Source organism: Perna viridis, chromosome 14 (genome assembly GCF_037379345.1).
Source record: "Perna viridis isolate PV_CMFRI_1.1 ecotype Kerala chromosome 14, ASM3737934v1, whole genome shotgun sequence".
NCBI lineage: Eukaryota > Metazoa > Mollusca > Bivalvia > Mytilida > Mytilidae > Perna > Perna viridis.
In genome coordinates, this window is record NC_142458.1 from 2,772,327 (window position 1) to 2,916,505 (window position 144,179).

Sequence of the window (144,179 nt, forward strand, 5' to 3'; positions counted from 1 at the left end):
GAAAATTCAACGTTTTTAACCATTATTAGGAATTTTGCCATCTTTTGCAATTTTGACCCCACCCCCGCAATTCATGTATTCTAAGTATGTTATAGGAGGCCGGTCAAATTTGCAAAAAAATAATTGTCAGAACTTGCAAAAAATGGTTAAAAACAATGAAGTTGTTTAAAGTATTTTTTTAATTGAAATAAAAAAAATTCTTTAATCCACGTATTTTTCCTTCAATTCCGGCAAATTCACCTTTCTTTACCCGATCACGAGCTTATCAGTATAGCGAGAATAACCGAATACATGTAGTTCCGTGGTACAGATCCTGAGACTTTTCTTTTTAAGGTAGTAATGACAAACCAGAGCATACAAAAAAAAACAAGTAAATGAGCACTGTAGGAGTTATCAAGGGAACCAATGTTATAGCGGTAATCGAAAGAATGTAATCCAGGGACAAAGACCAGACATGGAAAACAGACATTGACAACAAAGAACATGAAGTAACTAAAGTCATACATTCAAGTAGCAAAAGCAACTCAGACTCCACTAAAACTGGAAGCTTGGACCAGGTGCACCGGTAGGGTAAGCGTCCTCTGGTTTTCTGGAAGCACCAAAAATGTAAATAAACATGTTTGGAAGCAAACAAGCGATAATTACAATTCAATTAATGAAAAAAAAAGACCAAAAACTCTAACATCCCTCTTTCTGAACCATCCTGAAGCTTCTGAACTAATTGGACTTTCCACCCATACACTAGCTTCAGGAGCTTTCAGTATAAATCTTCATTAAAACTTTATCACGATTTATAAAATATTCAATTATCTGATGAAGTCTTTTAAGAATTTTCAACTTAACACAAAGACGTATTCGCTAAAATAGGCTATTGATTTTGATTTTTAATTAACTTAAAGTTCTTAAATTCCTAATGTAGTTTCACAAAAGATATTAAATGATTTTTCATTACAAGCTTTTAATCAAATAGTCATGCAATGCTTTGCCAGTAGTGTCTAAAAATGAAAATTGATGAGTTTGAACTAGAACTCTTCTCAATGACAAAGATCTTTAAGGATTGTCTCTAAAGCTATTTTAAAATTCTATAATTTTGTTTAGGGACAATCATCACATAATAGCTGATAAAAATGTCATGTTCGCAAAATACTAGTTATTTTCAATTTTAAACAACCCAAAAATAATTACACATGAAGTCAATCCTTGCAATGCAGTCTGAAGGAATGACGGTTATATTTCTTCTGTCTAAGAAGAAATGATGAGATCGATTCTAACCTCTCAGGAAAGCTGTAAGAAGAGTCGGCTCTATGACAGTTCTAAAAGTGTCATAGTACAGTTCTAGCGCCAGCTTTTATGACAGTTCTACTAGCAAAACCGTCTCTACGAGAACAGTTCTACCACTAGAGCTAGCACTTCTGACAGTTCTGGCAGGGCTGGCTCTACGAGAACAGTCCTACTAGTATAACGGCTCTACTAGAACTGTCAGACGAACTGACACTAGAACTGTCCGAGAACTGTTCTAATTTGTCATAGAACAGTTCTGACAGTTTTGTGAGAAATTAGAGCTGATCTGATCTGTAACCTCAATGCTCGTGGTGCACAAATGGAAATAACCTTCATGGACGGAAAAAAGAAACCTTCAGATTTGCAATATTTCATGTTACATTTGTATAAGGAAATTGCATTCCGTGATTAGATTGAATGATAACTAGAAAAGCAATAGACGCTTACCCTACCGGTGCACCTCGTCTGTGCCCCTAGTGTTTAGTGAATTAAAACTGCTCGATTACTTTTGATTTTTTGTACGTGTTGTTTTTCATGTTCTTTAGTGTGTCCTGTCTACTCTATATGATTCTTTTGATTACCGCTCATATCTTGTGAACTTTCTTTCATTATCCTTGTAAGGAACGGACTTGGGCTGATGGTGGTTGCTGGAATTGAACTTGTTGCTTTTTCCTTTTACAAATACCATCAGTTATATTACTTTAAGTTAAGATATTATTGCATAGTTTTTATTGTTGCGAAAATGGAAATAAATAAACATCAGATTAGGGAAAATTTAGCATTACTAATCCAAAATGTTTTTTTTTTAAATCTTATGAAAGAGTAATCAAGGGAACCAAGGTTATAGCGGTAATCAATAGAATGTAATCCAGGGACAAAGACCAGACATGGAAAACAGACACACACAACAAAGAACATAAAGTAACTAAAATCATACATACAAAGTAACAAAAGTAAATGAGCAACTCGGACTCCACTAAAAACTGGGAGCATGGACCAGGTGCACCGGTAGGGTAAGCGTCCTCTGCTTTTCTAGAAACACCCGCCGAGTTGCTCATAAAAAGTCAAGTCCGGGGTAGACAAACGAGGAAAGGAAAACTATGACACGTTGAATAAATCAGTTTTCATGGTGCTGATAGATACACCATAATGATCCACGAGTTCATAATGACGACCATAAAACTTCTGCAGTGAAAGAATACAGACTCTGAAAATTATGAATTAGAATCCTTGATTATTTGAATGTAGTTTTTTATAACATAGGGTGTCCTTTCTTAGTGAGATACCGGTACTTCCTGTGTAAACGTACTTGTCTCAACTTCGATTGAGTCCGTATCATAGCAGCTTTAGCCATTCACGGTTCTCAGTCATCAGTGCAAATTAGTTTACAGAAGGAGTTATAGACAAACTAAACATTTCCACTCAAATTACTATCGTAATGCAATGTTCCAGCAAAACATTTAGACGTCAGGAAGCCATATCTAATGGTACCTTCTGGTAGTTTCCGTACATCGGAAATAAAGACGTAATAGATTCTGTAATTTGATGGTTTCTTTCTGATTTCCTTCTATCTTAACTCTGAGTCACTAGAGCTACATTACTGTATTTATTTATCGAGAAATTTTGATAAATCTGTCGCGTTCTATGACAGTGCATTTGTGATGCATATTGTACATTAAGCCATTAGTCTTTCAAACATGTAGTATTTGTACCGAAACATCATTGCTATGCATTTTTATTCTAAACGGCAAATAATAATTTTCTGATGCCCAACCAAAATGAATAAAATTGATCAAAGACAGACATGATTGACTTGCTGTAAAGTCCGTAAACCGGAAGTAGAAGTACGATAGACATGAAATTGCATCCCTGGATATCTATGTACATGTATACTGAGATTGAGTACAAAATATCTACAGTGGTTGTGATCTATAGTTGCTGAGAGAAATTTTACGAAAATAATTTCCACCGGGCGTCCCGACGATCGTCATTTACCATATGCATTCTATAAGTCGATTTGCGCGAGGGCAACCAGGCCAAAATTGTAAATGCCCCGTGCAGGTCCGGGTGTCAAAAGAATATGCCTGCAGCAGCGCTAAGCTTGTCGTAAAAGGCGACGCGACTAAATAGTGCTCAGAAAGCTAGCCGGGGGCTAGGAGCTCTGCCCACAGAGCAACTGGGATGTGTGACCCCAGCTTGTGGAATGGGGTACATGCTGGGCTTGTCAGGCTATAATACGGAAAACCTGACCGCAAACCATAGTGGTGCACCGTGTTGGGAAAGATGCCACGTTCCTTGCACGTTAAAGAACCCTGCAGTGGTATTCGATAGGAGTAGGAACATTTGCGCTCTGTGACAGAGTCTGGCACGGATAATAATTCCAAGGCGTGTACACTGACTGCTACGTTTATTACAATAGTAAAAGCGAGGATCTCAGAATATACAACATGTTCAAATATATACTATTCAATTATATAAGACATATCCTTAATTCAATGTGAATCTGGACAAAAATCTGGACATAAACATTCTATGTGTCCAGTTTACCTGCCTTGCGTATGATTTACTGACCCATTTATTTTTTGTGTACAAGTAATTATTGTCCTCCGGGTATCAATACATTTTTTTATTACTTATTATTCACCGAGGTATTTTGTATATGCCTTTGCTGACACTTTAATTGTTTAGCCTTAGGTATTTTTGCTATTGTATAGTTACTTGTTTTTATAATATGTTCTTTTAATTCCCCTTTTTTGGTTGTTTTATATCCTTAAGTATATATAATTCAATTTATAATTAAAATGAACAATACTAATTCTTAAAGAAATTAACACATTCCTCCCTTTCTCAAAATAGCAATTTTATCAATAATGTCTAAGTACTGTTCTATCACAGCTCCGCCACAGGATGCTGGATTGCTCGACGCTACCCATCCCTTCCTTTATCTTGTGGCAATCGGAATTTGTCGAACCCGTTACCTTGTGTCCCATCCCTTTGTTCATTTCATCATCATCATTTCATGTTCATTTTATCATCCCTGTCATATTTCATCGCCTGATTATAGCTGAAATATTGCTGCTCGGGCATTAAACCTAAACAAACAAACAAACAAAATTGTAAATGCTAAATGCAAGTTTGAAACAAGGACTTAAATAAATCAAAATAAAATACTTCTCACTTTCACTTGTTATTAAACCCCCGCTCACAAAGTAGAGTAGAGATGTATTGTGATAGGGATATTCGTCCTTCCGTCCGTAATTCAAAATTTTGTCTATGCTTCCGTTACAAAGAAGGGGACATTTACCATTCTATTTTAAAGAAATAATAATCAAGAGAACATAAAATAACCAAAATAATACATACAAAGTAACACAATAAATGGGTAACTCGGACTCCACTAAAGTGGGAGCATGGACCATGTACACCGGTAGGGTAAGCGTCCTCTATTTTCTAGAAACACCCGCCTGATTGCTCATAAACAGTCAATTTCAGGGTAGACGAAAGAGAAAAGGAAAACTATGACACGTTGAACAAATCATTTATACCTTCTTCATTTGTACAACACTGAATTTATTTTCAGAAACTTTTATGGATTGTGCATTACACATTGAAGCTGTACATCTCCTATTTATTATTATTATTTTTTTTTTTTTTGGGGGGGGGGGGTGGGCGGGGGGTATTACCTTTTATTAATATATGGAAACCATCTCTTATCTGCTACCGTCCTACAAAAAAGACCCTTTTGTGGTAAGTTAATGAGCATGCTCAAAATACACTTCCGTAAGGTAGGGCTTGGGTAGAACAAAGTAATGTTCGTCGTGGAAATGTATATTGAGCATACATCACGCATACTCATCGACTAACCAACAATTAGCACAATGGGTCTATTCCCCAACGACCTCCAGGCCTCACATTCTAGATATGTTTAATTTTCAAATAAAGCGGTACAGAGTTGAATGTAATTACGACGGATTCTAATGGAAAATTAGGTTGAGGCTTTCAAAATACCTTTGAAATTCATGTATACTGTGTGTAAAAAATAATGTTTTTTTTTCTTCATAGGGTCAGACAATATTGATAATAATAATAATAAAACCAATTCTGAACGAGAAGACGCGTTCATGAAATTTGAGTGTGTACATGTACCTGCACTTAACACACTACAGTTAACAGAAAGATATAATTACGGAAAAAATGTGATACATATATATGAGAAGCTGTCGTACCGGCAATTTATTTTTAATGCGTCATTGTAGCACTTGTCATTATTGTACGTAAAACTATTTTATTGACATTGCTTTCTTATCTTATTTTCACCTTGCATCTCAGAAGAAAGATCAGTCATTGACGTTGCTTGCGAAATAAAGTACCACTCCATATAAAAAATAGACACTGCCAATTATAGAGTAGCTTCAAAGTGCCAAAAATCCATAGCGCAAACGATGCCTTTTTCATGACTATACATACAATAACGTCCTATATTTAACTGTAAATATACTCCTTTCTGTGAACAGATTTGTGTTTAGGACACAACTATACATCTCTCCTAAATCAACCAAAATCACGAACGATAACTCTTGACTAGTGACAATTTTATACACAAGCTACATATTGTACATCAAGTCTCAAAATTGCAACGGCTAAATGGCAAAATATATGTCATAACTGATTATGTGGTCTGTAACTGTTTCTGAAGAAAAAAATATGGGTTTTAGACATGCATGGATCAGGAAGGTTTAAATTAAGTATGTCATTCTTCGGCAGAGACGCCCGTCAAGGGTTGAGACAAAGTCAAAGATATTGACGTGTATCCTCTGCTTTATTCTGATAGGGAGTTGTGTTTGACATTGAATGTACGGAGTTTTTAAACGAATATAGATGGTTGGTATTTAATGTTATTTAGATTCACGTGACCGGAATCTTATAACTCATTAACTATCAATTATGAAGTCGTTAAGTGTCCTCTTGAGACTATTTCTGGCACAGGTGGTGGTTTATGATGAAGATTAGTCACGATAATTATAGACATGGTGAATTATAAATGAAGAATTATATGCAGCGGATCAAAAAAATACGAAAGAGGGAGGGGGAGAGGGGTTGGCGGCTGCAGTTATTCCCAGTTGTTATCTTTATTGCTAGTAAACTGTCTTGAGTGTAAAGAGGGGGATGATGTTGTTTCAAATTACATGTATAGCTAAATACGGCCTATATAACACTTTCTAGAAAACGAAACGTTATTCATTGTTTTGAATCTGAAACCCGGACATCTTGTATTGGTTTACGAAGAAAACATCCGAGTACAATGTATGTTCGCCCTTGTACTAGTTACACTATCAACCGAGAGAAATAAACGTGATCAGATCGAAAGTACTACAGGATGATCGTGAACGGAGGATGTCAAGATCGTGAACAGCTTATTAGACGCTTCCAGTTCATTTTTGTTCCTTTTTCAACAAAAGCAGCAAAACTGCATCTTATACAAATAAATCAAGGGTGTCTGCCACCAATGGTCACTCTCAACACAGAATATCAACTAAATGTTTTATTGATTTTGATAAAAAAAAAGTTTGTCAGAAAATGCCAGGGCAACACTTCGCCCTGTGAATTTAATCATGGAAAGGAACATAATTTATTAAGGTTTCTCCAGTGTTTCTCAATTTTGAAGGAAACTAAAGATTAACAACCTATTTCTTACTGAGGAGACGTTATATCTAATACCATGTGTTGTTTTTATTTTGACAATATAACTGTATGAAAACGATCGAATTATACCAACAATGATCGTGAAGGAGGCGGTTAAGAATTGTTTGAATCGTGAACCATTTACTTGATTCCATGTGCAACTACAAAAGACACACATGCTGTTGGCTTCTGTATAACTTTGTTTCAACACATTTTATTGCCGATAGAATGGCGGCAATTTGAACAAGCACAAAATATTAAGACTTAAAGCTCCGTTACTACATACAGTAATAAAGATTACATTACTTCATATTAATATACATACGTGTACATGTATGTTTAACGGTTTACATGATTATTTTATCCAAATGAATGTAGTGAACACATAGTTTATTGTTCGGTTACTTTTTCTTCTTCTTAAAATTATTAGTAAACAACTGAATAGAATAAAATCAAATACGACAAAAAGCAAACAAACAAACTAACAAAAAAAAAGCAAACAAACAAACAAAACACAAAAACAGACACGTTCTGCCATTGTGCAATGTCATATTAAGAAATCCCATATGGCCGCCGTTTAAAGTTAAAAATTCATAAATCGTACTATTTGATAATTGGTTTGAAAAAGAAGGTTACCGCAAGGGCTTCTGATCGGCCATACTAACAAATTTTAAAACGGTTCTTATTCCTTATTATCTGGTCATCAGTCGAAAATTAAAAAAAAACAAACAAACAAACAAACAAACAAATCTACAACCAAATATCTTTTAAATCGTAAAGCCACAAGAACTGATTTTCTGAACCTACCGTTGAGGAGAAGAAACTGAGCGAAAAACGGTATGTTATCTGCTGAAATATTTTTCGCTAACTGTACTTTTAAACATATCCTGTCTTGATAGCATACATGCTAAATGAAGAAATCTGTGCATTATTTCAATAGTTGTTTTCCCTTCAGGCCATACCATAACAGATTTATGAATTATAAAATATTGAAGTCACGTAATGCTCTGTCAGCTACTTGTTTTTAATGCTATTTTAATGGTTTTTGTGTCTCAAAACTGCGACTTTTCTATTCATTGTCATAACAAATGATATGTTTTTATCATTCAGAGTCATTTTCTTGGACTTCCATATTCTTGATAGTACAAACATATTATTTAACTTGACTGGTTTTATCATAGGTTGAGCAATTTAGTAAGATTTTCAGCCTTTTAAATAAAAGTGCAACTTAAAAAATCGAGACTAATGGTCCATTTATAGTGTTTTATCAGCTGACATGGAAATGAGCAGTTTCTCTATCGATCATATAAAAAATTGAGTGAGGTTGGAAAAACAAGTCACAGCAATGCGCAAAAACCTTCCCAAAAAGAAACAAAAGAAACCAAATACAAATTTGAATTAGACAGGACCCCCTTTCCCCAAAAAGAAAAAAAAGGAAAGTCAGAACAGAAAACAAAACAAAACAAAACAACAACAAAACAAAAAACAAACAAAAACGAACAAAAAACAAACAAACGAACAAAACAAACAAACAAACAAAACGAGAACATGTATCATGTAGTAACCACTAATTAGAACTGGATATATTTTTATAGAAAAATTAAAATCCTAACATGAATTATAAGAAGATTAATACTCAAAACCATATGTATTCTAAAGAAGCAGAAGTCCGAATTGCTCATTTACTTCTGTTACTGTGTATGTATACTATTGGTCATTTTATGTTCTTAGTTGTGTGTGTTTGTTTTCTATGTCTGGTCTTTGTCCCTTTGATTACATTATTTTGATTTCCGCTGGAATCTTGGTTCCCTTGATTACTCATTGATAAAGGAGTCCAAATATAGTACCGAATAGTTTAATATAACAAGTCAACGAATTTAGCTACATCACTGATGCTTCTTTTTCAATACAAAGTTTCAAGATCCTGTGTTTAAGTGATCTCGCGTTTTTAATACGGTTAATTTCAGAATAAAATACAATACACATTTCTGACTAATGAGTTGTCTTAATGAATATCTTCAGGGACATACAATCCACCAGTAGTGGCATTTGTCCAATGGTTTCTAAAATATATATTGATTGTATACACATGTATATCTTGCAAAGTTTTGTACTCGTACACGAATGCTTACGTGTTTTAGGGATTTCGAATTTTGTGCTATGGTAAATTGAAGAAATAAATATACGATTCTTAAGGAGGGGGGGGGTGAAGGTGTGAATACCTTCGATGATATATGGTCCATCGATAGTGGTAGTCGTTTCTGAATACAAAATACAAATCATACATGTATACACGGGAAAATGATGCAAATTTCGGTATGCTGGACATATGCTTCAAGGAGTTGCTTCTCATCAGCTGCATTAGAACCAAATACACAGAAAGTTCAAAATAAAATAAAATTTAAGTATTGTGTAAATGTAACCGTTCTGATGTTTGTTTATGGAAACATTTTTATTGTCAGCAAAAGTCGCATGATCAACTGTATCCATACTTCTCTGACGTCAAATGTTTGATTTAAGGAGGTAGACCCAGGGTAAGGGACACAACTCTCACAAATCATTGCAATGCTTATAGTCAGAATTTTACACCAATCGCATGTAAGCATCAAAGCAACTTGGACTGATTTCATTCTGTTTCAAAGAAAAGCTTAAAAGGCATTGGTGACATTGAATATGATACAAACGTATCTCTGATTTCAAGAGTTGTGTTCCTTATTCTATGTCTACCTCCTTAAAATACAATATGTAGTATTGTATATAAACTGAGACAAGCAAAACAACTCCCAAAATAAATCAGTTTTAAGCAGTCAGTAGAAATCAATGTCAAGATCGTAGCTCTAATAGCATTGATATTACAAACATTCAATAATATATCATAAAGTAGGACACAAATTGTTTCTTTAAGTGACTTATACCGGAAAATTAAATCCATTAGATAGACGAAAACTGACATTTCTGACATTCTAGCTATTAGATAGACGAAAACTGACATTTCTGACATTCTAGCTATTAGATAGACGAAAACTGACATTTCTGGCATTCTAGCTATTAGATAGACGAAAACTTACATTTCTGACATTCTAGCTATTAGATAGACGAAAACTGACATTTCTGGCATTCTAGCTATTAGATTTGTAATAGAACTCTCTAAGGGATACCAATGTATGTTTTTGTTTTTTTTTCTCGAATTAAACTGAATAAAATATAGAAAGTAAGTATCAAATGTGGGTAATGAAATATCCCATTGCAATAGGAGAATGGAATAAAGCGATTGAGAATGTGGGCGACGTGTTATTTGTCTATAATTCAAATTTGTTAAAAGAAAGAAAAACAAAAACAAAAATGGTACTTCATTATATTTCGTTTATTATTACAATGTAGTTTTTGTGGTACCCTTTTTATTCGGCCCGCCTCGTTGTGTATGTAGATCGTCTCTATTCTATTACAGCGTCCTCTGCTTTTCTAGAAACACCCGCCGAGTTGCTCATAAAAAGTCAAGTCCGGGGTAGACAAACGAGGAAAGGAAAACTATGACCCGTTGAATAAATCAGTTTTCATGGAGAAAAACAGTAAATGGAAATGCATGAGAAAAGTAGCAAAATGGGGGACCAGGGTCTTTTGTTCAACTTGTCATTAAAATTATCGTGTAATTTATTTTAATGAGTCATTAAAACTTAATTGAGTAATAAGTAAATCAAATTATTAAATTTTGTTGTTCAACTTAATTTAATCATTGCATTTGTTTATCATTGTTTTAAATTTTAATTGCATGATTAAAATGCAAGTGCATCCCATAATGCACTTTAAATATCAACTGCTTGTACTTCTTGTTACTTTAATATAACCAAATATTACATTTTTATGTGACAAAAACAAGTTATAAAGTAAAATAAAGTAAAAAATGTACCAAGATTCATTTCTGAATGGTTTTCTATAAACTTTTACTTTTTCACAGTCTTGCATTCAAAACAATAGCAATTCATATTGTGGTGGCTAAGTACATGTAATTGAAATAACATTCACTTTAACTTACTAAAAGTAAAACTTAAACTTTTTCAAACTTTGTTAACATTGTTTCAAGGTCAATGGGAGATACCTCTTTACCCGGGTTATGCTAAAACCATGATTTTGACCCTGATTCATTATCACAAACTGTGTAGCTTGTGTTTTAAAGTTTTAATTTAGGTCCAATAATTAAGATTAATGACAAGTTGAACAACAGACCCCAGTCGGCATATGAATGTAACACTGTGCATGTAAATAGGGATTGAGGATATTTCGTTACACTTTCGTCTACCTCGGACTTGACATTTTATTAGCAACTCGGCAGGTGTTTCTAGAAAAGTAGAGGACGCTTCCCCAGCCGGAACACCTTGTCCATGCTTTCAGTTTTTAGTGCACTCCGAGTTGCACATACATATATACTTTTGTTTCTTTGTATCTTTGGTTATTTTATTTTTGTTGTTGTTTGTGTCTGTTTTCCATGTCTGGTCTTTGTCCCTGAATTACATTCTTTTTGATATCCGCTTTAATCTTGGTTCCCTTGATAATTCTCTAAAGGCATATTCATTTTTAAATTGATTTCAAACTTTAAATCTGTTCATCATGTGTTCGTTTTGACCATGAAATTAATATATTACGGCTGCAGAGTAATGCTTGACACATTGCTGTCTTTCAGAAATTTACAGATTGAAAATAATGTTGTTACATGTATTTCCTACTTGCGGAGCTCGGGATGCAGCCATATTTCATCCTGTTTTTGCAGAGTTACCTCCCGTAAAAGCAGGTGTAATTTCGAAGTCTCTCTAATCGATGTTCGGATTCGGGTGCAGAAAAAAAGAGGTAACTCGAATGAAAATGGAATCCTCAGCAGACAAACACAACAGTGTTTCTAAAATTTACAGGGTGTTTCATTTTGTTGTTAGGTTACATAAGGGTGATTTTCATTTGTATCCCAGGAAAAGAAAATTTATGGCAGGTTCAGTAGAACGAGAAATTCCCTTTGGACTTTCGAGATTTTCTAAAGTATCGTCGATAACGGATGGAAAACCTTACATGTTCTGAATAGACACCTGCTCCAAAGGGAGATAAATGTTGACAAAATGTTGGTCCGCAAGTCGGGAATATATACAGTAATAAACTGAAACCTCTTTAACTTTAAAATTACCGAACACTTAGTCTAATCAGACCCGCAATAAAGTCATCTCCAAAATAAATCTGACAAAATATATATTTCATAACAGGAGTAGCTGGAACGTCACTTTTGCTTTGATATAAAACAAAACAAAACAAAAGCAAAAAAGAAAAAAAAACAAAAACAAAAACAAAAACAAAACAAAACAAAAAAATAAAAAAAAAAACTTGAAAAGTCTGTGTTATAGACAAGATTTCGAATTATTCAAGGCATGGTTTTGAAAGATTTTGCTGTAAATAAAAACATTATACTAATCATGATAGAGAATATATGACTTGCTTGAAATTGGTATTGAATAAAATATAATGGATTTTCTTTGTAAAAAACGTACTTTTAAGTACCAATCTGTGTATGAATCAAGCGATGGGTGGCACATCATTTTCCTCAATTTATTCAATTTTTCCTTAAATATATTCAGTACATCTAGAAAATAACCAAGACGCTATTTAAGTTTATCCTGAAGCATCTGCGACGTAAATATTTTTTGACTGCTTATATAGGGAAAGAGTGCGGGAACCCCCCCCCCTCCCCCCAATTTTCCATACTGCATTTCAACTGAATTTCACCAAATAATATCTTTAAAATATCATAAAAATCTTGATGTTTTCTTTTCTGGTGGTTATCAGGTATAATTAATTGGTTAATGCAATAAAATCTCTGCGCTTTTTTTCCTTCATGTGCCACCCATTATATACTTAGACGGAGGAGTAATTGATGCCATTAAAAAGAATATTTTCCCTGAGATACTTTAATGATAATGGGTCTACAGATTTAATGTCGCTGTTAAAATAAATGTTGAATGAGATATTTTAAAGTATTTTAAGATAAGTAGCAGGTCTATGAACATGGCCGTACGAAAGGTTGTTTATAGGATGAAATTAATGTAATTATAGTTTCATTGATTACCTTAAGATATAATGAATCACCCCTGCCTGGTTTTTAGGCAGAACCACACTTAACGTTTTATGCACGCAACAAAAATATTTCGATGCAGCTAAGCAATTTTTCACAATCGTATCCATGCAAATAAACATTCAAGAAGAACAAAACTTACATAATAGAGGAAAAAGCCTATATACAACTTATTATTACGAATTTCACCTTTGACCTGAGAAGCACTGATAGCATATGATACCGAGTTAGGATGTATACTAGTTTCGCATCTTAAAAATGATTTTATTTTTATAATTATTGAAGAAAATAATTCCTAGTTAAAGTAAACATGTAAAATAATTATTTATAAAAGCTAACAATAGAACTTTGTCCACTTACACGTTTTACATGCCTTACATGTATGACAAAAGTGTTGTTTGCTTGCATGAGCGTGTGTACACTCCTAGAGACGTTTAGGTTTCCCGCACGCACGATAAACGAACGAAAATAGGAAGCGTGAACGTCTCAAGGAGTGTAAAAAAGAAGGGGAAATATCAATCTACAGTATGGTCATATTTATTTCACAGAAACATTTTTCTTATTCCATGCAGCCGTTAAAGAAAATCTTTCACAATATCCGAGACAACCAAGTTATGTTGTTTTTGTGTTGTTCTTACCCACACGCACAATTAACTTTACTAATAATCATGTGTCCTAAGTACGACTACTACTTCTTATTACATCGATAATTACATTTTTTGGCACTCGTGTTGACTGGTTTTCTGCTTCTTATAGCAAGGGAGAAAAAAAGAACAACACTTACGAACAAGGAACGAATGATGCCCTACTCAGTCTAAATACGGGAGATAAAGTATGGGCTGTGTAATTGATGATAACCATCAAGAATCTGGTGAAACTATCTGTCACAATACTTCATAATTTCCGGATTTTTGATATAAAAAATCGTGTAGGTGTTTTTATTGTTATTTGTATGAATGTGTGCGTTCCCTGAACTGTGTCTTACCCGAAGAAAATTATATCCTAAAACTATGTTTTGTTTTTAATTTGAATATTCGTATGCTGTTTTTGATACTTCTTCTTGTCGTTCGCCATTATACTTGAATGCCAGTCTCCTCAACAAATCTGGTCGTCTTCTGTAGGTCTTCCACAGGTCCATGCAGTTTCTCTGTAGTGGGGGTTGGTTTATCTTCTCTGTAACTGGTGTAACTTGCACGTCAGCAGAAAGTGTTCTCTCATTCATTGGCTGGTTTGGTAAGCATTGATATTTGGTGGCCTGTATCATAGCTTTACATTCTCTTCTCTTACTTAATGGTTGTATGTTTGTAATTTCCTCCATACTAGCAATATGTGATGATTTCATGGCTCCTATGATGATGCGGAGTGCCTGATTCTGGACTTTATCTAGAGTCTGATGGTGAGACTTAACTGTTGTCATCCAAGCACTAGAGCCATATTCTATATTTTGGCGTACATTTCCTTCGTAGACAGATTTCAAAACTTTCTCATTAGCACCCCAGTTTGTACCAGCAAGTTTTCTAATGATGTTTAGTTTTCGTCTGGCTTTGGCCTCTGCTGTCATTATATGCTGTTTCCATGTAAGTCTTTTATCGAAGGTTACACCAAGGTCAGTTTGACAAATTGGGTTTTAGGTGAGAGTGTAAAGAGGGTTGCTGTTGTTTTCTCTCTATTGATGGTAACACACCACTCATTGGCCCATTTGACTACCATATCTAATGCTGTTTGTATCTTGTACCTTGCAGTAGTTGCATACTCTTCAGAGCACCAGAGGACAAGAACATCTGCATAGAGTGCTGATTGTACACCATTTGGTAGCTCTGGAACTAGATCATTCATATAGACTATGAAAAGAGTCGGTGCCAATACTCCTCCCTGTGGTACCCCCTGTTTTAGAAGTATTTTTCGGCCATGCTTCCCATCTACGAGTATTCTTGCCCTTCTATAGCACAGCTATGAGTTGGTCCATTTGTACATTCTTCCACTTACTCCAAATCTAAGAAGTTTCACAAGAAGGCCATCTTTCCAAACTTTGTCAAATGCTCTCTTAAGATCTACAGACAGCTAGCGTTACTTTCTTTGATTGAAATGCATCCTCGACTACTTGAGATAGATGTGTTGTCTGATCTTCTGTGCTCTTGTACTGTCTAAACCAGCTTGTTCATGACCAAAAATATTCTCCGATTCCAAGTATGTCTGTAGGCGCTTGTTGATTATACGCCCCGTTTATTTGCATCAACTGCTTGTTAGGCTAATTGGGCGATAGCTTGAAGCTTTCGACTTGTTCTTTCCCCTCTTCAGTATTGGCATCATTATGGCTTCTTTCCAACATTGAGGGACTTGACCTCGTCTCCAGCTCAGGTTGAAAATTTCTCGCAAACTTGTTAATGCTAAGGTGCCAAGATGTTGAAGCATTTCATTGGTGATGTTTTCTGGACCTGGTGCCTTTTTCATTTTCATTTTTCTGATGGCTGCCTTCATTTCAAACATGGTGATATCTCTCTGCATAACTTCATGTGTTGGCACCTTTTATCTTTCTCTCAAATCAGTTTCTTACTTCTGTTTTCCGTGATGGTGGTATATCAGTGTTGCTTTCTTTCTCATAGCCTTTAGCAAATTCATTTGCTGCCGCTTTCCTTATGGTTGTTTCTCCTTTAACTTCTAGCGTGATCTTTTCACCTTTGCTTCCGTCATCATTCGGTGCTTTTGTCAAGTTCCAAAGCTTTTTTGTATCTTTTTTCATATCCATAGATGATGTTTTCTCTCCCCAGAGATACAATCTATGTAGTTTTCTTGTATGTGTGAATGTAATGATGAAATCATACTAATGTTAGATTGGTACTGAATGATTGGATTTCACTGAAATGTATTGGCGACAAATTAAATCATACACCGAAGTTGTTATGATATAATGTAGCAGTGAAATAATGTCATGCTATATGTACGGACACTTCTAATATAAGGGATGTTAATTACTCCCTCTTCCTTTCGTGCAATTCTTAGGAATTCAATTTTACATAGTATATCATTCTGACCAATTGAGGTGATGTAGGTTGCGTTGATTACCCATTCCATAAGTTGAGTAATCAAGGGAACCAAAGTTATAGTGGTAATAAAAATGCAATCCAGGGACAAAGACCAATAATGGAAAACAGACACACACAACAAAGAACACACAGTAATTAAAATCATATACACAAAACAACAAAAGTATATGAGCAATTCAGACTCCACAAAAAAACTGGGTGCATAGACCAGGTGCACCGTTAGGGTAAGCGTCCTATGCTTTTCAAGAAACACCCGCCGAGTTGCTCATAAAAAGTCAAGCCTAGGGTAGACAAACGAGGAAAGGAAAACTATGACACGTTGAACAAATCAGTTTTTATGGTGCAGATGGATACACTGTAACGCTCCACGAGTTCATGATTTTCCAACGGTCTATCTATTTAATCTTACAGACGAAGAAGAAGTAATCATGGTACTGTCTTGAATGATTTGCTTTTATGTCTATAAGAATTTTACAAGTTAGAATACCAGTGTATTGGTTGCGGTAATTAGACCTTATAAGTATTATCATAGGAAAATCAACTGTTTATGGTAAACATAGGAAATGAATGCGCAAAACTTGGCTTCAGAATTCTGCTCATAAACTTTCTCTGTAATAAATGCAACCATAAGGTATTAAGAAACGGAATCAAATCCAGAAACAGAATTTTAAGTTTTGAATATTTATCAAGCATACTTTATCATTTAATTCTTGAGTGTATTTACTCATCTTTTCAGATTTATTGCTCATTTGCTTTTGTTACTTTGTATGTATGATTTTAGTTTCTTTATGTTCTTTGTTGTGTATGTCTGTTTTCCATGTCTGGTCTTTGTCCCTGGATTACATTCTTTTGATTACCGCTATAACCTTGGTTCCCTTGATTACGCTTTCACACCACTGCGTCGATACCTCTGCTGGTGGATGTTGTCCCCGAGGGTATCATCAACCCAGTAGTACAATTTTTAATACAAAGAGGAATGAAAGAAAAACTGCCTCGGACGTCGCCCAGTATAAAAAGATCCGCACCTGACAGCAGATCGGACACTCTGTTGTCTTGTAAGTATGTGGTGTCCCCAGATGGGAATCTTAGCACACTCACATCTGGTATGGAAAGTGCCCCGACAAATTCAACTAAAATTACCCAATCACACGTTCAGTCTGCAGACCATCTGTTCCAGTACAAAAATTCTGACTATTTTAAAATTATCAAACCATGTTCCATCACTTTAAACGATATATTTACGAACCACATTGTACCAGATCAAAATGTGGTATTAAAAATTGCAAAACATGCAACATTCTTATAACCGACCCTTACTTCTCTAGTTCCCTTATAAACAAAACCTTCCATACAAGAAGTCATGACGACTTAAGTTGCAAATCAACAAACTTAATACATGGATTAGAATGCAACTTATGTTGTTTAATATATGTCGGAGAAACGCAAGAACGATTAAATAAAATAATGTGCGGTCATCGTTAACACCACCAAATTCCCGACAATTTATCAACACTTTAATCAACAAGATCATTCAATCCTCTCCATGAAAGTTCGTATTTTAGAAAAAAAATTACCATCCTACGAACAGTCCCGTTCTAAGTGAAAACTATCGTAGGGAAAGAGAGGAATACTGGATACGCAGACTAGGCACTGCAATACCTTACGGATGCAATGACAACATCAAAAGTATCGAAAACCTTTCAAGCCAATATAACAATAGCATAAATGTGATGAATTTATTTGACAAAAATCCAAGACGGGAAATGAGTCATGGTCATCGTCACTATACGTCACCTAAGTTGCATGATGTCTCCATAGATGGTCTCCTTCCTTTCATACAAAAACCTCTTGGACTTAATCAATTAGAACCAAACATTATTGCAGAACCTCGAGATTGAGGACTTCAAGGCTTAACCACCTGACTGTTCTTGCAAAACCTCTTCATTCAAGTATGGTCCTTCTGGTCACGTCGTTACGGGAGATTTAACCATTATCGAAAACGAATCTCTACGTAATAAAGGTCCAAAGTACCATGAACCACGCTCCATAAATTGGAATTATAACTTTAAAGTTCTTATGGATGCCGTCGAGGACTATGCAAGAAAATGGATAAAACGAGAACAAGAAGACATTGATTCTCTGTCAGAGTGGTTAAAGGCCGTGAGATCTTTAATTTTGAAACGGATGGAAGTTTTAAGTAGGTCAATGAGTGCCAAGGCTACATCAGTTTTCAAAGACCCCGATGAAGCAAACACATTGTCTACTATACATGACAAATATGTTGTCGTACCAGCAGACAAAGCCCAAAACAACATTGTTTTTGTTTGCAAAACGTTCTACATCCAATGTTTATTATCGGAGATAGACGCAGAAAATAATAGCAGTGATAAGACCTATACTGCTACCACTCTCTCCAAAGAAGAGATTGTGGAAAACCATAAATCTGTGCTATTCTCTTTTGGTCTCTCTACCAAGGACGATGATTGTGATTTACCGTCTATGTACTGGATTCCTAAACTCCACAGGAACCAATACAAACAAAGTTTCATAGCTGGATCTGCAAAGTGTACCACCAAACCTCTTTCAAAACTTTTAATTTCTATACTCACAACTGTCAAAGAGGGTCTGCAGTCCTACCACAACACTTGTTACTCCCGTAGTGGTATTAATTCAATGTGGATCCTGAAAAATTCGAAAGATCTTTTGGAAACAAATTCTTCAAGACTATTATCTGAATATAATAGCATTACAACCTATGATTTTTCAACACTGTATACTTCTATTCCCCATACTCAGTTAAAATCCCGACTTAAAAACATTATACATCGTTGTTTTTCCAAAAAAGATGGTACACCTAGATACAAATATATAGTTCTTGGTAGAGATTCCTCATACTTTGTAAAAAATAATTTCAAATCATCTTCCAAATATACAGAGGAAGATGTTTACAAAATGCTGGAATTTTTAATCGACAACATATTTGTCCAGTGTGGTGGATGTATTTTTCAACAAACGGTCGGCATTCCAATGGAGCCAAATTGTGCTCCTTTACTTGCTGACCTATTCCTTCACTCTTATGAGGCTGACGTTATAGCTGATCTGATCAGAAAGAAGGAATATCGTTTGGCTAGATCCTTCAATCTCAGTTTCCGCTATACAGATGACGTATTATCTTTAAACAATCCTAATTTCGGGGATTTGATACATCGCATCTACCCAAAAGAACTTGAGATAAAGGATACTACAGACACTGTGAAGTCAGACTCATATCTTGACCTACACTTAGAAATCGATGGTTAAGGAAAACTATTGACCAAACTTTACGAAAAACGTGATGACTTTTCATTCAGAATTGTCAACTTTCCTTTCATCTGTGGCAACATCCCTTCGGCACCTGCGTATGAAGTGTTCATATCACAACTCATACGTTATGCCAGAGCTTGCCGAAACTACTTATTGCACGCTAGAACTCTCTCTAACAAATAGGCTTCTGGAACAGGGTTATGTTGCTATAAGATTGAAGTCATCACTACAGACGTTTTATGGTCGTCATCATGAACGCGTGGATCGTTATGGTGTATCCATCTGCACAATGAAAACTGATTTATTCAACGGGTCATAGTTTTCCGTTCCTCGTTTGTCTACCCCGGACTTGACATTTTATGAGCAACTCGGCGGGTGTTTCTAGAAAGCAGAGGACGCTAACCCTACTGGTGTACCTGGTCCATGCTCCCAGTTTTAGTGGAGTCCCAGTTGCTCATTTGCTTTTGTTACTTTGTATGTATGATTTTAGTTTCTTTATGTTCTTTGTTGTGTATATCTGTTTTCCATGTCTGGTCTTTGTCCCTGGATTGCATTCTTTTGATTACTGCTATAACCTTGGTTTCCTTGATTACGCTTACTAACATTTTTGAAAATAACGGATTCTATTATGGATCTGGACTAAGAAGCTTGAATATGCCTCTTCTCATTGATTTGTTTATAGATATTCAATTGAGTAAGTGTCGTAAATAAATCTTCAGAGAGCAAGCCAATAGTACCATTGCAGATGACTTTTTTTTGTTGGCGATTAAAATTCGTTTTTATTTGCCTTAAGTATAAGAATAGGATGCAAAACCACTGTTCATCAATCAATCAAATTAAATTGAACACAGACAGGAACTATTATCAAACCTTTAACAAAAAGTAAGGCAAAAATTCAACATTAGGTTTTGTAAAAATCATAATGTAGCAGACAAATATTTCATACTTTCAATGAAACAATGACTGTCTGCGAAATAAAGAAATACGTAAGTTATTGTTTATTAAAGTGACTTTGATATTGCACAATTTACATTCAACAATACAATTAGATAATAAACCTAGTACCTGTCCCAATAAAAGTGACATATAGGTCACTCTGTTGACTTATTGTCAGCTTTACTTCAAAATAACTAGTTAGTTTATGTTCAAAAGTATAAAAAATGCAGCTGGATATGTCTATTAAAATCTATAAACAACGAAAACTAATAAGTATATACAATCCTTGAATTGGGTACATTTCCCGATCTATGGGGTTTTGGAATGAGGATTTCCAATTGCTTGGAATTGGAATTTTGAAAAAGGGGAACTATATGGAGATAGTTTATTTAACCATTTCTGGATTATACTCAATTCAGTTAAAATCTAATTCAGTGAAAAATATTTAATATGATAGTAAAATTATGAAAATTGTTTCAGGATTTATGGAATGCGGACTTTGTTTTTTTAGGTAGATGGAGTATTTTCTGTTTGGTTGTGAAAGTATAGTTATTGAGAATCGGGCGGTATTTGAAGGAAGTTGATACATGTACGGTAAAAAAGCTGTCACACACATATGGATGTTTACAGAAAATAGTGCCTATTCAGGGTGAAAAAAAATGTTTATGAACATATAAACAAAGACTTGATGCTACTGTAAAAATGCGGCTCCTAAAAAAATGTATTGTCTTTTACAATTATCTTAAGCTCTCGAGTCAGCATTAAATTGAAAGTCAAATAGAATCCATTTCCCAAGACGGTTCTATTTCATTAGATATGTAAACAATCCTGTTTGTCATCTCTTACCAGCGTGATTGTCAATCTTTACTTCATTTATCTCTATTGTCTCAAATATAACACAGTTTGTCTCGGTGTATTCCTTGGTTATGCACTTGAACATAATACCAAAGTATTGTCGATAAAATCAGACCCTAACTCAGACATAGAAAATCAGGTTGTTTCAAATACCAAGGATATTAAATATCGTCTAACAGTAAGGCAGAATTAATTAATTTTGCTTTCGAAGAAATTTTACGTCACAGGTAGATATTTTCATGTGGAATTTTTAAATATGGATGAGGCTACTGAATTTGTAATTATGGAGAACTGTTGAACAGGCGGTTGTTTAGTCTTAACGAAGGCAGGGTGGTTTTAGTTTTTTAACTACTTGTTAATGTTACAGTTTACACCTTTCAAGATTTATATCAATATGGGAACATGTGTTGATATATGCATTATGCAAAAGTTATCAAATGAACCTAATATCGAGCGGTTAACAAAAGAATATATTCCAAGTATAGACCCGATTTGGAAAATAGACATACACAATAAAGAATGTGAATTACCAAAAATAAAACTTATAACGAAACGAAAGGAAATGAGCAACTCTGACAAGATGCATTGGCAGAAAAAGCGTCCTCTGCTTTTCTAGAAACATCTAACGATTTATTTTTTTTTTTTAAATAAGTCAGGGGTAGACGTAATGAATATGAAACAATGACACGGTTCTCAAGGTGCAAACAAATTCACCACTGAACATCTACCTAATTTTTGTTATCATATTAAAGCTGTTTGTTTCAATTTCTAAGAATATTAAGTGAAAAAAGTGTGGTTTTACAATTAAATAGGTCTCTGGGTCATATACAATACAAATTTAAGATGTAGGTAACAATTTGTGGTATATGGGCAAAATAAAATTGGGGAGGACAATGGGAATTTCGAATAAAGATTTTGTATAGGAATTCAATACAAGAATTCCGAATAGGGATTTTGTATAGACAATAGAAAACGAGGGTAGGACGTACTTAGTTTTTAATGTCAATGTTGGAGTGATGTATTAATATAATATTTTTTTGTTAATAAGTACAGCATTGATATGGCGAAAATGTTCATGATATCGTAATATACATATAATATGATAACCATACGAAAATCATTTAAAATGATAGTTTACATATAACAGTCATATGATTATCATATGATTCTCATATGGTAATTTTGGCATAAAAAACATATTATAAACATATGATGCTTGTTTAATATAATTACCACATGTTGCAAATCATATCATTCTCATGTGTGACACATTTTGCTGAGTACAGCGTGTGCCGTAAAAGTCGGTAGGTTATGATGATCTAAAACGCAAATCAAATTTTCAATATTTTAATTGGATTAAAATGGTTAAACAAAAAAAAAAAACAAAAACAAAAAAAAAAAAAACAAACAAAAAACACATAATACACTTAATAAGGAAATATAAAGGAAACATCCTTGCACAGGGGAAGTTTAATTAAAACCAGAAGAAAACAAACAATAAATTAAACAAATAAAGATACATCCCGTCCCGTCGCAGCTCGAACGCTGTCACTCTTCTACGTGACTACGTGAGAGTGAGATAGAGTGAGGACTTTAAATTGGTAGACGCTGCTTCTACACTTAGTGCGCGGTGCAAAGAACGTAGAATAATGACCACCTGCATGGTTCGGTGTCAGAATGGTGTATGACCTTCTATAGGGTGTTGCTCCTTGTGTGCTAGTTGAATTCAAAGATGCTCAACATGTCGGACTAGTACACAACCAGACAGATTGGATCAACAGGCACACGAAACACATAATTTTCCATATCATTTTATTATACAGAGAAATGAAATTCAAACCAGTAGCGGGACCATCGGGTAGTTAAGCTTAAAATTCCCTTGATATTACTTTTGGCCAATAATAAGCCTAGATACTTCCTCAAAATACCTTTGTTTGTGCCTGAATGTCATTCTACATTTCATTATCCGAAATTCGTACTCTAGCTATCATATTCATCGATAATTGGATCACAAAATCTCGTCTCTGGCAAGTAATAGTACGATAGAGATGTGGCTATTTCAGTAATATTTCATCGAACTTCCGAGCAATTGTCTTACGATATCGAAAGGTTATACAGATCATTTGTCTCAAAATGGCTTTTGTCATTAGGAAGGTAGCTAATATCGTTGGTGTCAATCTATATTTTATTACTTTTCTTCTCCTCCTTATTCCGCTTTTCGTCGAGATGAAATAGGAAAATTCATAGTTCATAGAGGAAACTAGCACAAAAAACTAAAATGTAAACTAAAAGTGTCATACGACGCCGGATAAATTCAAATATTGTCTATTTTCTATTACTCAATTAAACTTAAAGCGTTAATTACATATAAAGAGAACTCTGTCTTATCCGAAAACCCTTTTGAACTTTATAACTGTGTTCAATTTAACAATTTCAAGGTTAAACAAGTTCTCAGTTTACAGAAATTCTCAATTTGCTTACGGAAAATTTTAAAATTAAATACATTTCCGCGTATATAAAATCATAATTTGATTTAATTAAATTGCGAAATAAAAAAAATGCCACTCCATTTCCTGGATGATTTTTAATAGTTTTATTGAATGTAAATACTTCCTTGCGAAGTTCTATAATGTTAGATATAAATATCATATATAGTTGAACATTTAGGTATGTTTATTTGACTTTTTTCACTTCTGATGTAAGCTATTTTTAAGAGTTTGAAATCATTTACAATATAGTTTTTGCTATGTTTTTGATAATGTCTTGTGAACAGTTTATCATTTTTGTTAAAACACCTCACATAATCAAACTGTCAGTCAGCTTTCCAGTATATTTACTGATGTTCTAAGTAGTTCTAAAACATATGCATAACATATTAAAGCGTTAGAAATTTAAAGTAGATCATTCTTTTTAGTTTTGATTCTAGTAATTGTTTACTGGGTTGCTGAATCTTAATGTTTCATATTTCGCCAAATATTGTAATTATATCATTTTAAGGAATTTTCACTGTAGTGGTTTTATTCGGTTTAAGTGTAAGTCTGTATCAGGCAGTAAGTTAAACATGGTATGAAACGCCCATAATTTTAAACCTTTAATTTGACTATTTACATCCTCAAACTCAAGGAATTAAGACTTTCCAAATCACTTTTGACAATTTAGTTACAGTTTCATTGAAATGCACTAAAAATGAACATTTCAAGGCCAGATAACTCTGCAAAAACCTCTTTTTTAACATTCTATTGAAAAAATCTTAGCAAATCCAAAAATAGAATGTTTTGAACGTCTAAATACGGAGCGATGATACATTAGTATGACACACCAATATCCCTGAGACAAGACTTTTAAATGACGTTTTCCAAAATAATGGAATCAATGAAATTTTCCCATTCAAATAGAAGTACTCATAACTTTATTTGATAATATCTGTAGAAGTAACGATGCAGTAACGTTTCCTGGATCTTTACTCAAAATAGATTTGTCTGACTTTAAGCACTTCCTTATGAAGCTCGTTATACATGTGAAGACATATGTCCTGTACTTTAATATATCTGAATGAACTTATCTTCAATTGTATTGGGAAGGACGCATTAGAAAGTGTTGTGTCTGAAATCTAAAATAAATTACAGAAAATTGTGTATGCGCAAAGCAATATATTGTTGATAATGCCACATACAGTGAATTGAACAAGATCATGATTAAATATGCTCTTTGGCTTTTTTATAAAAGATAAGAAAAAACGTATGCACCATATGGTGGGTTGTTGTATTTTTGACATATATCCCATATCCAGTTTTCGTATTAAATCCATTTAAAACTTTAGTAAACCGAACATGGGTATAAAGCAAACAATTTTACGATGCAAAACAGGTTTGGTTGTGACACATCGTTATCGTAATAAGGTTATCGGTGAATACAGGTAATTCACCGATAAGACAAATTTTACTGTATTGTATCAGATGAAGACGATAAGTTAATTAAATAATTGCATCGCTTCAGAACCTGCACATGACATTTTCATATCACAACTCATATGTAACAATGAATCTGCACCAATTCAATCCGATGGAACAGTGTGGCGAATAGAGTCGTCACATTCTGAGACGTTGTGTAATATTAATTTGTTGTGACATGTATCGTTAATATAAATCGTCACAGCAGTACAAGTTCGAGTCCCGTGGAGCGAACGACCAAAAATTCGCTATGTAAATTTTACAGTTCTTTCATCGTAAGGAATTTTTCAGACCCTTCTATGCCTACTTTATCTTCCCTGAATCAATCTGATCCGATGGAACCGTGTAGCGAATAGAGTCGTCACATTCTGAGACGTTGCGTAATATTGACTTGTTGTGACATGTATCGTTAATTTGATCCTTTATCCTAAATAATAACACCTAGATGAACTCACCTGTACTACATACACCATGTACTAAGTTACAAACCTAGGTTAGACCTACGAGGAGGTATGACCCGGCCAGCCAAAGCTATATTTTTATATAGCCTAGCTGGTCCAGTGGACTGTGTGCAGGCGCTGTTGCCATATATGTCACAGCGGAACGACTTCGAATCCTGCAGAGGGAACGACCAGAAATTTGTAAATTGGACAGTTCTAACTTCGTTGGAATTTTTTCAGACCCTTCTATGCTTACTTTATATATATATAAGTCCAACGCCCTAGACCACTCGGCCAGCTAGGCTATATAAAAATAAACTTCCGCTGGCCGGGTCATTCCTCCTCGTAGGATTAAGCTAGGGCTGTAATTTTTAGTACACGATGTATGGTAGTACGGGACAGTTCATCTAGGTTTTATTATGTAGGATAGAGGATCAAATTAATGATGCATGTCACAACAAATCAATATTATACAACGTTTCAGAATGTGACGACTCTATTCGCTATACTGTTCCATCGGATCAAATTGATACAGGGAAGATAAAGTAAACTTTAAAAAAACTTGTATAATATTGATTTTGAAAGAGTAATCAAGGGAACCAAGGTTATAGCGGTAATCAAAAGAATGTAATCCAGGAACAAAGACCAGACATGGAAAACAGACATACACAACAAAGAACATAAAGTAACTAAAATCATACATACAAAATAACAAAAGTAATTGAGCAACTCGGACTCCACTAAAAACTGGGAGCTAGACCAGGTGCACCGTTAGAGTAAGCGTCCTCTGCTTTTCTAGAAACACCTGCCGAGTTGCTCATAAAAAGTCAAGTCCGGGGTAGACAAACGAGGAAAGAAAAACCATGACCCTTTGAATAAATCCGTTTTCATGATGCTGATGGATACAGATAATGATCCATAACCATAAAACGTCTGTAGTGATGACTTCAATCTTGTAGCAACATAACCCTGTTCCAGAAGCCTATTTGTTAGAGTTCTAGCGCGATACAAAAAGTCTGCGTAGTTTCGGCAAGCTCTGGCATAACGTATGAGTTGTGATATGAATACTCCATACGCAGGAGCCGAAGGTATATTGCCACAGATGAAAGGAATGTTGACAATTCTGAATAAAAAGTCATCACGTTTGTCGTAAAGTTTGGTCAATAGTTTTCGTTTACCATCGATTTCTAATTGTAGGTCAAAATATGCGACTGACTTCACAGTGTCTGTAGTATCCTTTATCTCAAGTTCTTTTGGGTAGATGCGATGTATCAAATCCCCGAAATTAGGATTGTTTAAAGGTAATACGTCATCTATATAGCGAAAACTGAGATTGAAGGATCTAAGCCAAACGATATTGAAAAATTCCCAACGATGTTAGAACTGTCAAATTTGCGATGCAAATTTTTGGTCGTTCCCTCCGCGGGACTCGAACATGTACCGCTCTGACATCTATGGCAACACCGCCTGCACATAATCCAGCGCCCTAGACCACTTGGCCAGCTAGGCGGTACGAGTTCGAACCCCGAGGAGGGAACCACCAAATATTTGCATCGCAAATTTGACAGTTCTAACATCGTTGTGAATTTTTAAACTATACCCCAAACTCTAGAATCGATACGAGGTTACAAATTTGCGTTGCAAATTTTGTCGTTCTCTCAGCGGGATTCGAACCCCTTCTCTTCTATGACATATATGGCAACACCGCCTGCACTAAGTCCGAGGCTCTAGACCACTCGGCCAAATAAAATATAGCTTTCGTTAACCGAGTGATATTTCCTCGTAAATCTAAATCAATAGAGGATCTGTAATAGTATTATATAATACATATAAGAAGTCTAATGGGATGAGGCAACTCTACCATCTTACTTGCTAGTACATTACTATGTAGATACATAGCATGCACGGCGAGGATCAACATAGTATGTTGATATATATATATATATGTGTGTGTGTGTGTGTGTGTGTGTGTTTGTTTGTTTGTGTGACTGCATGTAAGATTCACGCTAAGGTTGTTAAGAATTATTTGAATTTTGTTTGTTTGAATATATCTTCATATGGGCCTGTATTGTGTACGTAAATAGGAAATTTAAAACTTACAAAACTACCTTGATGGGCAATAGATTGTTTGGGTGTTCATGTTCTCTGTTTTATTTTGCTTACGTAAGGTACTTTAAATTTTTCGACAACCATTGACGAATGTTAAAGAAATTTAGAATTAATAAGTTTTTCACAATAGAAGTACACTTTATAATACTTTTTATATTCATTTGCAGAATAGATAATCAAGGTATAGTGTTATAGTCACATTTTAGAAGATGAGCCGTCGACAAGTGAGTTTTTTGAAAAAAATGACCAAATTGAAGACAAAGACGATAACAGGCGATAAAGTAAATACAACTGTTTTAATTACCTTTATATTATCAGACATTACAAACTTGACCTTGTATGGTGTTAGTATCTGTAAGAATCAGTCAAAATGGGAAAAATCATGAACATGCATATCAAAAACGTTTTAACCATATAATTTCACTCAAGGGTGCTTTCTCTTTTAGAAGAGACTATAATATTTATATTCACTGAATTTGGTGGGAAATTGTTTCAATAGAACATTAAAAAAGTTAGGTTTTTGACTGAGTTATCTGACATTCAAATGTCCATTTTCAGTGTATTTTAACGAAATTTTAACTCAATTTACAAAAGTGGTATGGACAATCTTGTCTTGTTTTCTTGATTGTGCAAATGGCCAAATTAACTTTTCAAAATTGCGGTTTTTCTTTAGTGTTTCACGCACAGTCTGATTCTTACAGAGACTTAATTATTGAAACCAGAAGGTATTTACTAAATAGACAGAATAATGTACTTTTATAATTAAATTATTAATATGTCATTTGAAGTTCTTTTTTGTGTGAGTAACAAATAAGTTCAAATGGATATCATATTTAGTATGGGTCTTTTAATAAGCCAGGCAGTAGTTATACACTTATCTCAAATTAATCCATGAACCTGTTTAAATAAATTAGTCACGTCCTTCCTATGTTATTTTTTGGATCTGCTATATAAAATAGTGCAATAATGTCTGACTGGTTATAGAGTAAACAGTCTGCTGGGAAATTTTTCAGTACTTTTCTATAGTAGAACGTAACCTTATTTTAAGTGTAACTTTCTCCAGTGACCAATTTGCATTTGCACTCTTATTGACCCATACAATTTTTATGAGGCCCAATGAAGGATTTCCAATAAAAAAAGTTGCGATTATGAATTGCATGAATCTCTAATTAGAAGATTTTTGCCTGGTCTCAATGCAGAGCTACACAGAGAAGAAAAAAAAAACTTGAATGTATTACAGAAATGTATGACGATAATCATCAGTTGATGATGTTTATGGTTAAAAGCAAATAATAACCTGATAAGGTCACTGTAATTCTAGATGCACTGCGTATATTTATATGGCGGCATTTTCCAATGAGAAGAGATAATTAGAAAATAGTATTTGCTGTATGTACATATCGAAAAGAAACGATCCTTTAAAGCTGATTAGTTTGTTACATCCTCTATTAGAGAAGATCAATATATTGTGAAATCTTCAACTTAATTCCAACACTTGCTTAGTTATATCATTCAACATTTCCAAATTATTAGGAAAATACAATAATAGTGGTATTGGTAATGTTGAGTTCAGCATTCTTGTCAACAGGTACATGTAGTCTGTAGTGCAGTATTGTATTTATTGACTTTAACAGTCTTGTGAGGTTGTAAAATAAACATATATGGTGACTCGCAACAAATACACCAGCGTTTAACCTAAATCAAAATAGTGAATACATTCAGAGATCAGTAAACGGAGAGTAGAAATTTACAATACTATGCAAGTATAGTTCAATATGAAAGTATTTTATATTTTTTCTGGATGAAATTATATTTTATCAGCTGATAAATTGACGGGTGAATAATTTCGATCCTAAGATCGGGATATAAACAATTGCCGAAATATAGTATGTTATCTCTTTCTCACAATATTGAGTGTGCAAGTACCCTGATTAAAATACTAAGATTGGCATACACAATTTCTTGGTGATTTATCATCTAGGTTTTTTCCTATGCTACCGCATGTTGATAGTAATATTATCTTGATAACTGATTATGTGTAATAAAACCTTTTAACTCTACTAATAGAAGGAATTTAGATTTTGTAGTTTTTTATAAACATAAGGAACGTTACCGAATCGTCTATTTGATAGAAACATGTGATATCCTATGGTTCAACGCTGAACATGTTTTTTCTTTAATAAAGTGTAGCACATTCTCTATCTATAGCATAATATGCTCAATATTAAATACCAATAGATATTTCTGAACATTACAGAACGAAGGTTTAACCAGAGGTAACCGGAACAGGCTAAATTAGGAATAATGAAATATTTGATAATTTTACCAAGTTTTTTTTTATTGGTATTTAGTATTAGAACCACTCGAGGTGATTGAATCAAGAGAGTGACTTAGAGTTATAAATAGAGCAAGTATACATGTCAGGAGACATTGGTGATTGGAAACATACTGTAAGTGAAGTTTATTACCGTATTGAAGGAAGGGAGGGACCTTCTTCTGTTCAATATGCCTTGCTTCTAGAATCGCCAAAATAGCTTTTTTGCTAAAATATGAAATATAATCTACTTCATTGGTGGATTTAAATAACTTGAGTTATATTGCCGAATGTTTCCGATAATTTCAAATGTAGCACTTTTTTGTCCGTGTAGTGATTTCATACTAACGATAAAATATATTCACAGTAGATAATATATTAATTTTCATTCTATTCCGAAGTTTTTTTGGTACTGTATATGCGAACCACTAATGCATATGCCGACTCACTTTTCAAACAATTGAAATACAGAATATTGAAGTGAAAATGAATATAGCATAAGTATTGGACTATTATCAAAACAAAAAAAGGAATTGTTATATAAACGTTATGCCAAATAACGCATTACATTTGTGGATCAACTATCAACAGTTACCACAGTCCAGGGATTATAAATAAAGTCAGCAGATAAAAGAATAAAAGACTGACATATTTTGTCTTTACATTTAGTCTTTACTTATAAACAATATAATTCATTAACATCATAACAACGGATACGTTAAAAGAATCAATTTATTATTGAGTTACTCTTGGCAGTGCATCGAAACGGTAGATAGATTAATAATATAGACTAGAGTATGCAATAAGATGTTACATACAAAACTCCAGGAAAGACATAGTTTTTCATATTAAATTCGGGACTAGGTGGAATTTAATTCATAGGTCTCTAAAGAGTAAAGTGTATATTGCTATAAAAGTGTATATAGGTTCTTCGATTAAAACACCACAATCTATATCTGGAACTCAGACTGTATTGAAAAGATGAAAAGCGTCTAATTAAGGTCGGAACTGTACAGGAGGCTGATTAATCGCCAAACTTAATTCGCTGTAAAACTTAGTGAGTCTAACACTTGTGATAACTGTTCAATTGATGGGCATTCGATGAAATTTATATAGTGACATTGTTAAATTATTATAACACAAAAAGTAACCTCCAGTCAATAAGCGGACTTCTGTATCATTGATAAGAGGAATATAAAATAATTCTACATAAAAAGGAACATAATCAGCACAAAATGAAACATATTAGAATATCAGCACCGAGACGGGCGTCTGCACCATGTAGCGTCCAGCATAAAGTTGTTAAGGTAGGAATTTACCAAGTGTGTTTGTTTGTTTGTTTTTAATTTGGTTTGTCTTTGTGAGTATTTCACAGTTAGTGATATTAATTGGTTAGTGGCATTTCCGAAGAAGCAGACCTTTATGGAGTAACTTCAATTCAATTCTATTTGGAGAAATGGCGATTTGATATGGGATATAAAGTTTTGAATGGGGTGATCGGAAAATCAGTTTAACAGTTATTTGTATGATATTTCTAATATTTTGATAAAATGTTTAAGCATTTAAACATAAAACATTAAGGCATTAAAGATAATAAAGAAACAAAATATGAAATAAGGTTTGTATGGGGAATTTAGATTTTCTATGAGGAATGGAGACTATGGGGAATTGCTTCTTATTATTTCGTATCACAATGCATAGTTTAAATAAGCGTGTAGTTGGTGAATACGAAAAGTTAATTTTTTATGGTATATTGCTTGTCTTTTTCAATATCGAGACACTCCCTCGCACATGTGTGTTTGAATTTTAAATGAATTTAAAATATATCGTTTTCAGTGAAAACTGTGAGTATCAAAGAGGATCCCAAATCAAAATCATGTTCCGGAACATAACATTGTATATGTGTCAATCAAAGATTTGATTATAGGTAAACAGTTAATATCACAAAACAAGTTTGTTTTCATATCAATGTAAAAGAGATATTAGTGAATGATTTATAATTTATGGATACTGTTTCTTCAAAATCAATAAAAATGTATTGTCAGCATATACGCTTACTCGTGGATACAATGACAAAGGTAAGTTTAGATGATAATTAATATAAAATAATCGATTTATACATAGAATGGGGAAGACTATTCCGTCCGTACTGTTTTGTTGTAAACGTTCAGTAATACACTTGAAATATTTTAGAGAGTTTATAGTGAGTAGTTTTTAAAAGAACTTTTCTTGCGATAATTCGTGATTTTGAAATCAACGTGTATTACTCTCTTCCAAACCCCACTCGAGTTTTTTTTTCTTATATAAAACAGGATATATGGTGTGATTGTCAATGAGATAGCCATCTAGTAAATGCCAAGCAACGAACTGTTAGACTTTTGCAGGTCACCACACGGTATTCAATGATGGACAAAACCCATACCATAATTCCAGCTGTAAAAGGTCCCACCATAAATGTTGTGAAAATATTCACAGAAGATGAAAAACCGACTTAATCTATACAAAACATAAATAAAATTACAATGAATATATGAAACAAGTTAGCAAAGGCATATTACATATGTGGCGGTGTTAAAATGTTTGTAACCGCTCAACCACTCCCCTAAACGTGGGAAAATAAACAGAATTATATGATTTTATGACAATTAATTCAATTATTCAAGAGGGTATTCAAGGACTTCAATATTTAGTTTCCTTATCTGTTCATACCAATTCAGCTGGTTAATTTCATGTAATATATTGATAATATTTACCGATCTCATATGACGTTGTGAAGAAATTATGGATTTTAGTGTTAATTGCCTTTCATTAACTTGCATTACACTTTCCATAGCATCTGTTTATACAACCATAATTTCAAATGCTCAATTTATTTACGTCCAATTGCATCAATCCAATAGCATTGGTCCAAATGCCCGTATCCAATGGTTCATACCAAATCAAATGAACATTTTACCTATATATGTATGGAAGTCTTTTCACGTGACTTCATGGTTTTATGATAATTGCAATTAAAATGCATGCAGATTCATCATACACATAAGTTTAGTTCAGTATTAAAAGCAAGACATCTTTTCGCATAAAATACAAATAGAAAATGACAATATCTAGTTTACATGATAAAGATATTATAAAATGGAAGATTTTCATTGCATTTTGCATCCATAATCAGCACTGTGAAATGTTGGGAATTAAAATTTAATTGATATGTAAAGCTGTAACAAGGTTGTGTTTTTTTCTAAACATGTCTAGTGGCATTGGCATACTTCTTTACGTGGGAATCGATTTCCGCGGTTTTCAAAAATTGTGTTCAGTTATTGTTTAATTACAAAATCTTGGTTTGAAATATTTCTCTTTATTTCGTATCGCAATTCGCATTGTCCTATTTACATCTTCCTATAAGAATGATTCTCCGTTTTGTCAATTTCATAGTACGACAGACAGAATAATGTCATGATCTCGGAAACTTCCATTCAACGATTGCGTTATTGCATGACAAACATAATCTATCCATATTTGTCTACATTCTAACTAATTGAGTTATTTTTCGTTAATGATTCCATCTTTCATTATGAACCAATATCATAAAAGTGCAATACAAGACAATGGCTGTCATTTAAGAAACAGATATTCTGGTGATTAGTGAATTAGGTAACAAACTCAATGCACATTAGTTTTCCTTTCCTAGTTTGTCTACCCCGGACTTGAGTTTGTATGAGCAACTCGGCGGGTGTTTCTAGAAAAACAGAGGACGCTTACCCTACCGGTGCACCTGGTCCATGTTTCCAGTTTTAAGTGGAGTCCGAGTTTCTCAATTGCTTTTGTTACTTTGTATCTACAACTTTAATTACTTCATGTTCTTTGTTGTGTATGTCTGTTCTTTGTCCCTGGATTGCATTATTTTGATTACCGCTGTAACCTTAGTTCCCTTGATTACTCTTTAATATACTTAAGTTGCGTGAGGTTGATATGTGTACTTTAAAGGTAGCACGTGTTGTACTGCATTGATGTATGCCTGACATGCTATATCCTTTAATTTCACATACATATATATTAATGATGTATTGTCCTTCAACAACCCTTCTTTGATAAATGGTTACCGTTAATATAACCACAAATCCTCGAGATAAAGGAAACTACAGAAACAGACTGTTCTGCATTTCTTTTGGACCAACATCTAATCTCACCTCAGCACTAAGATTTGTGACATAAGAGAAACCTTCAATTTTAATATTATCAATTGTCTTTACTTTGCATCAATATTTTGTTCATCCCCTGCATGGTATTTATATATCTGCGTAACAGACTGCTGAATCAGGGGTTTGAGGAAATGTGTCTTAAAAGGTCTCTTACAAAATCCTTTTTTGGATATCAGTCCTTGGTTGAAAAAAAATTCTCAGTTTCTTCTACAACAATGAGTACTGATTGTTTTTTTTTTTGTAAAATCTTCTTTGTGTTGATGCGACCGATAATTTAACGATTATAATAAAAGCACGCAAATACTTTTTAATCACCATTGGTATAGTCACGTCGCAATGAAAGAATTAGGTTTAGCGCGCTGTAAAACATAGATTTAACCCACAATTTCGTTTGAAGTGCCTGTACCAAGTCAGGACCTTTGCAGAAGGTTTTGAACGATGAAACCATTGAATGAGTGATACAATGTACAATATTTGAATACTTGGACTTTCAATGGTATTGAGTATCGAGGATTTGGAATGGTGGGTGATGGTTTAACTTTATTTTAGTTTGTTAATTGCGCCTTGGTGGATCTATAAATACTTGTCAAATAAGAGCTCATGATGTCACTTTCGCACTTTTGTTTGAGTTTACATTTCAAGTGCTTTACTTTTCTATCCCTGAAGTTTTATATTTGTGATTGTATTTGCTATATATTTTATGCAGATCGTCTCTTTTTTCTGTTTTCACCTGTTAATATGTTCCAGGATTTCCAAGTTTATATTGTCTTTCTATTTTGATATTTCCATGGATATTTGTTTCTGTTATCAGAAATATGAACATATTATTCAAAATGAGTTTGACGCTAAATAAAATGCAAAATGTCGAATTCCGAGCCAGCTTGTTATTGAAGAAAATGTAAAGGATAACATTGAGGACAGAAATATGTAAATGACGAAAAACACTGGATATTGTAATTGCCATATATAGACATTCATTAATTTCATCTCTATAAGTAACCGCCGCTACTAGTCCTTTTGAAATATTTCGACAGTTTTTAATTAAAATACGGTTTTCGATTAGATCGGATATTGTTGCAAAAAATTATGTACTTTCCCTTTACATTTCAAGATTCTTCCATTTCCTGTTAGGGCTATTTTCAGTGTCTGGAAATAATTTGGAATGTTGTGCGCTGTTAAGTGTAATCAAAGAAACCATGATTCAAACAGAAATCAAAAGAAGTTATACAGGGACACTGACCGGACATGGAAAACCAGCATACACACTAAAGAGCATAGAAAAACCAAAATATTACATACAAAGTAACACAAGTAAATGAGCTACTGGACTCCACTAAAAACTGGGAGCATGGACCAACTGCGTCGGTATTGTAATACAAATAAGCGTCATCTGCCTTTATAGAAATATCCACCGAGTTGCTCATAAAAAGTCAAGTCCAGGATAAACGTAAAACTTGCAATGATAGATTTAATTACAAGGGCCTCTTGTAACATTTATGTTCTGTTCATGTTAAGTTTCACATTTTAAGATTAGCAATTTTACTAAAAAAACGAACTCAAAATCACACAACTAATTGCATTGACCGATGATGGAATTTGTTTCTCACATTACATTTGCTTACCTTTTTCTGATTTTATAATATACGACATTATATTTAATATTATACGTAAGTTAGGTGTTTGTTGTCATTGATAACTTGATTGCTTGAAAGGTGAGTCATGAAAGACGTGTTATTATTTATTCCAAATATAGGAAGAAAAAAAAGATTGTTTATAGTATAAAGAATTTTTATGTCGGTGAGTTCGTTTTTTCTTAAAAAAAGAACAGATTTGGTGTGATGTACCGGCATATAATCGAAATACAAAATAGTAAATACTTTTGAAGATCAATAAATGGATTTCGACAAGTTTAAACACATCTTCGAGTAAGCTCTGATATTTCAATTTCTTATATGGACTTTTTTTTGACTATTTCCTTGAGTTTATTTAATTCGTTTATTTTTTATCACACTTTGTTGCCATTTATATGAACTTTTCTTTTGGCTATTCTTATGGACTTGATTTTATTAGTTTATGATACAATGTAGTTTACACGACTAAAAATAACATTTGTATTATTGTCCGTATTGTACCGATATTAATGATTCTTCGGTACGAGCTTACTTTACAATGATTGGTTCTAGTTTAAACACTTAAGTACGAGTCCATATACAATTCAGATTGCCCACTTCAAAATGATTCATAGTTCAGAAAAAACCATCGAAAAAACGATAATTTTTCAATAAACATATGCTATATTTTTGCGTAACAATTGCCGTTCCAATACTCAACTCCGTAGTTTGAGAAAATCATGCATTTATCTCCCACTAATTGCAACCAAATTAAACCATATCAAGAACAATAACTCTCGGAGTGCTAATTTGGTGTACAATCTATATGTTTTTTTTTCTCAAAAGATCAACGATCAAATGAAAACCTAAGACTGGTTATGTGAATTATATTGTAAGGGTAGAATGCATGTTGCGGCTTAGAAAATCGATGAAACGAATAGCACACTTACCAACGTTATCAATTTTGAAGTACCTTGGGTTCATTGTGCTCACCAAGTAAAAGACATTCTACGTCTTTTTTGAAAGCCTTGTTTAAAAAAATAATGATTGATTAATGAAGATTAATTAACAAATAACTCGCTCTTCCCAGTTCCTGCGGTTAATGAATTTTTAACACTTAAAGGACAGGTTGCGTGATTTAATAAAATTGCCAGAGTGACGATGTACTGTATTGACACATCGAGGAAATACGTCACAATAGTCAAGACATCTTTAAACTCTTGGGGGTTATTTTCTTAAAACGTATTGAAAGTGTGACAAAAAAGAGTTTTATTTTGTTTCCATTTTATTTATAATTAAGTTTAGTCTTTGTGAAACTGGGGTAGTTTGTGACATATGGTAAAAAAAACCCACCGTTTTTACACTGCAATTCATCTGTTTGTACCGTCAGAATCAAAGAAAATACAAACGAATTTCTATATCACTTTGGTAAATTGGATTTTATAAACTGAAAATGAACATTGCAAGTTCAGGTAACTTTGTCGACAAAAATCATTTTTCTGACATTCTGTTGAAACGAATTATAAACAAATATTGTGATGCAGATTTTATGTAGTAGAACTGGTAATTCGTAAAAGAGAAATCACCCCTTAGTAAAGCTGTCAGATGTTTTTGCATGTTTCTAACATGATTTTCACCATTGCTCCTGATTATTATACAGACTTATACTTAAATGTATAAATTTTCTGCTGTTTTATTCATACTGAAGGATGTTATTATTGAGATAATACATTATTTTTATTTATTCTTTTTTTCATTCCTTGTTTTTCTATTATTTCTTCTTCTATTTAATTAGGTAAAATGTTGAGAGTTTGAGGTAATTGAATATATTAGTACCTTGTAATTAATAAATAAGATAAACGTTGTAGCCCACGTTTCCCTGTGAATGGAATTGTTATGAACGCCAGGTTACATGCTAAGCAATTATTGATTTTCCTCACTATTCAAACACGAACAGTTGGCCAATCAAATTACCTGATTACAGCGGCGAGCAGAAATTCCCTTATTTTATTTTATTTTAATGAATACAGACATTTGTTTATCACATGGAGATATAGACAAAGATTCAAAACACCGTTCATTTTTAACCTAGAATATTGTTTTATTCAATGACCTAACAGTTATTTATTCACTATTATCCGATTGCAAGCTGTGGTCTCAGGGAAGCGTGCTTGCTTTGAATGCGGGTAGTCGTGAACACGATTTTCAATGGAGTCAAACAAAAATTTAAAAATTAATAGTAACGACTTCTCATGCTGTATTGAAGAGATAAGGTAATGATTGGATGGCTCGGAGTCAGAATAATGTTCGGAGTAGGTGATATGACTACCTGTAGATCAAAGCTTCTATGGGATAGTACAAGTAACATTCAGCACAGGGTGTCGGTCTAGTGCAAAGCAGAGTCTGCTTGATTGGTCATTTATTTCATCTTGAAAGAGTAATCAAGGGAACCTAGGTTATAGCGGTAATCAAAAGAATGTAATTCAGGGACAATGACCAGACATGGAAAACAGACATACATAACAAAGAACATAAAGTAACTAAAATCATACATACAAAGTAACAAAATCAGATGAGCAACTCGGACTCCACTAAACACTGGAAGAATGGATCAGCTGCACCGGTAGGTTAAGCGTCCTCTGCTTTTCTAGGCATTAAGAGATATCTGTCATAGGAAAACAAGAATCAATCTATAAATCAATTAACGCAAATATAATTTGTATTTCAATGAACATAAATGCACCTTGTTTGAATTAAAATACATAGTATGATATTTTGTTATTTACCACCTACAAACTTCAGAACATTGACCAGCTTGACATAGCGTTGCATTTAAAAAAAAATATACCTGAAAATATGACGTGAATGTCATGATCCCCGAGATAGTGTTTTAGTTAAAGCCAAGTAGCAGAATTACATGTTTCATCTTGAAACAAAGTCATGACCGACGACGGACGACGGATTCGCCCTATGTATTTATATAACAAGAATCGACAAGCGACGTTTTCCGAATCACCCATAAAATAGTCGTTTGTAATTAATACAGAATTTCAACGCTGAACCAAAAATATGGTTATTGTTTCTTTAACAATTTTACGCACTATTTGCTACTTTTCATGAATGAAATTGTTAACAGGGTTTGACAAATATGAAATTAAAATACCATTATTCTACATAATCATATCATTGACAGAGACAACTCCAATCTAATTGGAGAAAAAACGTCAACTAAATTATCACTGTGATGTGTAAATGACGTCATCAGTTAATTATATAAAGCTTCCAGACAGTGAAATGTTACTATAAATAGAAAAACTCAGGTGTAATCTGCTTACGGACCTTGTGTAATGTTCTTTGGAAGTGGTCTTAAGTGAAATTGGCTTCCTTTCGTCTGGTCTCATTATATGTTTATTATGCTACTGAGCTAAGCTGACAGCGTTATGTGCCGTTTGATGGGATTACAACATTTTCGTTCAGACATTTTCTGATGAAATGGACTGTCTCTCAGAATTCAGTGCAAATCTAAAAATGTTCTAAGGTTTGGTCCATGAACTCTTGAAAAGGGTGTGTTACAATGAAACAGTCATGCTAATTTAAAAAAATAGTGTTGGACCAAAAACATGTTTGTTTATAATCATCACATTCTTTTTGCGTTAATTAAAAAAAATTGATACAGTGACTGAGTTGAAATTGATACATTGACTGAGTTGAATAACCTCCCCTTGATTGGGACATATAATAAGTGGTGATTGGGCATCATGTAAATAATTGATTCCATACACTGAGGTTTTAAAAGTTTTATTTATATAAATATAATATACTGTATTAACAATATGATTTTTTATATATTTATTTTATGTAACGACAATGTTTCTATATTGAACGGAGCATAGGTGTATGCGGAACGAGGCATGTTTTTTTTTATGGAAATAGGGCATTTTATATATATAAAATTGGAAGAGTAAATTGATATGGTCCCTATTCTCTGTATTCATATATTCTATATTAAAGATATGTAAATTCAGAAGTTTACAAACCTACTCCGTCTCTTTTTTTCAGTCAAAACGATCTATGAGTTTAGATGACATTAAAGAATTAAACGAAGACCAGAAACAAGGTAGGTTGAGATCTGGTTACTTCTGGCATTTCATCGTGAACTTGACGCACCTTCACCAGACTCAAGTTCAAGACTTATTTTGAACCTCGTGGAATGGATTAACATAATTTTATATTGAATTAAGTTTTTGTTTATTTTCACTAACATATTATTCATATCTTCTGAACCCTTTTTTCAACAGTTTCTTTCCGATTTTGACTAGTGGCAATTTATGCGGCCCCTTTTTGCTCAAATTTACCGGAATTAAAGTGGGAGGTAAAGGGCTCCGTAAAACCTTGTTTAAGCCATCTTCCATTTTGAAATGTTTGAACCAAGTCAGGGCTATCGCGGTGGTTTGAATCTTCCGGGTTTTACCCTGATACTGACATTTGTTGTACGAATTTCCAGTTGACTATTCCTTCTGACATCTTTCTACAATTTTATCAGGTCGGGTAATTTTGTCTTTGCCCTTCAAGTGCAGGATTATTTTGAATATAATTTGTTTATGGGTGAATATGACTGGCAGTATATGATATGTATAAAAGAACATGACGCTTCAATTGGAATTAAGGGGTTGCAAATAAATCTAACTCTGTTATCGAACATAGTACGAATGAGAACTTCAAACCATATTCTGCTTATTGATATATATTTTGGAAATTTGCGTTTTGTTTGTGTTTTTTTTTTATATATTGTTATTGGTATATGCCTTCTGTCGTTTTTTGTTTATTTCGATGACTTATTGGGCACAAATTCAAAAGCTCACCATTGTACAATGTGCTGTCTCTAGATAAAACGTATTCATTAATATACTATTTCCTCAAGAAGCTGCATCACGTGAGAAGATTTTGAATCATTTCAAATTTTACAAGAAAGCTGTGATTCACACTTTGTGAACGTGAAAGTTGTCCAGACAATTATACATTATACATCTGCCCAGTTTTGTACCACTCTCTGAGAATAGAGTTTGGATAGGACAAGTTTCACTGTATGTATTTATCTAATAATCAACGGTTCATTATTTATTTATTGTAGATCTAAAGGAAGCCTTTGGAATGTTTGTGTCGCGTAAAGGCAAAATGTCAGTGAGAGACCTTGGATCATTTCTACGGTGTCTTGGATGGAATCCATCGGAGAGAGATTTAGAAGAGGCACGTCAGGAACTAGATGTGGCCGGTATGATATAATTACATAAATCATAAACTCGCATTCAAATCATTTGAGATAGCAATCTACACTGACGAAATGAAATGCATACCTATTGGTATAGATCGCGTTTTACAAATATAGTTATAAAGTAATTTTGTTTTTATATTTTATATATGAGAATAGTGAGCTGTTCTTATTATATAGATAGCAGTGATTTACCCAATGTTCCCTTTATAAATTGTCGATAATTCACGCTGTGAAATAAATTCGGCAATTTCACTCCTGGACTTTCTCTTGCCAAACGTCCAAACAGTAGAACAAGAATATCAATCCGCCGTTTACGAAATTTTAATTTTATGTTGAAAATAGCAACAAGCAAATGAGATAATCTATATAATAAACAGGATAATAAATTGATAATCGTGAATGACCCAATATAATCACTCGTGCCCAGAACGCATTAAAATTTAACTCGTCCGCGGAACAAGTTCTGCACACATTTTTAAATCTGGGCGTTCTTCAACAGCGTGATCATATTTTTTGTTATTCATTCTTTTCATTTAATTATCTCATTAGTTTTGGTCAAAACATGTTAGTTTATTTATTTATGTGCGTCAAAATATCAAGAGGGCATTTTCATACGTTAATATGAACCTCGTAAGAATCTTCAATAAGAAACACACAATAAGTCTTTATGTAGAGAGCATTATCGATATTGATTGCCCCTAAAAAGTGGTACTGCCTTCATCATTTGCTATGTACTCGTCATGTTAAGGGCTATATTGGACAGTCCATTTGAAGTGATTATGATAATGACATGGTTGAAAACAACATTTAAATACATACAGAACGGGCGGCATGAGATTTACATGGATTAAATGTTACTGGAGAATGCTCAAAAGACGTCCACTGTGCTTCCAGACAATGGTTATATTGTGATAGGGAGAAGAAAGAGAAGAGTCTACCAACTTTCGCGGGCTTGTTAAAAAATATTTTAATTTGTAATGTCTTTCCCAGATTGCTTACGAAAATTTTCATTTTCGGTTGATTTTTAGATTCACAATACTGTAAATATACCATTACCTTACCATTGACCAACTGCTATTTTCCGATTCACGTATATAATAACATAGGTCATTATTTATGGTATCAAAATTTGAAACACGAAACAAAAAAAACCTAAATGAAGCATTTTCCTGAAGCCGTTGGTCAAGTAGTGACACTTAATTGAAATCAGTGATGTATGTTGATGTAATTACTTTAGAACAAGATTAATTTGAACTTCTAGATGATAGAATCTTTACACTTCCTGGTCATACTCCAATTTATTTATTTTCTGCATTAAATCGAACAATTTGTATTATTTTCTCATTGACGACACCGAAACATGACATGAAAGCACGACCCTATATAGCTATATAGATTATTTTTTATACTAAAGAAAGGCGACACTATAGAAATGACGGAAGCTGCAAACTACCGTCGTAAATAGTGCATTAAAATCTCTTGAACACCTAGATATTTCATTACAATAACCAAGAAAGTATTCACCATTTTAAATTATTGTTTATTACCGAAATATTTAACGAATGTCGGGCCCAAAAATAAATGAGTGTCTGGAACAGATTTTTTGTGGGGCAGGCGTAACTTGTTAGACTTTGTAGGCGATATAACTCACACTTTGCATACCCAACACCAAATGCAAAACAACATCAACAACAAAATATCTGAAATATCAGCTCAAACTCGAGAATAAATAAGAAGACAACCAAGGTTCTCAGGACCAATACCCACCAAACAGAACAATTTAAACTAAAAGAAGAACCTAGATGTTCATCGCCTGAATATAGCTGAAATATTGCTGCTCGGGCGTTAAACTCCAATAATCAATCAATCAATCAATCTAAAGGATGTCACAAATTTCACAAATCTAGGAGGCATAGTGGATAAGAAAGGCGGTACAGATAAGGATGTGAAATCTGAAATTTAAAAGGTCAGGGGAACTTTTAAACAACAGAGCAACATCAGGAACTCCAAAGATCTTTAAAGACCCACAAAGCTTAGTATCGTATCAGGTTTGGAAAAATGGAGGACTGTTTAAATACCTGTTCAAGATGCATCGTCCAAGTCTTTTGCCCAAATACAAAAATCAACCCAGAATTATGAGATAAAACAAAACAAAAACATGTAGACCGAGGGCTTCTACAGAGACGCTGGATGTTATTAGGGCACACACTAAGGATACCATCACCCACCGACAGACCCTTTTGTGGAACCCCCAAAAACATAGGAAACGAGGTAGCATGTAAGATCTGGAAAAATGATTTGGGGCAGATATGACAAAGCATGGAAAGAATTGGAGTGAACTTGAAAGAATAGCCCAGGATAGAGTGAAATGGAGACAGCATATAAGCGGCCTATGCCCCAGAAGGGGCAAAATAAAAAAGTGAAAATGAAGGTGTAACTTGTTAGAGGACAAAGTTGAATACATACAATTTTATTTGTGTGAAATGTACCCAATTTTTGCGTCTCAACTTTCTCCTCGTATAACTTTTGTTTTATATTTGAATCAATTTTTTTTCTTTCATTAATTAATCACTCATATACATTTATTTCTTTTTTTGAACTTGAATTTTCAAAAACTTACACTCATCTTTTCTTCATACTTGTTAAAGTAACAACAAATTTACTGAACTTCACTTTAAAAAAAAAACAAAAAAAAAAACAAATCCTGCTATCTCCCATTTTTTCTTCTTATTCTTGACTTATTGACGCTGCTTGTAACTTTCCTGGCGCAAATTATTGGGACAAGTATTACTTAGAGTAATATGTCGAAACCAGAAAAGCATGAATTTAAGATATTAGAGGAGATGGTACAATACTTGCAGTTTAGCAAGACGATACGAAACTATCTAGCTCTGTATGGCAATGCTAGACGTAACTCATCGGACTCAGTTCTTCAAAGGTTATTACTTTATCTTCATTGATTACAATTAAAAGGACTACCTTTTCTAATACAAAAAAGAAATCATAAGTTCAGTTGACTTACATTAAAATTACATTAAAATTATTAATAAAAAAAGAAAAGCTTTACGGTAGTTAGAAGCTGTGATGTAATTTTATACAAATATTCACCTTAAACATTTCTTTTATTTTTGGTATTCTAGAAATGCCAAATTCAGTGAAGTCGGTCTAAACCGAACCAAATTTGGATCTTAAAAAATGGTCGGTTTTCACAAGTCGTCGGTCAATCAAGGTTGTACATAGATTCATATAAACGTTACACAATGTCTGCTTTACACAGGTTTTTTGGATTATTTTGGGTTCAGTTTAGACCAGACCTACCCTTACCAAGATTTAAACTGAATCGATTAAAGCTTAAGGTACATTAAATCATTTATAAGACGGTTAAAATTGACGTTTCAAGAATAAAGTTTAACCTAAATAAGCGGATCCCTAGGTGCGATCACGAAACATCAAATGATGAGGATAAAGGGAAATGTTGAATTCATGAGTTAGGAATGATCAGATATCGACAAAAAATAGCGAGGAAAGTAACCCGTGACGGTTTAGGTTAGGTGCAGACACGTATTTGTCATGTTGTAAATGAAGGACCATAAAAAAGTACCGAACTGATAAAACCTGTAACAAATGGCAATGTCAGGCCAAACACCAGAAATTTGAGAACAACCGCAATTGTCCTCACTTGGTACAGGCATTTCAAAATGTAACTACCTTTCAATTCAGTTTTGAATGTATGTGCTAACTATACTTTAGCAACAGTATCGAGCTGCCTGAATTATCTCCTCAGGTAAAAAAAGGGAACGAAATTCCTGCGGAAATCAGGAGAAAATATATTTCCAAGATAATGACTGGACAGGAAAAACAGACTCTTAGAACAAAGAACATGACATTACTAACATAATATTTACAAAGAAACAAAAGTAAAGGGGTATCACGACTCCATTAAAAACTGTAAACAAAACTACTTTAAAGTTCTTAATTCGTTATCAATAGTACACACGGTAAATGGTACGGCATAACATACATTCCTGTGATAAAAATCACTTGAAAGATAAATGATTTTCATAAAACTGAATCTATAATTTATGTTCACTCCAATTGTCTAATTTTTTACAGCGAGCGGAAGGCTGACGTTTGCTGAAGTAGAAAAATTTGTGAAAAAACGAGGTGGTATTTACACAAAAATAGAGGAAGAGTGTGACATACGGGATGCGTTTAAAGTTCTGGACAAAGACGGAACAGGGAAAATTTCCGTACGAGATTTTCGACGCTGTATGACAACATACGGAGACAAAATGACAGACGAAGAAGTCGAAGAGATTTTAGACTTTGCAAAAACAGAGGATGGCCAATTTATTGATTATGCTGGTAAAATGTTTATTTCGTTTTATCTGGTTTGAAAAAGAAAGGTAAATGCATTTACAATGCAGGAGCATTGTTGACTTGTATAGCAAATGGCCAATACATTATCTATGAAGCCAAAATACGTGACAGTAAAAAAAAGTCTGAAACAACAACGATCGCTTTACTTCATATTAAACTAAAAAAAACTTATTCACAACATGGTTTGGATGTATATGAACATGCCTACCTCCCACAATGCATTAACATAAAATCTGTTCAAACATATAAAATGTTCACGTCATATTAAAAACCTGTTTTCCCGCAGACCTAACACCGCGTTCTGTTTCTAAATATCTCTCCGCTAGCTTATATGCTCTGCTATACAGGATGTGAAAAAAAACACAGCGCATGAGCACTACTCATTGCAAATTCTCAAATCTATTTCCGTGATCCTATACTGATTTGCATAAAGAGGCAGGGTTTGTGACAGAGGTGTAAAATTCTGAAAGATTAACCAAGGAAACCAAGGTTATAGCGGTAATCAAAAGAATGTAATCCAGGGACAAAGACCAAACATGGAAAACAGACATACACAACAGAGAATATAAAGTAACTAAAATCATACATACAAAGTAACAAAAGCAAATGAGCAACTCGGACTCAACTAAAAACGTTTTGTTTAGAATGTATGCCTCATATTTTGTCATAATTTTATGATTACCGTTATAACCTTGGTTCCCTTGATTACTCTTCATAGGTATTTGAGCGCAATGTGTGTGTTTGTTTGGAATGTCCAGACTTTTAGGCTTTATTTGCAGCTGATGAATAATTTTTTATTTATGCTTTTCGTATTGGTATCTACTATAAAGCGTACATATACTGATTGTTGCCTTTTTGTTTTTAAATTGCTACGACTGCTGTTGACGTATCATTTTCCCTTATACCTATTCTTGCTATTTTCACGGTGGACAGAATATATTTTACCCGAAAATTTGATTTTCGGCCCCTTCACGCACTTCACTCTTTAAATCCGCAAATATTGATTACTGCGGATATACATATTTGACATAATCCGCGAAAACAATGTTTAAAGTATTTTGCTTTTGTTTCAGATTTCTTCCAGAAATGTCAAGAGGGCAGCAGTTCAGACGAAGGATGAAATGTGACTTCAGGTCATATTGAATTTTTAACCAATGAAAACATTTCTCTGTCCTCAGGAGAAATGAAACTACGTTCTTGGTTGGTTTATTTAACGGTAGCACCATAGTATGAAAAAATGACATTAGCTTGATCTTATATACATCAAAAAGCATGTTTTAACTATAAAGAGGTTCCTTGAACGTAAGTTAGACGACATGCATAACACTTCATTTATTCATGATATTAAATGCACAATATGCATATAATATAATATACTTTAATTAACATAATTGTTTTGAACTTTTATGTACACGTGAAACTGCATGATTTGAGCTTAACCTGCCTGCTATCTATTGTTAATAGTATGTCATTTTAGATTTTATTTTTTGATGGTCTATACCATTTATCCTACTTTTAATTTTCTAATTTATTTATTTTGAGCTGCGTTATGGCTCTAAATTAGAAAAAAAGTGATATATATTATTGAATGAAGTTCATTTTTATGTTCATTTAAGAATTTAAACAGTGTTCTTTGTAAGAATCATGCAAATTCTGTATTGTCTGATAACCCCCCCCTCCCCAAAAAAAAAGCTACACATTTTTAGATGATTCACATTGAAAACCCAACAGATTCTATTGTATTTTAGTGTCATTTACGGAGTGATCTCCCTTAATGTCAAATTTTACAGTGCAATATATTTAATTTATATCTCTTATGTACAAAGGAGTCTTTGAGTTTGAGGAGCCACTTGTAATTTTATTTTAGCATTGTAAACAAAATATGAAAATTAAAAAAAAATATGTGCGCCATCAATACATGTATCAAATTTTACATGATTCTTAGCTGGAGTAGTAATTAACAGGTCCAAAAGTAAATGCTATTCCTAGTGGAGTAGTAATTAACAGGTCCAAAAGTAAATGCTATGGTGCGCATAAAATGGCGACTTATTTATTGTGAAATTGAATTCAGTACACCAAAAAAACAATAGAAGCACAATTTAAAGCCGAGACAGTTGACACAGATATACAAAAATGTAGTAATTCAAAACTGAATTAAAATACATAGCAACAATGTGTATGTTACTTTCTTTACAGATGGTTTACCTTTGGAATGATAATTTGCAAAACTTTTTTTTTTGATGTGAAGAATGAATTTCTGGAATAAGATATCAGGCAAGAAAAATATAGATAGATGAAGGTGGCTTCTTATATTGATATATAGACCTAATGTTGTTTTTATAAGGAGGGTTTCCATGCAAAAATCATACAGTGGGTTGCACACGACAACTTTGTAAACATTTTCAACCATTTCATACCACAAATACATCCTTTTTTAAAGATGAATGTTGGTTGTTGATTAACTGCAACAGTTAAAAGAAAGGAAGCATTGAAATTCATTAATAAAGGGAGATAGCTCATTAACTTTGTGCAACATATTTTGTTAGGAAATTTTAAAATAGTTCTTTGAGCCATCCATTGTCGCTTTAGAATATTTTTAAATGTATACATGAATATATTTTATTTTGTGACACATTTATTATATCTTTAAAAGACATTTGATGTCACCGGTTTTGTTTCCTTACAAAAACCCTTAAATTCCAATTATCTATATATACGTCTTTCCCGTCAAATATCTTTGGAATGAACATTTGTGTTTGTATTTTTACTATATATAGCTTTATGTAAAAAAAAAACTCATATACATAGAGATAATATCAAACACTTGTTTTCTCATCGGAAATATTTATTTCTATATGAATTTCCAAGACATCTCAAAATTCTTGTTAATTGGTATAATTTATGTGAAGGAAAATTATATTCTATATCAGACTTTTAATAATTGCATTGCGCCACTTATTTGATATCATTGATATAGTTGTAGTTTCGTAAAAATGGATAAGATGCAATACTACAGTATCCAAAAGGTAACGTCTTCCAATAATTGATATGCAAACACTTACTTTCGAATATCAAATTTAATATTCAGATAAAGTTAAATTATGTATTAAACTTGTGTGAATGATTAACCTGCCTAAAGGGCAACTTGTATTAATGATTTACCTGCCTAAAGGGCAACTTGTATTAATGATTAACCTGCCTAAAGGGCAACTTGTATTAATGATTAACCTGCCTAAAGGACAACTTGTATTAATTGACTTTTACGACAAGATTACTTTATGAAGTGAAAATGTAAATCCAATATGTAAATAAAGACTACCAGTATTCATCAATAACCTAATTAAAATATAATTAATGATGTTAATGATTAATGTGTTGTGGATATTATGTAAAGGTAACTTGTATATTGAGGCATCCTATCTTGACTGACTTCAATTTTTCCCCACCTAGGAAAACCACTTAGAACTTTTGATAGACCAAGGAAGAAATGAGAATGAAAGAAAATCAATAAAAGACCTACATGTACATCAAATTTCTAATACAATAAAAATGTTAATGTAAGCTGTTTTTTTTCCGTTTTTTGCATATATGACTAAAATACCATGTTAATTCTATTTCGATGTAGATACATATTAAGGGTTAAGGGTCTAATCTAATTAGCCTTTAAACAATTTTATGAGTCAATCATTCATCATATAATTTATTTATCATTGGCGTAGTGGTATAGGAGAGTTTTTGCTGATAACGATATCAGTGGTTTGCATATGCTAATTGTTTTCGAAAATTGATCCATTAGAGATCATACACACGAGATCTGTTCATAAATAAACTAATCTAATTGATCATCAAAAATTTGTAGGTTAAACATGTATTGTTAAGGTATTTATCATTGATAATATTTAAGGCCTGACATTGCGGGGCTCATTAGTGATTCGTGTCGGAGAGCTACGTTATTTTGCTCGACTATTATCGGATTATTTTCAATTCCAATATGACGGGTCCCGTCGGCGAAACAAGACATGCTTACACTTCCGGAGCACCTTATGTCACTTTTATATGTTCTTATAGCTAGTGATTTAGTTAATGACCATTATATTTTTATGTGTAATATATTGCATTGGATGCGCTTCGAAATTTTATTTTCGATATGTATTTGATTTGTTAGGTAACTTCAAAAAAATATTCTTTTAAATCCACTTGCAGTCCTGCAAATCCCTGCTCTTCTAACAGAGGTTGGCATTACGTTTGGTTTCAGATATTGCAAGGAGGGGATTTACCTTGTTTTTTCAATAAAAAGTGTCTACTTGGCATCTTCATGGAAGGTTTCGTAACTGTTATAAAAAGCATGGCATCAATGTAAATGCTTGCATATACTGTTTATAAAAGAAAATCTAATCTGAAAGTATCGCATTTCACTTTATGATCAAATTGCATTTGTATTATTTTTAAATATTTGGCATGTTCAGTTTATTCCATGCGTACTTGATCAAATGAATCGTTAACTATCTATGAAATTATACTTTTGTTTGGTAAAAAATATGCTAAAGAAATATCAAACTATGGATGTTTTGTGGGGATTAGGAAATAAATTAATTAAATCGAAATTTCGAAAATTATTTCATTTTCTTCAAATTCCTGCAGTGTTATTCATATACCGTTTTGATTAATTATGTTATATGTTTATAAAACAACAAAATTCATATGTCAAAATATATAAACGGTATATTGTTCACATAAAACGATATCAATATCTGCTTATAACAATTTATAAGCCTTCAAAATGCGCCAAAAAAATAAAGCTGATGAGTTAGAGTCAGTACAAAAATGTATTTATTTCAATACTTTATACGACAGTAAAATATATTGAACGATTCAATAGTATTCGACCTACCTGATTTATGTCTGCAAAGAATTCAAGTATAATGGGTAAAATTAAGAAAGGTGCTTATTATTATGAGAGGCAGAGGCTTAATGCAATCAAGATAACATGTCAATTGTTGAATTTATGTTAGTACCTGTATTCCTGGTAACTATTCCATGATTCATACTGTATTATATTGTATTGTATTGTATTGTTCAGCAATGCTGATACTTTTGGTCTAAATTGGTAAAATCATATATACTTTTCATCATGAATTCTTTGCACGTTTTAAGTTAATAAATTACTAGAAAATGTACAGATTCATTATTTTTTAACCTGCCTACAGCACGTCTTAAACTATGGCTTCAATCCTGGTGTTGCGTATATTTATCTCATTTGTATGGTTTTGAGTATTTAGGTATTATGCAGTTCAAATGACATTCAGAGACTGCAAATAGTTAGGTGATTCATGTTGTAGAAAAAAAACAATCAACCAAACAAAGCTTTTTCAGTCTTTATCCTATATATTTATATAACGACAATCATATCAGTATTCATATCTTTTTTTGAAAAAAAAATCTTGCATTTTTCTCCCACTAAAATCAACATAATGACACGAAATCAAGAATAATAACGTTTATAGTGCAATTTAATGTACATATATGTTTTTGTTTATCTCGGAAGTGTATTAAACAAATAAAACAAACATACTGGTTATGTGATCAATAACTTCTACACAAAAACGGTGAGTTTTTGAAATCCATGGATCATCCCTGTCTGATCTTTAGAAAGATTGCTACATAGATTGGATCTCATTCTCCTGTGTATTTTGTTGCGATGCTGTTAGTAAGAGATTAATCGTTAAAACAGGTGTAAAACGTTGGGACAGGCACAAAATTGGCCTTGATCACAACTCCCCCTTTAAAATCTGCAAATTTGTGTACTTTTACCAGAAAAAAAACCTTGATTCTAAAAACAGAAGTGCAGTTATAGATATAAAGACGGACATCTACGTGTAAAACAGGAAAACATGAAGGGCAATATCAAAACTACCGAACAGATCTAGACAGTAGTCAAAATGAAATCCGTACAAATATATGAAATATCAGAGCAAAAACCGGAAGTAAGAATACACCTCAATGGTCGTGACTTAGTACATTTAAAAATGAAAAGTTGGTTAACATGTCCTAACCAAATACTGGACAGACTTGTCTTAACACACTAATTTGAGTCACATTGTGTCAGTTTAAATGTATTCTAACATGTAGAAACCGAACACTTGTTTAAACGGAATAAGCTATACAGTCCGAAAGTGCTGTTGAACAGAAAAAAAAAATTGTTCGATTCGCTGCATCATGACTGTAGATCACCTCTGTTTCATGTGTTCATGTTTGGGTCATAATTTTGGATTATTACGTACTTGAATTTACCCACTGTTAACACTTCGGTATTTATCAATTCCGTTGTAAAAATTGTGCGCGGTTTTCGGTCAGTTGAGCACTCGCTGATTTTATCTAGGCAAATCAAAAGAATGTAATTCATGTGAAAACACCATACAGGGAAGACTGTCGCACCTAACAAAGAACAGAAGCTAGCGAAAATTGAGCGACGTTTTCAATATTCTGAATAAAAATTCAGTTGTTATTCAATGAATGAAATATTCCGTATGGCAATAAGAAAATATATATTTTAGCAAATTTTGTGAGATGCTTGTAATGCGATATGCTTGTCTGCAGGATCTCAAAAAGCTTTTCACACCTGCATCTAAAGGAAAAGAATGGACATTAGAATTTCACGATCACGATTTGATAGTAATAAACGACCTTAAATATCGAAAAATTACTTCAAGAATTCGGCATATGGATAACAGAATAAAACGTAATTCTATATTAAAAACAAATGAAACAAAATTGAATGCAAGACAGTACACACTTGAAAAACTAAAGCACTAGCAATATACAATTCATAAAAAAAGAAGTGACACTTAGTGCTCCGGGAGGGTACGAATAACCAGCTTCAAAAGTGAACACGTCACACAGCAATGCATTTCATTCTTGAAATATGATTAATATTTCCTACTTCCCATGGTATCATGATATGCATTATTGATTAAGAAATTTACTCCGCTCCAAAGAATGACAATGAAACTTCATGAGGAAGTAAACATCAAATTAAAGATTAATATATGGTATAAAGTAGAAAAATCTTAACTTAGTACTACTTAGCACACAAAATAGATTATATTTTCGTGTAAGTTTTTATAAGAATGAGGCAAAATGGAAATAATCAGAATATTAAAAAAATAGGTTGTGGACAGAGTTATCTGCCCTTTAAATGCTTATTTTCAGTGCGTTTGAATAAAATTATTACTCAATATACTAAAGTGATATGGTACAGCTTATTCTTTATTCTTGACTCTGATGGTGCAAATAGTCAAACTAAGCTTCTAAAATGGTTGGTTTTCCATACCATGTTTATCCACTGCCTGATTCTTATAGAGACTGATACTTAAACACATCATATAACATTACTTTATCGCAGAGTTAATCTGTGTATTACAAACCTTGCTCAGCAATTAATAAAAAAATTACCATTGCTGCATAGTGTATGTTTCGTTGATTCATATATCAATGTTTCAAATACGATTATTACTTAATGCAGTGTCTCTACATACAAACTGTGTTTTGCCTCATCAACCTCATGCCCGTTTTTCAGTTGTCCATAATCCTACTGCTCCATGCCTTATACCCCATGGAGGTACTATAAGTCGTCAGACGGAGGGTGATTGGGGGTTTAAAAAATAATAAGATATTGTTGAATTAAAGGCATCGATAAAAGTATACTTAATAGAGACACGTACGTCATTCTTAAAAACAGAAAAAACAGACTTTCTACGAAAACACAGACACAACATAGATGCTGAGATCAACTGTATTGTTAGAATGATCATTCGAGGCAAGTTATAACTCAATAAACTATATAAAGCTAAATACATATGCATGAAGTCATGCGATAACCAAATGATGATTTATGATTTTAACGTAAAAAGTCGACCTGCATCATGTATGACATTGTCAATGGGGAAAAACAAAACAAATATTTTTTTCAGAATATATGGCTTCTGCTTCAATCAAAATTCTTATCATGATGATTAATTTACGGCAAATCATTTCGACCATTCAGAATTCAGAAAGTTTTTTTCGTTGAAAATGAGTAATGTGATGAAATATGACGATTTGATTAGTATCGATATGACAAGAAAGATCAATAGCAATACTTCAAAAAGATCGACATTTGTTTATTACATAGTCATAATCAAAATTTCTTTGCACACCAAATAATTATCGGAGAGTAGTTTTCTCTCAAACTTTTATGAGATTATAAATGGAAATTTCAAAAAAAATCATTGATGGTCGTTCATTTGTTCGCCTAGGGATTCCAGTCAAACATAATATATGAATTATCCTCAAATTTGATTGGTGCAATTACCATCACAAATTTCTTACATCTAAACTTATCAGGCACATATTGACCATACCAATACCGATACCCACCGCAGTCAAATAACAAGTTATAATATGCATCACTCCTCTAGTTATTGATTATATACATAATGTTTAAATCAATCACAAGACATTGGTCGTACATCTCACAAATCTAGTATAATAGGTAATATAATATGGATGAATAAATTTTGGAATTACCGAGTTACAATCTAAACGTCAGAAAGGTCAAATTTTTGAAAGACCGAGATAACGACGTCTTTGTGTAATATTTCGGAATATGACTTTAAGTTCATGACGACAAATTAATGTTGTATCTTGTATCTAGTATCAGGTTATTAAGGGATCCAAGATTCTAGCGGAAATCAAAGGAATGTAATCCAGGGATAAAGAACAGACATGGAAAACAGACAAAGATAACTAGGAAAATACCATAAACATTGGTGCAGATAATTACATTTACACTTTTTTGTTTAGATATTATATAGTAAAACCTGTCTAAACCAATCGTTTTTTTGAAATTTGCCTGGTTAAGGCAGGGGTTCAGTTTGCCAACAAATTTCTAATAAAATGCCAAAAATGAGGTTTTCACAAAATTATCTGCCCTTGAAAAGTTCATTTTCAGTTCATTTCAATAAACGTATAACTGTATTTACCAAACTTGTGAAGGCATATCATATAATACGTCACAGTATACTACCTTTAGGATAAGAAATATATAAATTTAAATAAATATATGAATTGAAATAGATGTAAATTCATTTCAAAATAATTTGTTTCTGTTTTATTTCATGTAAAGTATAAAATATACTTTCTTTAGATTTAACATTCTATTTATGTTTCATGGAATGTTCCGATGTACTTAGTTAAGGTTCAGAATACATAACATGCATAATTATGAATGAACACTATTCGATACGAAATGATAAACTAAATACTGAATTAAAGGGAAATACTTTCTCCAAAAACTGTCATGTCTTATACTTATATAATAAGAAAAAAATGGAGTTGTCCTTCTTGAACCGATTTAATGCAAAATAGATATAGAATATGATTTTACATTAGGATAAGCGATTACAAAAGATAATACTTAATAGGTGAATGTTCTTTTATTTAACGTATCGTCTATAGGCGTTAAAGTGAAGCATTTCTAATAAAAACGTTTCTATATAAAATGCAAAAAGCATGTTATTTTACGAAGCAGGTGGCATTGTAGAAATCTAAAAAATCCACCATTTCACTCTTTGAAGTCTTCATTTGAAGTTTCCGGTATTTGATCACTGATATCTTTGGGAATATTTCCTTAGAATGTACCAAACAATTGAGTTTTAAAGCAAGGAAAAGATAAAAAAAAAATCTGCAATTATTTAATCTACATTTCAAAACATACCTTGCTATTTCTGTGACATGAAATTAAAAATGAATGCACGTTTTTTTTTATATTACAACCTTTACTGAAAGTCACATGAATGTCGGTCAGATGAACCCCTTTTGAACTTTTTTTCTGTTCAGATAGATGGTTTAGTTAGGTATGAAATACACTAAAATTGATATTAAGGGACTTTTAAATTCTCTATTCTAGGCAAGTTTTCTAGCTGTCTAGGTTCAGTATAAACAGGTGCTCGTTTAAGCAAGGTATGAGATTTATTTGAATTGATACATGTATTTCGAAACTGTAAAAGACTTTGTTATAGAGAGGTTTTTCGATTTTTCGAGGTTTTTTTAAAACAGTTTTCAGTGTATTCCTACTGCCATTTTTTTCTCAAACCCTAATGAATGTCAGTCTCGGTAAGATTCAGGTAAGGGTGAAATAGGGTATGAAAAACCCCACCATTTTGAAACTGTAATTTAGTTATTTGCACCATCAGAATCAAGGAATAAAACAAGGTTTTCAATATCAATTTGGTAAATTGAGTTATAATTGTAGTGAAATGCAATGCAATTAGACATCCCAAAGCCAGATAATGAAGTCAAAACCTTATTTTCCAACATTATATTGAAAACAATTCTGAACAAGTCCAATCATGCAGCGATCAAGAAATAATCTAGAAACCATCCTTGAGTGAAATCGTATAGTCAGATCGGTGATATTTTTACATGCATACATGATTGTCTCATCTATGCATGATTCTAACAAATACTTACACTTAAGCTACCATTTATAATATACAAATACCAAATCACATGTACTTTTTGTTTGGCATTTATTAAGCTAATTGCATTTGATTTGTTAAAATGTTACAGTCCTCTAATACTAATGTAAAAAATATATAAAAAGGTTAAATCGGAGTTAGAACGATTGGACATTATGGTAAGACAAATTTTGATTTTCTCATTTCCTAAGTTTTATTATCATGTTTGTTTGTCTGAAGAAATTGGACATTATGGTAAGACAAATTTTGATTTTCTCATTTCCTAAGTGTTATTATCATGTTTGTTTGTCTGAAGAAATAACATATTAATTTGAACTCACTGTAGAAATTAAGTAATCAAACCCCATCTACATTTCCTGTAAAAATAAAACACTAATAATTCATAATTAACAGATCAAACCCAGTTCAGATCATTTCAAACGTTTATATTTCGGAAGAACCGATCTAATCTAATCTCCTTTTTCTGGAAGAAATAAAGCATAATTAGATTTGAAATACTTATATAAAAAACTTTAAGTTCAAACCCCATTTCCTTCACATACCTTACTGTGTTTCCTTAGTTACGACGTATCAAAATACTCATGTTACTTACTAATAAGCACTAATACATCACTTGAATGGTATAAACTTTCCATCTACAGCATACACCATCCTCCATTTCCCCAAATTCACATTCCTCATAGGAAATTCCTCTTTCACCACAGAAAAATCACTACCCTCATCATAGAAACCCAACTGCATTTGCCGTATCATATTTATTTATCAACTTAAATTACATATTCATTGATAATCTGTCTTTTGAAGTTTTGGTTTAATAAAATTATATATATTCCCTGTCCTAAGTTAAAACTACCGTAGGGAAAGTGAGGAATAGTGGATACGCCAACTAGGTACTGCAATACCTTATGGGTGCAATGACGGAATCAAAAGTAGAGAAAACCTTTCAAGCAAATAAAACAATAACATAAATATGATGAATTTATTTGAAAAAAAATCGGATAAGACGGATAAGGAGTGAACGACGCTCCATTACTTGGTATTATAACTAAAGTTTTTATGGATGCCGTCGAGGACCACGCAAGAAAATGGATAAAACAAAAACATGAAGACATTACCTCTCTGTTAAAGTGGGTAAAGGCGGGGAGGTCTTTAATTTCAAAACGCATAAAATAGTAATCAAGGGAACCAAGCTTATAGGGTAATCAAAAGAATGTAATCCAGGGACAAAGACCCGACATATCGACGACATATTTGTCCAGTGTGGTGGACGCGTTCTTTCGGAAACAAATTGTGCTCCTCTGCTTGCTGAGCTATTCTTTTAATCTGATACGGTTAACTTTATAGCTGATATAATTCAAAAGAAAGAAATTCGTTTAGCTAAATCTTTTAATCCCAGTTCCGCTGTAGAGATATTATTGTTAAACAGTCCTTTTTCGGGGGTTTGATGCATCGCATCTATCACCAAAGAATTTGAGATAAAAAGATACTACAGACACTGACGTCAGTCTCGTTTCGTGACCTTCACTTAGAGATCGACGGTAAAGGAAAGTTATTGACTGAACTATACGACAAATGCGATGACCTTTCATTCCGTATTGTCACATGTCATCTGTGACAACATCCCTTCAACTCATGCGTATGGAGTTTTTATATCACAACTCATACTTTATGCCAGAGCTTAGTGTAACTCCGCATACTCTTTTGTATCGCGCTAGACTTCTTACAATTAGGCTTCTGGAACAGGGTTATGTTGCTACAAAATTGAGTCATGACTACAGATGTTTTATGGTCGTCATCATCAGTTCGTGGATCATTACCGTGTATCCATCTGCAGAATGAAAACTAATTTATTCAACGTGTTTTCCGTTCTTCTTTCGTCTCCCCGGACTTGAATTTTTATAAGCAACTTGGCGGGTGTTTGTAGAAAAGCAGAGGACGCTTACCCTACCGGCGCGCCTTGTCCATGCTCCCAGTTATTAGTGGTGTCCGTGTTGCTCATTTACTTTTGTTACTTTGTATGTATTATTTTGGTTATTTTAAGTTTTTGTTGTGTTTGTCTTTTTTCTATGTGTGGTCTTCGTCCCTGGGTTACATTCTTCTGATTTTCATAAGACTCTTGGTTCATTTGATTACCTTTTCATATTAATAAGTGTTTTAAAATCTAACATGATCTCTGTTAGATATTTTCAAAGATATTACTTTATGTTTAGCCGTTGCAAAAATACGCTTTGTAGTGTTTAATCTGAAGGATGACACACTTTTGACAAATGGTGGAAAGTGTCTTTTCTCTGCAATTCATTTCTACTTATTGGCGTTTTAACAGTACTTTTATTTAGAAAACTTCCCATACTATTGGAAATGGGGAGAAGGTGAATTGAGATGGGAATGGTGATAGTGTATGGGGGTGATGGGGATCTTGAATGGAGAATATGTGGAAATAAAGTTTTAAAATATTATATGAAATTTATTTGAAATTTTATTGAAAGTTATATTTGAATTTAAAGGGAAAAGGAACCCTTTTCAACATATGGGATATGTTGATAATCTTTACATGAAACAAGAATAATCTGAAGTTCATTTTTCTATATTGTTCTTAATTATATAAAGAAAGAGGATATTTGGCCCAAATTTGTAGTTACAGGGTAAAGCCATCTTTGCTATAAGACAATCTCCCTTACTGCTAAATTACCAGACGGCAGCACTATCTATGACGTAAATTGGCACTTTACATTATTATTATATGTAAACAGCCTTAAAAGTGGGAAGAATGTACATTTGGTCACAAATAAAAATGATGAAAGTGAATAAGGTTTAAAAAAATATTTTAAATGTAATTGACTTTTACATTTCGGTTGACTTTAATATACACAAGTTATTAGACGAACAAAAAGATCATATATTTTGTCTATACATTACTCAATCATGCAGAATAATCAAGGGAACCAAGATTATGGCGATAATCAATAGAATGTAATCCAGGGACAAAAACCAGACATGGAAAACAGACAAACACAACAAAGAATATAAAGTAACTAAAAGCATACATAGAAAGTAACAAAAGTAAATGAGTAACTCAGACTCCACTAAAGACTAGGAGCATGGATCAGGTGCACCGGTAGGGTAAGCATCCACTGATTTTCTAGAAACATCCGCCGAGTTGCTTATAATGAGTCGAGTCCGGGGTAGACGAAAGAGGAAAGGAAAACTATGACACGTTGAATAAATCAGTTTTCATGGCGCAGATGGATACATCGTAACGATTCACGATTTGACGGCCATAAAACTTTTGTATTGACGACTTCAATCTTGTAGCAACATAACCCTGTTCCAGAAGCCTATATGTTAGACTTCTAGCGCGAAGGGATGTTGCAAAATATATAAATGTTTATTTTAATTTTAGAGACAATTCCATTGAATTGAAAAGAAAATCAAGTTATTTGAAAAAAAAAAAAAGATTTTTGAAAGACTTTTTAACAAATTAAAGAAGTTAATATTCTTGAATTTTAAATTTTAGCGCTAAACAAACATAAGAAACAATTGTTTTTCCCGTAATCTGTATTTGTGCTATAAAAAAGCTATAAAAGAGTAGTTTAATTTAATTCTACTATTTGCCTAAAGGCCTGCTGTGCTGTTTCAAATATTTTCAATCATCCGTTTTATTTTTGTACCCTTTCTTGATGTTTGTTCAAAACCATATCAGATTTTAATATTTTGATCCTACATTTGTTTTGAATTATATTTTCTACTTCACTGAAATTTTGTTTCACGTGATGTACCAGGAACATACTAGTGCCTTAGATATGTCATAATAATGATGCGTGCTGAGATGTCAGTCTTATTTGGTTTATGTTTATCAGTTAATTAAGACTTATTTTTGAGGCTTTGAAATTAATGAAACACATTTTTATGTATGTTTACCTAGATGCTATTACATTAGAGTGAAACACTTTTGTGGAAATTTAAAGATTATTCCCAGGATAAAGTCAACTCAGGAAAAAAAGACACAGCGTGGAACACGAAATAACCAAAATAGTACGTACAAGGAAACAAAAGAAAAAATATGACCAAACCGTACTCAATTAAAACCGGAAATCGAAACAGATTTAACGGTTATATAAGCGTTCTTGGTGCCTTATAGAACCACCCACCGGGTCGCTCATAAAAAGTCAAGATCGTGGTAGACCAAAGTGAAAAGGAACACGATGACACGGTGAACAAATCGGTCATAAAACACCATTTGGTATAGAATAACCCTTTTTTAATTTCAACCACATCTAAACGGTAATTACTTGCATCTTCTCATTCTTTGGTTAATATTTTTGATTATTGTACATTGCATTTACTACATTTGTTTAAAGTTACGTTCCTATGTTGCAACTATATGAAGGGGAGAAGTACTTTGAACATGTTGAATGACTTTCAAATATATTGTGACAATCAGGACGATATCGTCATGGAAACAAAAATGGATATTGTGAGACGCAATGCATACCCGAGCTTATATGCTTTCAATATGTCTGGAGTTATCTCTCTTTATACATTATCTTCAAAGTTGGTTTCATTTTGAAATGACTGGTTTTTAATGGTAAAGTAATATTTGATTAGAGCTGATTCCTGTTTTCTGAAGGCAAAATATGTTGCTTTCATTGCTTTATATGTTAAAAAAGAAATTTTCAATGTTTGACTGTGAATTTCCGGGACAAATTATACCGTAAGTTGCATACCACTGCAAAGCTCGGAAAATAAGGCTTTCAAAGTCATTAATGGAGGAAAATTACTCACACATGTAAACAATATTCGTACACTTTTGTAGCAAATTACAATATGATTTTAAAGTACACATTCTCATCTTTATTTTGACTACTTTTAATCAGAATACAGACAAATAATACACTTACAATGCATAGGTTTAGGTTCAGTGTGTTTTTGGTACTACATAGTGGGAGGGGGTGGCCATTTGACTGGGAAGTGGTTATTGAGACCCCAGAGGTAAAATAAAAAGAAATAGCCATGTAAACAAGCAAATTTAGCCTTATAAAAGGACAAAAGACAGCGGACTAGAAACATATATAACATAGCAAACAATCATAAAAATGTATACGCAGAAAAATAAGGAAAAACACTCATCATTAACAACTTCTATGTTTGTGGTACGAATAGCTTCTGTTTCTTGAAAGACCCCATCAGCATGGTCATGCTGTACAAAGATAAGTATAATTGAAAGTGAACGGTTAATTGGAATGATCGTTTTGATTAATCTGAGGACCGGAATTTAATAATTTGAATACAAAACCTAAGCTATAAACCCAAAAAGGCCACAAATAGTGTATAGTCATTAATTTCAGTCGGTTTGTGTTAGGAGAAAATTCCATCGAATCATTGTCATTTACAGGGTTGTCTCTTTACCTTTTGAATGATATAATTATTTCTTTATAATTTGTATCTCTTATGAATATAATTTATATGATAAGCCATATATTAATTCCTGTAAACTTTAACATTTTAGACAAAATGTAAAACATATTTCAAAAAAAATATGTTAGCTTTCCAAACATGAATTTCATACAGCATGATTCTACGTTTGAGTGCTACTTTAATAACAATAATCCTTTCTATGTCCAGATTTGTACTTTTTGTGAAAAAAAAACATACAACTCCCACTTAAATCAACCAAACTCATACTGCATCGATCAATGTATTTCTTGACAAAATGCAATAAAAAACACAATTTATATATTTTCATCTCAAAATGTCAAAAAACGAAATGGAAAACAAAGACTGTTTATGTGATCAGTAACTTTTTTCTGAACATGAAATAAAACTGATTTAGGTTGATTTTTGACATGCATAAATCAAATTCTCTCTGATTTTTTGAAAGACTGATACTCAATTAAATTAATGAGCTTGTTTATCATCATTAAAATATTTATTTTTTTCTTTTCATTTTAGAATTGGTTATTCGTATTCGCTGTCATATTTCACACTGAAAGAACAATGGGAAATTGTGTCAATGAAGTGCGAAACATAAGAATAATCGAAGGTAATACATATGGGATTTTTTTTCAATATGTAACGAAGAACTCAGTCGATGGTGCCTTACGTATCGATGTATCTGATCCATGCTCCCAGTTTTTAGGTGCTCATTTCCTTTGTTTCTTTGTATGCGTTATTTGTGTTATTTCCTCTTCTTTGGTGTTTGTATCTGTTTTCTCCAGTCTTTATCCCTGGACTATAACATTCTTGGTTCTCTTTATTACTTTGTCTTTCATCTTCAAAATATATATCAAAGAAATAATATACATGCCAAGTAAACTGTCAAACAGATATACAGGATATTTTACATATTCCATTGAAGATACATATTTTTTGTTGTACTTGTAATAGCACTGGGACAGTGGGGCATTAAGAATCCACTTTATATCTTCTAACCAGCTTACATTATAACCAAATTTTTCATTGGTTGAAAAAAAATCCACGTGCGATTGTTACGTAATAGACGTTTTTGGCATTATTAAATGTGTGCATTCATTAATCTCTGCAGTGTAAATAACTTCTGAATGGAGTATTCATAATGGTTAAAAAAAACAAACAAAACAAAACAAAAACAAAAACAAAAACAACAAAAAACAAAAACAAAAACAAAAAAAAAACAAAACAAAAATAAAAAAAGGATGCTTATGAACTTGAATACAGATCAGTCAATAATCTAGGAGTTCAGCCTCATAAATACTTATGTATCTCGACGACAAATTTCTAAGTGGTACTTTACTTGCCTCTGTATTTCAACGAAATCGAAATAAATAGCTGTAAACGATTTTTCAGGATGCTACCTAACACACTGGAAGCATCATAAATTTATAAAACGTGGATTCAATCAAAGTAGGGGGATGAGGGGACAGGCTCATATTTGTACATTGTTGTTTTATTTTCAAATAAAATTTGGGGCGGACATTATCCGAGGATTGTTTTAGAAAAAAAAGTTTTATTTACAGAATATCACTTTATCACATTTTACCTTTCAAAACAATGGACTAAACTTTAATACATGATTGCACTGTTGAAAACATGCACATGCACAAATTGCGCAAAAAAACAATTCAATATTTACGTTCATAAGGGTCTTTATGGCCATATAGAAAAAATGGGAATAATACGTAATTCAAAGAATCATTAGAATTAAACATGTTTTGTCATAGTTTTTTGACGTATAAAATTCAGTGGTGCACACACAAACTTAACTTCGGAGTGTCAATATAAAAAAACAAATAACTAGAATGTGTTTGTCAAGTTATTATAACTGATATTTTAAGTTAGACTCATTTTTTTTATGATATTAGAAACAGTAATCGATACAATTTATTCTTTGTAATGACTGATTAATACAGATTTCACCGTCTTGTCGAGCGAACTTGTATTAGACTACTAGTGCAGTTCAATTACTTTAGGCTTCTGTTATATCTGTCTAATCGAAACCGCTTTTGGACGAATTTCTTTGGTTTAAACAGGTGTCTGTTAGATTAGGTTCAAAACACATTTCAATGTGTAGGAATGAAATCAAAAAGTAATTTTTATATTGTAGACATATGTTTGGATTATTCAGAGTTCGATTTAGAAAGGCTTCACAATACTGATTAATGCGAAAATATTTTCACTGAACTTGGAGTATGCAAACATTGAAATTTAATAAAACTGGGGTAAAATATTCTCAATATTTCGCCGACCATTTCGGTAGGTCCTTCAAATTTTGGCAGTTTTCTATTTTATATACATATAATATACAATTGTTTGAAACCAATTATTTCCTACATGTATTGATTCCTGAATTTGTTTTAATGCAAAAGGGACACTGATTTTGACACAGAATACGAAATTACAACGATATTCCGTAAAATGATCTACCGTAGGAGCTATTTTTATCATCCCATCATAATACAGAACCATTGCACGACGAACGTTGCAAAATACACGAAGAACGAAGTACGAAGTGTGCACATACGAATCCAATGCTGCACGATACACGATCCCACAAAACACACGCTCGAAGGACGCGATACACGCACACGAAGCACGCTAAAATGGGATTGTTACACGTTTCATGAGGTGTACTTAAAAGCAGAGGACGCTTACCCTACCGGTGCACCTGGTCCATGCTCCCAGTTTTTAGTGGAGTCCGAGTTGCTCATTTACATTTGTTACTTTGTATGTATGATTTTAGTTACTTTATGTTCTTTGTTGTGTGTGTCTGTTTTCCATGTCTGGTCTTTGTCCCGGGATTATATTCTTTTGATTACCGCTATAACCTTGGTTCCCTTGATTACTCTTTCAGATAGGTATTTGGAAGTGCTCAGTTACAGAAAAGTCATCGATGGAAGAGAATCTTTATTTTTATGTGGATCATTTAGTCAAAAGAATGTAATATGGATGGAAAAAAGTGGACTTCCTGATTCTTTCTCATTTTTTGATGCATTTTCTGGTTACAAACTGAGTAGGAAGGAAACAGTAATACAGATTAGGAACAAAACGACCCTTGAGACATTTCCTCCTTATATTCGTAAAAAGGTAAGAAACTTATCAATACAAATATGATGCTGAAAGATGTTCGGTGCCCATGTTCATGCATTTTTGTCAGATTTTCAGACTACTCTAGTTTATCTGCCTTACGACTAAAAACTTTTTTTTCATAATTTCATTAAACATAGGTATGTTTATTTTAGATAATTTGTAATGAACTTGTTGTTATTTTGTCAGGGTTTTTGATATTTAAACCGACTAAGACAACAGCAATGGGAAACCCAGAGAATTAAATGCTCATATCTAAGAAAAGAATACACTGACCTAGCATGTTTTTCTATTTATATACTAATCTTAAAACATTTCGAAACATTTTGAAATCCTTTGTGCCTAGCGAACACTCTTAATGAAATATGTGTTTTTCATGTTTATACCCATAGAAAGAAGGTTCAAAGGGAGTTACTACGACCCATCCTCCTTGGAAGCAAATACGTGATAAATACCTTTAAAACGAGCTTAAATTGTTTAAGTCCTAATATGCATCCTTCGAACCCCCTTTCTAAAAAGATTCAAGCCACGAGTCTGTTGCTACAGGCACGACGACGAAAGCGTGTTGTTTTTTTTTAATTTTCATTATAATATTACTTTTTTACACGCAATATAAGAATCGTCTATTTATATCAAAGCATTACTTGTTCTAAGAAAAATGCAAACAATTAGATATATTTACGTTTCTCGATTTATTGAATATCCAATTTACTCAAGTATCACTCTAGCTGAGAAAGATATCCAAGATGTGATAAATGGTTGGGAAATATAAATATGTATATGTCTTTTAATATTTATTTAAGATGTTATAGTTTTAATATATAAACATGTGTCTTTCCATAGAAAATGCAAATTATATAAAATATATTGTGGAATTCAAAGTGATGTGAGATAACTAAGATAAAAGACACTAAATTTTAAATGAAAATAGAAAGTTTCAGATGTGAATTTAATCTCCGAAATCTAGGCAGATTGAGTGAATAATTATAAGTTTTAATATAGACCCATAAAGTAATTTAATAAAAACAATGTAGCCGTTGTTTTTTTTTTGTATGTATTACATATTACAGCTTCTTAAAAAAACAAACAGATTTGTAAAAGGCAAGTCGCACACGATGATTTTCAAATTGTAGTTAAATTGGCCAATATAAATCAGATGTACCACTTGCTAGTTATGATATGTCCAATTAATGTATAGTGCTATTGCTGAAGACATCTATGAATTATCTCCCTTTGAAATATTTTTTCTCTAGAGCATTATTTACAAAAATATTTAAATAGAGCAGAAAGTGAATAACATCTGGTATAACATTACAAACTTAAACAAATCCAGAAATAAATAGTATGTGTTTTTGAAAGGGTTTCTATTTCAATACAAAATGAGTTCAAATAATATTCACAAAACACTGTTCTAATTAAACCTGGAGGATACTTCAATTTTCTTAAAAGAAATTTATAAATGCATTCAAAAACACACTGTTTTTGGACTCAGGAATGACATCATATACATGTCCAAACAAATTTTGAATTTTCTATGACATGGCACTTAACACTTTCAACATGTATAATATATACACATACTGTTACGGGCTTTAGCTTTTAGGATTCGCATTGTGTTTATTTAAACCTATTAGTCCGTTTTTGACCGTTATTTCTATTATAAGTAGGGTTATTGCCTCTTTAATACATAATTTCATTGAACACACCTTAAAAATGTTATTTGAGAAGTTTATATGAACTCCTTTCTATTCCGTCTGAGGTTTTCATAATTAAAAATTACTTGGGCAAAACCTATTGAAACTCTAGAGAAATTATTTTCTCGTTCACATTTATACACATGTACCACAAAAATAAACATATTTGTTTTTACTTATATTGTTCAAACAAGAAAATCTTATATATTGCCAATTCAGAAATGATCTACATGTGTGGTAAAAAGTTACTTCTCTTCAATAGCCGTAATATTAAGCACCTGTCCACAAAAAATTCAGACACTGCATATGGTAAAGTGATCTATGGTGTAGAAGTACCCACCAAACAAATGATGCTATTTTATGTCTACATATGCTCTACACATATTCACATAACGATAATTATTTCTGCATTTAGATCTGCACATTTTAGAAAACCATACATTTATCTCCCATAAAAATCAACAAATCGAAACCAAATCAAGAACGATATCTCTTAAAAACCAATGTCAAGTACAATCTATATAATTTTTATCCCAAAAGCGTGCATGAATCACTTTTTTCTGATTTTTATGAAGAGTACTCAATGGAATCAAGGTTATAGCGGTAATCAAAAGAATGTAATCCAGGGACAAAGACCAGACATGGAAAACAGATCTACACAACAAAGAACATAGAGTAACTAAAATTATACATACAAAGTAACAAAAGACTGCTACTTAGGTACATGTATGCAAGAAAAACGTATTATGCAACTATCAATTTAGACGATACTGTAGTGATATCATAAAAAGCACGTAATATACAAAATGTGTATGTGATTATCGAACTCTAATGGAAAATAGTGTTGGAATAAAAGGAAAAAGAAAACTTGCTGGTGGTATATGGTGTAAATGGGAAAATTATACCATGCCAAATCTGTATCATTCTTTCGAACATAGATATCCCGAGATGATATCGAGACAAAAACAAAATATTTATTTATTTGAAGTTATATTGACACAAAAAAAGATATTGAACAATGCCCAGAAATGAAACGTATCGTCATACATATCAATGTTAGCTTTTTTTTTTATAGATGATCGAAATAGAGTGTAAGAGAGTATCCGAACAGCTTATACAAATATATAGTTCAACAAACAATGTGTCGCAACCTCAAAGGCATACAAAATTGAAAGGAGAGATCAACACAGAGGTAGAGATGTTCCAGTGCTACGAGTATCTGAATTCAACAGTACTACTTGGGTTATGCTACCTTAAAGAAATCAATAAGTATGTGAACTATTATAAATGCATGGTAGATAGAAGTAGTTTCAATGTGACTGACGTATCGCACATCAGATATCAGCAAAACAGTACAATCATCGAAATGAATAAAACATTAATTTGTCGAAATAACTCGGATTCTGAAATCCTAGACTTTCTAAAATGTATCATGGCACCGTTTAAATTTCTTAAAATTTTTTTTATTTTTATTATGATTTTGTCGATTGTCTCGCTCTTTTTTCTACTTGTATTATATGCTTGTTTTAAGCAACTGAGAAATGTTCCTGGACTTAACAACATGATTTTCGCATCGTTTCAAATCTTAAAGTACATATGCATCATTATGCATATCAGTAAATCGATAGAGCCAAAAAGTATTGGTTGTCCTTTCTTAGGTATGTTCATTCATTATATCATGATATCTAATGTACTTTGGGCGACCGTATGTATTGGGCATATATTCAGACTTTTGTGGCTTTTCAAACCAAACACAGGTCGATACATATGTCGTCGCAGCGTGATAGGCTATTTCATTGCTCATCAAACTACTGTTTTTGCATGTATGTTATCAACACAATTGTCAACAAGTTATGATGGTATTCATGGTGGTGAGATCTCTATCAATGCAAATGATACAAATAATTCCAATTCTGATTTTAAGATCAAAGTAATCGAGCAGAACACTTACATTTTTGGCTATGGCGGAGACTTTTGTTTTCTTAAAAACCAAGACATAATTGAAATAACTTTTAAGCCATTGATGATGGCTATTTCTACAACCAATGTCATACTTGTTTTCTTGGTGTGGATCAGAACATGGTGGAATCCAATACTACAAACCAATACTTCTACAAACAGACGAATGGCAATATTCTACTCTATCGTGATAGTTGTACAGTTTTTTCGCTTTTTGATACAATACATTTATTTTGCAGTGAGTAATGAGACATTCTTGCCTATTGACGTGCTAATCAGGTTTCTAGATTCTTCCTATGGTATTGTGTTTCTCTGTGTTCCTGTCTTTTCTCGACAGGTCCGATGGCTTAAGGCGTACTGGCGGTTAACTCATAAATCACAAAAAGTTGATCCAATATCAAATGATCAAGAAATGGAATTGCTCGATTTGCAATATCGCGAAAGAAATCAACTTCAGAACAACAAAATCTCTTCAGTATCGTACTAGAAGAAACAGTTGCTAAGATGTATTTTTCATTCAAAAAGATAGGAATTTTGGTGAATCTGATATGTTCAGCACTTGAAGGGTATAAACTTCCAGTTTATCCTATCTCCCATTCTTTATTATCCAAATCCTCATTCCCCATAGAAAAAAAAAATATTGCATTTTTTATCACACATTTACATTATTAAATTTAATCACAATTGTTTTCAATTCCTTAAAATTTAGATTTTAAATAAAATTCAAGGTATTTATTTTATGTGTAAAAAATGATTTCTCTATCCTGCCCGTTCAAATCCCTATAACCAATACACCATCCCTATTCCCAATTTATCATATAATTAAAAGATAACTCAATATTCCTTATTACTTATTTTTGTTAATTTATTGATTTTAAAATTACAATGCTCATAAAAGTCTGTGGTAGACGAAAGAGGTAAGGAAAACAAAACAGTTTTGCTCAAATATAATTATAGTTTGTTTTTGAAAAATCCGAAACCGTGCAAGAACAATACACTTTCGCTTAAAGTTCATACATATACATTTAAATGTATTTTGAACCTTGACAAACCAAGTACCTCTCTAAACCGAACAAAGATCATCGTGGGTTATTTCATGGAACAAACAATATATGTCTATATTGTACGTGTATGACGTCAATGTGACGTAATTCTGTTTTAAGACCTTGATATACATTGATAAAAACGTACAGCGTTGCATTTTGTAGTAAGGTTTTTTAAGACCCATGATTGACTTGAGTTGAAAATTGTATTCCTAGTGGGGTTGTTGTATTTTTACCTACTTATCGCGTGTTACGTGTCATTTTTATTTTATATGCATTACAATACACCTCCTACTAGGTGCAATTGGTGTATTATTATGTAATGAATTCTAATGTTGTTCTCATGTATGTCATATTTCGGTTTTAAGAGGCATTCCATTACACCTCCTGCTCGGGCCAAAAGAACAAATAATTGTAAATGGCAAAAAGCTGCTTTGTCCGTCTGTCTTACTTGCCTTTGTTGCTATAAATATTCATTTACATAATATAATACAACTGTTTGCTTGAATCACTTGCTAGTCTAAATATCCATCTTTTTATTAACATGTATCTATTTTATGTACAGTGTTATAAAAATTGTTTTTCTTACCATCCGCATTATTTGTCTTGTCGATTCTTGGCCTATGTGGAGAAAGCCAACATTTTTACTCATATTATTGATTGAAATTTTCAAAGTTTAATATATGAGATTGTTTAACCCCTTTCTTGACCAAGCTTATATTATATTGTCAGATGCATATACGGAATTTAAATGTTGTTTGTTTTATATTTTTACATGTTTTTTTTTGTTGTTTTTTGTTGTTTTTTTGTTTGTTTTCGTTTTACGATTTCATTAAAATATTGCAAATGTTTATCTGTTAGTATTTGTATGCCTTTGGTTAGTTGAAGAATGTTGGTGATTTTATTTGTGATAGTCTATGTTTGCATTCGTTTAGTTGAAGAAAGTTGGCAGTTCTATTTGTGTTATTCGGTTATTTGGTTGAAGGAGATTGGCAAATGTGCATAATGATATGTGTTACCCATTCCTATCAATCTTGTTGAACCCTATAACATATACGACAAAAATATCTTCATTTCTTCCTTGCTATTTGATTTTTCAAATAAAAATTGCTTTCTTTGTGTCCAATAAAAAGGTTTTGCAATCCTATTACAACAAATATTATCTACCAATTACATTTTCAATTGAAGGACAGTTGCTACAGTCCCTGTATGGGATAAACTTCCCACTTTCCCCATACCCCATTGCCCTATCCCCAATTGCCCCGTCCCCCATGGCCCAATACCGTATTCACTATTGCCCCATTCCCCATAGCTCCATCCCCTTTTGTATCGACTTATTTCCCGTTGTCCAATGCCTTTCCTATTCCGAAAAGAAAAAGTAAAGTAAATGTTTTCTTAAACACATATAATGCATTAGGATGTAGAAAGTTTTGTGCTATCAATATTTATTTTAGAATCTCGCCGGCGAGTTCGAGAATTACCGAAATCACGCGATATTTGTATTGTTTACATGTATTATCGCCAACCCGAGCTGCATGAGAAATAATCATGCAAAATAATCTTAAAACTATAGATATATGTATAAATTGTGAATGAATTTGATTTCTAAAATTATTCTTATAAATGTTAAAATTTTCCAGATCAGATTTTTTTCGATTGTTGTTATACATATATTTCTAACCTAATTCTTGAAAATGAGATATTTTGAGAATTAAATGAGTGCGAACACTTAAAATATCCATAATGGTCTTATATTATTGTTTAAAATGTTAAAAGTGTCAAAAAAAGTATCATGTGTGTGGCTTTGACACATTATTTACGATTGTTTCTAAAAAAATTGCATATTTCTTCAGAATTTCCTCCCAAAAATATTCAAAATTAAAAAATTTAAAAAATGATGTACTTTTAGAAATCGTGTGAGCGCGAACATTTACAATCTATAACGAGCAGAAGTTAAATATTTTACAAATGTACTTCCGGTTAACATTTGAAAAAAAATATGTCAATGAATAATGAACTGCAACACCTGTTATAATTAAACAAATAGTCTAAAACAAGCTTGTTTAAAAATTATCTTAATTGCTGTCATAGAGTTATGATAGGTACATTGCTAACGGAAAAAAGGCAGAACAATTTGTTTGATTGACCAAACAAAATTATTCCCTCGCCCCGTGCCCATTGCCCTATTCATTTACCCCATTTCGAAAGCCACATTCCCCATTGCCCCATGCCCCATTCCCCATCCCCTATTACCCATCCCCTATTGCCCCATTGACCCATACCCCATAGAATGGGAAGTTTATCTCATACGGGTACTGGATATACAGATTTTTTTTCGTGAAAATGCCTATGCTTGTCATTATTCGTTAGTTGCCAACGATTTAGGTACACATACTATGAAACCGATAATAATGACAGTGATATTGCAACGACTAAGAGTAGTCATCCATACTATTTTTTGTTTTTGTTTCATAAGCCCTAGAAGTGAAAAATCACCGGGAGCCTTTAACAAAACAAGAAATACTTATCCTTTGATTTTACTTAATATTTATACATGAATTTCCAAAAAAAAAAAAAAAAAAATGATCAAACACGACCTGAGGTTAAGCCATTACGTACTTCCTGTAAATTCGCAATTTTAGAAAAGCAGAGGAAGCTAACACTATCGGTGCACCTGGTCCGTGCTCCAAATCCGTAGTGGAGTCCCAGTTGCTCATTTACTTTTGTTGCTTTGTATATATTATTTTGGTTACTTTATGTTCTATTTTGTGTGTGTCTGCTTTTTACTTTGTCTGGTCTTTGTCCCTGAATAAAACTGTAACCTGTGTTAACCAAGTATCTTCAGAAGTCCCAAGCTCCCAACAGCGTCTGACGTTCGAAATTTACTGTAGAGGCTGCCGCCAATCCTCTAAAAAATGCAAAAATCTACAAAGCCTGGAAAAATTGAACGATTTTACGTGACCTTATTCAATCGTCGAACGACGTATGATTTGACGCCCGCAAATTTCAAAAGGCCAATTAAACCTGCCTGAACCGGACAAATCTTTCAGTGGTTCGGTTTAGACAGTTTTTACTGTATAGTTTTTTTTCTCACAGAAATATGTGTCCGTTAAGTGTAAGTATTTGTAAGAATCAGGCGAAACGGGAAAAATCAGAAACAGGCATGTGAAAGCCCCACTGACCCGACAATGTATTTTCACTCAACGATACTTTCTCTATTTGAAATTGTAGCTCAATGGTCCAGTATGAACTGGGAAATTTTGTTTGCTTTTTTGATTCTGGTGGTCAAAATAGTCAAAATACACTATCAAAAGGATGTTTGTTTTATACCATGTTTCCCCTATTGCTTGATTTTTACAAGAACCGACACTTGAATGTTGATTGAGCTGCAGTGTATTTTGGAACAATTGTAGTTTGGTTTATCAAAATGATAAGAAAAAGACATTGACTTTAACCTTTAACTGTGATAATACAAAATCGATTAATTCGTTGGATTTCTATACCATGATTCATCCACTACCTGATCTTCAGAAATAAACACTTAACGCTCAAGGAGAAGAGAAGGTGAAATCAAACTTAAAAATGTTTTAATAGGAGAGTTTAAAGTGAACAAACAGCGGGATTCAAAATATAACAATAATAAGAAACATTCAAGAAACAAGCATTGAGCATTGTGAATGCTTGCTGCTTATGTTCAGCCACTTTTGCCAGATTTTGGACTTATCAAAGTCATATCATTCATACTTTTTGCTCAGCATCCCAAACTTTCCTTTTCATAATTTTACTGGTCACATTGTAAAATGTTATTTGAGAAGTTGTTATCAAATACCTCATATTTCTTCGAAGCTTTATGGCAAATATCTACGAAATAAACCTTTGAAAAAATAGGGGAGATCCTATTCCGCAAAATTTTCAAATGCTTCTAAAGATAGGCACACTGACCAGTCATTTATATTTACTTATATTGTTTCAGCATAACAATATCTTAAAGGATTTTACAACCTTTAAATTCTTGTTTTTCTTAGATAAAGAAACGAACATCCTTAAGTTCAAATGACTGAATACAAAACGAAGCTTACATCCAAGAGTTTGGGGTAGATGTAGAATGATGTGAATTTTGAACAGAACATCGATGATAATTCTCATTTCGTTTTTGTTTGTAAGTGAACAATGCTTTGAGTTCCTTCCGAAAATACGCTCCAGTTACACTATACAAGAAAAAGTTAATACAATAATTCATGAAAAATATGGTCTTTGTAAAGTAGTAAAGGTTCTGAGAACTTTTAAGTCCTTTCGACACTTGCCTGGTGCTCGTTTGAAGGAAATGATGAAACCATACAACAGCATATGGCGAATTAAAGGTTATAAAACAGAAGGATATAGTTATCAGAATTACGGTGAACTCGAATCGTATAATACTTTCTTCTGTAATTACATTACTCTTTTTGTGACGCCTATTTCTTCTTATAAGTGTTCGAATTATCAAAATATTTAGGGAAGTGATGATGAAAAAGGGCAAAAAAGTTATACAAATAGCAAAAATACAATCATAAACAAATGATAACATTACGTGATCTATTTTTCTAATGCACCATGGGACTTTCTTTGGTCCAATATGGCGAACTTCGTTAAACCATGGACGAAACGATGACACTAGTACAGAAACCATAATCAACCCTAGAACAATTTTCTTCGAAGCATTAACATTACAAATATCTCTTCGTTTAAAAGGATGGCATATTCCGATGTATCGCTCTAAGGTAAAACACGCCACCAACCACGTTGACAAAAATCTGGACAGATACGTCATTAATAGAATGAATTGACAAGACCCGTTGGCATCCAGAAATGATGCAAAATGGCTTCCAAATTCTTCTCGAACACCAATTTTGATCCACTCTATTAAAACAAAAAACACAAGAGCAAACAGATCCGCTGTTGACAAAGCTGCTAAGTAGACACTCGCTGATAACTTCCTCATATTCTTTGTTATAAATACCATCAAAGACAACAGGTTACCGACGACACCGACGATGAAAATAATTGGAGTCACATAAGTAAAAAATACAAGACCTTCTGATTGACCATTGCTGGTTTTGTTGCCTATTTGTGAAGCGATCATATCTATTAGATCGTTGTTACATGATGCTGTGCCGTTCGTCGAGTTCTGTAAACAACGACCTCCAGAATTATTAGCCTGAAAAGGAAGACAAACGATACATATCATATTATTCAGGTATTCATTTATAATAAAATCATAAAAAAAACATCTACGCATATCAAATCAAATAGTTGTTACGCTACATTGTATTAAGACAATAACTTAATTTAAAAAGAATGACTTACTTTCAAAATTTAAAACAAAGTAAGATGAGGATTCTTAAAAAAATAGGGAACTGAGATGATGTTTTTAGAAAAGCAATAGAAGACACTATTTACTATCGTTTCACCTGGTCTATGGTTTTTGTAGATACACGTTTGCTACTTTACTTTTGTTTCTTTGTATTTGTGTCTTTTATATTTTGATGTTATTTATAGTGTTCGTCTTCGTTTACCCGTTCTTGTCTTCTTCCTTCGAAGATATTCTTATAATTATCCATCAAAATGTGGTACCCTTGATTTCTCTCTAAAAGTTTCATTATGTTTCATGCAATACGTTGATACAATAATAATTACTGTCAGTTGTTAACGACAGAAAATAAATTTAAAAACAACAGAAATATTGATTTCAATAAAACCTTAAGATAATAACGAAAGATAATTAATTGCATTTCTAAAAATATGATTACATAACTTTGGTAAATACGACATAACTTGAATTTCTTCAAAAGATAACGATTAGGCGAAAATGCTGATGTGCCAGTGAAATTGAGAACTGATACACAAAGGCAAATAAAACAATCGATACTCAAAACACCTACACAAGGATAATCGACAAAAATGGAAAAATCACAGAATGGAAATACACGTAAATATGAGCAGGACAACTTCATCTAAATAATAAAAATGTTAAACATTTAGATGAACTGATGTTTCTGTTTTTGCAAGATAACCATCGAAATTTGGTATCTTATTTACGCATTCATATGCCCTTAAAATGACTTCTGAGGATAAGCCTACAATTATTATTACAAATCAAACAAAAAGACAGAAAGCTTACATCACTCAATGTTGGTAAAATATAACACGGTTTCAATAGTCTCCTAACGCATATTTCATGTATTTTTCAAGTAATGATGATACAAAATGTAGGTGGAATAGATAAATAATTCAGTTAAGCATTATGTATGTCATGATACACAGTTATATTGTTATATCTTAATACTGACAATATTTCTATTTTTGTTCTTTGTCACTTTCTATATTTTATTGCAGAATTATACATCAATAAGCCTTTTACATTAACACCGCAAGGCGTTTATATTCATATAAAATTTATATTGTCTGACCAGTTTAATGGGATTGGATCATGTTAAAATAGAAAATTAATAACTTGGAATACTTCGTTTATTTCACAAATTATACGATACGTTTTTTTTTTAGTTTTTTATTGAGAAAAAAAATTTTAAGGAACTGATTTTTATGGGTAAAAATAATACATAGTACTACTGTTATTGACTTAATTCCTTAAATTGGTAGAGGAGTTTTGTGTCGACAATTTACAACATTGGATGTTATTTCAAAGTCCGTGTATTGTTATCTGTAAAACGAACAGAGAGTGGCAGAATAATCAAGGGAATTAAGATTCGAACTGCATTCAAAAGAAATATATTCCAAGGTTAAATACTAGACAAAGAAAAAATGACACAAATAACAGAGAAGATGAAATAACCAAGTGCATAAGGGATGTTGTCACAGACAAAAGGACGTTTGACAATACGGAAAGCAAGTTATTTTGCAGTCTGCAGCTGGCCAAAAAATAAACATTATATACAGGTGAAGTGAAATAATTGCCCAATATTTTCTAGCAATATGAAAGTAAAATGAAAATGAAAACGAATCAATACATACAAAGGCAATACATTTCTGACTTGAGACAGGATCAAGCGAGGTTATAGTATTCTGGCGTGATCACAACCCTTTTTAAACCTTTCTGCCGTGGAAAAAAATATTATACAAGTATTCGCACCTCTTATAATAACATAACATAAAAAAAAACTGATAATAAGTTACACAAATGCAGAAATAAAGGACTACTAACAGTTAAATGATATACCAGGTCCAGATCAGTATAAACCAACAAAATGATATGCCATTACCATTTGTAATATCAATCCCAATTCTTTACATGCGAGGTTGAGCACCATAGTACATCAAAACTCAGAGAAACAGTTCTATGACAGATTTAGAACAGTTCTAGAACAAGCCATTATGACAGTACTCGAAGAGCCGGCTCTATTACTTAAACTGTTCTCGTAGCGCCAGCTCAGCTTAAACTATTAGAAGAGCTGGTTCTAGTAGTAGAACTGTTCTCGTAGAACCGGTTCTGCTAGTAGAACTGTCAGAGAGTTTGACTCTAGAACTGTTCAATGACACCTTTAGAAATTTCCTAGTGTCTGCTCTTCTGACAGATCCCCTGAAAAGTCAGAAATGATGTCATCTGTATTAACACCTCTCAGATGACAATTACAAAGACTGACTTTAACTTAGCATTTTGCTAGAGGTTCAAACTATGACAGATAAAACCATGATTTTTTTTTCAAATCGGTTTTTAGTAACAACAAATAATTCCTACAATTCCTATGGTGTATACGGAGATCGCAATGAGTCATTAGTTTGGTGGTTATTTTTTCTGGGTTATATATTACCTTAGCATTATGCAGTGTCTTACTATCCTATCGATTGGTGCTAAAATGCGAGTCCTAGTACCAATTAGGCACTTGGTGAAATATTGTATGTTAACAAACCCACCATTTTGAAAATGTATGTTGACTATTTGCAATCATCACAATCAAGTGAAAATACAGGATGTTCAATTTCATTTGGTAAATTGAGTTTAAACTCGTTGAAATACACTGATTAAGAATATTTCAATGGCAAATGGCCATCATATTTCCAACTTTCTATTGAAAATTTTCTGAATAAATGCTATGATGAAGAGGAAAAATAATAGTCTTTTTTTATTTAAGAAGATAAAGCATCTTTTGAAGACATTATATTGTCCAATGGGTTTGTTTTTACATGCATGATTTTGACTTTTCCTATGTTGAATGATTGTTAGAAAAACGTATACTTGCGTGTCTGCAAATTTCAATAATGTACACGTAAGCCTGATTTTTTTCATCTGCATCCCGTTTAATATATTTTACTGATCGATTAATCATACTTTTACAATCAACTTTACGTTGCTTTGGCTATTTCATTATCGAAAGGTGTATCACGTACAACAAATAAAACAAATTTGTTGAATCGGGCACATTTTATAAGGTCACCATTTTATAAGGTCACGATTCATTTAACGAATAACGAATAAAGCAAAATCAAGTAAATCTATTTGTCCGATTGAAGAAAAAAAAATAACAGCAGTCAATCGTTAGTTTAAAAACTAGTCGTAAATTATAACATCATAAAAATCAAGAAAATGTGACGTCAGAACTATCTGCTGATTCTTCACTTAAGACTTTTTGTGAAAAGGACTTTTTTTAATGGAAACGCATACAACTGAGCTTGCCCTGTGATGTGAGGGTTTCCTCGTCGTTCATCAAAGACACAAGTGTGGTCCTGAGCTGACATTTCTCAGCCTGGTCGGGTTATTGTCTTTTTGACATATTCACCATATCCATTCTCGTTATATCCCTTGTGTACATATGTGCTAATTGTTTTTCTTTTTGTTATTTTGTTTATAAAGCATCTAATTTGTTTTCTTTGTTATTATCCTTTAACAAGAAAAACGCATTAATTTATTATTAACACATCTATAAAAAAGTCATTGAGCTCATATGTGTTTGTCACGAAATTTTCCTTAAAATAAAGTCAACTGACCTTATATAATTCCAATTATAAATTTTGCTGTTAAAAAAATTGTCCGTTTAACTGTAGATGAGAGAAAAAATGCAAATAGAAATGTTATCGGTTCGTTGGTGTTTCGACTGCAATTATCCGACGAATGCTATTCGTCTGTAAAACAAAATTCATTCTGCATTAAGGCTTCCACGTCCCATTGTATAACAATCAACTGAAATACTTACACTGTCTAGACCGATAATAGCAATTAACAGCTTTGCATAAATAGTAGTCTTTGTAAGAATCTTGCAAATTCTGTTATATGTAATACACTACAAAAGGCTTCACATTTGTGTTCTTGCCATTTAGTTGTTTTATAGGTCTATAGAATGAAATGTATAATTATTCATTCAAATCTGTCTGCTCTTAGCGGACAATCCATATAAAAAATCCAACAGTTTCTAATGTGCCATAGTGTCATTTACAGAGTCATTTCCCTTAATCTTCAATTCTACAGTACATTCTTTACCATTTTTATCTCCTATGAATATATGGAGAGCTACATTTTAATTTCTCTTTACTGTAAAACATTAAAGAAGATATCCGTCCATTCTATTACAATTGTTTGCATTTGTTTAATTTAAGTACCAGACACTTTTACCGAACAAATGATGTTTTTTTTTAGTCTACTTATGTTCATGATACGATATTTCTTTATTCAGAGCTGCATTCTTGAGAAAACCAAACTTTCATCTCCCACTAAAATCAAGCAAATTAAACCAAACCAAGACCAATAAATTTTGAAAAGTGTGAATTTCATACACAATTTATATACGTATTTATTATCTCGAAAGTGCGAGAGTAATCAAGGCAACCAAGGTTATAGCGGTAGTCAAAAGAATGTAATCCAGTGACAAAGACCAAAGACCATATATGGAAAACAGACATACACAACAAAGAACATAAAGTAACTAAAATCATACACCCAGGGCAACAAAACTAGATGAGTAACTCCGACTCCCCTGAAAACTGGAGCATGGACCAGGTGCACCGATAGGGTAAGCGTGTGCAACAATCGATATGACAAACTAAGACTGGTTGTGTGGTCTGTTATTTAAAAAAAAAAGTGAAATTTCGTGGGGTTTTTACTTCCATCAATGATCTACTGTTTGATTGGTATAAAAACTGCCACTTAAAGGCAATTAGTCATATAATATAAAAGCAAAGTATGTCTAACACTATCAACTCTTGAAAAAAAGAAACATGTTTCAACTAAATATCCATTCCATCATCCCCGTATACAGTAACAATAATTGCAAATTTGAATGATAAATTGCTTTTTTATGGCTATAGAACTTATACATTTTACTTGGAGAACTGTACAGAACTTACGATTTTTGTCTGATGTCATAAAACATGATTTATTATTTCTCGAATAATTTTATTTCTAGTATAAGCATATTTATCTAATAAAATTTGATTAAAATACCACCAAAACAACTGACCTTCTTCATGTTTATCAGTATCCTAAATAATTTTGTCATATAATCATCCATAGACAGCCGATGATATTGTACTAATCCTTATACAAATCTATTCAGAATTATAATTCTCACTGTACTACAAAACACATCTTACAGTTCAACGTGAGCCTGATACGATGGATACATTTATCTATTAACTAGAACTACCTTTATTGATTTACAGATATAGCAATTTTAGGATTACAGTAAAACCTGTTTATACCGAACCCCTCTAATATTTCATAATATCTCTGTTGTTCGATTTACCAAGGTTCAAAACACATTTAGCATTTCGGATCATGTGATGTAACTTTCAGTGGGAGTTCATACTGATAAAGATTAAGTGTCACACATTGTTTTCCTTATCTTTCTATGTGTCAAATTTTTTATTGGTTCTTTACATTGTGTAGACCGCCTCTGTTTCATGTGTTCATGTTTAGACCATGTTTTGGATGTCATCCCACTGACGACATTCCGGTATTTTTGCCAATATTTATGGAAGTAGAACTAGGGTAAGGGACACAAATCTAACAAATCATTGGAACGTTTGTATTCACCATTGTACATCAATCTTATGTAGGCATCAAAGTAACGTGAACTGATTTCATTATGTTTCATAGAAAAGCTTGAAAGGCTTTGGTGAAATTATATATGATACAGACATATCACTGATTTTTAGAGTTATAGCCCTTATATATATATATATATATATATATATATATATATCCCTTAGATATATCTCCTTTAACTAGTGTAATGGGACTTTCATGTTTGCCTTATTTAGATGTTTATTGAGTTCATTAAAGTGTCTACTCAGTGTGAACCTGTGTAAACTGAAAACTTGCATAGTCTGAACAAAACCTTCAGTCTAAAAAATATTCCTTTTGCATGTTAAACTTTTAATCGAATAATGTATTTTATATCGTCACAAAATATGATAACAAACGTATCCGACGTTTCCAAAATAAAAATATATTCCTCGAAAAATGAACAATCAGTACGTCAAACAGTACTATTTATTAATGTAATTGTATACTTTCTATATATACTTCCGTATCTTATTTAACAAACAACTACTGATATATATATAAAACAAATACATTAATTTTGACATATAATATAATTATATATGCGTTGTTAGACCTTCTAATTATTGTGTTGTGTGTTGTGTCCTTCAAGAAACACCAACGAGTTGCTCATACAAATTCAAAACCAAGGAACACAAAAGGAGGATACACGTTTATTTTTTTTCTCTGTTTTGTTTTGTTTTTCCTTACCTTAAGACGTGTTTCCATGTATCATTTTCATTATATAATTGATCACTCAGCTTGTACAATTGTAGTTTCCCTTCTCTTTTTTTTTTTTGGTTGTTTTATTATATTTTCTTCATTAAATACAGAGCAATTATTCGCAAATTCTTATAGTAATAACAAAAAGTAAACGCTAAACAATTTTAAACTGATAAACTGATTGAGAGATTTATTCGGTTAAGGCAAGTATTTATCACGCTTACAACGTATTTAAGTGTAATTCTCTGTTGGATTCAGACCGTTAATGGATCGTGACATGACCTTTGTACCATCAAAATCAAAGAAAAAAGACAAGATTTATCATTTTGGTAAATTGAGTTATAATTTCAATGAAATGCACTCTAAAGGACAGATAACTCCAAAAACCTAGAATTTTTTCAACATCCTATTGAAAGATTCTCAGCAAATAAAGTGATGCATAGATCAAATACTGGTCTATCCAAATGTAGAAAGCATCATTGTGTGAAATGATATTGTCAGTTGTTTTTAACATGCATGTTACTAATTTTTCTCATTTTACCTCATTCTTACAAAACATATACTTAAAGAGTAATCAAGGGAACCAAGGTTATAGCGGTAATCAAAAGAATGTAATACAGAGACAAAGACCAGACATGGAAAACAGACATACACAAAAAAGAACATAAAGAAACTAAAATCATACATACAAAGTAACAAAAGTAAATGAGCAACTCGGACTCCACTAAACACTAGGAGCATGAACAAGCTGCACCAGAAGGGTAAGCGTCCTCTGCTTTTCTAGAAACACCCACCGAGTTGCTCATAAAAAGGCAAGTCCGGGGTACACAAACGAGGGAAGGAAAACTATGACCCGTTGAATAAATCAGTTTTCATGGTGCTGATGGATACACCATAACGATCCACGAGTTCATGATAACAACCATAAAACTTCTGTAGTGGTAACTTCAATCTTGTAGCAACATAACCCTGTTCTAGAAGCCTATTTGTTAGAGTTCTTGCGCGATACAGAAAAGTCTGCGTAGTTTCGGCAAGCTCTGGCATAACGTATAAGTTGTGATATGAACATTCCATACGCAGGAGCCGAAGGGATGTTGCCACAGATGAAAGGAAAGTTGACAATTCTGAATGAAGTCATCACGTTTTTCGTAAAGTTTGGTCAATAGTTTTCCTTTACAATCGATTTCTAAGTGTAGTGTAGATATGAGGCTGAATTCACAGTGTCTGTAGTATCCTTTATCTCAAGTTCTTTTGGGTAGATGCGATGTATCAAATCCCAAAAATTAGGATTGTTTAAAAATAATACGTCATCGAAATAGCGGAAACTAAGTTTAAAGGATCTAGCTAAACGATATTCTTTCTTTCTGATCAGATCAGCTATAAACTCAGCCTCATAAGAGTGAAGGAATAGATCAGCAAGTAAAGTAGCACAATTTGTTCCCATTGGAATGCCGACCTTTGTTGAAAAACACGTCCACCAAACTGGACAAATATGTTGTCAATTAAAAATTCCAGCATTTTGTAAACATCTTCCTCAGTATATTTGGAAGATGATTTGGAATTATTTCTTAAAAAGTATGAGGAATCTCTAGCAAGAACTATATATTTGTATCTAGGTGTACCATCTTTTTTTTGGAAAAACAACGATGTATATTGTTTTTAAGTCGGGCTTTTAACTGAGTATGGGGAATAGAAGTATACAGTGTTGACAAATCATAGTTTTAATGCTATTATATTCAGATAATAGTCTTGAACTGATTGTCTCCAAAAGATTTTTCAAATATTTAAGGATTCACATTGAATTAATACCACTGCGGGAGTAACAAATGTTGTGGTAGGACTGTAGACCCTCTTTGACAGTTGTGAGTATAGAAGTTAAAAGTTTTGAAAAAGATTTGGTGATACATTTTGCAGATCCAGCTATGAAACGTTGTTTGTATGATTCTTGTGAAGTTCAGGAATCCAGTACATAGACGGTAAAGCACAATCATCGTCCTTGGTAGAGAGACCAAAAGGGGATAGCACAGATTTATGGTTTGAAACTGATATGAAAGGACTTTTGATGGTGTTTCGTTCACAAAAGTTACCGGTGACAGCTGTAACTCTATGTTAAAGAAGTTAGCAGATTTGTCAGTATTTTGGCAGTTGATTTAGATAGCAGACATATATAACATATATAAGAATAGAATTGTTATTGGGTGTGTATACAACAACATTGTAAACGAATACTCTTAAATAAAGAATCAAATCCCCATACATTTAAATTAGTTGATTCAATTAAAGAGAGAGTGAAAGTTTATCTTAATCTACATGATATACATCAAAAAACTCACTGATATAATGCACGTTATGCAACATTAAATTGATTATTTTCTCGAAATTGGAAAACAAATTCATATTACATACTATAGAATATTTGTTTCCGCAGATCTATTTATTAATTGGTAGATGATCATTCTTTTTTACATTTTTAAATTTGCACAATAAATACTCCACATTTTTGTATAGTACACATTTGAACTTAATCGAAACGCGCCAATAATGATGATGAAACAAGTCCAAGTAATATAATAGTATTTGCCCAAAGGGAGTTGGCTAATTTGTTGGTTAATTGTGGTATTATTCCTATAGCAAACGACTTGTATACTTCAGGCGTAGGATATGAAAAATCATGTAAAAATTTGTAAAATAAACAGACCCAGATTTGTACTACATTGAGTTCTGTGTTAAGGCTACAAACCACTAATTCATTCTTTACTCTCTATGTTAATTTGCTCAATTTCATGGGATCCTCAGTAGTTTACCTTAAGTTTTACCAAACCAAAACCATATATCACCTAAAACGTACACATGTACTGCTAAATCAATCAAAATTTCACAAAGGTGTACTGCCTTGTAGTGCAACACTGACACTCGGAACTCATATAACTTAAAAATGGCCTGAAGAATCCTAAAAATTCTTTATTTATAGTTCCACCAAATTAGTTTATTTAAGTTTGAGGCAGCATACTTTGGACTCAGAATTATCAAAATAAAATTCCCTTTTTGAAAAAGTTCATTCATTAAAAAAAACTTTTTCAATAATAAAATGCTAAAGGGATTACTCTGTACCTTGGGGTAGGACTTATTTTGCGTACATTCCAAAACGATGATCCAATTGGTGGTCTGTAACCTTAACTGTACTTTGTGCCGTTTCAATAGTAATTGACCCACATGAAGACAAAACACACCTCGGACACATTATTTTGATTCTGAGTCAACCCGTCGAATATTGAAATATTTGGTAAGAAATATTGAGTGTGGATTCTATGGGGTATGGGGATTTTTATTTTGAATGAGGAAAGGGACAATGACTGTCGAATTCAAGAACTTTTGTATGATTTGATATGTGATAGAATCAACAACCTCAGCGCTCAAGTTGCAAGCTTAAGTATGGTTTCACATTAAAACAAAAAAGGATTGTAAAGTTGGTGGTAATATGACCCTTTACTAATTGTAATACATTTTGCTTGCTTAAGGAGGTAGACCTAGGGTAAGGGACACAACTCTTACAAATCATTGGAACGCTTGCATTCAGCATTTTACGCCAATCTTATGTAAGCATCAAAATAACTTCATTTCATTCTCTTTCAATTGAAAGCTTGATTGGCTTTTATGAAAGTGAATATAATTCAAACATATTTTTAATATTCTAGAAGATATGTCCCTTATCCCAGGTCTACCTCCTTAAAATGTTCACTTACATGAATTAAGATAAGAAGCTTGCACAAAGGAAATACCACTTGTTACTCCTTTTTTAATAAACATTTTAATTTATAATGGTTTACTTGTAAATATCAATGAATTGTCTCCCTTTGAAACATTGTTCTCTAGTGTTTTTTGTAATAAAAGTAACTTGAAAAAAGCGGATATTGTCTAGTCACATTCACTTAAAAGCACACACTCATTAATGTGTATTCTTCAAAGACTTTCGTACGAGATCGAAAACTTTCTGCAAAGAATATACACAAATTATGGATCTGATATTATTTAATACCTCACTTTATTGCACATGTACATTCTCAGAAAAGAAAAGATATATCTAAGAAAAAAGTGCAAAAATAACACATGATATAAATTTCTGTGAAAAAAAATTCAAATCAACTACTAAAACAGCAAAAAATAACATTCTATTATAAACAACCCATTTTTAAATTTTATATGACATTGTAGCTAAACTTTTTCCCACGGTCCGAACGAAAATCCTATTCAATTATAATTTGTTTATCCATTATCATATCAACAATTCAAAGGGATGATATATTAGTTAATAATCCAAGTACAAAAATCACTTCTTTAATCTAAATATAAGTATATTTTTTTCAATTATACCAATTATTTCATAATAAATCACAAGTATAACTTTGAAATCCTTATTCCGTACATATACAATTAGACATATACCATTGGAAAAGACTGTACCCAATCTATTTTTTTCAAATACATGTGTTTATTCGCCATCGAAATGAAACAACCTATTTTATTGTATTATGTTCCTATAAACTTATTACATGTGTTTATTGTAGAAACACGTGAAACCCTAACGCAGTTAGCTTCATACGCTAAGACTAATGAGTTCCATGAGGAACCATGAACAATTTCACGTGAAGGTAGTAAAATCCGCGTTATGCACAAGTTGAGGGATACAAAAGAAAAGACGCATTGATTATTGTATATTTAATGAAAGTAAAGACAACGAATACTCAAACGAAAGAAAAAATGACATAATCCAAGGACAACGATTAGGAAGGTACAAAAGACACTTAAGAGAGAGCATGAAATACCGGTAACATATAACGTACAAAGAAATAAAAGTAAACTGAACAGCCTTTAGTCCAGTAAAAAAAAACTAGGGGTATAAACCCGGAGCTGCGGTAGGGTTTGTATACTCTGCATTCTAAAAACTAACATTTAAGGAGGTAGACTTAGGTTAAGGAACATAACACTTGAAATCAATGATATGTTGGTATCATATTTAATTTCACTAAAGCCTACCAAGCTTCCATTTGAAATAGATTATTGTGTCCCTTACCCTAGGTAAACCTCCTTAAGTAAAGATCCAGTCTCAAAATAAATACACATCAGCAAAACATACAGAAGCAAACATGAAAACAAAACATAAAGCAAAAAAGATCTACATACACAACATATCAAAATACAATTACATATTATAACTGAAAACACGAAACGTAACAAAAAAACTGAAGCGTTTGGAATATGAACTCCCACAGGAAAACCAATTGGAATTAGCTAAGGATTTTGTCCACACACACACGCACACACAATAATGAAAATACAAGTGTAAAACTGATAGATTATGATTTCACAATATGTTTCTGTAATGGCGTAATATCATACAGTTAGATAACTTTGTTGTGAAATAGGCTTTCGGTTTGGGAGAAAAAAAACCTATCCTACTCCCAGCAGTTCCGGTCTTTAATAACATGGTCTCATATATATATATACATGTTAAGGTCTTATATAGAACAAGCAACCCATGGCATACATATATGACTCATACCCTGTGTCTCTGGACAAATCAACACTTTCGTACAATTTAAGTCAAGAAAGCAATTTGCTATTTTTATTTCCGAGCAAGGAGCCATAAAGCGTTGTCAGTGTAACAACCATAGTATGAGCCGTAGTAAATTTGCTTTACATTGATTCGTCCAATTGTATTTACATATTGATCAACTACCCAGGAAGCCACCGGTATCTCGATGAGCTTTAGGAAATCGGAAAATAAAAAAGGCGAAATTTGAGTACGGCATTGTTGTAAATTGTTTCCCGGGGAATTTAGGATAGAAAAGTTAAAATAATGCACTTTTTCTAAGGAAAATACCCCTAACTTATGAAACTGAATATTGTAAGAGTAAACTTTCCGTTTATTATATCCTCGGCGCCCCAAAACCCGTCCAACAAACGTATTTCACTTTGCCGATTGTGCATGCTTACTAGAGGTCTTTAGAATCATCAGTTATAGAAAACTGTTGTTTTTCCTTCAATACAATGCAAAAATAAAGTCGACCCTGACAAAAATAGAAAACAATTCAAGTTCAAAATTTACCTGTAAAAAGTGGCTTCGGTAACCAAAACTCCTTCCACCGGATGTTTTCATCTATCATATGATATATAATAAGCCAGGCCATTCGAATTTTGTCCATTGACGACAAAGTTAAAGAAAGTAAAAGAACAAAAAAAGTCATATTTACACAATACAAAAAAAACATATCTAACGACCTAATGAAAGAACAACTGCATTTTTGGGATTTTGTTTGAATTGATAACGCAATGAATTCACAATTGATTTTCTTAATACATCTTTAAATTGGGTAATTGTTCGTTTTCACATTGAACCCATTAAGTTACAGTCCAAATAATCCTAATTAGGTGCGAAGTTCTGTCAAGCGCAGCAGAGCTCCGATGCTGATAATTCTGCGTTATCTGATTCGCTATACTCATATATATATTCAGTCTGACATTACTCTAGAAGCGGAAGCGGTTTGAGTATGCACTTGATTTTTGTAGGTTCAGATTTTAATTTACTGGTAGACTTTGTAGAGTTTAACTTTGACAACTGACCACGAGATTGTTTTCATATATGTTGTTTCACCTTCTCTGCTACGTCAACTTCTGTAATGGGTTTTCGAGACACAATTTTCCCATGTCTGTTTCTTTCCTTTTTAACTGCTCTTTTGCTGACTTTATCATATTTTTGTTCGATCCTCGTTCAACGAACAACGATGTGTTTGTGTTAATGCCATCTACAGGTACTACAATCTCACCATTGTTAACGTCTTCATCAACCTGCATTTCTCCATCTTGAATACTAACTTGAGGTATGTTTTCCATAAAGGTTTCGTTTTGTTAATCATTTTCAGACTGAAGCTTCATACGGCTTCAGTAGGTCTTCGTTAATGCTTTTCCGATCAAGTGTATAAATTATTATTTTTCTAAATGAAGTTTGGAGGTTTGTGATAGATAGTGCTCATTGATATGATTTGCATGCGTGTTAGAAAATATTGGACCTTGTAATTACAGAGGATTTTCCGCTAAATAGATGACATGTCATCGGGAAACATCATAGTTTCGGAGATTTTGTACACAACATCAACCACAAATAATTTGAGATAAAGGATATTACAGAAGCTGTGAAGTCAGTCTCATACCTTGACCAACACTAAGGTAAAGGTAAACACTACTGACCAAACTATACGACAAACGTTCCGTAATGTTAACATTCCTTTCATTTATAGCAACAACCTTCCGCACCTGCGTATAGGCTAAAAACCACTAATTCCACTTCCCATAGGCTTCTATGCTAATTTCACAATATTCAATGGCTTCTCTGGACTTTACCTTAACTTTAACCTGCAGATGACTATATATCAGCCTGATTCTACATATGTCAGCTCACAATCCCCAGAATGGCATGTGGGGTTAGCAGACTTGCAGTGCAGTACTGGTCACCGGAAGTGAAGGGTCTATAAATAGCATGGGAAATCCCAGTGTTTTCACAAGATAGGGGTATATTTAAAAATCATTATGGAGATTAGGCTTCACATCACAAGAAGCAAAATGCACCTATAAAATGTACAGAAATGTTTTTCCTTTCAGAAACTGTTTAAATTTTTAAAATAAGATGAGAACTTTTTTCACAGCACTATGAGGAACAGGGGTAATTTCTGCGTAGGACTATTTTTGCGTACGTTCCAAATGCTCATTGGTTGAATTGGTGGTCTGTAACCTAAAGGGTCACTTTTTGTCTTAGAAAAAATAAATAACTATACAGGTATCTTCCTACACACATACTGAATGCATTTGCAAAGTTTCAGTGAAATGTGACAAGCACTTTTTTAAATATTTGATTTTTAAATATAGGGTAACCAAGTTGTGCGAGCAAAAAAGTGAAAATATTCTACCATACTGAAATGCATTAAATATTTGCAAAGAACTTTTTCTGACTTTTCAAATAAAAAATATCAATCACAACTTGTTTTTTAACAATATTAATGAAGAAATAGTTTTAAAAGTAATCATTTTCTGAGAAATTGGTCTATTTTTAAAAATTTATTTCTGACATGCCTCCCCCTTTTTCTTGATCACATGTCAAAAATCCTAAATCTTTAAATTTTCACAAAAGGTGATATATTTGGCTTTAAATTTGTAACTACAGTGTTTTCACATTGAAACATGACCAGTAAAGGGCACCTAAAGCAAAAAAAGTGCTCAATAATGGATTTTCCATGTTGCCATAGGGGAATGCTTATATGGCCTTAACCGCAGTAATGAAAGTGAGTTTTTCCTCATTTCTAACCTAATTTTTGCTCAAATCTACACAAAACTTGATTTCAAGTGCTTATTACTACCATATTTAGGTAAATATAGCCCTCAAAGTTTAATATTTGATATTTTTACTAAATTTTCTACACTTTTTACAAGATAGGACATAAAAATCAGCCAAAAAGACCAATTTTCCATAATTTGGACCTATAACTTAAAAAATGCATATTTTGAAGGCTTTTTGTAGTGTATTCCTCTCATGGCAAAGTTAACAAGATCTTCAAGTAGTTTAAAGCTATTTCAAGAAACTTTTCATTTTGTCATGGCTTCATCTTCAGGCTAAAAACCACTAATTCCACTTCCCATAGGCTTCTATGCTAATTTCACAATATTCAATGGCTTCTCTGGACTTTACCTTAACTTTAACCTGCAGATGACTATATATCAGCCTGATTCTACATATGTCAGCTCACAATCCCCAGAATGGCATGTGGGGTTAGCAGACTTGCAGTGCAGTACTGGTCACCGGAAGTGAAGGGTCTATAAATAGCATGGGAAATCCCAGTGTTTTCACAAGATAGGGGTATATTTAAAAATCATTATGGAGATTAGGCTTCACATCACAAGAAGCAAAATGCACCTATAAAATGTACAGAAATGTTTTTCCTTTCAGAAACTGTTTAAATTTTTAAAATAAGATGAGAACTTTTTTCACAGCACTATGAGGAACAGGGGTAATTTCTGCGTAGGACTATTTTTGCGTACGTTCCAAATGCTCATTGGTTGAATTGGTGGTCTGTAACCTATATACGTTTCATATCACAACTCATACGTTATGGCAAATATTGCCGTAACTACGTTAACGTTTTGTATCGCGCTAGATTACTTACAAAAAAGGTTTTTGGAATAGGGTGATCTTGCTATAAGATTAAAGTCATTACTTCAGAAGTTTTATGGTCGTCATCATCATGAACTCGTGGATCGCCACGGTGTATCGATTTGCACCAGGAAAACTGAATTGTCCAACGTGTCATAGTTTTACTTTTTTCTTTTGTCTACTCTGGAATTGACTTTTTACGAGCATATCGGCGGGTGTTCCTAAACAAAACAGGAAACTTATCCTATAGGTGCACCTGGTCGATGCTCCCACGTTTTAGTAGAATCCGAGTTGCTCATTTACTTTTGTTACTTTGTTATATTTTTGTAATTAATTTTATGTTTTTTCTTTTTTTTTTTTTTTTTTTTCGTGAGTGTTTGTTTTCCATGTATGTTCCTTGTCCCTGGAACCTCCTCAAGGTTTGCGAAATACACCTGAGCTGCAAAAGCATTAAAACCATCTTAAATTAGTACTTCATTCTGCAGTTTTCTGTTGATTTAAAGAGAAAAGTCAGTAGCTAATTCTGTTTGTTTCTTGTCAGTAGAACTATAACCATATGAAGCCATCGATTTGCATGATCTACAATTCTGGATACATCCCTTAGTGATAAGACTGGGGATCAGTTGTAACACCTTCTGAATCTACAAGGTCAGTTGGCCCACCATGCAAGGATTGCTTACGTACATTGAATTGTGTGTTTCTCTTTTCTGAGAGAGAAATCATTAACATAGGTCAAGTAAGCTTTTGTTTATTAGGTGGAGCTGTATAGTCGGGTCTTTTTGAGATTCAAAATGCTGACTTTGTTGTGAATGGAAAATCGATTTTGAATCAACTTTGAACAAAATGCTGTTTTATTTATATATTCCCTTATCGTTGAAGAATTTTGATTATATAAGTAAAACGATCATTATCACAGGTGTATGTTGCATTCTAATTTGTATAGATGACCTTGTATTACGAAAGTAATGTTTATTTTACTGCATATAACACACTCCCAACAACGAGTTCTTATTCCTTTGTCAATTAATTTTATTGTAATAATAATAAACACATCAGTTGCATTGGATTGTAAACAAACATTTCAGCTGATTGGATGCCGTTTTATCTAATCAAAGCAACTGCAAAATGTCGGAATAAAAAGGGATCAATAAAATCTCATGACTGATTCTGATTACAACACGTGGGTACCGTCGTCTAATTTTAGCACGCAACACAACTGTCAAATTACGTCAGGATACTTTGCATGCACATAAAACGTAAACAAACAAGACGGACGGAGTTTGGGGCTTTGATGTTATCATGTTAAAGTATGTTATTTCGCTTAATGTCGGTCTATACTGGAAGGCGGACATTCACGTGACGGATCCAACAAGACACGGAGAATGTTATATAAGGAAATATTATCGCTATGGAGTCATTAGAAATATAACATACGATATTATATTTTAGTAATGTAGTGAAGTATTGCGATAGACTGTCAGATATGAAGGAATATTGGGTTAAGCATTATAACGTCTTCTGATGGCAAGTAGTTGCTAATCTGGCTTACGTCTTTTTCCTTCTGTCACAAGATTTTATGGTCATTTTCACAGGCTTTTTTTCTGTTAACGATTATACAACATTAATACTACATCAATTTGCCATTAACCTTCATTTTAATTTGTCTTAGGGAAACTTTTGACATTTTATTATCGCGTGCATCAAAACGGAAATTGAATTGTCATGGTCGCAAAACAAGTAAAGCCTTAAACTACAATAAATTGAAGCTTCATTTCCCCGTTGGATCTGATAATTATTACTAGTTTTTTCTTGCAAAAAAATTTTGAATGTACCAAAAAAAGTAATCAGACAAACTTGATTAAAGTCGTTGTTTCTATGAAAGTTCAGCGAAATACTAATTTCTTTATAAACTGTGCTTAAAACGAAATGTAATTTTGTTCCGTAGGTACAATGTAATATTACAAACCGGAAATAATATGTTTGTGATTTTCGCAACATCTCTTTGGCTAATGCGTGTGGTCTTTGTATTTTTCTCAACATAAACGTTATCGTGGTTATACGAAAACTTGCCGGAACAACAATTAACCGTGCTAGAACATCATACCTTTAGGGTTCTATTCTATGAATGTCAGAAACAACACTACCGAACTGATAACAGGGCTGTATTTGTAAAAGATAAAAAGGCATCGCTTCAAAAGTCTAACTTGTAGCCCTTATCAATAATCATGTTAATCGAATTATTCAGAGAATCATAGATATCCTTTCTAATCTCGCCCAAAACATGACTTTTTATGAGCATTTTGTAGGCGTTGTCGCTAACCCTATCGATGAACATGGTAGATTTTCAAGATTTAAGTGAGATCTTGGATGCGTATTTACCCTTTTCTAGTTTACGTGATTTATTTGTTATTTCAAGTTCTTTGTTGTGCGTATCTACTTTTCTAATTTAGTCATCTAGGCATCTTTGAAACATGTAATTTGTTTTTAAATAACCGTACGAAATACTGCTTCCTTGATTTCCTTTCTTTCACCCGGTATATATGATGTAGACATTTTACTTCAGCAGCAACAGCGATACTAATGCAACATCGCTTATCATCGGAGGAGACGAATCAACGTGATCTTTTTGGTGTTGCTATTTAATGTATTTGAACGATTTTGTAACACAGGAAAGAGTAATCAAGGGAACCAAAGTTCGAACGGTAATCAAAAGAATGTATTCCATGGACAAAGGCCAGACACGGAAAACAGACATACACAACAAATAACAATAAGTAACTAAAATAATACATACAAAGTAACAAAAGCAAATGAGCAACTGGAACTCCACTAAAAACTGGGAGCATGGACCAGGTGTACCGAAGGAATAGTATTTAAGCGGCGTCCGTATAATAAACAGTAAGTAGGTGGAACATGACAGACTTTTTTTTAAGATGTTCACACATTTCGTATCACAAATGCATCCTTTCTAAGTTTCGAATATTGGTTTATGATAAACTTCACTTTTGGAGTCCATACATTATCGATTTAAACGAGACCGATACTTCTCTTACACTCTCTGAATAGATGGTGAAAAAATTATAGATCTTCGTTTGGTCTCTCTACTAAAGAGGACGATTGTGATCTACCGTCTATGTACTGGATTCCTAAACTCCACAGGAATCCCTACAAACAACGTTACATAGCTGGATCTGTAAAACGTACCACCAAATTCTTTCAAAGAATTTTACATCAGATTTAAAGACCCCGATGTAGCAAAAACATTTTCTATTATACATGATAAATATGTTGTCTGCAAAACATTTTATATCCAATGTTTATTATCAGAGGTAGACGTAGAAAATAATAGCACTGATAAGACCTATACTACTACCACTCTCTCCAAAGAGATTGTGGAAAACTATAAATCTGTGCTATCCTCTTTTGGTCTCTCTACCAAGGACGATGATTGTGATCTACCGTCTATGTACTGGATTCCTAAACTCCAGAAGAATCCATACAAACAACGTTTCATAGCTGGATCTGCAAAATGTACCACCAAACCTCTTTCAAAACTTTTAACTTCTATACTCACAACTGTCAAAGAGGGTCTGCAGTCCGACCACAACACTTGTTACTCCCGTAATGGTATTAATTCAGTGTGGATCCTGAAATATTCGAAAAATCTTTTGGAGACAATCAGTTCAAGACTATTATTTGAATATAATAGCATTAAAACCTATGATTTTTCAACACTGTATACTTCTATTCCCCATACTCAGTTAAAATCCCGACTTAAAAACATTATACATCGTCGTTTATTCCAAAAAAGATGGTACACCTAGATACAAATATATAGTTCTTGCTAGAGATTCCTCATACTTTGTAAGAAATAATTCCAAATCATCTTCCAAATATACAGAAGAAGATGTTTACAAAATGCTGGAATTTTTAATCGAAACGTATTTGTCCAGTGTGGTGGACGTGTTTTTCAACAAACGGTAGACATTCCAATGGGAACAAATTGTGCTCCTTTACTTGCTGACCTATTTCTTCACTCTTATGAGGCTGACTTTATAGCTGATCTGATCAGACAGAAAGATCATTTAGCTAGATCCTTCAATCTCAGTTTCCGCTATATAGATGACGCATTATCTTTAAACAATCCTAATTTCAGGGATTTGATACATCGCATCTACCCAAAAGAACTTGAGATAAAGGATACTACAGACACTGTGAATTCAGCCTCATATCTTGACCTACACTTAGAAATCGATGGTAAAGTAATACTATTGACCAAACTTTACGACAAACGTGATGACTTCATTCAGAATTGTCAACTTACCTTTCATCTGTGGCAACATCCCTTCGGCTCCTGCGTATGGAGTGTGCATATCACAACTCATACGTTATGCCAGAGCTTGCCGAAACTACGCAGACTTTTTTGTATCGCGCTAGAACACTAACAAATAGGCTTCTAGAACAGGGTTGTGTTGCTACAAAATTGAAGTCATCACTACATAAGTTTTATGGTCGTCATCATGAACTCGTGGATCATTATGGTGTATCCATCAGCACCATGAAAACTGATTTATTCAACAGGTCATAGTTTTCCTTTCCTCGTTTGTCTACACCGGACTTGACTTTTTATTAGCAACTCGGTAGGTTTTTCTAGAAAAGCAGAGGACGCTTACCCTACCGGTGCACCTAGTGCATACTCCCAGTTTTTAGTGGAGTCCGAGTTGCTCATTTGCTTTTGTAACTTTGTATGTATGATATTAGTTACTTTATGTTCTTTGTTGTGTATGTCTATTTTTCATGTCTGGTCTTTGTCCCTGGATTACATTCTTTTGCTTACCGCTATAACCTTGGTTCCATTGATTACTCTTTCAAAATTTTTAACTTCTGTACTCACAAATGTCGGGGGATCTGCAGCCCTACCTACTCCCGTAATGGTATTAATTCAATGCGGATCCTGATAAATTCGAAAAAAATCTTATGGTAATCCTGATTTTAAGATTACTATTAGAATACAAAACATTAAGAGCTTTGTTTGTGCAACTCTTTAAATTTCTATTCCCCATACTTAGTAAAAACCCCTACTTAAAAACATTAGACATCGTTGTTATTCCAAAAATACGAAGCACCAATATATAAATGAGTATTTATTGGTAAAGATTCCTTATACTTTGTAAAGAAAGAATTTAATTTATTTTCAAAATGCTGGAATTTTCGATCTTCAACATATTTGTTCAATATGATAGGTGCATTTTTGAACAAACGGTCGACATTCAAATGGGAATAAATTCAGCTGCTCTAATTGCTGACCTATTCCTTATGATGCTGACTTTATAGCTGATCTGATCCCGAAGAAGGAACATTGTTTAACTAGATAATTTTACATCAGTTTCTGCTATAGAGATGACGTATTACCGTTAACAATCCAAGTTTGGGGAATTTATACAGTGCATCTACATCAAAAACGTGAGATAAAGGATACCACAGACACAGTTTAGTCAGATTCACCTCTAGACCTGCACTTAGAAATCGATGGTAAAGGGAAAACTATCAACAAAATTTTAAGACAAACGTGATGACTTTCATTCCGAATTGTCAAATTTCATTTCATCTTTGGCAACATCCTTTCAGGACGCTGCGTATGGACTTTTCATATAACTGCCCATACGTTATGCAAGAGCTTGTCGTAATTATGTAGACTTTTTTTATCGCGCTAGACTACTTACAATAAGGCATCTGGAACACGGTTATGTTAGTACAAGATTCAAATCTTCACTACAGTCATTATGAACTCGTGGATCGTTATGGTGTATCCATCTTCACCATGACAACGTGTCATAGTTTTCCTTTCCTCTTTCGTATACGCTGGGCTTGACTTTTTATGAGCAATTGGGCAGGTACTCACTAAAGAAGTGTACAGCTTTATAACTGTCCGAGATATAACGACTAACTATTAAAAAAAATCACAAAAATACACAAAGCAAAACAACAAAACAACAAAAAAATGTAATTGCTATAAATTTACTATGTCCATTAAACGTAACTGCAATTCTGATATGACACGCTTTAAAGCTCTTTAGACCGCAGCCGTGGTAACAAAAGTGATAAACACATGACACTCAAAATGTGAAGACTAAACCTATAAGAATCGAAATAAATCACGGAAACTCCATTTTATCGTTGTTGTACCACAGAGAATGCTGCTGCTGTCCCCAAAACATCATTATTCACGGATCAGAGTTGCCCCTAAATACTCAAGTAACATACAATTGATGAGGTTTGCTTATAAAAAGCACAATTTTCATAACCGGTCCTAAAAAATCTATCTTCGTTTGTTGTAATATATGTTAATATTTTCAATTATTACTGTGGATTGTAATAACTCAACGCAGTTGCTTTTAACTGATGAATGTCTATATTTCAATTCAAATCTTGACAGACATAGGTCATACATGTACTCCCTCTGTGAATCAATCGGAATATACAAGACTACTGTTGTGGTTTTATATTTATAATTTGATATCAAATATAATATTGATTGAATGTTAATCAGTCCATAATCAATTTACGCTTCCAATATCATTCAATTATATCTTATGGAAGTCGATCTCTGTTGAACATTGAACTTAAACATATTTAAGTAGCAGCCTTTCTAGAAATCAAACAATTCTATAACCTTAAGAAAAGTTAAAAACAAACAATACCATTGAGTAATATGTTTGTGTTGTAATTATGCTTAAAAAAATTAAGAAATGAAAACAAAATGTGGTATAATAACCAGTTGTTTCACATTCTTTTAAGAGTAATCAAAGGAACCAAAGTTCTAGCGGAAATCAAAAGAAAGCAATCCAGGGACAAAGACCAAACAGGGAAAACAGATATGCACAACAAAGAACATTAAGTAACTAAAATAATATATCCAATAAAAACTGGGAGCATGGACCATGTGCTTTGGTAGGATAAACGTCATTTGCTTTCCCCGCAGAGTTGCTCATAAAAAGTCAAGTCCGGGGTAGACGATAGAGGTAAGGAAAACTATGACTCGATGAACAAATCAGTTTTCATGGTGAAGAAAGATACATCTTAACGATCCACGAGTTCATGATGGCGACCATAAATCTTCTTTATTGAACATTTCAATCTAATAGCAACATAGCCCTGTTCCAAAAGCCTAACTGTAAGAAGTCTAGCGCGATACAAAAAGTCTGCATAACTCCATATGCAAGTGCTGAAGGGATGTTGACACTGATGAAAAGAAAGTTGACTATTCTGAGTGAAAGGTCATCACGATTGTCGTAAAATTTGGTCAATGACTTTCCTTTACAATCATTCTCTGAGTGTATGTGGCTGACTTCACAATGTCTGTAGTATTCTTCATGTCAAGGTCTTTGGGATAGATGCGATGTATTAAGTCCCCGGAACTAGGGTTGTTTAACGATAGTACGTCTTCTATATAGCGGAAACTGAAATTAAAGGATCTACCTAAACGTTGTTCTTTCTTTCGTATCAGATCCGCTATAAAGTCAGCCTCATAAGTGTGCAGGAATAGGTCAGCAAGTAGAAGAGTACAATGTGTTCCCATTGGAATGCCGACCGTTTGTTGAAGGAGTTATTTAGGGAAAAACGCGTCCACCACACTGGACAAATATGTTGTCGATAAAAAAAAATCCAGAAGTTTGAAAACATCTTCTTCTGTATATTTGGAAGATGGTTTGAAATTATTGTTTTTACAAAATATGAGGAATCCCTTCCAATAACTATATAATTATATCTAGGTGTACCATCCTTTTTGGAGAAACAACAGCTAAGCAGAGTGATACATTAAATCTATCTATTTTTCAGTGCAAAAAGGACACTTTTTGTTAACTTTGTACAATGTATCACCCGCTTAACAAGCTAAATATGACAAAATGAAGGAGTAAATCTAATCAATTATCCGCCCTTTTAAAATTTTAAATGCACTATACAAACTTGGATAGTTACTTTTTGGAATAGTTAACATACCTTTTGCATAATATTGAAATTACTGGCCAGTAATGGACCATTCACATGTTTACATGCTTTTATTGTTTAATTCGTCGTCGGAATGTAACTTTTGTTGCAATTTATAAAAGTTTTGTCTCAATAAAGTGTACGGAAATCATTTTCAAATTCCTGCCACGAAAAACATACATTTTCTGATTTTACAAACATGTGCTATCTGTACCATGAAACAACCACAGGGTAGACAATGACTGAAGTTTATGATCACAATAAACTTTTTTGGCTTTTAAATTGTGTATTATAGAAACAATTACTGAATTTAGTTCCATTATATTCCTTTATTCTCTTATATCTTATTCACATAAATGAATTCAAAACTGGTGATGAATACGAATATTCGATTTAAATTTGTAGAATGTTATACTGTTTTCGCTTTCACGGAATTTATTAGCAAATCATTTAAGAACACACTTTCAGACGCAAATTATATTAAAATGTCATACATGAAAGACTTTATTCATATTTTGCTAATAACATTTGACAGTTATTTACTAGTTTCAGTCATTTAATGCAATCCTTTGTGCTTTATTAGTCCCTTTACCAATTTGTGTCTAGACATTTCATAGTTAACACTATCAGAAAAAGTGACAAGTCCTATCTGTTATAAAGGCAATCTATAGCTGAAATATTACTTACATTGCAGTGTAATATATGAGAAACTATTCAGTAGCATCACCTTGTCCGTTTATAGATTGCTGTAGTATAAGACTTTTACATTAAAACCTGTTTAAACTAAAACTTTATGTGTGTCTAGAAAGGCAGAGGACACTTTCCGCTATAACCTTGGTTCCCTTGTTTACTCTTCCCTACCGGTGCATCTGGTCCATACTCCCAGTTTTTAGTGGAGTCCGAGTTGCTTATTTACTTTTGTTACATCACATGTATTTTTTCAGTTACTTTACGTTCTTTGTCGTGTTCGTCTGTTTTCCATGTCTGGTCTTTGTCCTTAGACATTCCTTTGATTTCCGATAAACTTTTAGTTCTCTTGATTACTCTTAAACTTTCTATACAAGACATTTCCTACAAGTCCTTTTAAATACGGTCACTGATCTGTTTAAACATAACAAGGATTTTAGTGGGCTAGGAAATGTCTTTAGATCTTTCGAGTTAGAACAATAGCAGCAGAAAAAAAACAACAGGCCAGTGTGATTGTTTTGAGATATAAATATTTAAAATGTTTGCGGATAAAAGATTTCTCTAAATCTTCTTTGCTATAGGGTGTGTAAGTGTCGTCATGTGACCCCGTGATCTCACGAGAATGGGTCTACCATTCTAAATCATGGAGATAAGTCATTTAGAGAGCGTTGAGTTCAGTGTTAAGGGCAAAGCATCTTTTTGTGTCAAAATATCGATTAAAATGACAAAATATCTTTTTCTACATGATTAAGGTATTAAGAAAAAACATAAAATAGAAAATGTTGCATTGTTATACAGCGTTTTGAGTACCCGGAAGTAAACAAATATACCATCCCCCATTCCCAATACCTCATTTGCCATTGAAAAATCCCCATTCCCCATAGAAAAAAAATCATCCCCCATGGAATTCAATTGCATATTTCTCATCGGATATTAAAATCATAAAATAATACATTTATATTTTCAGATTCGTCAATATTTAAACGGTGATTTTTAAATAAATTAATTACATGTTACTTTTTATCAATAAACACTTTAAAATATGTGTTTTTCAACAAAGGTCGGCATTTCAATGAGAACAAATTGTGCTCCTTTACTTGCTGACCTATTCCTTCACTCTTATGAGGCTGACTTTATTGGTGATCTGATCCGAAAGAAAGAATATCGTTTTGGAAAATCCTTTGATCTCAGTTTCCGCTATTTAGATGACGTATTATCTTTAAACAATCATAATTCGGGGATTTGATACATCGCATCTACCCAAAATAACTTGAGATAAAGAATACTACAGACACTGTGAAGTCAGCTTCATATCTTGACCTACACTTAGAAATCGATGGTAAAGGAAAACTATTGACCAAACTTTACGACAATGTGATGACTTTTCATTCAGAATTGTCAACTTTCCTTTCATTTGTGGCAACATCCAATCAGCACCTGCATTTGGAGTGTTCGTATCTTATACGTTATGCCAGAGCTTGCCGAAACTACGCAGACTTTTGTATCACGCTATAACTCACAAATAGGCCTCTGGAACTGGATTATACTGCTACAAGATTAAAGTCAACACTACAGACGTTTTATGGTCAATATCATGAACTCTTTGATCGTTATGATGTATCCATCTGCACCATGAAAACTGATTTATTCAACGGGTCATAGTTTTCATTTCATCGTTTGTCTAGCCCGGACTTGACTTTTAATGAGCAACTCGGCGTGTGTTTCTAGAAAAAGATAGGACGCTTACCCTACCGGTGCACTTGGTCCATGCTCCCAGTTTTAGTGGAGTCCGAGTTGCTCATTTACTTTTGATACTTTTGTATGTATGATTTAGTTACTTTATGTTCTTTGTTGTGTGTGTCTGTTTTCCATGTCTGGTTTTTAACCCTAGATTACATTCTTTTGATTACCGCTGTAACCTTGGTTCCCTTGATTATTCTTTCCCTATCCTCTACATTGAAAGCCCGCATTCCCTCTATATATTTGTATATCATAGAATGGTAACATTTCCCCATAAACGTACGGTATCATCTCATTCATTTGTCATGGGATACACATGTGAAACTGATATCACAGAATAAGTAAAAATAAAAAATAGATCGCTGTGACTTTTTCCATCCAGTCGTTCAGGTAGAAAATAGTTCACCAAAGCACTGCAAAAGAATAATTTAATTGCTGACGCAATATTATAATTAGGATATAACTGTAACCTTTGTTTCTTTGTATGTCGTTAGAAAATCCTCCTAAGTCGCCATATATGGTGCATAAATGAATATAATTCATACTGGGGATCTCCTTAATTAAAAAAACAATCAAAACTGAATTAAATGTTTAACTTTTAATTGCAAAATTCCTACTTAAAAGGTCATGGGATTTTTATAAAATGATAGTTAAGCTTACGCATCGTATGTTAACATTATGACAGTTCAAGCGGGCGATAATCTAACTTAATAATATCAAGCTCTGAAATGCAAATCCTCCAACACCGCTAAAGTATAATTCAGTAGTATTATTTGTAGGTGGATGTACATGAGGTAGGTTATATATTTCTTATTACTACTGCTCCCACATTTTGACCTCTTTTTTGAATATTGATACAGGTGATATATACATCGATCTAGATGTTGAGTGTTTTATACTGATGTGTCTAAATATTACTTCTATCTCGATGCTTAGGTATTCTTTTACAGTTAGTTAATGGATCATAATTGTCTTCCATATGATAAAGATATAAAATGGATATCCCAGAAGAAATTTCATGCGCAAATTGAATTGAATTACAGGAATAAGACAAATTGGTCGCTGAAATGTTGTCCCATCTTCTCGAGAGAAAACAATTCATAAACGTTGAAACTGGACATTACGAGTATTTTACATATATTGTCAAATTGATAAGGTGATATATTAATTGATAACATGATAAAAAAACTTAACACTCAATTTGTCTTATTATGTTAATGTTTGTCACACGTTTATCAAGTCTGTAAGCTTGTAGAAGAATTTTACTCATATCAAAATATTGAGTCTTTGTTGATTTTGGGAACAAGTATTATTAATATTATCATTTTTTTTACATGCATGTTTCATGTTTCTTTAAGAATAAGTAATGGAAGATATTTGTACGTTAGAAAGCCGTTATTTGCATTAGACAGATTTCTAAAAATAAAAAAAATAAAAAAATTTCCAAAGAGATCTTACATTTTAGCGTCACAGCCTCTTCCATCTAGAGTGTCTTATAATATCAAACTGGACATTGAATTTTGAATTTAAGGGATTAATCACCACTCGAGAAAGAGGATAAAATTAAATAACGACAATGCTCAACAAATTGCCAAAAGTGTAATATTTTGCCAAGAAGACTGATATTTTCTTGAATCAAGTATGATTCCTTGCAGTTGATATGAAAATGTACATATATTTTGTATGCGACAAATGATAGTTTAACATTCCTTAAAATTCATACTTTTATATCAATGAAGATATATGAACATGTATTTAGCGTCATTTCCACTATACTTCGCATTTGAGAAGAAAATACAGTATGTCCTATACTTATTTAAAAAAAAAATAATGAGGAAAAGTTTAGTTGTTAGCAAACAGTAGTTTTTTGTTTTATATTTGTAGTATTTGATTATATTTATCTGTTTTTCATCTAAATCATCATGTGAAATAGATGAATAAGGAATAACACATGGTAAGGAAAACTGGAATTGTACTAATTTTCACGAAATACACAGTCATGCACTATGTGCGGAAAAAAGAATACAGATAAAGATACAGATATCTATCATTATTCGTTACGCAAAAGAAACGATTTCGCAAAAATAATTATTATTACAGTATCCCGACTCAACATTACCTCATCTCGTTCAGTTAAGACAGGTGGTCGGTTACAAAGTACATCTTAATTGATTTAAAGGTACTTAAGAATAAGTAGAGTCTTGTTTAGACAGGATTTCGGATTACTCGGGTTTAGTTTAAATACGTTTCAAAGTACACCAACTATTTTGCTATGAAATTTTTTGCCGCGAAATCGATTTTAACACTCTGAAACACTAATCAGTTTTTAATGGCGGAAATTAATACGTTTAGGGTGTAACATGGTAAATACAATCTTTATCAAGAATGCCACATTGACCTTGCCAAATGTCGTGGAATCGTCATGTCAATGATGTGATCATTATTTTTGTGGTATCTATTAATTTCATAGTCGTTCTTTTGGAAGTAGTTGTTATATAAACGATTTAACTATTTTTAATTTTAGTGATATTCCCAGGCGTGTGCTAATTTTCTACGACGATATGACAAGAGTTTTGATTATGGTTTTATGTAACCCAGTAGAAAATACCAAATATGGTATATAATGTTTTAACAACATTTACATGATGTAAACTTCAAATTTAATTTAAAGACTACCCCGATTCCCCTTTTCCTGATTTCTAATCTCATTTTTGCTGCAGAATTTCAAATTCCTCATAGAAAAATCCCCATTAATGATCGAATTTACCTTTTCAATCATTCAAATGTTTTTAACCACGGTACACCTAACACATGTTTAAAACAAACAAATCTTAATGTTGGAATAGTTTGAACAGGGTTACTGTATACAAATCAAAAACCAAATACATTTGGTTTTAAAAGCACATCTTTATTATCTGAAAACGATGAAGTCTGATGCACATGAGGCTATTCTTATAAAAAGTGGATGAACACAGTTATGGACTTAAATATATTTATTTTAAGCCATATACCCTCCGGAACACACCGTTATCCTTTAACCTATTAACTTTTTGCTTAGTGATGAATTCTTATATGACGTGCTTAAAGCTCTTTAGATCACAGCCATGGTAAAAAAAGTGATAAGCACATGACCAACATTTCGTGCAACACATAGATTGTGTCTATTAAAAAATATGATTAAACTAGTCATATTAGAATCGAAATAAATCACGAAAACGCCATTTTATTATAGTTTTACCACAAACTGGCCTTCATTAATGGGCAACCTGTGGTAAAACAGTGATAAAATAATTTTCTTGATTTATTTCTTGAATAAATATATATGAATAAACTGATTGCTCTATTTTACAGTGCAGATTCCAGCCATATCTGCATATCGATTCCGATCTTTTTAAACAAAGTTCAACATACATTTTCACTATTTCTAATCTGCTAAGCTGCCATGTACAGAGAACCTTGTCTAAACTTGACAAATTTTGGACTTGAGAATATTGGTTTGTATTTGAAAGGTATTCGGATTAACAAGTTCCATGACAAACATTCATATCCACTGATACTAATGGATTTTTATGTCACAATCATGTGGTGTTTACATATCACTATTGGTTCGGTTTGCTCTTTTGTGTAACAATGTATCGGCATTTTACGAAAGGAATCTTCATATAACCGAAAAATTACTACATCAAGGTTTTCAATATCAAAAACTCTTAATAACATTAATATTTTAACCGATACAAGAAACTCATTTTCGAATACAAATGTTTTTGTAAATGATAAATACATGCGGGTGTCTCTTACCCTTTTTACGGTAATATTCTACACAAAGACCGAAAAGCTCAAAATTCATCCAACAAGTTAAGTGAACTGTTGAATAGGCTAATTCGTAAGGGATATAGTTATGATAGTGTTGTCAAGTCGTTAAGGATATCATTTTGTTTGATATTTACATTGAATTGCTCAGAGGTCGTTACACAGGAATTAAAACATTTTATTTTAAAGCATTTTTGCATGACATGGTATGTGTCCTTATTGTATGACTTATGATGTACCGAGATTCTCAATCACGCATGGGAATGATGGGAATTGATTTCTCATATTATGAGAACAACTGTTTTGAAGGTTTAAACTGATTTAGAGCCGGCAAGTATGTTAACTGGAAGTAATCTTCAGTTTGTACACTTTTTTTCGTTATAACAAGGGATTCATACCTTTTTTGAACTGAATTTTGGTGTGTTTGACTGTGTAATATTTTTTTCCCAGAGTGACCAGTTTTTAAATAAGGAGATTTGTTATCACGCAAAAGTACTTTAACAACGCCATTTTTTTTGCGTCCATCCCATATTAGGAATTTCTTACCTTTGTGTGCGTTGTTTCGTTTTAACTTTTTTGTGTTACTTGAATATATAGGAGCTGTTCTTTCGCTGTACCTGTTTAAAACGGTTTTTAGGTGTTGTGGTATGAGGATATCCCCGTCGTTCATTAAAGACCAATGGATGGCCTTGGGTTGACATTTCATTTTAGATGGGTTGTTGTCTCTGACAAAAAAATCATACCTACTCTCGTGATATTAAAAGGTTGTCTGGTTTATAATGGTTTTCGGATAATTCAGAGGTTGGTGTGGACGGGTTTTATAGTACTATATAACAGAGCTTAATATCTGGAATAAAGCATACACAATAAAAAAGGCTTACCTGTTTCTCATCGATGAAATTCCTAAGCATTTCTTTTAAATAGTCATCCATTTCTCCTAGAATTCTTCAAAATTTCTTTTCTTTTACACCGACGGGATCATTAGTGTTCCTTTTGTATGATCTGTATATCTTCGAAGTGAGATGAAGAGACAATTAGTCAGTCCATCATTTACAATAACTAGGGATTTCAGTTATAGCATGAGTCCTTTATCACTGTAGAGTAGAAAAGATAAAGCACCAATGAAGAAAGTCCATTCTTATTAGCCTTCTAATACGTCTGATTACTGTAAGTATCGTTTCTATACATCAGTTTAATACAAAAGTGCATAGAAAAGATGAATAGTTATCGTCGGAGAGAACGATGACTATTTTCATTCAATTATATCGTTGAGCACCATGTGCTACGGAAATGATCAAAGTCATTGTTGGAGTCTCATACGCCATTCGGGATCTTAAAATTTATGCTTACAGAACAATTATAAAGCTGTTACTTTTGCAAAATATAAGGTGCTGTATTTTCAGTCTACTGCGTAGGTATGTTAAAGGATTCTACACACCTGTTTTCTACGATACCAAAAAAAAAATGAAATAAAAAAAACGTTAGAATTACTAAATGACGGGTTTCCATATTTATACGTAATACGTTTTTAGAATTATCATAGGGGAATTATATACGATTTCTTATTGGTTCCTTATTTCAAAAATTGTCTGGAGGATCCAATGATGTTATGATTTAACTGTCACGACTTTGTAATTTAGAGAATTATTAACAACATTTCAGAAAATCAATACATAGACAGGAAGATATCTTTGGTTTAATCTTGTATTCTTTCCTAAGTTTAGAACAAAATATTTTTTTCAATATAAAGAAATTAATATTTAAGTGAATAAAATACATCTTCAACACCAACGTGCCAGTATGTAAAATAAAATAATGAATACAAGACAATGCCTTACGCATGCTTTAAACTAAAAAAAAAACCAAACAAACAATAAAAAAACCAAAAAACAAATAACAAATAACAAAAAAAATTACCTAAACGGGGTTAGATTTTCAATTCGGTATGAAGCAATGATGAATGGAGCCATGTGGAACATACTTTAGTGCATGTCATAATTAGACATGGTTCAATAATAATTCTAAAATATAAAATTCGATTTGATAATATTTATAGTTGTTGAAATAAAATATGCAATGGGATTTTATTAGGAGTCGATGGTTTTCTATGTAGTTTGCGAAACGTTCAATGCGGAATAGGGATTGGAACAATATGAAATGGGAGAACGGTATATGCTATAAGTGGAAAATTTATACCATTCAAGTGATGTACATGTATGCCCTGCAAAAGTATCAATTCCCGATTTGCATCGTCACTTAATGGTTTGAAAATAACATCATGGTAGCTCTATTTCTGCCCCGTGCAGGTCCGGGTGTTAAAAGAATAGGCCTGCAGCAGCGCTAAGCTTGTCGTAAAAGGCGACTAAATAGTGCTCAGAAACCTAGCCGGGGGCTAGGCGCTCTGCCCACAGAGCAACTGGGATGTGTGCCCCAGGTGGTGGAATGGGGTACCCCTGGCGTGTTACATGCTGGGGTTGTCAGGCTATAATACGGAAATCCTGACCGCAAACCATAGTGGTGAACCGTGTTGGGAAAGATGCCACGTTCCTCGCACGTTAAAGAACCCTGCTGTGGTATTCGATAGGAGTAGGAACCTTTGCGCTCCGCCACAGGAGGCTAAATTGCCCGACCTTGCCCATCCCCCCTTTTTCCGGTGGCAATCAAAGTTTGTCGACCCTTTTATCCTTGTTCATTTTATCAATTTCATGTTCATTGTCTGAATATAGCTGAAATATTGCTGCTCGGACGTTAACCCCAACAAACAAACAAACAAACAAGCTCTATTTTGTATAATGTTATTGCAACTGAAACCTGAACCAGTAAAGTACTATACTGCAGCATCTATTGTCAAATACAAATCAAAGCCTGGCTTTTTTAAAGACAGGGAAGGCCAAAACAGTCAATAGCAAGATTATGTCTTAATGTCTTAGTCTAACCAAAAGTTCCAAATGAGTTGCGGACAATCCGGACCAAAGGCATTTCGGACCATGATAACCCAAAATAGCTTACGAATGCTGAGCACAAAGAGAAAGTATAAGGATCGCATAACAAGACGATTTGAACCGTGTAGAAATAAGATAGAATAAAATAACGAGAAAGACCAAAAAAGAAAAGTTGGGCAAATTTATGCATTTGCGAAGGCAGTCCCGGTTTCATAATTATTTTAAATGTATTTTCCCGCTTCTTGCTATACATAGGTTCAAAATAAATTAAAATTAAAGGATTTCGAGAAGTGTCTTGCGTGGAAAGGTTTTTGCGTTATTAACAGTTCGATTTAAACAGATATTACTTCATATTTTACGGCGTTTATCCTTAAATTGTATCGGTTAAATTAACTCTCCAAATAGAATTTAGGAAATCTAACCATGCTTAATCGCTTTCGGAAAATTCAAACACCTTTTTATTATTTTTGTCAGTAACTATGTACTTCCAAAATAGTGACATGATATATAATGTACGGTTTTATTGTCATAATAATTCATTTTCCTGATTGTCATAGTCTGAAATATCAATTGGTCGAATTGTCTGGCATTAGTAAGGAACTATGGTCCAAAATGTAGTAGGGTCGGATTGGCCGGAAGTATAAAAGTATAGAAAAAGGGTCTGAACGATATATATATCTGTGTGTGTGTGTGAGTGTGTGTGTGTGTGTGTGTGTGTGTGTGTGTGTGTGTATTTCTTCTTCTCCAAGCTTATCTGTATATCACAGAACGTACGATTATTAACCTGGGTGCTCCTGGGTTATAATATTGAAAGTTACGTTCATGCGTGTTGTTCTTCATGTTAATTTATTTCATCATTTGTTTTTGCGATTTTTTTTTAATTCCACAATAGTATATTCTTATATAGAAATTGCGGCTTTGTTTGCATTTTCATTTGTGATATAAGATAGTTATATTAAATTTAAGCGCATCACTGTCCTTTTCTTTCTTTATTTTTTGCAAGAATATCGATTTTAGTTGGGTAACTCTTGATTTGTTATTCTAATATATAAATTTTGGATTTTTATTTGTTGTTTTCCACAAGGATATAAAAAAGAAACAAGTGCATATCAAAAACAAGTATTATGTCGTTCGTAAAAACGCCTTTGTATACGTCATAATAACATAGCCGTGCTTACCTAAATGCCATTGAACTAGTTGATTAATACCACTTCAAGAGTAATGTGAACTGACATTACCTTAATTTGAATAAACGTATGACCTATGACCTATGATTTTTTGTCAGCTAATACATAAAAAATATAATAAAACATGTCTTAACCGAATCATGAATAATACAAAAAACCTGCCTGAATAAAACATTTTAAAAAATCCTTTGGTTAGCGTACGTAAGTCTATTCACGTGATTTCGTGGAATTACGAGAATGAATCCACGTCTACTGTTCATATGCATGGATATTTGTCATTCATAAGGCGTTGATTCAAGTAATAAAAGCCAAATTATTTCTCTTGTAAATATAATGATGAAAAATGATAAGACAATCTAATCTACATGATACAAATGTTAAGAAAGAAAATAAAAGATTTGCATTGGAAGCAGCGCTTCGAGTTCCCGGAAAAAAATGCAGATCGGTATTCCGATTTCAAAATATTCTATATAGATAATTCCGGTATGGAAAAGGAAACGAGAACGAGACTTACAAACCGTACTTGTTTGAATTCATGTTAACATTGGTGTACCGAATAACTGTTTCAACCAAAATAAGAGTTCGGTTTGGGCAGGATTCTCTGTATTGTCTTTTGTTCCTGAACTCCCATTGTTCCCGGTTGGTCCTTTATACTGAACGCTTAAATTGTTCAATGAGTCTTGGCGTGAAATTTGATTATTTCCTGCCGCCTCATTACAATTATGTGTCGTAAAAAATTAGCTCTCATTAGACAGGTAGTTGACTGGCGGTTGAACTCATCAAACAATTATGACTTGAGACAAATTGATATCAAAGAAACTGACTTTATAGCTGATCTGATCAGAAAGAAAGAATATGGTTTGGCTAGATCCTTCAATCTCAGTTTCTGCTATATAGATGACGTATTATCTTTAAACAATCCTAATTTCAGGGATTTGATACATCGCATCTACCCAAAAGAACTTGAGATAAAGGATACTACAGGCACTGTGAGGTCAGCTTCATATTTTGACCTACACTTAGAGATCGATGATAAAGGAAAACTATTGACCAAACTTTACGACAAAGATGATGACTTTTCATTCAGAATTGTCAACTTTCCTCCCATCTGTGGCAACATCCCTTCGGCTCCTCCATATGGAGTGTTCATATCACAACTAAAAAGAATATGTTTAAAATGCATCATCTATAATATGGTTGTCAGAAACGAACAATATAATGAGGGTAGGGAGAAAAAAATGTAAAATGTATACACATTTCTTCAAACTGCAATAACCGAATTAAACGATAGATTTGGTCAGAAATGTTTAAACCTAAATTTGATGGGTTTCTGACATGTATGCCTCATCTTTTATCTGATTTTAATCAAGTCTGCTGTTCTATTCTTTTTTCTGTAGTTCATTTGTACTGAATAATGAATATACAATGTGCAAACGTCAACAGTAATTCTAGAAAAAAAAAAAACGATTTTTAGCATCTGGCGAAAATGATTGACACGTCACTTACGAAACTTTGGTCGATCGAGTTAGGTGCTGGAAGTGAGCAAAACTGTGTGATTATTCTATATAATTGCTTTTGATTTATTTTTGTACATATGTGCAATGAATATCATTTCAAACTTCAATGGTAGATACAAGATAAAGAAAAAGTCACACGTTCTGAAATATTCTTCACATTACAAGATATGATATTGCACCAAAAAATAGTTAAATCAATATCCCCAAAGGTGTATACATGTCTTGATCAAAATACTAAAATTTATAATCTGACATGAACAAAGTTAATGCCTTTTAATGGAAACTTAGAAAGATAAGAACATTTTAATAATGTTCTAGTCAAATCTTATCTAGTAAATCATTATTCAGTTGTTGGCAGTTAAAGTTAATCTTTCTTTTTTACATATTTTCAGGAAAGGAACGGCAGCTTATTAAACTTTTTCAAGTATGCAACAGTTACAAGACAATTTCTTTAACAGTTATGACAAGGACGTTATCGTAAGTAAAATTAGAAAATTAATGAAAGCCGGTGTAAAACTAATCTGAACTCGTTTGAGAAAATATCAGACATTAAATTTGACCCTCTATCCTACATATTAACATCTAAAAGAACTCTCCCGTACTACCATACATCGTGTACTAAGTTACAACCCTAAATTAATCTTACGACGAGGAATGACTCGGCCAGCTAAAGCTATATTTTTATATAGCCTAGCTGGCCGAGTGGTCTAGCGCGCCGGACTTTGTGCAGGCGGTGTTGCCACATGTCACAGCGGTACGAGTTCGAGTCCCGCGGAGGAAACGAAGAAAAATTTGCATCGCAAATTTGACAGTTCTAACATTGTTGGGAATTTTTCAGACCTTTCTATACGCTTATATATCTTCCCTGTATCAATTAGATCCGATGGAGCAGTGTAGCAAATAGAGTGTAGCATTCTGAGACATATACATATATATATATGTGGTGTTTTTGTCATTCTTTACACAGGAACAATTTATTGCTCACTTACAGAAAACTGTCACAGAATATGTACAGCTTAAGATCATACAGTTTCTTATGGTGCGCCTTGTTTATTTGTTTTGCTTGCTGGTTTGTCTTTGTCTTTTTTGGTTTTTAATGATACCATTTATTTTTGTTGTATTTCATAGCCTTTTTCGGATTCTATAGCACGCGGTACGTCTACTTGTGTCATGTGAATGTTAAGAACAGTTTCATTATAACAAACAATGATTAGAGGCATACAAAACGTACAAACGGAAATAAAACAACAAAGAAACCAAAACGTAGCAGAAAAAAAATGAACCACCAAATATGATGAACCGACTTGGTCAAAAACGATTTCAACTTGAAACACCATTCTTTTTGTCATCTGCGATTGACACTGGAATTGACTTAACCGAATTTGGTCCATTGTGAGATAATATATTAGAAACTATTCATTCAGACACGGATTCATCATTTTGGTTCGAATCGACAATAAATTTCCTGTTGAGGTATTAAACAATGATGTACAAAGCTAGACAGGACGGAATAAAATACGCAAAAAATATATATTTTTGCAATGAACATTAATCGAATTGGGAGCAACGTCTTTTATACATGTGTGTACAGGGCTTAAAACATCAACGGCTAAAAATCATTTGGTCAGAAATGCCGAATGAATACAAGGTTAATTGTTTGACAGGCGTAGGGTATGTGTTTTAGAAAATCACACGTCGATACATCGATTCTACGGTATGCAGTGGAGTATAAGTAGCTTCGTCTGTCATATGCAAAAAAGGGAATTAAAACAACTTAGTAGCAGACTAAGCCTAAAATCATACAATATAGTTATAATGAAAACAGAACTTATTATTCTGAGGTTATAATCGGGCCTTTTGAGATTCGGATCATGGACTTAATAATTGAGATGAACTTTTTATTGGTTACAAAGATTTACAAAAGTGCATGGACACAATTACTTCTTTATACATTGTTTTTGTTTCATTTATGGTTTTACAAAGTACGGTCCGCAACTGCATACACAACAACTGAAGTGCTCCGTATCAGGTGCTTAAAGTTCTATAAACGATAACAAAATCAATTGGATGCTATTATCACCGAATTCAATTATTCAACAGGATATTAAAAACCACACAATACAGACGATGAACGTACACTAGATATAAAATCTAAGAGACTTTATTGTTATGAAGAGGACGACAATACATTAATAGCTTGTTTACAGTTTGGGATGTCTTAGAAGACAGTGCTTGTATATTTCAACCTTTTTTACCAAAAAGATGAAGATAATCATACATGAGTTTTTATAAATAGCATATACTTGGTAAATAGACGTTCTGTACCACACACATTTGTAATAAGCAACACATAAAGAAAAAGAAAACTTTTTTGGTGACGGATTTAAAGTTTGACATTACTTGTAATTTAATTCTACTTTTCTGTTTAAAATGTTTTCTTTTCTGTTTTGTATGGCAAAATAACTGCTTTAATTTTTATTTTTCAAAAGCAGGAAGAATACTTGAGTTTTCTCGGACACACTTAAAGTTTTAAATCAGGCATAATCACCAACAGTTGAATTATACAAACAATCAATATTGCTGTGATATTATTATTTCGTATTAACGATATTTCTTTAAATGCAAGATAAATAGAATATGCATAATTAGTTTTTGAGTTGATTTATTAGGTTCTTTGTTTATTTTCTAGTCGAATAAGTATTTCTCGTGAAACAAAATAAATTTCAATTTTATTTCTATATTGCGTCTTCTTGTACATGAGACTATTCCAATTATTGAATGAAGGGCCGAATAATGTATACATTGGTGTCAAATATAATATATCCGTATATTACTTCTATCGTTACACCACATTATCCCTTTAATTTGAACAATGGACAACATAATTGTCTATTTACGATAAATCTCACCAGTATATTAGAAATCTTAGGACAGCTAATGACCAACATGCCGAGTACAAAATCTGCAGAACAATTTTGAAGGCAATACATACAGTTTGTGAATCATTACGTTTATTAACCCAGCAAAGTGGTGTACACGTGACCACAAAAAACCGTGTATAAACCCAACGCCTTATTTACATTGATATTGATTCAGATTTGACAAGCGTTCGTTTAAACAAGGTTGAAAATACATCAGGCTACAAATGGAAAAAAAATAAAAGTGTCTGGTATCGTTAGGTTAATTCATTGGGTTTGGGTTTAGGTAGGTCTCATTGTAATTCCTACACAAGGCATATAACGCAATAACTAAATAATCAGTTTTAGGAAAAAAAAGTACCTTGATGATTTAAAAAAATTAAGTGGACATATGTAGATGCTCACAATCATTAAGGATCAAAATCATTGTGTCTGTAAAAAAACGAGTGCAATTAGGATATGTTTTTTTTTAACTTTAAACGCAGACGCACACCGTATATTAGAAGAAGTCTTGCATAATCCCGTTGGTCGAGACATCATCGATTTATTAACACAGTGATAAATAATCAACCAATCCTCAGGTTATATGAAAACAAGTCACTCCAACCCCCATACGCAAACTCTAAAATGAGATTATAAAACAAGAACCAGTATAGACATTAAGGAAATACAAGCATTATATGGGCTATTTAATGTGTCACTAAAGGAAAACTCTGATCTAAAACCTCCGCTGTCTTGCGGCTACACCCTTCTACAGGGAAAGGCCCCAGTAGACAATCTCGAGGAAAATCCAGAACCAGGAATCTGTAACTTCCTTCCTGTACTTCCAGGATGAGAACTTTTGTTCAGAAGCTAAGGGTGAAGTAACCCTGACAGAAAACCTAGAGTGCTGAAGACGGAGTAGTTGGGCGATACAGCGTACTCAAACATACCACAACACAACGCACAAACAGCCAAAATGACACTTGAAACCATGAACAAGCGATACGGTGCTCGACACGTGAGGACCCACCAGGCAGGTACAGTGCCAGGCTCTCTGTCTCGAAGGAGCCCAACCAATGCAACTGGAGGTACCTTACTTTCGTCTTGTACAGTCAGAGGACAAACCAGGAGAGCTACTGACCATAGAAAGATCAGGCCGAGAGGAAAAGAGCAACCATATATTAGCATCATGCAGTGGAATGCAAAAGGGGTATCAAACAAGAGAGCAGAACTCCAACATTTTCTTCATGAGAACAATCTGAACATCTGCTGTATTAAAGAAACACATCTGCAAGAGGACAAATGTTCTAAAATCAGAGGTTCTCAAGTCTTCAGGAGTGATAGAAAGGAAAGAAATACAAACAACAACATCTGAGTATGCTCAGCTACTAAGATGGAATTACAAGAAGGCAAACTGGAGTATGTTTCATGCTAGAACAGATGAAATTACAAGGGACATATTAACAATGTGGTGAAACCATGCAATACTGTTGTATTAAAGGCAGCAAAGGAAAGTATACCGAGAGATGAAAGTTAGGACTACATGCCATACTGGTTCAGTGAGATACAGGCAACACACGAGGCACCCACAAGAGCAAGGGATGATGCAGAACTAAATCCCAGGTAGGAAAATAACATCAAATTCTAAAAGTGCAAGACCAAACATCTAAGAACAAAAATTGAATGACAAAAGAAAGGGTGGAGAGAGAAAACATCATCTATGGATATGGAAAAAAAGATATAAAAAAGCTTTCGAGCTTGACAAAAGTACTGAATTATGAGGGAAGCTAAGGTGAAAACATCACGCTAGAGATTAAAGGAAAAACCTCCATAGGAAAGCGGCAGCAAATGAATTTGCTAAAGGCTATGAGAAAGAAAGCAACACCGAGATACCACCATCACAGAAAAAAGAAGTAAGAACTGAATTGAGAGAATGATCGAAGGTGCCAACATATGAACTTATGCAGAGAGATATCAACATGTTTGGGATGAAGGCAGCCATCAGAAAAATGAAAATGAAAAAGGCACCAATGAAATTCTTCAACGCCTTGGCACCTTAGCATTATCAACTAGAGATTCTCAACCTGAGCTCTTTACACTCTCGCCTAAAACCCAATCTGTCAAACTAACCATGGATGACATCCATATCACAATGGAAGACCAGCAAATATACTTTGGTGTAACCATTGATAAAAAAAACTTACATGACTTACATTGATAAAAAACATATAATGACAGCAGAAGCCAAAGCCAGACGAAAACTAAACATCATGAGAAAACTTGCTGGTACAAACTAGGGTAATAATAAGACAGTTTTGAAATCTGTCTACGAAGGAAATGTATGTCCACAACTAGATTATGGTTCTAGTGTTTGGATGACCGCAGGTAATTCCCACCATCAGCTCTAGATAAAGTTCAGAATCAGGCACTCCGCATCATCACAGGAGAAATCAACAACTATTGCTGGTATGGAGGAAGTTACAAACGTACCACCATGAAGTAAGAAAAGAGAATATAAAGCTATTATACAGGTCACCATATATCAATGCTTACCAAACCACCCAATGAATAAGAGACTAAAACAACTATCCTCAGGCAGACTCAAAAGATCCAGCTTCACTCTAAAAACAAGAGCATTGCAAGGAAAACACCAGGAACATCGACCTAAGCATGTCAAACCTATAGATTTTAAAATGAATGACAATCTATGTGCAGAGGAGAAGGACAATGTTACCATTCAGATAACAGTTCCGTTGCCAAAGATGAACAATTAAACATCGTCAAAAAAACCGTAACAATGAGCATGCTGGAAGAAGAGTATCCAGCAGAATTGTGGGCATGAGTTCACACAGACGGGTCCAGCCATAAATACGACAACAAAAGGAGGAGCTGGTATCTACATAGAATACCCAAACGGAGAAGAACAGTCAATGGCAATACCAACAGGACTACATTGCTCCAACTACAAGGCTGAAGAAGCATTCATACATGCGGCAAATTACATCAAGGAAAACGCAGAAAATATGCAAGTATTATTCCTAACAGATGCCCTCTCCGTAATACAAGCACTGACCAACAACAAACTACAACATTTGAAAGAGCTATTTACTCCATCGAGAGCCTTAAAACTGCTTTACAGTGGATACCTTCACATTGTGGAATCATCGGAAATGAAAAAGCAGATAAGCTAGCAAAGGAAGGCGCTCAACAACAGCAAGATGAAAATCCTGCCTGCTACATAGAAAGGAAGTCCATCATCAAGTCTCTGCACAATACCTCTCAGAAGCAAGATAGCTACCATTAACTAAAAAGATCTAAGCAATCTACAATACGCAGGCTCAGGACAGGAAACAACAGACTCAACCAACATCTGTACAGAGTTTTGAAGGTTATACCATCACATATGTGTCCCTGTGGAGAAGCAGGGCGGAATACAGAAAACTTTCTGCAGACGTGCAAGTTACACCAGGGACAGAGAGAGAAGATATGGGATAATCCAACCCCCATTTTGGGAAACTGTATGGACACGTGGAAGACCTACAGAGGACGACCAGATTTGTCGAGGAGACTGGCATTCAAATGTAATCGCGAACGACAAGATGTGTCAGTTATGTGATAGGGAAAAATGCTATGGAGATTTTCTATGGAAATATTTGGAAATATGCATTGAAGAATCGAGAACTGGAAATGGTATATGGTGTCAATGTTGTGTTTTGACCTTGTAATACTATAAAGCCCCGGATTTTGGTAAAGTAGAAATGATACATGTAGGACAAAAGCACCTGGTGTATTGCACTCAACACTAGCTAAATTACAGATGATGTCGTTCCATGGTGTGATAAAATACAATATGATTTTGGATTTTATAGATTTTCATGTTTATCAATTTCATATATAAGTTTAAGGAATATGGGGAAATTGTTTCCAAATGTTCTACTTAAATTTAAAAAATGCAACAAAATATATGTCAGTCTCAGTACGGTTCACGAACTGGCAAAATGTCTCAGATTGTATCTAGGATGAGGTATCACACATTTCGTTAATTTATTAGTTTCAAATATCATCTGTTGAACCTGATGAACTAAACATTTAACATTACCTTCCGCATCACAAACAAATGTAAAAAATGATTACATATTTAACATAACTTTGATTATTTAAAGGTTACTTAAGGATGTGGTAAGTGATTTCATTGAGACAATAATACACTTTCTTATGATCCATAACTAACCCATAATGTATACATACTGAATGGCAATCACTTTTACTTTTACTGCCCATTTTCAGTGCCAATTTACCAAACTCTTCAGTCACATAAGCGTATATTTTGCTTTAAGCCTGTCAGTAAATTTTAAATTTTAAATTACTTGATTGTATAGCGAGTATATTGTACAAAATAGTCAAGGATTTGTTCAGTATTTGTTGATACCTTTTTATAAGTTTTGAGGTTATTAGTATCATGTAATTTACACTTTGAGAGAGGATATCTTCAGTTATAAGTCAAATCCTACCGGGTTGACAACGTGTCGAACTTTACAAATACTTTAATTCATTAACATTCTTTGGATTGGGCTGCTGGGGGAGAAGAATATGCCCACCATTCGGGAGCTCCTGTTCAAATTGAAAAAAATTCAGTTATTTTGAGAGCTGTCCTATTTCCTGGTCTTCATTTTCAATTATGCGTGCTATTATTAACAGTATGAATGTAGATCATTTTTGTTTCCTGCTTTCATTTGTTTGTCAGAAATTTGCTTGTTTGTTTTGCCAATACCAAGTATGATTTACAAGTGTTTTTTTCAATTGATGTATATAACAATAGTAGATATTGGTGATCTTAGGGCCAGAAAGGAGAAACCTGAAGCCTGCATGTCTCATTGATCTGATAAATCAGTTTCATTCACGGATGTTCTCTCTATTTGAAATCACCACTACGGGTATATTTTATTAGAAAGTAAGATAGAACTTTTACTGTGCTGTCTGCTCATGTAATAATGTTTGCAGCGAATTTTAATGAAATCATTTTACTGAAATTATATGAGCATTCTTCTTTTCCCTTTGGGATTCTTATGATTCAAACAATAAACGATAAAAAGGTGGCCTCTGTCATACAACATCTTGCTTATGCCTGATTTTTACTGAGACTAACATTTAATATGTCTTCACAGTTAATGAACATATTTTGATATCTTTTACTCATATTAAATCGTAATATCCTACTTTGTTATTATGAAATTTAATTCTTTATGCGTTTTTAATGCCATGCTTAACTATTGCAAAATTACATCTTGACTTTGATATACAATATCGTTTTCCCGAGGTAAAACGGAAGTCATACATTTTCTGAACTATCCAAAAGATAAGTCGATATCAAAACAAATATAATGTAATTATATTGCAGTTTAAAACATTCCTTAAGAAAAAAACAACGACTAGATAATATGTCAAATAGACAATATCAGCACCAGGATGAAAAATGTCAGTACAAAGCCTCCAATGGGCCTTCAATGAACGACGAGGGAACCTTGACACCATAGGGCAGTCTGCAGCAGGTCCAAAAATAATACTACACACAGGAACATCGAAAGAGTTGCCCTTATATACTCTTACATCATAAAAGTTAACCAAAAATGAAAAAGAAACAAGACATACAGAGGCCAGAAATTCCGGACCTTTGTCAGACGTTAAAATTGCGGCGAGGTTAAAGTGAATTATATTTTACAATACTTGATATCAGAGAACATAATATATTTATTATGTAGATAGCAGTGATTTACCGGATGTTCCCATTGTAAAATAAATCGATAATTCACACTGAAATAAATTTGGTAATTTCACTCTTGCATATTCTTCCGCCAGAACGTCAAAATACGAATATCGATCCGCCGTTCACAAAATTTAAGATTCATATTGAAAATATCGACGAATAATGGAGGAAATCTATATAATAAAATGAATAATCAGTTGGTTATCGTCAATAATCAAATATAATCACTCTTACCGAGTACGCATTAAGATTTAACTCCACACTCTCGTTAACTGTGCGTTCATCGGCACTCGTGGTCATATTTTGGTTATCCACTCTCCAATTAATCACTTTATAATTTCTGATCATGTTTGAATAAAATTGTGTAAAATAACTTGTTGGTTTCCAATAACATGTACTGATTTCTGATTATCATTTGTACCAAAGTTATACTACTAAACATTTTCAAATTATTGACTAGTGATTTACGGTTTAATTGACCCAGATTAGCATATGCACAAAGAGTAATCAAGGGAACCAAGGTTATAGCGGTAATCAAAAGAATGTAATTCAGGGACAAAGACCAGACATGGAAAACAGACATACACAACAAAGAACATAAAGTAACTAAAATCATACATACAAAGTAACAAAAGCAAATGAGCAACTCGGACTCCACTAAAAGCTGGGAGCATGGACCAGGTGCACCAGTAGGGTAAGCGTCCTCTGCTTTTCTAGAAACACCAGCGAAGTTGCTCATAAAAAGTGAAATCCAGGATAGACAAACGAGGAAAGGAGAACTATGACCCGTTGAATAAATCATGGTGCTGATGGATACACCAAAACAATCCACGAGTTCATGATGACGACCATAAAACTTCTGTACTGATGACTTCAATCTTGTAGCAACATAACCCTGTTCCAGAAGCCTATTTGTCAAAATTCTAGCGCGATACAAGAAAGTCTGCGTAGTTTCGGCAAGGCCTGGCATAACGTATGAGTTGTGATATGAGCACTCCATACGCAGGTGCAGTTGGGATGTTGCCACAGATGTAAAACATTAGACGATTTTATTCTTAATATAAAATGATGACAGGGCAACATGCAATGTAAAAATATTCAAAAACATTAGAAATGTCAATTATACTTTCATGATGATCCACGAATGTTAAAATTCAAAATGATGTTCTATTTATTCATGCAATTTATCGAATACGAAATTTAAACAATCGAAAAAGTAAGCAACATAGTGACTATGTATAAAACAGAAAATATGGGGAAAACAAGCCAGCAATAGAGTTTTTTTTTCAAATCTTGCTGTCCAATGATATTTTTTTTAAATGCCACTGTTTTCGTAATTCATTTATACTGTATATGTCAGCCAGAAAGTATGTGTATTTAAATAAATTATCTAACCTTTGTGGTATAAGAACATTGAAAGTTTTCTAGTAACTGAAACACAAATATAATAAATTCATAAATAGATAAATAGATCTATCTGCAAATGACGATAATAAATGCATTTTGTTTTTATATATCAAAAACTAGCAATGTTAAAATTTTGACAAATCAGTTGACAAAAATAACAAAAACTAGAGATCGCTATGATTTGTGGATAGATGCATGCAAAGAATTTTACATAGTAATTTTTTTCCTGCAAATCGGGTTTCTGTACATATGAACTTAATGTGAACTTGCGTTGGTTCATGTCTGAAAATAATCTCATGAATAGGTATAATTATAATTATTATGTAGAAATAACATGAAAAAGGAATTATCATATATCAAAGTAAGCTATTGGTTTTTCATGCATATAATATCATGCTTGAATATGATATCACATAATGTCGATGATCAAACAATTAAGTTATTTGAATGTAGAAACGGAAATATATTCACAGGTATTCCAACACAATGCTAAATCCAGTTTACAAGACGCATCTCGTGGCGTTAGATACATTTTTACACGTGATACGCAGCAATTTTAGAATTGTACATCAAATTTGACGATAATAGTTGCCTCATTAAAAAAATATGACAAACGAGAGAATTAAGTTTTTTCCAATATAGATTTCCCTTTCTTGTTGGGTGATATACCTGCTAGCCCTGCTTATATTTACTGGTGTATATCATTATTGCTTTTCTTGGACTTAACGCACTTTCCTCACAAAGTCAAAGACTTATTAAAACTCATGCCTAAGATGTCGATAATGTTTATTGTAGAAGGTTTTTTTTCATTACATTTTATCATTGTATTTTCACTAAATCATTGTTCAAATCTACTCTACTTTTTTAACTACTGATTTTACCGATATTGACTGGCCATATGTGTTGAAACAGAAAGGACCAACACACACACACACACACACACACACACACACACACACACACACACACACACACACACACACACACACACACACACACAGAAATATATATATAAACGTCTAAATATGTTTAACATCACCAGAAGATGGTAAAATTTAAATTGAATATTTCGGATAACTGATATCCTTCCTCGGTACGGAATTCCTTTTTGAAAAATCGTACCTCATACAAAGGAAGTGATTTTAAAACTAGAATACATTGAAAGGGTATAATGCGACGCTTTTAACACTCACAGTAACATAGCATTTTATCTACACGTTTTGTAGTCGTTATATTCACTTTTTTATGAAGAGACTTCAATGCGCATGTGCATTGACTTAATTATGTCCATTCATTTACAATATTTACGTTCTGACTAAAGGAGATATTCAAAACAGCAGGTGGTTCTATCGAATTTGTAAATAGTAGGTATAGGAAAGTTATTATGAAACGCATGATATTTGATAGTATGTACTTACTATATGTTTAATTCATGAACGAAAGTGGATGAGAAAAATGTAAAACAAACAATTAAGTGACGCTCGTTTTATGTTTGACTGAAGCGACACTGACTGTCAATATTGCGAGGGTAGAATCTTCGACATGGCCAACATTCATATCAGTTCAGTAATGTACCCTTTTTGATTTTAAATTGAAAAAAAAAACGAAAATAATCTAAGCATGAATTTGATTTATTCATGGTGATGCATTATAACTTACAACTTCTTGGGTATCGGCTAAAGTGTCATTTTATAAGGAGAAGTTTTACGTTTTCCAATATGGTTGACATATGTCTTTTTAATTTGCGTTTAATGTGAACTATCGTTGATTTATGTCGGAAAAAACTCTAAGCGTTTAATGGATACGTTTTTTTTTCTCTTTGTTTATTATAACTCGAATGTTAGATAGGTATTGTTATATATTGAAAGTGATTTATAGGTTTGTTTTATTATGAAAACGTTCAATAGAGCAATTTAATCTTGAAACTGTTTCGATGTGCCCAGATGAATAATGATTTTGTAAGCAAACTCACAATAAGAGTGTTACCCGCTACAAAGGGGGTTAAATGGACGATATTATGAAAATCACCTGACCAGTGAAGAAGTTGCCTTTTCAATATAAAAAATTCTAATTCCTACATTCAAGTTTTGTTCCCACGTTCAAGATGCTAAGAGTAATGACAATCCTTTATGCACATAAACAAAATCTCTGTAAAATTTAAGATGAGATACGCTCAGGATTTTTAGATGCATAATTTATTACTCTTTAGTTAAATCATTCTAACCAGTGTCATCGGTATTATGCATGACATGCGTTTTCTCCGGTATTAATAAGAGTATTCAAGCCAAAATGTAGCTTTTTACTTAGTAAGTAGTTCAATATCACAATGGTTTTATTTCCTAAAAAAATGCAAAGTAATAAATCTTGTACATAGTTTACTACAACTATTTTGATAAATCGTAACTTCACTTAAATCAAAGCATCAATTATAAGTTTCCTCGACAAGACAATCGTGATAGTGTCTGAATATACACTATAGGGAGATAAATATGGAATGACAGAGCCTATTTCTCTCCTACGATAAAACTTAAATAGATAATGCATGGGTTTAACAGTTGCATTGCTATTTTCCAAACTTGTATGTTGTTTTCTCTAGGACATCATATCAATCATACACTTCTTTTCGTGAGTTCCGTTTATCTTAAATTGGAAATAAAACTTTTAACACTTTCAATTACTTCCATGTTTGCTTCACTTCATCTTTATTTCTCTCCCAATTATACCCAGTTCTGAGTAGTAAAATGTTGTTTGCTGTATGCGATAATTACAGTATTCTATTTAAAATGTGGGGAAACTACATTAGAAAATTCCTCTAAATTGCTCGGTCTGAAAAGTGAATGTTTTTCAAATTGGTCATGACGAATACGTTCTGAAAGAAGAACAAGATATTAACTATTCGAAACAAATACCAGAATAGATCAATCACCAGAAAAAAAAACAGAATGAAATAATATAAATTGACCTAAAGAATAAACACAAACTAGAGAATAAAATTAGCAAACCACAATCCGCAGTGTGAGCAGGTACATCATCTGATTTAAAGAACCAAACAGGAAAATTGGCTTGAGTAAGAAAATGCTTCGTCTTGATATCTTTTGTACGAATGTAAGAAAGCCACGTCAAATAATAAATATAACTTTATCAGCCTGATTAATAGAACAGTATTTTTTATATTAATTTTTAAAATCGTTTCCTCTATAAGTTAAGGGAAACTATGCAATTGTATGCTAGTGAGAGCACAACAGTTTTTTTTTTTTATCTCGAAATAGATTTACCTGATATATACAATTTGGTTAACAACAAACTGGATACAATCGATTAGTCCAATGCGATACGGTATTTCTTTTTACAAAAATCGTACTTCAAACAACGGAAGTGACTTTCCAACTGAAATAGCTTAAAGGAAATGAAGCAATTCTATTAAAAAGAATCCATCAACAGTTTAATGTATATCATTAGTAACATATCTATATGACACATGGCAATAACATTAATCACGTTTTGTTGTCTTTATACTCACCTTTTTTTATCACGAGACCACAATACGAACGTAATCTGACTTAATAACTCCCGTTTCATATTTTCATTAACAAATACTACATTTATCTTTTTTGGAGGGTTATATAAAAAACAGGTATTCGAGATATTTGGTTGTTCTGTAAAATGTGTTCAGATTGGATGAAGGCACGTTCATATTATGAAGTTAATGACATGTAATAGCACTTTTTATAATTTTGATTTAGAAAGGTAAATGGATGAGAGAAATATAAAAAAGTTGTTTCTTGTGATATGTTTGTCTGATGCAACGCTAACGGGCAATATTTGTTGGGGTAGAGTTTTTGACATAACCATCATTAGTATCACTTTGCTATTATTCCGTTTTGTGTTTTTGTTTAAATATAAAACAAATTCTTTCAAATAATGTGACTTTCTATTCATAACAATGTAATACATTTATGAGTGGCAATTTTTTTGCAGATTTATGCATCTAGGCTACAGTACCAGTGCGAGGTACTCTGCATACTCCCCTATGGCTTATATATGTCTTTTTGAATCTCTTTTTGTGGTCGTCATTTTACCTTATTAGTAGCGAAATTACTATACGCACGAAACTTCATTTCTCTCGGTTGCCCAATATTACTTTTAAGTAATTTTAAGCAAAAAGTAAACGAGAAAATAATCAAGGAAGGGTGTAGTTAAGACAATCTAAAAGTAAAGTCGGTAATAAAAAAATGCTCTCTTGGTATCTATCATATACACAGAAATTATTTTATTAAGAGACAAAAAAATATAAAAAAAAACGTGGAGTGAATAAATTTACATTAATTATTGAAGCTAAAATGTCACAGACATGACTTCCTGATTAAGTGCACAGATAACAAATTGTAATTCATGCTATGTGTCGTGAAAGCTATATTTTTTCTAGTGAAAGGTGTCGAATACAATTCAGTTTATTTGAGAATTGAAGTATAATTACATTTCCTTTTATTACGTACGTACAAACTTTGATAAGGATGCATTTGTGATATAAAATTGATGAAAATGGTTTGAAATCATAATGTTTCTTGCACAATTTAATGCCTGATGTTTAATATGAAATGAATATTTACGCACCAAGGAAGTTAACTTCACAGGGAGAGTAAACTGTGTCAAATGCAAAATATTTTCACTGGATATCTTGATGTTAGGTCATGGCAATGCATGTTAGCTCTTCATACTTGGAATACTGTTCAAATTTCTGTGGTCTGTGTAGTGTATAGATACATCGTAATTATCAATTCATTTAGTACTATCATAAAATATATTTCTAAAATATTGCTTTTTTATCCGTTGATTCCTTAAGGAAATGGTAATTTGATGGTAATTTTAAGTTTTTGACGCAGTAATTTCATGTTCAAAATGAAGTTTGTTAATAAGGCTAATGATATTTTTGAACGAAGCGCTGTTACGCATGATTGATAATACTAGCGAGGTGTTTATGTCGAAAAAACATAAATTGTTGTAAGAATTATCGCACTTTTTTACTTTTATGAATATTTCTAATTAAAGGTAAATTGCATGTATTATTTCAGTTACTTTATGTTCTATGTTGTATATGTCTATTTTCCATGTCTGGTCTTTGTCCCTGGATTACATTACCGCTATAACCTTGTTCCCTTGATTACTTTTTCATAGAGTGGATTATTATTGCATGATACCACAACAATCAACCGTAATGGAAGCGGGACTTCATGGATATAAAACGGGGTTTTACCATCCATTTTTATAAAAATGTCATTACAAAGCACGGACTATTACAGTTGATGTGAAATTACCTGTTTATAACTCAAAATGCCATTTGGTAGGATGATTTTCTGTTTGATCATATCTGTAGTCTGTTGCAAACAGCATATAATTCCATATTTTTTATTACCCTTGTCAACCATTTTGTTTACACATGAAAACAACGCAGTGACATCTAGTTGATTTGGAAAGCTTCCTATTTTTCCGATATGGTTTCATTAAATACTATAAAAATATATGTTAAAAAAACAACATGTAGTCAAATCAGAAACATTCTTTTATAAAGGACTTTTTGGGGAGATAATTTGCGCGAAATGTTTAAAAGAAGTGAGATTTGAATTGAAGATTTGTTTGACAATCTATCTGAAACAAGTTTTCTTATTGGTTGATTTTCTGAAACAAGCTTTCTTATTGGTTGATTTTCTTGGAGCAAAGCAAGTTATTTTGTTTTTGTACTGTGACTTGATTAAATTCGATCATTCCGTTACCATTGGAGCGGTTTAAAAAAAAATTATCAACAGACCCATTTCATATTATTTCATTTAACTTCAGAAATATTCTTTAAATTACATTCAACAACATTCGGATGACTCTTAGTTTAAAAGAGTAATCAAGGGAACCAAGGTTATAGCGGTAATCAAAATAATGCAATCCAGGGACAAAGACCAGATATGGAAAACAGACATACACAACAAAGAACATAAAGTAACTAAAATCATACATACAAAGTAACAACAGTAAATGAGCAACTCGGACTCCACTAAAACCTGGGAGCATGGACCAGGTGCACCAGTAGGGTAAGCGTCCTCTGCTTTTCTAGAAACACCCGCGAAGTTGCTCATAAAAAAGACAAGTCCGGGGTAGACAAACGAGGAAAGGAAAACGATGACCCGTTGAATAAATCAGTTGTCATGGTGCTGATGGATACATCATAACGATCCGCGAGTTCATGATGACGACCATAAAACGTCTGTAGTGATGACTTCAATCTTGTAGCAACATAACCCTGTTCCAGAAGCCTATTTGTTAGAGTTCTAGCGCGATACAAAAAGTCTGCGTAGTTTTGACAAGCTCTGGCATAACGTATGAGTTGTGATATGAACACTCCATACGCAGGAGCCGAAGGGATGTTGACACAGATGAAAGGAAAGTTGACATTTCTGAATGAAAAATCATCACGTTTGTCGTAAAGTTTGGTCAATAGTTTTCCTTTATCATCGATTTCTAAATGTAGGTCAAGATATGAGGCTGACTTCACAGTGTTTGTAGTATCCTTTATCTCAAGTTCTTTTGGGTAGATGCGATGTATCAGATCCCCGAAATTAGGATTGTTTAAAGATAATACGTCATCTATATAGCGGAAACTGAGAATATAAAACAACCTTATATTTACTTCTTTGCTTCTTGTAGTTGATTTATAAAATAAAAGTTTCCCATCTTTCCTTCCATTGCAGTACTTGAACTGATCCGTGAAACTTTAATTACGATACGTATCGATCGTTTTTGATCAGCCATCGATACGTCAAACAAACTGATCGATAAAACAGATGCTCGCCTTCGTTACCTTTGATTAATTCATATATTTAGAAAACTGATTATTTTGTTATTTTTGCCCTTTATGTGTATGTCTGTTTTCAATGTCTGGTCTTTATGACTGGATCAATTTCACTTGATTTAGGCTAGAATCCTGGTTCCCTTGATTACTCTTCAATGTGTCATAGTTTTCCATTCTTTATTCGTCTACCTTGGACTTGACTTTTTTATGAGCAACTCGGTGGATGTTTCAAGAAAAGCAGAGGACGCTAACCCTACCAGAGCACCTGTTTCACGTTCCCAGTTTTAAGTGGAATTCGAGTTGCTCGTTTACATTTGTTACTTTGCAGGTATTATTTTAGATATTTGGTGTTCTTTTTTGCGTGCGTCTGTTTTAAATATCAATAATGTTTGTGGCCAGCTACAGCCTGTTTTATGATGTGAGAGTTTCCTTATCTTTCAATAGTTGGCCTTGCGTTGACATTAATTCATCCGGTTGGGCTGTTGTGTCTTTGACATACTCACCATATCCACGTTATATGAATGGATATTTCAATTTGTTTTACATAACAAACCTGCGATTAAGTTTATAAAAATGTTTAAGTATGTTCAAACAACGCTATCAATGATATCAGTTGAGAATATTAAGAGAAAACTAAACTATTAGATAAAATTTACTTTGAATTACTGCGGTGCATATAATGTACATGACGTCACAACGGTACCATATTAATAAGGCCTTTGTCACAATTCTGCTAAACATGGTACATTTTTCAAAACAAAAACTCATAAAATATGCATGTGGACACTATTTCTTTGCCATAATTTTCACATGGTCAATGCTCCTTTTTTTGTGGAGTCCGAGTTGCCCATTTATTTTTGTTGCTTTGTATGTTTTGTTTTTGGTTATTTTATATTCTTTGTTGTGTTTGTCTCATTTCCCTAGGGACTTAGTCCCCGGACTTCCACTAGAGTCTTGGTTCCCGTGCATACTCTTAAAGCAGAGAATGAATGTAGCCTCTAAAATAAAAAAAAAAATCACACTTCTGGATTATATTACAAGAACATTTGACAAAAGTTAATAAGATAAATGAATTTGTCTCTCAAAGAAAATATCTAAACAAGGTTACTAGAATATTTAGTTTCTGGGTTTGCTATACATGATATCTTTCGGACTGTTTCTACGAAAATATTTTCACTGGCTTTAATATTTTTTGTTTTGTTTATCTAATTATGCATATGTATAAATTATTTGTAAATATTAAAACAAACTGATTTTTGATACAGGTATTCGAATATGATTTCACACGCGAATCATTCAGTGTATTAATCATGCAATTTTATAATAATGTTACATCATGCAATAAAATATGGATGATACAAGACATGATTGGCGGAAAAATGTCCCATTGAAATGTATAAGGAACTTTAGTTCTTTTTAAATAATTAAAATAATTGGATGACCCAAATTTTCTTATTGAAATATGAAAGAATGTCAGCAGAGTGTTCTTTATATAAAATCCATGAAATTTTATCTACTCCTATTTTAGAAATTTGCGAAATACTGAAAATTCCCCACAGAAAGCATACAAAATCTACTGAAATATTGGCTTTATTAGGGCTCAATCATCTCGAAATCTAGTGACCTTTGTTTTCAAATAAAAATCCTAAAATATGTGCAATCAGTTTAATTTTTAAGAAAAACTAGGAAAATTAATCTACTAGAGATATTAGGTTTGATTTACCATATTTTTTTCCTGTTCTTATTTTCCTTTCCTCTTTCGTCTACCCTGAACTTGTCTTGTATATTAACAACTCGACGGGTGTTTCTAGAAAAGCAGAAGATGCTTACCCTTCCCGTGCACCTGGTCCATGCTCCCAGTTTTTAGCGGAATTCGAGTTGCTCATTTGTCTTCGTTACTTTGTATGTATGATTTTAGTTACTTTATCATCTTTGTTGTGATTGCCTGTTTTCCATGCCTGATCTTTGTCCCTGGATTACATTCTTTTGATTTCCGCTAGAATCTTGGTTCCCTTAATTACAAACATTTGCACACCTATATGCATTTGAATACACCTATTTTCCCGAAACTTGATGCGTTTTCATTTGAGTAATGTAGAGACGAATTATATGTAAACATAGTCAGTTGGAATCTTTTTTGTCAAGAGAGGCATAGTACAAAAGTTTTGGACCGAGTGATCACGTCAGTTTTCCACGTTGAGAGATCTGAGTGTATGGAAAATAGGGTGAAAACACCAGTAACCATGTTCATTTGGTCATCCATACAACGCTGCAATCCGAAATATCCTGATTAACATCTTTAAATGCATTGTTCAGGAGGTGATCGTTTTGTAGAACATAAACAAAGCGTCACCGATGGAAATGATTGTCAAGTCGCTAAACATTTTCTCGGGAGGCAAACTACAGCGTTGAAGACATGAAAGTAACTGTCATTTCGGAAACAGGTTCCTGCGAAAAACAACAAAACTTCCTGTATCACCCCTTAGGAATGCATGTCAAAACCTGCGTTATTTAGTCACTATAACCCGTTTTTTTTAATTGTTTTTCGTCAGCTCATTTACATTTTTATAATGTTTCATCTTGAACTTGATGCATATTTCACAATAATCAAGATCAATTTTGAAGGGCATCTTCGCAACATTCATTACTTTCATTTTCGAATTATATATACATCCGTGTCGAGATCGTTATATACGTCTCATTATTTCTTGTTCTTTGTCATATAACAATCGGTCGTTTCCCTAAAATGATTGCTTTTCATTTGGAAAAAAGAACAGCATGATTGTATTTTTGCTATATATGTCGCGACTGCTGAGGACTAAATTGCACATTACAAAGTCTTCTGAATTCTGAAGGTCATGCTCACTGTTTCTTAAACGTTATTTCCAATTTCCAACCTAATTGATAATTAATCAATTATATAGTACTTCTTTTTTTTTTGTTTTGTAAATTTCCCATTCTTTGGTATATGTTGATAGGAAATGAGTAATTGGAAGTGGGTGGGATTATGTATTAGGGATTGTGACCTTGAATGAAAAGGATAAGAAAAACCCAAGAATTGAATTTATATGAAATCAGTTAGAAAGTACAGAGTAAAGTTTGAAGGATCTAGAAATTATAAAAAAAAAGTATAGCCTTCAAATTGGTGAATATTGTATAAGGAAACATGCAATGGTAATTATATCGGGGGGGTTTTTCTATTTTGAATGGGAAATGGGGTAGTTGGAAATTGTAAATTTAAATGACTTTTTATTGTTATGGTGATGAGGACTAATGATTAGTAATATGAACTATGCGAGGTCTTTTAAAAGTATATTTCCGAAAATCGTATTATAAGTATAATGAAAAAAAAGTCAAAGTGATCAAAACTGACATTTTGGTGGATCTTATCCCTGTAAATAGTTTGACATTTGCAATAAGGAAAAGAAGAAAAAGAGGTAAAAACAGGCAATGTTTTTCAATTAAAACATCGCTGCGTGGTATTTATTATTCATTTGTATGTAAATATTCTTTATGATGTTATAGGTTTTGAAGATTAATAATTCTGTATATACCTTTTAGGAATATGAGAATAATGTTTTATATTAAATGTCGAAAATAAACAAAATGCATATATATCAGATAGTTAGACAGTTAGATTGTTTCATGCTAAAACAACGTAATCGTGTGTCTGTAGGACGAAGTATTATTATCTTCATTTTCATCATTGAATGGCAATCCTTACAATTCAAAAGCATATTTTAAAATTCTTTAACAGCTCATATATCTTTTATATGATAGGAAATAAGGAAGTCATTGAACAAATGATACAATTTTCTCATTTTTAAATGAGCTTAGTACAAACAAATATAATTTGTAATACCAAAATATGTTTCATCTATAAATATTTATATATATAAGGGTCTGAAAAATTCCCAACGATGTTAGAATTGTCAAATTTGTGAAGCAAAATTTTGGCTAGCCTAGCTGGCCGAGTGGTCTAGGGCGCTGGATTTAGTGCAGGCGATGTTGCTATAGATGTCATAGCGGTACGGGTTCGAGTCCCTCGGAGGGAACGACCAAAAATTGCTTCGCAAATTTGACAGTTCTAACATCGTTGGGAATTTTTCAGATCCTTCGTTTTACGTTAACTTCCCTGCATCAATTTGATCCGATGGAGCAGTGTAGCGAATAGAGTCGTCACATTCTGAGACGTTTGCGTAATATTGATTTGTTGTAACATGCATCATTAATTTGATCCTCTGTCCTACATAATAACATCTAAATGAACTATCCTGTACTACCATACATCCCTAGATTAATCCTACGAGGAGAAATGACCCGGCCATCGAAAGCTATCTATACTCTTAAATAAGAAGGGTGTTTTCTTTGGTCGAGGTTTATATCTTCTATAATCTTCTACAGATTATGCTTTTGTTACAATTATATGCCCTAACCAGTGTAGTTTTTCGCTAATAAATATCACCTCTCTCTGCGACGTTGGGTTTTTTTTTTTTTTTTGGGGGGGGGGGCACAAAATTAAAAACAAAGTACAGATTTTTACCGTTTCCGATTTAAAACTACAATCCGCAATTAAATTCCGCTTTTCAAAGCACGCTTGCAGATTGACTGATTGAAGACTCGCTGTAAACAAAGGTAATTAAAATACAAAGAGAATCAAAATATGGCAAAGTCTTGCTTGCATTGCATGACCGATATCGGTGTCAAAGTTGTGCACAAGTTCGACATTTCGTATTGCTGGTTACAAACCAACAACGTTTTAAACAATGAACGCGCAGCGTATCAGTCAGCAAGTAAAAATTGTGTCAGCATTGCCGGTCTGTAACTTTTAAACAATGAAAGGGAAAATAACGCGCAGCATATCAGTCAACAGAGGTAAAAAAAATACAAAAAGAATCAAAATATGGCAAAGTGTTGCGGTCATTGCACGACCGATATCGGTGTCAAAGTTGTGCACAAGTTCGGCATGTCGTATTACTGGTCTGTTACAAACAAACAACTGATTAAACAATGAAAGGGAAAATAACGCGCAACGTATCAGTCAGCAAGTAAAATTGTGTCAGCAAGCTACATTGCATTCAGGAAAGTTTTATTCTTTTGACGACCGGCCGTGACAGTCACATTTTGTTAAGACTGCATTGTACATGTGTAACATTAATCCCTTCAAGATAACAACAAAAACACATACACCTGAGTCACTTTTTGTAATTATCACAATCTTTTCTGCCTACATCTGAAAATGCCTCCCCGTCCAATATGGCCCTTAGACCGAGCCCAGACTACATTGTAGTATACCACTTGATAACAAATACAGTAGTTCGGTCGCTTTTTTTACGCTTTTGAAACTTGATGGGCACCACCCCCAAAAGTCATGCATGACATATTAGGGGTGTAACGATACACATAATCGACAAACGATACGAATTGCGATATTCTACTTGCATCACGTTACGTATCGCGATATAATTTATACGACATCCCCTCAATTTGTGTCGGTACGTAAGGTGACATAACAATTAACATTGTAGGATAAGAGCCCATTTTGATCCCGATTCTAAGATATTTTTCATGTTGGAATTTTTAGGCCTTTAAATGTATAATATTCTGTCAGGATCAACATCTTATATTAGCGCCTATTAATGGTTCTCAAAGATACATATACACTCGGGTTTTTCTAGCATTTTTATATAGCCTAGCTGGCTGAGTGGCCTAGGGCGGCGATGCCATGGATATCACAGCAGTACGAGTTCGAGTCCCGCGGAGGAAACGACCTAAAATGTCCTTCACAAATTTGACAGTTCTAACATATTTGGGAATTTTTCAGACCTTTCTATACGTTTACATATCTTCCCTGTATCAATTTGATCCGATGGAGCAGTGTAGCGAATAGAGTCGTCACATTCTGAGACGTTTGCATAATATTGAATTGTTGTAACAGGCATCATTAATTTGATCCTCTTTCCTACATTATAACATCTAAATGAACTGTCCTATACTACAACACATCGTGTACTAAGTTACAGCCCTAGATTAATCCTACGAGGAGGAATGACCCGGCCAGCGAAAGCTATATTTTTATATAACCTAGCTGGCCGAATGGTCTAGTGCGCTGGACTTTGTGCAGGTGGTGTTGCCATAGATGTCACAGAGGTAAAAAATCGAGTCCCGCGGAGGGAACGACCGAAAATTCGCATTGCAAATCTGAGAGTTCTAACACCGCTAGGAATTTTTCAGACCTATATATCAAAATGAGAAATATGAATCAAGCATGTCTCTTTCACTGTTTGTTTTCTACATCATATCATTCAGAAATAACACTGATTTCAAAGTGTTGGGAATTTGGAAATTTGTTTTTGATATTTCATGCCTTAACAATAAAATCGAGAAAAATGATGGGTCAGTGTGCTCGTTTCTAAAATACAAAGATCTGAAATAATTAAGAAAGTATTTATGTAGATTTTTAACTTCTATACTCACAACTGTCAAAGAAGATCTACAGTCCTACCATAACACTTGTTACTTTCGTAGTGGTATTAATTCAATGTGGATCCTGTAAATTAGAAAGATCTTTTGGAGACAATGAGTTCAAGACTATTATCTGAATATAATAGCATTAAAACCTATAATTTTTCAACACTGTATACTTTGATTCCCCATACTCAGTTGAAATCCCGACTTAACAACATTATACATCGTTGTTTTTTTTCCAAAAAAGATGGTACACCTAGATACAAATTTTTAGTTCTTGGTTGAGATTCCTCATACTTTTTTTTAAAAAATAATTCCAAATCATCTTCCAAATATACAGAGGATGTTTACAAAATGCTGGAATATCGAAACGTATTTGTCCAGTGTGGTGGACGTGTTTTTCAACAAACGGTCGGCATTCAAATGGGAACAAATTGTGCTCCATTACTGACCTATTCCTTCACTCTTATGAGGCTGACTTTATAGCTGATCTGATCAGAAAGAAAGAATATTGTTTGGCTAGATCCTTCAATCTCAGTTTCCCCTATATAGATGACGTATTATCTTTAAACAATTCTAATTTCGGGGATTTGATACATCGCATCTACCCAAAAGAACTTGAGATAAAGGATACTACAGACACTGTGAAGTCAGCCTCATATCTTGACATACACTTAGAAATCGATGGTAAAGGAAAACTATTGACCAAACTTTACGACAAGCGTGATGACTTTTCATTCAGAATTGTCAACTTTCCTTTCATCTGTGTCAACATCCCTTCGGCTCCTTCGTATGGAGTGTTCATATCACAACTCATACGTTATGCCAGAGCTTGTCGAAACTACGTAGACTTTTTTGTATCGCGCTAGAACTCTAACAAATAGGCTTCTGGAACAGGGTTATGTTGCTACAAGATTGAAGTCATCACTACAGAAGTTTTGTGGTCGTCATCATGAACTCGTGGATCGTTACGGTGTATCCATCAGCACCATGAAAACTGATGTATTCAACGGGTCATAGTTTTCCTTTCCTCGTTTTGCTACCCCGGACTTGACTTTTTATGAGCAACTCTGCGGATGTTTCTAGAAAAGCAGAGGACGCTTACACTACCGGTGCACCTGGTCCATGCTCCCAGTTTTTAGTGGAGTCCGAGTTGCCCATTTACTGTTGTTACTTTGTATGTATGATTTAAGTTACTTTATGTTCTTTGTTGTGTATGTCTGTTTTCCATGTCTGGTCTTTGTTCCTGGATTACATTCTTTTGATTGCCGCTATAACCTTGGTTCCCTTCATTACTCTCTAAACACAAAGAGCACTTATCATTAATATATTTGTCTTTGTTATTAAATTATTCGATATCTGTGGCTTTCAAAGTTAAGTCTGCTCTTGAAATGTTCAGTTGAAGTGATTTTTAATGACATTTTAGCTACTTTTACCGGTCCGTTGCTTAGTTCCTCTATTCTCTTTGTGAAAATGGTCAAATTGAGGCTTTTTGCATACAACTTTTCACCAATAACTGATTCATACTAAGTCTGAAACTTTAAATATCTAAACCGTTAATTAAAATATTTTGATTTTTCGCTTATATTGAATCATAATATCCTACCTTGTTATTATGAATTTGAATCATTTATGTTTTTAATGGCATGCGTATTGTAAGATTGTATCTTGTATCTTTTGATATTGTGTTTCCCGAGGTTAATTGGAAGCCGTATATTCCCTTCACTAACGACAGAAAAATAGTTCGATAAAGCATGAAATTAACGGAATTATTAAATGAATGTATCCTATAAAAGCAAAACTCATAAGAAATCATCAATTATCGTTTGTTTCGTTTTGACGAAAACACCTCTTTTCATGTAAAAGGAAAAAGGGAAAATTGCAGTTAATGAACAATGAGAAAATGACACGATTTCACGAATGAAAGCATGGAATAATACCTCAAACATTTTCTTTCACCACAAATTAATTGATGAGTACATGCATCAAATATATAGCGGCAATTATTCTTATTTCAATGTTAACAATATGTAATAAAATGACATTTAAATGATTATAATTATACATATTCTTCTTTTTCTTGTTTTCTCTACTTAGCAATTTCGAAATTTTTGTTCAGATTGATTCAAAAGAAAATGGCAACTATTCATCTAAATTCGTGCAAAAAGTTTTGTTGTACGGACAGTGATGTGTCATCGGTTTTTTTTATGTGTAAAATTTGAACATTTGTTTTAAATACAACTGAACAAGAACATTCAACAGGACTTATTGTATATAACATGAAAGCAATTGGTTATTACTTGTAGAATGTCACTCAGTACGATAATTACAAAATGTCGAGGATCAAGCAACTATGTATTTTGAATGTAAAAAACAGGGGATTGATTTCCGATTAAGAAAACATTGCTGTTAATGGACCTTTTTTCCGGAACGCACCTCGTTGAATTCGGATTTTGTTTAACACGTGATATCGACATATTATCAGATTATCACAAGGGGTACGATTTATTTTCAGCATAATATTGAATGTAGTACACACACATGCAATGACATAGAAATAAAAGAGTCAGGTCAAGAAGACTGGGACGTGAAATTAAATATAATATATCGTATTTCACGTTAAATGAAATATGTTGTTCGGTTTAAAATATTGAGTATCAACAAAACCATGTTCTTTACATAAAAAACAACTCTTAGGCTTTAATTTCATTGGAGGTTTCACCAAACTATTCATAAGGGAAATTATTTATTTATTAACTGTTGTTATTTATTTTATTTTTCTGACTTATTTTCCAAACAAAAAAAAACCCATAAAATTAGTATAATTGTACTGACAATGTTTTAAAACGAGATGACATGGTATGACCTTAAAATTCAGGTCACACAGCTTTTATCATTTTTCGTATTTCGTATTTACATGGTAAAAAGTACAAAATACCGATTCCGATTCCAATTAACATTCAAAAATATAATCTTTTATAACAGTGATTTGCAACTGCTTCACTCATTTATAAATTTGTTATATTTAAAGCATAAATCATATGTTTTTTTTCATAAACCAACAAAGTGATCATCATAAAGTACACCACTGAGAGAAAAATACGAAATGACAGAATTAATTCCTATCCTTGGAGAAATTTACATAGATCATACTTGATTTATAATGTTTGAGTTGTTGTCTCTTAGGCATACTTTTTAGATTATTAATCTTACGCTTTGATTCTAATTTTCATGTATTACAATATTACAAACATTTTTTTTTTTAACTTTTAATCACTTTAGTTATTTCCTTATCCATTTTTTGTTCTATTTTTTTTCTAATTATGCTCGGTTGTGAATAATGCAATGCTGTTTTCGATGATAATTTTGGTGGGTGTTTCTAGAAAAGCGGAGGACGCTTACCCAACCCGTACACCTGATGCACGCTCCCAGGTTTTAGTGGAGTCCGAGTTGCTCATTTATTTTTGTCACTTTGTATGTACCATTTTGGTTATTTTATGTTCTTTGTTGTGTATGTCTGTATTCCATGTCTGGTCTTTGTCCCTGGATTGATTCCCTTGATTACTCTATCATGTGGCAACGCAGGGTAAAGCGTTGAAAAGTCAGACGTTTGGAGAGAACTTATTTCCGCAAAGCTGCGGAATTTAAGGTTTTGAAGTAAATCATTAGAATTTTTAAGTATCCACATATGATTAATGGCACTACGAGAGTAGGTGGTATTGCAACTAACTTGATCAATAAATGTGGATAAAAAATTTGTTAGATGATTTGATATCTCCTTTGTGGACTAAGTTGAAGCTGCTGCTATTTAGCTTTCCTTTTATGGATTCTTAAAGGTAGATGACGCTTACCCTACCATGCACCTGGTCCATGCTGCCAGTTTTTAGTGGAGTCCGAGTTGTTTACTTTTGTTACTTTGTCTGTATGATTTTAGTTACTTTGTGTTCTCTGTTGTGTATATCTGTTTTCCATATCTGGTCTTTGTCTTTGGATTACCGCTATAACCTTGTTCCCTTGAGTTCTCTTTCTTATCAAGTTTGGAAGTCTACTTTTAGTAAGGCAATGCTATTAAAGTGAAGGCATCAAACGTTCAATGCTATTAGTAATACTATCTACAGAACAAATGAACATTATTTGAATCACGTTTTATTGTTGTTAAACTCACCCTTTTATGGCAAAACTACAATACGCACGTTAATTATCTTTATTACTTCCATCTCATAATAAAAGAAACGTGACCATATACAATTTTAGCAAATGTAATAAAACCACCCAATGTTTCGAATGGAATTAATTATAATTCAGGCTTTGGTCTCTGAAAATGAATATGACCTTAGTTTTGAGAATGATTATTAGTTATCATTTTTAATTTCTGTCTTAAATAGATATATATAAAACATTGGGTGATTATTTCTAATTTGCTTAGATTTCACATGGGCACGTTATGATGTTAATGATATGTGATAGTCAGCACTTCTTTCCTTACTTCTAATTAAGAAAAGGAAGTAGGTGAATACAATGTAAAACAAAAAAGCGATTGACAAACATTTACTTTCATTATAGACCTACCACAAACAAGTACGATCTTTAAAAAAGAGATAGCCGACGCATTGCTTGCATTGTTCATTCAAAAACCGATTTATGTTCTATTTGATGCGATCACAGAGTTATATCTCGTATTTCAATGTTTTAACAAGTAAGTCATTATACATTTTTATATATAAGAAAATATTAATAATTCAAAAAATGAACGTGAATGAAAATATTGCGAACACCAAAACCCCATTTTAAGAATTTCAGATTTAATAGCAATTTTGTTAAATAAAATGCGAAGTTATAAACTCCATCGGTAACGTTACCATGGTTATGCATCACGAGTGTCATGTGCTTTTAACTCGATCTTTATACCGACTGCGTCGAAAAAAAAAGACAAGATGAAGTTTTGCATTAATGTATGTGAGAGGGATTCAATAAGGCTATATAACTTGTAGGTTAACTTATTACGAACTTATGATGGAATACATTGACCCATATATAAGATATCGTACAGGGACACACATCGGTTTTTAGATGGTTTTTAACCTTGTACATTGTAGAGTCAGTCAGCAGGAAAAAGTTACAAACAGAAATGCATTGGTCAGGTGTTGTCTGGACTTGTGTGTTTAATTACGTGTTATATGATGATAAAACAATGGCGTGTTGCTAAACATTTAAGGTAGAATATTTTTGAACAAACACACTGTGAAATTTATATAAAGGACATAGATCACCAAACTTATTTTCGAGATAATTCAACCAAAATAAGATATTTTTTACAATATTGTATATAGATTCTATAGGAAATTTCCAAATGCAATTAATTAGACAAACATTCTCCAATACACAAACGTCACGAACAACCCCCCCCCCAAATTTAAAAGACAAATCAATGCCGATTAATTCATACTCCTATGATTCACCTGCTGCATCAAAAATTTTCAATTATAAAAACTATTTATATAATAAAGACTTCAAGGCTGTTCTTTCAAAATGTCGCCATTCAAGTATGGTCCTTCAGATTACTTCATTACGGGAGATTTAAAAAAAATCAAGGAAAACGAATCTCTCTGTATAGTAAAGACCCCAAGTACCATGGACCACGCTCCATAAATTGGAACTATAACTTGAAAGTTCTTATGGATGCCGTGGAGGACTAGGCAAGAAAATGAATAAAACGAGCAAAAAAGACATTGATTCTCTGTCAAAGTGGGTGAACGCTGTTACGTCTTAATTTTTTAACATATGAACGTTTTAAGCAGGTCAATGAGTGTCAATGTTACATCACTTTTCAAATATTCCGATATAGCAAACACTATTCATGACATATAATCATGTAGTCGTACCAGTTGACAAAGCCCAAACCAACATTGTTTTGTCTGCAAAACATCTTACATCCAATGTTTATTATCAGAGGTAGAAAATAAAAGCAGTAATAAAAACTATACTGTACCAAACTCTCCCAAGAAAAGATAGTGGATACATATAAATTTGAGCTATCTTTTTTTAGTCTTTCTACCAAGGAAAATAACTGTGATACCACGATACTTGTTACTCCTGTATAGGTATTAATTCAAGGTGGATCATAAGTCGAAAGATTTCCTGGAAACCCTCAATTTAAAAATATTTACAGATTAAAATACATTAAATTGATTTTCGATTCTTTATAGTTCTTATCTCCATACTCTTAGTTAAAATCCAGACTCAAAAACAGTATACATTGTTGTTACTCGAAAAAAAGACGGTTCACCTAAATACAAATATGTTTTTCTTCGCAGAGATTCCTCATACTTTGTAAAAATACCATTCCAAATCATCTTCCAACTATACCAAAAATGTTATCAAAGAATAATGAAGATAACCAAGATTCTAGCGGGAATATTAAGGCAAAGAGTTCTACAAGATATCAGATATAGAAGCACTGAAAAAGTAATCAATGGCTCCAAGATTCTAGCGGAAATCAACACACGGGAAAGACAGACACAACAAAGAACATATAAAGCAATCAAAATGATACATACAAAGTAACAACAGTGAATGAGCAACTCTGACTCCACTAAAAACTGGGAGAATGGACCAGATGTACCGGTTGAGTAAGTGTCATCTGCTTTTAAACACCCACCAACTTGCTCATAAAAAGTCAAGTCCGGGGTAGACGGAAGAGGACAGAAAAACTATGACAGGTTGAACAAATCAGTTTCATGGTACAGAATGATAAATCGTAACGATCCACGAGTTCCTGATGACTACCATAAATATTTTGAATTGATAATTTCAATCTTGTAGCAATACAACCCTGTTCTAGAAACCTATTTGTAAGATATCTTGCGCGATATAAAAAAAGTCTGCGTTGTTACGGCAAGCTCTGGCGTAACGTATGAATTGTGATATGAAAACTCCATTAGTAGAATCCGAGTTGCTCATTTGCTTTTGATACTTGGTATGTATTATTTTGGTTGCTTCATGTTCTATGTCATGTTTGTCTATTTTCCATGTCTGGTTTTTGTCCCTGGATAACATTTTGTGATTTTCGATAGAACCTTTGGGCCATTCATTCTTTTAGTGCTTTTATATCTAATATATTGTAGAACGTTTTGCCTTCTTTCAAAAAAGCTAATATTTCCTTAACATTTTTATAGAATATTTTGCCCGCCAATTATCCTCCCTCTTGAAAGAGTTTTGTTTTAAACAAAAGGTTTTAATTTTGCCACATATAGTTCTATTGCAAATAATTCATCTTGAATAACCTATCATATATATTTTTAACATATTTCAAACACTATTTCTCATTGAATATACATACTCCTGTATGGCTTAAATAAAATAACAGAAAAACATGCTCTGTGTTCTTGGTGTGATCTTCCTTAAAAGCTTCATAAATGTCAGTCTTTGCAGGAATCAGGCATTGGATGAAACATGGTATGAAAACTCAATCATCAGAATCAAGGGAAAAACAAGATGTTCCATATCATGTTGGTGCATTGAGATATTAGTGCACTGTAAATTAAAATATAAACATTTAAAGGGCAGATATAGTCCCTGTATGGGATAAACTTACCACTTACCCCATAGACCATTGCCCCATCCCCATTCCCCATTGTCCCATACCCCATTTCCCATAGTCCCATTCCTCATTGGACCATCCCTCTTTGCATCGACTTATTTCCTTTTGTCCAATGCCTTTTTCTCATTCTGAAAAGAAAAAGTAAAGTAAAAGTTTTTTTCAAACACATATAATGCATTAGGATGTAGAAAGTTTAGTGCAATCAATATTCATTTTAGAATCTCGCCGCCGAGTTCGAGAATTACCAAAATCATGCGATATTTGCATTGTTTACATGTATTATCACCACTCCGACCTGCATGAGAAATAATCATGCAAAATATTCTTAAAACTATAGATAAATGTATAAATTGTCAATAAAGGATTTAATTTCTAAAATTATTCTTAAAAATGTAAAAATTGTCCAGATAAGTTTTTTGTTGATTGTTGTTATACGTATATTTCATACCAAATTCTTGTAAATGAGATATTTTTTGAAAATTGAATGAGTGAAAACACTTGAAATTACCCTAATGGTCTTATATAATTGTTTAATGTGTTAAATTGTCAAAATAAACATCCTATAAAATTTCTCAAAAAGACATATTTTTGCAGATAGTAAGAGTGCGAACACTTTTAATTTTAATAATGGTCAAAAAATTATTGTTAAAAATACTAAAACTGGCAATATTAGTATGCAGTCGGTGGTTGCGACACTCATATTTCAGTAAAAAATCTTCAAAATGGCATATTTTTGCAACGAGTATGTGTGCGAACAATTTTAATATACCTATTAATCTTAAATTATTGTAAATCATTTCTATATCGATTTTGACGTCACAGAGAAGCTTGAAACGTCAGAGCACCTGTAGTAAACAAATAAGACGTCATGTTTGCATTTACCGAGTCATTATACTTCGATCATCGACAAATTCTGTAGTCATACATGTTACAGTACAAAAATTCTTTAAGTTTGGGTAAGTGGTATCATAGAATCTCTTTGTTTGGGTATAAGACGGTTGTAACTATGTGCGGGACCGCCTGGCTGACCTACTAACAAACATCGAGCAACTGTCCTCAGTTTCAAACACGAAAAATCTTCATCTGCCGAAATGTGTATTGAAATGATAAATATATTAACCCTATCGCAAATTTGTAAATTGATACTAGTAACTGTCTGTTTGTATCATCTTCTGTTAACAGTTTTAATAAAATTGTAAAGTACTTCTTTTAAACAAACACTATCTAAACAGGAATGCAAATGATTGTTTTCCTTTCAATAATATATTCAATGAATTGTCAAATTGTTGTATTATGTGTGAAGAATTATTTAATTAATTTCTACCCGTGTGGCCGGATGCGTGGCTTTTTAAATGACTGACCAGTAATTTAATTGCAGGAAAGAAATGCTAATTTGAATTTTACTGTCTTTGTTTACAGAGATATTTCCCAACTCCAAGCTGCTGTTTCAAAACCATGAACAGCAGGGTTGATTTTACTTATGGTTGATAGTTCTATAACTTTGGTAATGGAATATCGAGTATAGAGTATTACCGAACTTCAACAGTTTTCAACTGAGACTGACAAGAACCTGGACTTATTAACTTATTAATTGTGAATAAATATTCTCTGGAACTTAGATGTAGGATTCAATTTTGATTTCTAGAACTGTTTGCAAAGTTAACGGAAGGAAGCATTTACTTGCCGTAATTCATGTGTACATTATACATGTACATTGAAATTGGATGTATTAGTGAAATACAAGTAGTTATGTGTTCAATAGAAAGTGCATTGGAAAAAGGTTTTGTGCCAAATTGTGTTTTAACTGCATTTCAATGACTGGATGGAGGTGTTAATGGAATCATATCCTATAGGACAGGTACAGTAATCAATGTGATTAACATAACTTTCTATAATTGTGCTAACACTTAATAGTGTTGTGTATGTATACATAATTATTTTGAAAATAAAATGTTAAAAAAAACATAATTCATATCAAAAATATTTTGCATGGAATTTTGTTTGCAGTACATGTTCAAAATGTGTTTCATTAAAACACATCATACCTTTTCTTTTGCAATCTCGATCTGAACAAACATTGAAAGTTCAGAAAATTTGTAGAAGCATGACCCTTTCTGTTAATCATACATGTATGGGTTAACTATGAACAATAAAACAGACCTTTAAGTATGTTCATAGCCATATTATATAAGAGAAAATCATTGAATTATTGCATGTATCAACACCTATCCCTAGCATATTTAAACAAATATACATGTAGTGATGTACAGACATATATAAAGCTAAATAAAGCTAATTATGTACACCCTTAAAGTAACTATTATATACATGTATTCCTTGCATGATGATACTTCATTCGCTACTATGGTGAAGTGTATGTGTGGGGGGGGGAGGGGGTTTTGCAGGGGTTTCTATCAAAATCATTATCATTGAACTATATTATTTATGTATGAAGAAAAAATACCACGATGTTGTCTCTTCTTATTTGGTAAATTGTTCATCAACTTTAAGTATCTATGTTACATACTAAGTTATTTTAAAAAAATACTTTCTGTATAGATTTCGGAGATTGACAAGTCGTAACAAATTTTTAATGTGAGGAAATATTGCCACGAATTGTTGGATATGGAAAATTTTTTACGATACTATACAAAAAAAGGGGGTAACCATGTAAAATGTAAAAGGAGACATCTTTAACACAATTATTAACTTTTCTGCAAGTTGTATTATAAATAACTACAAAATTCAATGAAAATGTTCTTATTTTTCAAAAACCTAAATCGGTTGTTCACACATATTCGTCACATGTCAACGTATCTGAGGTCGCCAGTGCGTTTGTTTCTATGTCGCCGCTATGTGAAAAAGTATATGGTTTAGAAAATGCAAAAGTTCAGTGGCATGCGCTATGTCGATTTACCTAATTTATACTTCTTTTCAAAGAGCATATTTCAAGAGTTGATACCCCGACACGTCATATCCAAATAAAACAGAAGAGAATTGATGGCCAGATGAAATTCGGACAAACTGAACAAAAATTAGTGTTATCCTTAATCAAATGCATTTCTGATCAAATTTCGAAAGTGAACTTTTTTTATATTATTCATTACCGTTCGACAAATGATA

The 144,179-nt window shown here is 33.0% G+C and overlaps 3 protein-coding genes across 7 annotated transcripts; 2 read left to right on the forward strand and 1 right to left on the reverse strand.

The window, feature by feature from the left end:
• The first annotated feature begins 23,797 nt into the window (after positions 1-23,797).
• On the forward strand, positions 23,798-50,658 carry LOC148597740 (neo-calmodulin-like). Of its 5 annotated transcripts, XM_088561400.1 has the most exons (7): positions 23,798-23,874; positions 27,874-27,987; positions 30,058-30,156; positions 39,889-39,946; positions 40,961-41,101; positions 45,215-45,466; positions 46,555-50,658. In XM_088561400.1, exons 3-7 carry the CDS (start codon positions 30,124-30,126, stop codon positions 46,599-46,601), a joined length of 531 nt encoding a protein of 176 aa, XP_088417526.1. In that variant the 5' UTR covers positions 23,798-23,874; positions 27,874-27,987; positions 30,058-30,123; the 3' UTR covers positions 46,602-50,658. The 5 variants fall into 5 exon arrangements, 4 of the variants coding, with proteins under 4 accessions (XP_088417526.1, XP_088417525.1, XP_088417524.1 ...); XM_088561399.1 differs by lacking the exon at positions 30,058-30,156; XR_015918529.1 differs by lacking the exons at positions 23,798-23,874; positions 27,874-27,987; positions 30,058-30,156 and adding an exon at positions 31,963-32,098 and having other exon boundaries at positions 46,555-48,507; positions 48,932-50,658.
• Positions 50,659-56,146: 5,488 nt separating this feature from the next.
• LOC148597741 (uncharacterized) lies at positions 56,147-70,103 on the forward strand. The gene is made up of 4 exons (XM_088561059.1): positions 56,147-56,232; positions 61,948-62,038; positions 64,325-64,557; positions 67,327-70,103. The coding sequence occupies exons 1-4, from the start codon at positions 56,200-56,202 to the stop codon at positions 68,695-68,697; spliced, it is 1,728 nt and encodes a 575-aa protein (XP_088417185.1). The 5' UTR covers positions 56,147-56,199; the 3' UTR covers positions 68,698-70,103.
• A 2,720-nt stretch (positions 70,104-72,823) lies between these two features.
• On the reverse strand, positions 72,824-74,444 carry LOC148597742 (cysteinyl leukotriene receptor 2-like). The gene has a single exon (XM_088561311.1). It carries the CDS (start codon positions 74,373-74,375, stop codon positions 73,329-73,331), a length of 1,047 nt encoding a protein of 348 aa, XP_088417437.1. The 5' UTR covers positions 74,376-74,444; the 3' UTR covers positions 72,824-73,328.
• Between the last annotated feature and the right edge of the window lie 69,735 nt (positions 74,445-144,179).

What these genes read in the sequence shown, in the direction of transcription:
- LOC148597741 (XM_088561059.1), top strand. Translation starts at nt 56,200, where the DNA reads ATGTTTGTTTGTCTGAAGAAATTGGACATTATG. An exon ending in TGAAGAAATTGGACATTATG is followed by an intron (nt 56,233 to 61,947) that starts GTAAGACAAATT and finishes TTTTCATTTTAG; the next exon opens with AATTGGTTATTCGTATTCGC. An exon ending in AAACATAAGAATAATCGAAG is followed by an intron (nt 62,039 to 64,324) that starts GTAATACATATG and finishes TTACTCTTTCAG; the next exon opens with ATAGGTATTTGGAAGTGCTC.
- LOC148597740 (XM_088561397.1), top strand. Translation starts at nt 32,024, where the DNA reads ATGGATACTGTTTCTTCAAAATCAATAAAAATGTATTGTCAGCATATA. An exon ending in TCAGGAACTAGATGTGGCCG is followed by an intron (nt 41,102 to 45,214) that starts GTATGATATAAT and finishes AATTTTTTACAG; the next exon opens with CGAGCGGAAGGCTGACGTTT. An exon ending in CCAATTTATTGATTATGCTG is followed by an intron (nt 45,467 to 46,554) that starts GTAAAATGTTTA and finishes CTTTTGTTTCAG; the next exon opens with ATTTCTTCCAGAAATGTCAA.
- LOC148597742 (XM_088561311.1), bottom strand. Translation starts at nt 74,375, where the DNA reads ATGATCGCTTCACAAATAGGCAACAAAACCAGCAATGGTCAATCAGAA.